The following is a 144,179-nucleotide window of genomic DNA, read 5'->3' as shown; positions in this document are numbered from 1 at the left end:
TAGAATTGATTCTTTGTTTGCATTACCAAAATTTTGGAACATGTACACCTCATGAGCAATATTTGGAGAAACATGCACCCTAGAAATACTATTGGAAACAAACATAAGCATAGTATGAGAATGTAATCATAAATATGACAATGAGGACCACAGTTGAAGGAAGAAGACTTACGCATTGGTGGTATCCAATGTGAGTAGTAGCTCTACTTCCTTCTCCTTTGGCACGTCAATGAATTGACACCATACATAAATATGGAATTGAACATTGTCAGAGTACTCCATAATTAAAAACTAAATAATATAAGAACATGATACACATATTCAATGCCTATATGTATAATGGACAAAGTATAAATGATTACTTTCTTTGATGTGTCTCCACCATGTTTTTAGCATGTGGTTCATCTCAAACCAATAACTTCTTGCCCCTAAGATCTTGCCATTCTCTCCCAAGAGCCCTCTCAAACTCCTCATTTCTTTGATGCCAAATTGGACCCCACTCATCTAGATTGTTGGCTATCACATGCATGGTCTCCCCTTTGGGACCCACAACTGACACAAGGAAGTGTCCCCCATAGTCTCAAGATAACCAATGGAATAAAAGGAAGGAATCAACCATTGAGAAGCATTTGTGGCAAATCAAACTGCCTCATGAGCCGCCAATCTACAAAGAGGCACAATAGGAGGCAATGTCCTCTTCTTGACATAAAATTGTCTCTATACATCCTTCATCAAGCCTAAAGAGACTTGCTTACCTAGGTTCCTTGAGTGATTTTGTTGTTTTCCATCCTCAGCCTCCCCTTGACCACTATCACCACTCACCTTTTCATTATCATCTAGACCCTCATGGTGCACATTGGTTTCTATAAACACAATCATTAATAAACAACAATAAAAAACAATAGTAGCAAAGCAATTATGTATGTAATGGAAACCATAAATGAGTAACAATAAGCAAAAATGATATATAAATGAAATGAACATATAAGTGACTACTTGTCTGCTCAACAATATCGTCAATGATATTGGAGTCCCCATCTACTTATGCTTCATCTCATCAATGAACACACATATTTTTGGACCGCATCCTTTCTTTAATGGAGGAGTGTCCAAAGGTATCACATGTGATGATGCTTCCTGGTCTATGATCTACTTGGAAACACATCCTGAACTCAGCTTCATGTGCTGACTCGACGGTTACTATGAGGTGAGACATATTCCTTTCTCTTGTGCCATGCAGTCTTTTTAGTGCCATAATATGCAACTTGAGCATAAAGCGCAAAAAACAATTAAAATCCACAATGCCCTTATTTGCTACTTAATATTATTGAAATCCTCTTTTAGCATAGTCATAAAGTGAGCACACCCACACAACTCTTTTCAATCTTATGCATGTGTCAGCATGTGGGCATATAGACATGCACATATATGCTAAGGTACACCTTCTCTCTCATGGATACACATGAAAAATCACACAAAAATGCCATATAAACATACACATGTATGCTAAGATACACCTTCTCTCTCGTGGGATACACATGAAAAATCACACAATAATTCCATCTCATATCCACATCCACACACACACACACTCACACACACACACACACACACTCTCTCTCTCTCTCTCTCTCTCTCTCTCTCTCTCTCTCTCTCTCTCTCTCTCTCTCTCTCTCTCTCTCTCTCTCTCTCTCTCTCTCTCTCTCTCTCTCTCTCCAACTACCTCTCATATCCACATCCATCCTATAGTTGCTCTCTCCCATCTTTGTCTCCATCTCCTCCTCTACCTAGTGGCATGTCATGTTCACCACTTTTTCTCAAGGCTAGGATCTACCTCCCCCCATTCTAAAAGGGGATGTAATCAAGCAACCTATCACATGCACATATCGGGACAAGGTCCACAAAAATTTTTCCTATTATCCTACAAACAAAGAACTACCTTATGAGCCCAAAGTAGTAGACCGGCTAGATCAAATATCCCCCACTACAAGGTTGCCTATTATCCTAAAAACAAAGAACTACCTTACAAGCCCAAAGTAGTAGACCGGCTAGATCAAATGCCCCCCATTCATAGATATTAATGGCTTGAGAAAAAAAGTCTAATAATAAAGTAGAGGCCATTATAATGGTTGTTAAGTACCAAGGAGATCTCCTAGAGTTGGCACTTGCAAAAGACATGTCCCTTTGAATGACGCATCCCAGAGTTGACACCTGCGAAACCCTTGGGGGATACCTGCATTTGTAACCCAAATATATGTGCTTCAAGGATGTACTCAGATAAAATGTCATTCAAAGGGAGTGATGGTGATCGATCACCCATCCCTCAAAGAAGACTTTTGAGGTCTAAACTTCTAGGGTGCGAATGACAATTGCCACCTCAGGCACATGCAAATACACAATATCATTGCTAAAGAGCAACAACTGGGAAGTAGATGGACTACAAAGAGATAGAAAGTACAAGCTATAAGTATCAATAATGTATGCTTATGAACGTATCATAGTAAAGAGGCCAAACAATCTCATCCAAGGTGTTGATATGCATTGCAAATTTTGTGTGCAATTTAAATGAGAGAAAATAATCCAATGGTTTATGACAATAGGCAATTGCAAATTTTAGGTGCGATTTCAGTGAGAAAAGAAGATCCAATGGTGTGTGACAATAGGAAATTGAAATTTTTGTATGCAACTAATCCAATGGTTTCACTTATTTGTTGCTAGCACTCGCTCGACACCAATGAATAGAGAAATAGAATGTTGAAATTCTACATTCACAACAATGATGCCACCAAAAAACAAAATTTCAGCTATCAACATTTGCAATAATGATGCCACCAAAAAATGAAATTTTAGCTATCAATGTTTGCAGTAATGATGCCACCGAAAAACAAAATTTACACTAAACCAATGGTATTACTAAGGACTGAGAAGTGTCTACATTTGACACTTTCAAAATTTTGGTTTAAAAAAGAGAACTTGCGAAATCTTGTTTGAAGCTTTCAAAATCTCGTTTGACCCTGGCGAGCATGCATGGATCAAAAAATAACTATGTGGAACAATGAGCATACAAGAGGAATTGAGATTATGTCTGATGCATGCAAGGAGCCAAGATTATCTCTGATTAGCGTGCACACAAATGACTTGGCAACTCATGTAGTCCACTTCGCAAAACTTGATGGTGCATTGGATTATTCTCTCTCAAGTAGGGTATGCTTGCCCAAGTCCTCTTCTATGGGTATCGAGACCAAAAACCGGCACAACATTGGCTATAAGCACCATTGGGGCCTCTATAACACTCACAAGACAACCCCACACGGCCTTGCGGGCCAGGAGCGTCCAAGGGCATGCTGCCCTAACTTCTAATGTAGATATCATGTTTGTAATAAAATGTAGTCCACAATGATTTCCCTTCCTTACTCCTTAGAGGGAGATCCAACACATCTTGGTATAATATACCAGGTAACACAAACATAAAGGAGGCAACCCCTCTGACTGAATGCCACGGCCCCACTGTAGCTCTCCTACATTGAGAGGTTGGCCCCTCCATGTGCTACTCTAACATAAGTCACATATGAACAATCTCCACTCTTATATATTTTGAATGATCCAAGAGATTTGATATTTCCTTACCAACCTTGCCCCAGGAAATCGTTCATCTACCCTACAACTTGGGTTTCCTTACATACTCCATGTAGGTCAACATTTGGAACACAATTGCAATGTGTCCAAGTTTGATACCATGTAATGCTTAATGAAAGTGCAGATGACCATTGTGCTCAAGCATTTTATCATTAGAAACCAGCTAGGTGAAGTGCAAAAACAACCCTTCAATGATTTTCCAATTAATCGTGCGTACTGCGGTGATAGAGACTAGCACCGAATTTCTTTGTGCTATTAGTCTCCTTAATTCAAATGATAATCCATCCCATATGTTGTGCATAGAGAAATAGATCATAATTTGAATCCTTTTCAGCAACTAACCACCTCCACAAACCATCTTCCCTCCTATCGTTTAGATTTTGCATTCTTTGGATAGGTGTAGGATTCATTTTTATGTAATTTTCTCAATAAACATCAATAAAAACATACTATAACATCGAAACAAGGATTGAATGAGGCTTAGTCCTCATGCTCTAGCCTTGTTATATGCTCACAAATATGAAATGTATTTTTTTTCTAATTTTTTAAGGCGCAAAAACTAAATTTTCTCATATTTTTCTTATTTTTTCCATTTATTTCTTCATAAAAATGAGATATTTTATAATTATGAGTTCTCACTGATCAAGAAAACTCAGCATTATTTTCATATCCATTTCTATCCCATATGACCCCAAAACACTCAACAAAAATGCCAAATTCCATTATTTTTATCAAAATCGCAACTTGCGGGTTTTGTGTGTTTTGTGAAAAATTGTTATATCATCATGTTTTCTGGTTTTATTTCATATTTTAGAGATAATGAAATATGGAAAATCAAGAACAAACAAAATCATATACTTTCTTCAATCATTTTCCATGAAACAAAAGAACCGCTCACTTACGCATAGAAACCGCGATTTCGAGGCTTGTATCTCATAGACGGGAGACCGCTGTGTAACATGCCCGCCCATTGACTATCCAGGCATGCTTTTAGCGGTCTATCGAGAAACAAATCTAAGCGTCGATGTGCCCAGCACTCCCATGGAATGTTTCCAGTTTTATCGCCTACTAGGGTTTCCCGAATCACCTCAAAACGAAACGTTCACAGCCGAACCCACTAAGATTGACCTGAAATTTGGGCTCCTAGTGGCCAAGATCTCCTAACAACATTCTAGCATTAGATCCTAGACATCCTACTTTACACAGAGATACCCAAGCCGAAGCAGACCCATGCCGCACTTGGTTCAAAGAGAATGGGAAACGAGAGGCATGCGCCGCCCAAACTCTCTGCCCATAGGGCATATTCCCATTCTGGTCCCCTAAAATGGCATGAATCGGCTTCTAACCTAACAATACCTAAAGATCGAACGATGGTAAAATCTTGTGAGAATCCTCCCATTTCCCCGGGACCACCCTACTGTAGGACGGACCCGTTGGGGGTTCCGCCCACCCGCTTTCCTCCATAGCTTTAGTTTTCTAATTAGATCCTGCCACATTTATGTGTAACACTTAAAGTCAGCTTCATTAATTCAGCCTTTTAGGGAATAGGGTTCATTCACATAACTTACAATACAGACACGAAAACAGAGCAAGCAAAACAAGTTTAAACAAATTCCTTAACTTATCTTCATGTTAATCTTTGTCTCCCGCCCATACAGGAGAAATTATGTACCACTTCTATCCAACAGAAGTAACTGGTCCAAATCACATGGCACCACACTTCTATCCTTTATCTAGAATAGGATATTCCAACATGGCCAAACGTTGGGGGCCATGGAGGTCTTCAATTCCATTCTAGACCTAGCAAGGGGTGTCCAGCTAACCCGCAAGCTGTCTAGGAACGAACCATCATTCCCGTGGTTGGCTTTTTCAACACTCGACCTTCGGCCCATGAATCGAGCAGTGCCCTCTTTGGATTAATCTGCGGTGCGATCATGGAGGTGATCCACCCATGCAAAATATCCTTTCCTAATTAAATCCTTTAGGAATCCAGCACAACAAGGAATTCAGCCCTAATATCATTTTTTAGGAAAACCTTCCTTTATCCCCATGGCAACTTGTCATCACAGACCCTTGCCATGCATTTACCATAAATCACAAGCACTTGGAATAATCATCAAAACAACAAACTAACAACCAGTTGAATGTAAAAGCATTTAGAATGTTGTTCGATCAACCAACAAAAAACCAATTGTATACTTCCCAAACAATGCAAGAATAGTCGTGATAACATTTTCATCGTATATCTGCTCTCCCCCTTGGGATCAAAGAGAGATTCTATGTAAAATTTACTTAACATTTGTATGCACAATTTTTAGTATCATGATTATGCCATTCATAACCCCTAACCAATTCTTCCTTGTAATTGCTCTATCAATGAATAGCCATATGCAACTAGGTGCAATTAACTTCCCTTGATACATGAACTTTGCAAGCTCGATCTTTTGAATATGTGAGATGAAATTTATTCATTCCAATAACCTATACTCGTGCATCATAGTATGGGGCCTAACGTATCTCATACAAGAATCAAAACAAGCATCTATCAATTTGGAAATACATTACTTACGACCGGTACTGCAGTTGGATTGACAGCGATGCCTTCGTCTGAAGCTTCGTTGTTGGTTATGGAATTGCCATCCACACGCGACATCCTTCGCTTGGAGGCCATCGTCCACAAGTAGATTCAAGAAATAAAGAATGTGGAATAGATTCGAGATGTAAGAGAAGATGGCTTAGTCGAAGACCAGGATAGGAAAAAATTGAGCTAACTCTCTCCTTTGCAGCCTCTCGAGATAACTCCTCTCTCTCTCTCTCTCTCTCTCTCTCTCTCTCTCTCTCTCTCTCTCTCTCTCTCTCTCTCTCTCTCTCTCTCTCTCTCTCTCTCTCTCTCTCTCTCTCTCTCTCTCTCTCTCTCTCTCTCTCTCTCTCTCTCTCTCTCTCTCTCTCTCAAGCTCCTTCTCGCAATCTCTTGGAGGGGTATCCTTCTCTTTACCTCTCTCTCGCAGCCTCTCGGGGTCTCCTTATGCTCTCTTGTGCCTTCCCATGCCTCATATTTATAGTGAATTAGAGAAGAAGCTTGTGGCTAAGAAGAGGAGCTCTTTGTGGAGGAGGGTGATCTTGGAAAAATCTGTGATTTGATGCTAAGATCATAAATTTGATGGTTCCATTGGCTTTGAAAGGGGGGTAAAACCCCAAGACACGACACTTGGTTGGATATCTTTCAGTTCACTCCTTCTTCTCCTTGTTTGAAATGCTATTTTCTATCTGTAGACTTTATTTTTTTCGTTTTATAAAATCTCCAAAACTAATTAAAACATCACTTATCTTTTCTTTTAAATGACATCCAGTTCTAGAAATCTCCATATCTTTTTAGGATAATATCTAAAATATGCTAGTTTTTTGTCCAAAAATATAGCATTTTTGGACCATCCAAACTATATATATTAATACTAGAGATTAATATGGCTCATAAGTCTCGTTCATGTTGTAACTTTCGTGAAGGGTGGCTAGGGTCCTTATCAATCTGAGAAAAATATCAGATTTACGACTCTCATTTAAACATATATATTTCTTTAATTAAATAAAAATTGTTACCTATTAATGTTAGTTAGTTTTTACCTTAGTTAGTCTTTAGTTAGTAATCTTACTAACTTATTAATTGACTAACTAACTTTCAAACTAACCAACTAACTTTTATTATGTGAAAATATTAAACGTTGATGCTTCTTCTTTGCCGCTGATGCACTTTCTCAGCCCGATCTATGTCTTCCATTGCTCCAACATCATCATTTGCTCTGGATTCTTCATCACAACCCTTCCCCTTCTCTCTTGAATTGATGCATATGAACAACAGCTAAGAGGAGAGAGGAGAGAGAAAGAATAAAAATTTTAGATTTCTTAATCCTCCATGAAAACGGGCAAGATTATATCCATCTCCTCTCTCTCTCTCTCTCTCTCTCTCTCTCTCTCTCTCTCTCTCTCTCTCTCTCTCTCTCTCTCTCTCTCTCTCTCTCTCTCTCTCTCTCTCTCTCTCTCTCTCTCTCTCTCTCTCTCTCTCTCTCTCTCTCTCTCTCTCTCTCTCTCTCTCTCTCTCTCTCTCTCTCTCTCTCTCTCTCTCTTTAAACAAATGTGAATAGAAGAGGCACCAATTAGATTTTGAAAGGGCACAAAAAAAAATTCACCCCTCTATTTGTCAGTTTTTTATTAGTTTAAGGCTTTGTTTATTAAGTCTAAGGTTTTAACTCTTTAAAATAATTGGTTTAACCTTTTGTATTCATATCCCACAAGTGGATATTTCGATTTTGGATGGGCAAACAGACTCAGATTCAATATCTGTCTAGATAGATGACATTGTGACGTCAAAATCCATAAACCTAGGACCCGCCATGCACTTTCTGGCTCCTACATCCAGTAGCTACTTTATAATGCCAAACCTCACGGGGATTAAATGGGGGGTCAAATGACCTCCGATCGACAAACCGAGACTTGCATTGGATTCTTGACGTCGAAATTCATCTAGGAAAACTCCAACTCATCATTCGCAACCATTTGATTTTTCATAAAAATTTGGTATATGGCACTTCTGAGGTACTTCTTGCTCCAAAAAATGGCCTCAAATGCTTCAAGCACGGCTCAGAAGTGGCTCCTAAAATCCAACTCTCATTGGCAACCATGGAATAGGGTGACTTAGCCCATCAAATCCAAGAAATAGATCTACACATGCATAACCACAAAGAGCATCAAGTTGATACAGAAAACCACAACAAAACACATCACAGCTCTCACCCTACCCCTCGAAAAAATCAAGGCATAAAAATCCACAAGGGATAAGCCCAGCATAATTTGACAGAAATCTAGAGCGAGTCTCTAACAGATTGCTCCAATACAGACTAGCTAAAAATCCTATCAAAGAGGTCATCCTAGTGGTGGTTTGAACTACTTACCTAACTTAGGACAACTAGACTAGAACCTCCTATTAGGCGAGGACTCCTATAGCCTAGGCATCATATTTTCCTTGTAACACATTTTCCATTCAGGGTTTCCATACTCAAGCGTGTAAAAAGGTGGGAGATGAGCATAAAGTGATCCAAGGAGAATAGGGCATCGGCCTCAGGTCCTGACTTAGTAACCAAGAACCTACCAAGCACTCACGAGGCGACACTTAATCTTTTTCTAACGCTCACTTTTATTTTTGCTCCAACCTTCCTTGTGTTTTCATTTCTTTTTTGCTAGATGTTACCCCTAGGAAGACAAGGCATCAGTTGACTCATCCCCAGAAACCTACCAAGCCTCCACAATGTGATAATCAACTACTTTTAGGAATTTATTCATTTTCCTTTTCCTTTTCTTATTGAGGGGTTAGAACCCCTTTTTACACACCTCAGTAATTTTTATTTCTTTAAATAGATTTAAAACTTGCTCTTCTTTTTAAGACTTTGGTAGGATTCTCTAACTGCCTCACACTAGTAGGGACTCCTAGGACAACTACCTAGCAAGCAACATAATAGGGTCACTAGGACTACCCTTTATCATAGGTCTTTATCACTTGACAATGTCCTAACAAGAGATAGACAATTGCTCAAATCTTTCCCAGATATACCTAAACAAACCCTAGGACTTTATGCCTTGATTGTCATCCCCAACAAATGAAAATAAATTTACCCCTATATAACATAGAACATTATCTACTTAAGGAAAAACAACTCAGAAAGGGTACGAAACCACTTGGAATGGCCACAAGAAGCTCCTTCACAACAAAGGCTCCCTCTAGGCACTTTGTCAACCTGTAAGATGCAATCACTAAAATAGAAACCCATTAAATGTACTCGCACCAAATAGACGTATGGCCCTCCTAGCCTAAAGAAATATCACATTTTACACCCAACAAAACTGGCCCTCTTGGCCTCATGTAATCAAACACTAAAACCAATGAAAGTGGCCTCTTGGTCTAAGAGATATAACACTTGACAACACCTAGAAAGAATGCCTACATTGCAATTTTTTTAAGCAAAATTGTACACAATTGGCACATTATTACCAACTTTTTACATTAATTCAATGTAGATGCGGTGTTCATTCTTGTTGTTTATAGTGATTTAAATTGGACTGGTGATCTAGACACTATGTAATCTACTAGTGGACACTATTTCTATTTGGGCCTCTCGTGCATTTCATGGCTAAGTAAGAAATAGAATAAAACCTAGTGTCGGTGCTTGTAGCGATTTCACGTGTCAACAACTTCACTGTTTTTGCGAATATTGGGGAGTTATAATCCTACAACAAATTGTATGTTTCAATGCATGCCATGCTCCTAAATTTTCCTTGCAAATTATCTTTCAAGGATTTAAAAATTTGAAGTAGGAGCTCATAGTACAAATGAAGTTGTCAAATGAACAAGCTTCCATAGCTCATATCAACAAATTGGGGGTTATTAATTTTCTTTGCCTTATGCGGCCATAGCGAGGTGTATAACACTCATGTTAAGGAGATACATTTGGGGGGGTGGCAGTTATGATTTGGAATGGGGTGTGAGAAAGCAATAAGGGGGCAAGAGGAGAATGTGAAGGGTGCGTCAATACACACAACAAGGCAAACATAGATTTTGTCGATAGAGAGAGAGGGTCGAATTATAACAGAGATAGGTAGGCAAAGAGAGAGAGAGAGGCGACAAGGCACCGAATATTGATCGGTAATATAAGAAGGCAGATATCCATGCACAAAGAGAAGAGAGAGAGTGAGATGCCTCTTGGGAAAGCCATAAGGGGGTGCCTTACTCTGCAACGACTTGATTTGAAGACATAAACTACTCCATAACCAATTGCAAAGTCACCGATTTGCCTTGAATAGCATTTTGGAAGAACAGAGGAAGGAAATTGAAGTATGTGGCTTGCTCTGGAAACCATCGCCATGATTTCTTTGAAATACCCAAATCTGGAGCCTCAACATACCGTGATGATATGAGGTTAAAGGTTTGAAGCAGAATTTTATTTCTTTCAATCGCTTGGCTTCGCGTAGGACTCCGCGATCAGATGGCCAAGATACACAATTACTTACTTCCCTTCAAAGTCCTTGACATGGAAGAACTCAAAAGCCATAGCCAAATTAACTCTTAATTAAGAGTTTAACTCTTTTAAACCCCTAAAAGGTAGTTTCCATTGTTAAAAAAGCAATAGCGCAAGAAGCTGAAGGAGAGCAAGGACAATAGTATGAGCTCACGGTCGCGACGATTGGCAAGAAGCTAGACTTTTCGTGACTAGACTGAAAGAGGACACGGTCTCCAAAGAAGTGACAACAACTCGCGGGCTTTACAAGTACGCACCTAAACCGTTTAACAAAAATAAAGAATATAGTATGAGCAAATTTTTAGTTAATTATTTTTAAAAAATGTATTGAAACCCTTTTTTCTACATTGAATGGTCACTTGCATTTATGTGAACCTTTTTTCTCTCTTTTTTAATAGAAAATAGTCAAAATTGCTTTAAAATGACATAAAAATGACACAAATAAATTTTTATAAACTTTTTTATTTAAAAATTATAAGAAATGATATTTTTACCATGAATAAAATAATTTTAAAAATTTAGCGAGTTTTTTCCATAATTTTTAGAGACTATTTAGTATATTTAAAAATTCAAAAATATATATTTTAAATAAAAAATAACAATTTTCACATTAAAATGGATTTTGTATCAATAAAAAATATATTATTCATGGAGAACTAAAAAGATAATTTTTTATGTGACAATGGATTTTTATAAAATTTAAATAAAAAGGAAAATAATTTATTTATATAGTTCCTAAAAGATGTTTACATTGAAAAACATGATGTTTTCATTTTGAGAAAATAAAAAGATACGTGATGGGTTGTTCAACAGCACAAGGATGAGTAAAAATGAGAAATATAAGGCAATTATCCAATTGCATGAGGAAAAGCCTCAACATCCACACTAAAGATCTACATTTTGTTCACATTTACAAGAATTTATCTGATAATTACGATGAAGAGTGGAAGGCCACTAGGATTAATTTACAATTTAAAGGGTGAAATGGAAATTTAAAATCAATGTTATATGTATATACGAAAGAGTATGAGGAAAACTTATGTCTATTCTAATTTATATTTGACATAGAAGCGGAGAGAAAAGTTGTTATTTTCATGGAAAATATAAAAACAAATTAATTACTTAACCATTAAATAATGACAAAGTACAATACGGAGAGGGAAAACGTTCAAAAAGGGTAATTAAAGTTTATGGGTTTATGGCACGTTAGTTGATATGGTTTGAATGTTTGTTGATTTAAAAAATAAAAGGAAGTAATTTTATAAAATGTGGAGAATGAAACATTTAAGAAGGAATTGAAACGGAGATATACTCATAGATTCTATTGAATCTATGTTGCGAAACAACATTTCTAAAGGCAAACATCAAAACTTCTTGGATAAATTGCCACTAGAATGGCAGGAGCAATTTATAAGGAGCTGCCCCTGAAAGATGGGGAGAAACCATAGTTTTCCTAGGCTTAGCATCCTTGTGCCCAAAATAAATACCTAGATGTGTAGATTTAAGAAATGAAGTGCTAAACAAGCTCACTGAGTTCCGGTTATTAAATTAGTTGGACTACTATGTATGAGTGTCATAGATAAAAAGGAAGACCAAAATAAATCGCAAGAATTAGTTATCAAGATCACTTATCTAGTGCAACAACTCTTAGGAGTTAGCTTGGCAACGTGATTAAAAGTGACATGGTCTTTGGCTTCTCATTTTTTGGTGCGTTTTCCGGGAGCCAAGTGCACTCAAATGTGTGATCAATTTCCTAGGATATTTAAATCCTAGGTATTTATGAGCGAATACACTGTCTCTTTTCTAAGTGACTATTTTTTGAAATTTCCCCAAAATTGCAAAAGAAGAGTATTGGATTGGGCGAGAGACACATAATTAGTAGAGGGAGGTAAATATTTTGGTCCGCAATTAACTTCGGATGTAGAACAATTATCTTCTTGGAGCTGGGGTTATAACGATTGCGTGCAAAACATAGTTTTATTAGCATCGCATTTTGGGCTAATAGATGTAGTAGAAATAAATACAATTAGTGTATCGTACCACTTTGATTGGTATTATCGCAACTCCTATCGAACCCTTAGAAGAGTAGTATGGGATGATGTGTTGCCTTGGATACGTATATCCAGATGTGTAAATGTTACTTTTGACACAAGACATTAGAGAAGTCGTTGAAATTTTGGGCCTAATCCCTGAGCAAGAAGAAAAGTTGCCTTATGGGGAAATAGATCCGGAGTTGCCAACCATTCTTAACCTTTTAAGCGCGCATGCAAGCAAAACCCTAACTATTTAGCTTCAAACAAAAACATGCAAAATTTTGAAGTATGACAATAATATCTATTTTTGTGGATGAATTCGGAGGAGAGACAGAGACAACAAAATGAATCTACCGAACTAGCAAACGAGCAATGCAACAAGAGGCTTGGTTATTCGAAAGGCTTGAGAGGGTCAATGCATTATTGAACTTGGGGGTAGACATAGTGTCTAACTCAAACATAGAACCTTTTAGGCCCTTCATATCATTCGATAGAACATCACCAAAGGAAAGCAAAATAGATTCGTACCAATGGGACCGAGTGGTTTCAAGCACTGATAGTCTTACTAAGGTAAAGAGTACGCAAAGTGAGAGCGTAGAGAGTGAAGTTAATGCCACGATAGGGAGTAACGAATCTACATTTAGTTGGGATTTAGAATCTACTTTTGGGTTAAATTACTTATTTAAAGCACCAAAAGAACCCTTGTGGATAGAGTTCTCTCCTAATCATACAGATTTGGGATTATGCTCTTTGTTTCGTATTTCCCGTCATCAAGGAGAGCAATCGAGAGCTGTATACGACTTGGGATTAAGATCCTTATTCAAAGAATCCAAGGAACCCGTGTGGTTTGACTCTACTTCTGATTTTGGGCTAGGGACACTATTTAAGGAAACAATGGCTCACAACACAGTCAGATTAACCGATTTCACGCAATTGGGGGATTATGGGACAAAGATCCCAATGCTCATTTGCAAAGATTTGAGGTGATCTATGTCGCCAATGAAAGTAGACGATGATCAAAAGCTTCATATTTTCCCTGCAACATTAAAAGATGAAGCAGCAAGATGGTACGGGAACCTAGATGCCCAACATAAAGGGACCTATGTTGCCTTATCCAAAGCTTTCTTAGAAAAATTTCAACAGCAAGGTTTCCAAGATAGACTAGCACTTCAATTGGATTATTTGTCCCAAGGAGCAACCAAAAGTGTTGAACATTACATTCAGTGTATGGAGACAATTATTGGGAAGATGAATCTAGCTCCTAATGATCCCATGCGAAAGCGTAAGTTTATTGATGGGCTTAATCATGAAGTTCATCAGCATGTTAGTTTACAATGGCTAGCTACATTGGTAGATGTTAAAACACATGCTAGATGGTGGGAAGAAGTGCAGCTTAGTCACAACGACGGAGAGATTTATTCAAAGAACCTCGGACAGTGTAATGAAAGATACCTAACTAACCTAACTAAGAAAGAGAAGAGAGAGAAGGACTGCAGGAGAAGAAGAAGAGGAGAGAGAAAGACAGGGAGAAGAGAGAGAAAGAGAGGAAAGGGAAGACGAATAAGAAGAAGAAGAAGAAGCCATGAAAGCTTGTGAAGGTGAAAAAGAGAGATTCTTGATAATTCTGTGATGCCTCAGAATACTCTCTTACACCTTATATACTATCAGTGTGACTGGTATGTTCCCATGCCATGTTCTCGTGATCCCCGCTCATTACAAATCATCCTGTCTTATAAAGTTTTTATCCTCAAAAACAAGGGATGTTGTCCCGTAGGGGCATGCTATAGGAAATCAACCATAACTTTGTGTAAGAAACTCCGAACGGAACAAGTGAGGTGTCGTGACAGAGCCCACGAGGTGTACTTTCAGCCCATGTGGGTGAAGAGGGGGGGCTGCAAATAGGTCAGGACCAAAACTGTTGCAAAATAGATAGCTATCCACCAGAAGTAATTAGTGTGCTATCCAAGATAGTATGGCTGGAGAAAAACAGCCATAACTTCCTCTAGGAAACCCCGATCAGGGCAAGTGAGGTGTCGGTGCGGAGCTCTTGAGGTGTACTTTCAGCCCATGTATGGGAAATGGGGCTGAAAATGGATCAAAACCAAAATTGGTGCAAAAGAGTTGGCTTTCCAGATGCAGACTACTGCAACCCAAAACAGGTGTCAAGTGTGGTTAAGTTCCAGCCAATACGGCCTCCTTGAGGTGTGGAAACTCATCCAAGATAGATGTTGGGCGCCAAGAAGCTTCCTCTGATGGTAAGCCTTGCCATTTGATTAAGTATTCATGGATAGAATGGGTGTAGAGTTGCTTTTCATGCTGCCCAAATGACCGCTTCAAGAATATACTGAATAAGGCCCTCCTCATCGATGGGGGGTAGCTCCTATACATGATCTTTGGGAGTGCCAATGAAAGGTTTCAATTGGCTCACATGGAAGACATTATGGATCTTAGTAGTGGGATGGAGTTGGAGACGATAGGCCAATTCTCCGACCTTCTTAATGATTGTGTAGGGCCCATAGTAATGGTGTGCCAACTTGTTGCAAGAACCGTCCTTTAGTGTAGCATAACGGGACTTGGGGACCTTGAGGAGTACCAATTCACCCTCTTGAAAGTCAAGGGGTCTTCTTTTTGCATCAACATGGAGCTTCATGTTCTCTTGAGCTCTTTTGATATTTTCCTTACATTGTTGAAGTAAAGCTTGCATACGGTCCAACTCTTCTTTTCCAAGGGGGTTGAGCTTTTCATTGAAAATCACGGTGGGGAGGGAAACCCGATAACCATACAATGCTTCGAAGGGGGAGACTCCAATGCTCGAATGAGTGGAGTTGTTGTAAGAAAATTCAGCCAAATGCAGCCATACATCCCAAGAATTCTACACATCATGGCAAAAATGTCACAAATAAGTCTCACGCCACTTGTTGACTCGCTCGGTCTGTCCATCCATTTGGGGATGATAGGCTGTAGACAGAGCCAATTGTTAGATATGATCAATGCCCCACCCTCATTAGGTGCTACCAATGATCCATGGTGCTCAAAGTTGTAAGGCCCCCATTATGAGGAGAAGCCAAATGTGAGCCCGGACATTGGTTGAGTCCTGACTTGTATATCAGATGAGGTCTATGTGACCGGATGGCAAAAAGGTGACTGTTGTGGGTCTAATCTTTGGGTTAGACGGAGTGGTTAAGCTGGTAGCAACTCGAGGCACATTGCATTGAGTTGCGTGGTAAGGGAGTTAAAAGGGGCCCCTATTGTGGGGTCCGGGGGCCGCGGAAGCGGCCCCTGGCTGGGGGGTCCCAGGGGGGCCAGCGGCCCCCCTGGCGGGGGTCCGGGGGCAGCGCCCCCGGCCCGATGGTAAAGGGAATATTCCCTGGAATATTCCCTGGCCGACTAGTGGAGGCTCATATGGTAGGTCGGTCAGCAGGCCGACCTAACGACCTTCGCGGGCTATAAAAGCTAAACCCCTTCGCAGCCATCTTACACACTTATCTTTCACCCAGTCAGAGTTGTTGTTCCAGCTAGCCTTAAGCTCTTCACCTATCTTCTGTCTAGATCGCCATCTAAGCTTCATTCATTGGAAGCGCACGGGTGGACAGAGCCATCTTTGTATCAGTTGTTTGGAGTTAAAGAATTTTACTGATTCTCCTCTTATCTGTTGTGTACTCTCTATCTCTTTCTCAGATTCTGTTCGCTGCGCCGTGTAATATTTTACATGGTATCAGAGCCCAGGGGGCTCTAGAGATCGGAGAGCGTGCAAGAGGCAAAGGCTTCAACAGCAAAGAGAAACGATGTCGACTCCGGGAAGCAGTTCTGGCGCATCAGGAAGCGGTGCAGGAGGTGGTGCTGCTGTACCGGCTATTCAAACACTGAGGATTCGTCCACCAACCTTCAGCGAAGGCAAGTTAGATGGTACAAACTACACCTTGTGGAAGTTCAAAATTACAACTATCCTTGATTCTTATGAGCTTCTGGAGACTGTGCTGGGGACTGACGCAGAACCACAGCCTACCCCCGACCCATCAAATCCTAGTGTGATGATTCCTCCGAATGCAGATCTTCTACGAGCTTGGAAACGAAGGAATGCAGATGCATTGTGTGCCTTAGTTACAAGCTGTTCTGACAGTGTTTTGACTCTGATTCAGCATACAACCAAAGCGTCAGAGGCTTGGAATGTACTAAGGAGTCAGTATGAAACACGAAACCAAACAAGGATTCAAAACTTGGAGAATCAACTAGCAGCGGAGAAGTTTGCTGAAGGAGAGACGGTTGAAGCATTCATCACTCGGATTAAGAATCTGCGCGACCAGATGGCTGGCGCTGGGATACAAAAGACTAGCGAAGAGCTAGCTCGGAGGTGTCTTCGGATTTGTCCACAAAAGTTTGATGGACTAGTAACTGCCCTTAATACTCAGGTGAGACCTCAAGCTTTGACTTTTGAGGAGTTTTGTGCATTATTAATGGAGGAGGAGTTGAGGCTGAAAGCCCGAGAAGGAAGCAACAATGGAGATGCTGCATTCTCTGCCAATGCAAAAGGCAAAGGTGTTTCCTCCACCAAAAATGATGGTGACAAAAAGAAAAAGGGCGGCAAGAAGAAGTTTCAAGGAGAGTGCTTCTACTGTAAGAAGAAAGGACATGCGATTGCAGATTGTCGTGTCAAGAAGGCAGATGAAAAGAATGGTACCCTTAAAACTAAAGGGAAAGAGACAGCCAATACGGCTGAAGCAGAGTTGGAATTATTCATGGCGACCATTGAGGAAGTGTGCTCCTCGGCGCAAGAAGAATCTACCACTGACTCTTGGGTGTTGGATAGTGGGGCCTCCCGTCACATGACCAACAAGAAAGGTCTATACAGTTCTATGCAGCCTCTACAAGAATCCATCACTGTGACGGTTGGAAATGATGCTAAATGCCCTGCTGCGGGCACAGGTACTATTTCTTTTGTTGCTGCAAATGGTGAAGTCAAAAAGCTTTCAAATGTGTTGTATGTTCCCGAAATCAGGAGAAATCTCTTATCAGTTGCTGCCATAACTGATCTTGGTCATGAAGTGAGGTTCAAGAAGACAGGTGCAGAAATTATTGATAGTGCTGGCACAATTGTTGGCAAAGGAGAAAGAAGGAACAACCTGTATGAGCTAAGTGCTCTTACAGCCACCGCTGGAGTGGGCACAAGTAAGCTTTGGCATGAAAGGTTTGGACACATCGGATTTGCAGTATTGAAGGAGATGCAAAAGCAAGGTATGGTTGCTCACCTACCTACAATAACTGAATTGAAGGAACCATGTGAAGCTTGTATGATGGGCAAGCAACAGAGAAAGGCATTTCCACAAGAAAGCAAGAATAGAGCACATGCTCCTCTAGAGTTGGTGCATGCTGACTTGTGTGGTAAGATGCCTACACAGGCCTTGGGGGGATCTTCTTATTTTATGCTGATTGTCGACGACTACAGTAGGAAGATGTGGGTGTACTTCCTTCGTGATAAGGCTCAAGCTTTTGGTAAGTTTAAAGAATGGCTAATACTTGTTGAGAATGAAACAGGGAAAAGTGTGAAGAAATTTAGAACAGATGGTGGTGGTGAGTTCAACTCAAAGGAGTTTGAAGGCTTTTGCAAGAGCAAAGGTATCAAGCGTCAATTGACAACGCCTCACACACCTCAGCAGAACGGTGTTGTGGAACGCAGGAATCGCACCATTGTGGAGATGGCAAGATGCATGCTAAAGGGCAAGGGATTACCTAACCATTTTTGGGCTGAAGCTGTTAATACTGCAGTCTACATTCTAAATCGGAGCTATACAAAGGCTCTCAAGGGAAAAACACCTCATGAGGCTTACACTGGTAAGAAACCATCTGTCTCACATTTCAGAATTTTTGGATGTGAATGTTATGCACATGTTCCAGATGAGAAGAGAAACAAGTTACAACCAAAAAGCAGAAAATGTATCTTCTTGGGTTATAGTGATGAGCAGAAGGCTTACAAGTTATATGACCAAGAGGCAAAGAAGATCATCGCGAGCCGTGATGTGGTGTTCAAGGAGGAGCCGCATACAGTGGAGGAGGAGAAGGCAAGGTCTTCCACTTTATCATCAAGCGAAGAAGTAGTCCACTATGAACCTGTCCCGAGAGCTATCCCTATCCTTAAGGAGGAGGAAGCATCATCTTCAGATGATGAGGAAAAAGTTCACCAACCTGACATCACCCCACCGGAAAAGCCATTGCCGCGCTGGGTGAAGCAGCTCTATGACCACAATAATCCTATGCCTGCATCTGTTGAGGAGAAGGCAGACGGACCAAGGAGGTCTCAGAGAATAGAGGAGCAAAGGAGGGCTTCTGCTCACATAGTCAACATGGCCTTGATGGTTGAGATTATGAGAGAAGTAAAGGAGCCAACTGACTTAGAAGAAGCACTTGCAGATCCATCATGGAAGGCTGCTATGCAGGCGGAGTATGACAGCATAATGAAGAATGACACTTGGGAGCTAGTGGATCGGCCAGCAAAGCGGAAGATTATTGGCACCAAGTGGATCTGGAAGGTAAAGTACAAGGCTGATGGTACCTTAGAAAAGTACAAAGCTAGACTGGTTGCCCAAGGATTTTCACAAGTTGAAGGGTTTGATTTTCAAGAGTCATTTGCCCCAACTGCCAGAATGACCACTATTCGCACGGTACTTGCAGTGGCTGCCCACAAGAAGTGGCCAGTGTACCAAATGGATGTTAAGTTAGCGTTCTTAAATGGTGACCTCAAGGAGGAGGTGTACGTGGCTCAGCCACCAGGGTTTGAGGCCCCCCATTCTGAGAACAAAGTGTGTAAACTGAAGAAGGCATTGTATGGGCTGAAACAAGCCCCCAGAGCATGGTACCAGCGGATAGATAGGTTCTTTTTAAACCTAAACTTCAAAAGATGTGCCTCAGATGCTAACTTGTATGTTTACAGGGATGGTAAAAAGTCTGTAGTGATTGTCCTATATGTGGACGACCTTCTTATTACAGGTGACTATGAAGATATGATCAACCAAACTCGAAAGGCTTTGAGTTTTGAGTTTGAAATGACAGACTTGGGCTTGCTGCACTATTGTTTGGGGATTGAAGTCTGGCAAGAGCCAGGAAAGATCTTCATCTCTCAGAAGAAGTATGCATGGGAGATCTTGAAGGCATTTGGCATGACCGAGTGCAAGGAGATAGCTACACCTATGGAGGTGAATGTAAAGTTATCCGTTGAGGATACATCAACACTAGCAGACATTGGGAGGTATAGGAGGTTGGTCGGCAGTCTAATCTACTTGTGTAACACCAGACCAGATATCAGTTTTGCTGTTGGTGTTTTGAGCAGGTTCTCAAACAAACCTCATGAGAGTCATTGGAAGGCTGGGATGCGGGTGCTTAGATACTTGAAGAAAACTCTTGACTATGGTATCACATACAGTTTCGGAACTTATCTTGTGGGGAACTGTGACTCAGATTGGGCAGGAGACATTGATTCCAGGAAGTCAGTTTCTGGTTATTGTTTCTCTTTGGGTTCAGGAATTTTCTCTTGGATTAGTAAGAAGCAACCAACAGTGGCATTGTCTTCTACCGAAGCAGAGTACAAGGCAGCTTGTTTTGCTGCATGTGAGGCCGTATGGTTGAGAAGGATTCTATGGCATATGGGAGTGCAGGATGAAGAACCAACTGTGCTGAGATGTGACAATCAGAGTTGCATCGCCATTGCCAAAAATCCAGTGTTTCATGCACGCACCAAACATATAGAGATCCAGTATCACTATGTGCGTGATTTGATGGAGGATGGGATAGTGGAATTGGTCTACTGTCCAACAGAGGAGAATGGAGCAGATATCTTCACCAAAGCACTTACGAAGGATCTGCTTCAAGTTCATCTTCAGAGACTCGGCATTGGGCCGAGGAGATAGTTCACCTATGGGTGGACATTGAGGGGGGGTGTTAGATATGATCAATGCCCCACCCTCATTAGGTGCTACCAATGATCCATGGTGCTCAAAGTTGTAAGGCCCCCATTATGAGGAGAAGCCAAATGTGAGCCCGGACATTGGTTGAGTCCTGACTTGTATATCAGATGAGGTCTATGTGACCGGATGGCAAAAAGGTGACTGTTGTGGGTCTAATCTTTGGGTTAGACGGAGTGGTTAAGCTGGTAGCAACTCGAGGCACATTGCATTGAGTTGCGTGGTAAGGGAGTTAAAAGGGGCCCCTATTGTGGGGTCCGGGGGCCGCGGAAGCGGCCCCTGGCTGGGGGGTCCCAGGGGGGCCAGCGGCCCCCCTGGCGGGGGTCCGGGGGCAGCGCCCCCGGCCCGATGGTAAAGGGAATATTCCCTGGAATATTCCCTGGCCGACTAGTGGAGGCTCATATGGTAGGTCGGTCAGCAGGCCGACCTAACGACCTTCGCGGGCTATAAAAGCTAAACCCCTTCGCAGCCATCTTACACACTTATCTTTCACCCAGTCAGAGTTGTTGTTCCAGCTAGCCTTAAGCTCTTCACCTATCTTCTGTCTAGATCGCCATCTAAGCTTCATTCATTGGAAGCGCACGGGTGGACAGAGCCATCTTTGTATCAGTTGTTTGGAGTTAAAGAATTTTACTGATTCTCCTCTTATCTGTTGTGTACTCTCTATCTCTTTCTCAGATTCTGTTCGCTGCGCCGTGTAATATTTTACACCAATTTGGTCCCCATGGAGCTGAAAATTGTCTACCAAAACTGACTCATAAATTTGGTTTCCCAATCATGTACTATGACGTGGGGTAAGCCATGCAACTTAAATACATGCTCCATAAACTGAGTGGCAACTTGAGATGCTCTAAACTGAGATTTTGTAGGAATGAAATGGGCTACTTTAGTGAGCCGGTCAACTACCACATAGATGCTATTCCAACCCTTCTTGGTTGTAGGTAAACCGATGATGAAATCCATGGTAATGTGGGTTCATTTTCCTTCAGGGGGATAGGCAAGGACTACAACAATCCACCTGGTTTAAGAGTGCTATCTTTATTTTGTTGACAAGGCACACATCTAGACACGAAGTCTTTAACATCTCGCCATAGGCCTTTCCAATGGAAGCTTTTTGAAATGCGGTCATATGTTTTGAAGACCCCTAAGTGGCCAGCAATCGGTGAAGAATGCATCTCTTCAAGGATCCTTTGGGTAAAAAGAGAGGCATGGGGAATTCCAATATGGCCATGGATCCAAATGAGGCCATTGTGGAGCTGATATTGAGAGTTGTCATCCATAACACCTTGCTGTAATTTTTGAAAAAGATGGCTGAATTCAGCATCAAGCAAGTAGGCCTCTTGAAGCTCGTCAATCCAATCATGGTGGAGTTCAGTGATAGATGAAACCTTGCATGCCCACATGTGAGAGAGTGCATCAGCCACTACATTGTCCTTGCCACGATGTGGGTAATCTCAAAGTCATTGTTTTGTAGGGTAGCTACCCATCTACGTTGTTTGGGAGTGAGGTTGGGCTGAGTCAAGAAGTATTTGAGCACATGGTGGTCACTTTTCACTTTAAATTTACTGCCATACAAGTAGTGGTGCCACTTTTTAATAGCATGAATGATTGCCAACATCTCCTAATCATAGACATGCAACTCTCTCTCTTTATCATCCAATTTCCGACTCTCAAATGCTATTACATCATGTTCTTGCAGCAAGACTGCACCAATACCCCGTTCACTAGCATCACACTAGATGGTAAAATCCTTTGAAAAGTCAGGGCATACAAGGATAGGGGCTGAAGTGAGTAAGTCTTTCAACTGCTGAAAACTACGATCAGCCAATTCATCCCAGAAGAAAGCCTCTTTTTTCAGCCTGTCAGTTAATGGTGCTGCAATTGTGGCATAATGGCGAATAAATCTCTGATAAAAAGAGGAGAGGCCAAGAAAACCATGCAAGGAGGTAGTGGTAGTGGGTGTAGGCCAATCTCGGACACACTGCACTTTCTTAGGGTCAGCTTGGATGCCTTTTTCACTAACAATGTGTCCCAAGTACTCAACCTCGATTTGCATGAAGACACACTTGCTTTCCTTGGCAAATAACCGGTGCTCTCTTAGTATATCAAAAATTTGTCTGACATGCTTCAAATGCTCATGCAGTGACTTGCTATAAATGAGTATGTCATCAAAGAATACCAACACAAACTGGAAAAGCCATGGCTACAATATTTTGTTCATTAGGCTTTGAAACGTGGCAGGGGCATTAGTGAGCCCAAATGGCATGACAAGGAAATGGTACAAGCCACGGTCAGTTCGGAAGGCTGTTTTGACTTCATCACCCACTCTCATTCTGATTTGGTGGTAGCCGGATCACAAATCAATCTTGGTGAAGTAGCGTGCTCCCTTGAGCTCATCAAGCAAGTCATCGATTCGAGGGATGGAGTATCTATTTTTTGATGGTGATCTTATTGAGATCATGGTAGTCAATGCAGAACCAGAAGGATCCATCATTTTTCTTAACCAATAGAACTAGGGAGGCATAAGGGGAAGAGCTAGGCTCTATGAATCCCATTTCAGTGAGCTCCTTGACTTGCTTAGCTACTTCCTCTCTCTCACATTTAGAAAGTCGATATGGGCGTTTATTGCAGGCTTGGCATGGGGCTCCAAGTCAATCGGGTGATCCACCGATCTTTGAGGTGGGAGAGTGGTGGGGGGATGAAATAGGTCCTCATATTCAGTCAAAAGTACTTTTAGTGCTTCACTTTGCTTTCCCAAGGTATGGTGGTCATCATTATCCTTATGCAAATGCAAGACAAAGATCTGTGAGCATTTCTTGAATTCCTTTTTGAGTTGTCTTGCTGTTATAAGCTGAAAATCTGCAATTTCTTTGATACCCTCTAAATGTACAAGCTGCCCATGCATTATAAACTCCATATACAACTGAGAGAAGTCCATAGAGATTTTTCCCAATTGCTGCAGCCAATCACAATCTAAATCAACATCCGCGGGGCCCATATCAAGGGTAATTAAGTCCACCTTTGCTGTATAATTTTTGGCCAGCATAAGAGACACTTGTGTGCATACATGAGAGCTTATTTCCTCACTTCTATTGGCCACTTGAACCCTAAGAGGTTGCTGTAATTCAGTAGGAACACATGTCAAACAGCCAAGTCTCGATTTTTTCACAAAACTGTGTGTGCTGCCACTATCTATAAGAATGTATACATTCTTGCCATCAATGTTACCATGTACCCGTAGGGTGTTCGGGCTCCTAGAGCCGGTCCATGCATCCATGGAGATCGAGCAAGCTGATATAGTGGTAAGTGTGGGGTGCAAAGGGTCATTCCCAAGCATGCCATCCATGGGGCAGCCCCATCGAGGTCAAAAGGAAACCCGTCCGGTGAGTCATAAAAGTGATCGATGTCAAGATCCTCTTCCTATTCAGCATTTTCAGCAAGTGTCATCATGGGAGAGTTGTCATGTGAGTCCTCTTCCAACTTGTCACTGTCTTCTAGCACATACATGCTATAAAACTTGACAATGGCATTCTTAAAGGGGCATTTGGATGTATGATCAGTCGTGTACTTATCCCCACATTTAAAGCACAAGCCTTTAACCTTGCAATCCTTAAAAACCTTGGGAGGAATAAATTTTTGACCGTTAGGACTGAAGCCATTACGTGTCTTATGTTCAGCATACTTTGGGTCACTTTTGGAAGGGGGTGCTGTCCCAAAACTGACATATTTCCTTTCAGCATTCGACCATATCGTTCCACCAATTCTATGGCTGCAAACAAGGTGGTTGGCTTTTGAGCCATTACATCAACTGAAAGATGCGCATCTAGTCCATAAATGTATTTATGCAATTTGGCCTCATCACCGACGGCCTCAACATACATGGATAGGTTCATAAACTGGTTGGTATACTCCCTCACGGTGAGATTTCGCTGATCAAACTAATACCATTGCCTAGCCAAACGTTCTTTCTCTACTAGGGAGACAAAAACTTGGATCATATGCATCTTGAAATCTTCCCAATCATGAATCTGCTGATTTTCTCTTTGAATAAATCTCCACCATGTGTGTGCAAAACCTTTCAAATGAAGGGAGGCAAAAATAATATTTGCCTCATCAGTACAAGGGTAAATGAGAAAATAGGCTTCCAATTTAGAGGTCCGTTCCTCTAATTTAGCCAGGGATGAGGACCGCCCATTAAACTTAGTAAGCACAATCTTGTCACGCAAATCGTTTGGGCCTTGTTGTCCATGTATGCCCATGTGCTACATGCTGCCCATGTATGTTGTGCTGCTCATACATGCCTTGCTATCCAAACCCTAGCTATCCAAAATTTCCATGGGGGCCATGCTACCCATGAATTATATAAGGACTAAACTGCACATTAGGACCTTGCTGTCCAAAATGACCATGCTGCCCAAAACTGCCATGTGCATGCTGCCCATTGCCATGTGCATGCTGCCCATGTACACCTTGCATTCCATGCTGCCCAAAATTTGCATTAGGCCCTTGATGGCCATTCCCATGAGAGTGCATATAGCTTCCATTACAGGGGAGTTGTGGTCCCAAGGATGGGCTTGAAGGGTTTGTAATGGGGGAGGGAATGATGGGTTCATCATGTCGAGTGGAGGGCTCACCCGTCTCATAAGTGCTATGGGGAACGCCATGGGGGCCACCAAAACCTTGTGGGCTATGCCCAGTCTCCAAGGGGGGAGGGCGGTTGGCCTCACAAGGAGGGACATGCTTCTTGGGCCGATCCGAGGGGGGTGCAATGGCGGGGATGAGGACACCCATGCGCTCGATGAGTAAGTCCATCTTGGCCATCATCTTGGAATGATGATGATCTTGGTAGGTTTCCATCTCCCTATGGCGTTGTTTTAACTCTCGATGTCGTTCGGCATGATGAATCTCATGTTGGCATAGTGTATGGTTGAGCATAGAGAAGCGGTCCATCTAGGGGGCATCCTCTTCAAACATGTATTCACGATCCTCTTGGGCTGAGCTAGGATCATTCATTGACGTATGGGAGTCCCTTATTTCATGCTGGAAGCCCTCTTGGGCCTTTGCTTTATCTTATGGCCTAACATCCCAAGTGTAGTCCACCAAATCCCTTGTTACAGAAATAGCAATATCTTGAGCTAGGAAGCTCCGATCACCAAAATTTTTGATTCAAATTAAAGCTGTCAATCCCCTCTACAAGGATATGTAAAAATATATTTGTCAATAAATGATCACGGCTTTTCTGTAATTGACTTTTTGTGGGCTGACTGTGTAGGACTCCTGCCTGTCCTACAATACCTCTGAGCACAAAATTGAGCATATCTCCCAAACCGTAGGACGGAATGGGGAGGATTTTGATTTAGATCTAAGAGGGGGATGCCCTCTTCAAATAGAGCTATGGGGCCCACACTCAAGAAGGCTTTTCTGTAATTGACTTTTGCGGGCTGATTGTGTGGGATTGGCTATCTGCAATACCCTGCAAGGACTCCTTCAATGAGCATACCTTATCCCAATGCTGAGGTGCTTACTTCAAGACATCCAGGGCCTCAATGGTGGTTATCAATGCCACATAGAGCTATACATCATTTGCATCCATAGTTCTCTTTGACCATTTTCATGACTGCATACCCTGCCCTTCCTGCATGCATCCACCATACATTCCCAAGTGATACATGACATTACCAATATATGTAGAGGGCTATAGACATAAATGATTAGGGCTAGGGCTATTCATTCAAGTATATCTGGACCTGCAAGAACCTTTGGGCTTCGAATCACTAGGAGGTGGGCAAAGTTCCCCCTAGGCCGGGTTGTGCACCCCTTCAGGGTCTTTGATGGCAAGGGGGGGTCACCCCTCTTTTGTCTTGCCACCTCGCCTGGCATCGATCTTTTCCTCACCCGAAATATACATGGCAGACATTTATTATTAAGCAATGAGCATGATATGCATTTACAAATTGAGGATTGGGCCTTTCATGATATGCATGATCAATAAGGAAAATGGGATGGGAGGAGGGGTTACCCTCTGCAAATCAGTGACTCACTGATTGCATGATTTACCCTTCTTACAATTTATTTCTTATAAATCAGAATCAAAATAAGAGTATGGTTAAGGATTAGAGTAAAATCTTGATCAACGAGGAAAGAAATTTAAAGAGAATTCAGCCATGCATGCATTTTAGGGGTGTGAAATGGGGATGGGAATCCAATTGACACTCTCAAACTCCAAGAAGGCATGCAATTCTTCCATCTCTCTCATCAAGTGGATGAGCTCAACAATTGGATGTAAAAGAGAGAGCAAGAACCAATTGACATACCTTATTCAAGCTTGGGGAAGTGTTAATGGCTGCCCTTCTCCAGGAAATTTGTGGTTGCCCTTCTTCTTATAGCCCAAGGTTGTATGGGAAGCCTTCAATGTTATATATCTTCACTTGTTGAAGCTTGTGGCTACTCCCAAGGCTCCTAGGGTAAGAAAATTGAAGGGGCTTTAGTGTGCCATGAGCTAGGCTTAAGCAATCATGGCTGCCATGGCTATTGCCCACAGTAAGGTTTGAGGTATTGTCAAGGACTAGTGGGGGACCTCAATACCCGTGCTAAAGCTTGCCCAGAAGTGTACCAAAGGCTGGAAAATGAAGCAGGGAAGGCTAGAGCTGAGCTAGAGTAGGAGGAGTGAGCATGCCACTTAGTGCAAAATGTGCCACGTTTCTCGAGTTCTCCACAGGAGGCTCCAGGCAGGTCAGGTAGGGCTCATGGCTACTCTAGATGCTGAGCAAGATGGGAGGAAGGCTCTGAGACAAGTCATTTAGGCTGAGGAAGAGGGGGAAGCAAAATTTCTGTAGTTCTTAGGGCTAAAGGTTCCATGGTAGCTTGAAGGAAGAAGGAGAGAGAATGTTCTCTTGAAAAAGTAACTGTGCTTTTGGACTTCTCTAACTCTACTACACTCCTTTCACCCAAAATCCTCAAGAAACTTACATGGAAATTAGTGAAGACCTGCCAAATTTATCTTTCCACCTCTAGATGTGTCCATGGTTCTTGGGAAAGCTCCAAGAAAGGCTGCCATAGTCTTCAAGAGGGCTGACTGCTTGCCTGAGTACTCTCTGTTGCAGTGGGAGCTCATGCTCAACCGCCAAGACCCACGGACCGCTTATTGCTTCAATCGTTTCAAGCCGAATGCTAATGGCCACCTCTCACATAGCCTACATACTCTCATGCCTACCACGTGTAGTGAGCTTACTTTCATGCCGATCGAGTTGCCTCCTCTCCCGCACACTCCGATAGCTCCACGATCCAAGTGCAAGCTTCAAGCAAGCTCGATCCTCTCGCTCCAAGCTCCAAGCTCCATCACCGCAATCAAGACAAGAGAAGAGAAAAGAAGAGAAAAAGAGAGGAGAAGATGGAGAGCTTCTCCACCCCACGGTCCCTCTCCCTCACACACTCACTCCCTCACACTCTCACACCCCCTCTCTCAAGTACAAGCTCAAGCAAGCAAGAACAAGAAGAAGAAGAAGAAGAGAAGAGCTACTTTTGGCCACACACAAGAATGAGCTTCTCATTCACTTTTCAACTTTATATACAAAACCCTAAATCCCTTTTGGGCGGTCATCCCCTTTTTACATGGTCGACCGTGGCCTAGGCCCTTTTTCCCATTGCCCTTCTATCTTCCTAGCTTCCTTCCTACCGCCCATATACCTTTACAAATTGCACAAGTGAGAGCCCGGCGCTCTTTAAATTAAACCATGATGCGCTTGCGCTCTTTTACAAAAGTAGTGATTCGCGCTTTTTCTTGTGCGCCCTTTTCCTTTATTTAGGACTTTTTTGCATTTCTTGTGCTTCCATATTTTTCTTGGTGCGCCTTCATCTTCCGTTTTACTTTTGCCTTGATCTTTGTCTTTTTCTTTAGCTTTTTCAGATTTTTCACCTTATTTGTCTAACGGTTAACATTACCCCCCTCCTAGATGAGTGCCAATCCCATGGCACTCACCGTCGTAGGTAGCAGGCTTTAGCATGCACCGAAGACGTGGGTGGTAGGGACATTGGTGGTTGCCATGGAGGAGTGTTGGTGGTGGTGTGGAGGAAGGTCGTTGGGGGCACGTTGGTGGCCTTGGTGGCTGGTGGTAGGGTTGTTGGAGTTGGTGGTAGGGTTGTTCTTTGTTGGGGATTTAGCACATGACGATTCTTGGCGGGCCTGCAGGATGATAACGGATAAGAATTCAAAGTTGGGTGTCGATGAAGAGTGAATGACACTGCTGTTGGAGTCTTCAATACCTGCAATTGAAAATCTCTCATAGGTGGTCTCTCCCTAGGGGTAGTGCTAGTCTTTTCTATTGTGCACAAGACATAGTGCAATTAGTTTGGGAGACAGGTTGAACTCTAAGCAAGCTAAGAGTATTGTCATGCACTTGAGGACCCAAACTGTGTATATACTTCGGTGCAGATATTATGTGAGTGCTCGTGCATACTTAGATATTACGTAGTTAGAAGACCGTGGACTAGTTTCTCGTAACAATGTGTGGATAAAGCAAAGTTGTCCATTTTGAGAAGAAGTACACGTGAAGGTATATGAGACATCCTTTGCATTGTGACTGCACAACGTAGCATAATTGAATACAGGATCACCGCACTTTCAGTAGTAGCTAGAAGCTATTGGACTTACTTGATGAGGATGGTGTATTTTTCATGGCCAATCGTGCGGTGCTTACCACAATTGATTGCAATGGTGTTAAGGCAAAGTGCAAGAGGGAATTGTGCAAGTGGGTCAGGGTGACATGTCTAACCATAGGCGAGACAAGCTCCCTAGGTATGTCCTGCCCTTGATGTGTCCTGAACAATTATAGGTGATGCTAAAGGGCTAGGGGACTAGGGACGGAGCCAGTCGAGTAAGGTCACTGGACATACCTAATTGGACGACCCCTAGGTGTTGCGCTGTGATCGTGGGTGCTTCTTATCTTTTCGTTCGTTTCTTTTCTTCTTCTTTTTTTCTTTTCTGTTTTCTTTTTTGTTTCTTTTTCTTGCACTTTTTTCTCTTTCTTTCTTTCTCTTCTCTTTTCTCCTCTTTTTTTTTTTAGACTTGCCTGAGTACAACCATTGAAATATGTTGAGGCTATCAGCCTTTCAATGGGTTGGAAAATGTCTGGAAATGTCAAGCTTCGAAGGCTCAGGACATGGATATGACAGTGATGATTGCACCCTAGCCTCGTTGTTAGAGAAGCTATTGTTGCGATGTTGGTACGATTGAGGTAACAACCGTCATGAGCTCACTTTAGAGTTTGACCCAAGAAGAGAGCCTAGCCCATGACCATGCTTTGGTTCATGCGATGTGGGCACTCGTAAGGGTGATTTTTTGCGTTTGGCAGCGTGGCTTTGTTGCGGTTGGTGGTCTTGCGGTGACTTGGGTGTTGAACATGTTTGCACGAAGACCTGTTTCATCCTGCATCCACTTGTCACTTCATGAGAGTATATGCTTGCTTGCATCAAGTACAACGAACAATTGCAATCATGTTAAGATATAACTTTTCAAAATGCTAAGATGCTGATTGCAATGCCTATTCCATTGCTTGTTAAAGACGTGGCATACATTAACTATATGTAAAGGAAGTGTGTACAAGTGGGGAGCTTGCCCTTTTAATCATCAAAAAACAAAAAGTTATCGCAGGACGGCTTGTTAAGCTACTTGTACATCATAGGGGCTACTCGATTTGCACAAGGCAGGGTGAGTCCGGGTGGTCAGGCGACTGAGGCTCTGCTGATACGGGGCTCCTGTGAGGTTGGGCAGGGAATATGTCGGCAGGGACATGAATGGTGTAATCTCTGGCCGCCATCGTTTCCAAAATGCTTTTGAACAATTCATTGAATTTTTCCCTGTCTCGAGCTGCCCTTTCTACCTTTGAGCACCTGGTGCCCAAGCGTCCGTTGGGGGTTTGCGCAACTGGTGTTGCCACATCTTGTGTGCTTCTTTGAGTTTCTACTCCCCTGGCCCAGGGATTCTTCGGCCTACGTCTAGGGTGGTGTCACTTGGGACCTCGTTTCTTTACATACCTTTTGAGGGTGGGCACGTAGTGCACCGGCGGAGAGGCATGTGATGCATGTTCCCGTCAACAGGGAGAGCATCTTTGCAAGCCAACTGCCCTAGATTCTCGATTTTTTCCTCGTAGGGGGACCTACAAGATGCAAACCAAGGGTTAGGCCTTTATACAGGATAGAATCGTTCGCATGGAAAGGATTTTAGTGTGGGTTATCAAGCGCATATGATGAGAAGGGGAGGGGTGAGGCATACAGTGTTTGTTGTAGAGGGAAGGGCCCCATGATGATGTTCATTTAGCCTCCAGCCATTAGCAGATCCTGGCTTATGCTAAGTTGCGTGGGCCGCTTGTTAGGGAGCGGGCCAGGGCTCACATCCCCGAAAGGATAGACCATAAAGGAAAAAGGTGTATAGGAAGGGATGGTACCTTGTCCCCACCTTCAGAGATACTGGCCAGAGCTTCCTATGGTGGTGATGAGGGTTGCATGTTGTCCACCTGGAGGTGGAAATGGTCACACAACTTCTAAGTGTGTGATGAGAGGAGGACCTGAGGAGCTTAGCCTGTTGATCCCAACTCTTATGCCTGCGCTTGACTATTATTGCTTGTATGTGTTGATAGTGTCCATACAGGGTCACAAAAGTCATTGTTTATTTATATACATATCCATGAACCCATGTCACTTCACGAGGATAAAAACCAATTATAGAACTTTGGATTGTACTGAAGCGTGGCACACGCATCTAGTACTTGGGGCAGCTTACTCAATACCGATAGATATTTCGCAACATCGAGTAGCATGGAACCTTGTCCGAGTCTACTGGCAACATGTAACTCCTCCTTAGTGAGAACCTTATCAAACAAAGAGTTCTCTTAGCTAGGTTCAACTAAGTCCGTACCCCGAATGGCAGTCAACACTCGAAGGGAAGTTGGTGCCACATAGGTTGGGTCTCTTTGAGATCGCCATTTGGCCAATCACTCCTCTGAGACTGTCATGATCTGGGCTCCTAGTTCAGCCACCATTGCAATGCGGTTTTCAAACCAACGCTGTTCAAATTGACTTAGGCCCTCTAATAGTAGCTTTAGTTGCTCTATCTCTAAGAGATTTGGTTGGTAGAGCGCATCATTGAATGTGATAGTTAAGCATAGTTCGTCGGCTTCCTTGCCAGAGATGAGTCGCATGCGTTCATACAAGAGCCTGTTATAGTGCTCATCAAGATGTTCTTGCTCTTCCCAAGATAAGGAAAATAGCAAGTATTCTTCGAGCTGCTCTTTAGGGAATGCGCGCATGTCTGCCAAGACATAGACACGTGTGAACACTTTGAGCTTAGCATCCAACTCAGTTAAGCACTCTGTGACACTTCTATGTTCAACGAGGGCTTGCTCGGTTGCTATCTCATGCAAGGTTCTAGGAGTTTGCCTGGGCTTTAGCGTAGCTGGGGGCTCAAGTCTAGATGCGCAAAATTGGTCAACGCTAGGATTGCTTATGCTCTCGGGGATTGTGTGTTTTTCTTGAGGTTGTGCTACTATTTTGTCATGGTTCTCCTCGCATGTGACTGGTATAGATTTGTCACCCTATTGTGACAGCATTGTATCCACTCTTGATTGGTCAATGCGAGTTCTATTGTTAGTGGATTGAGTGTTGAAAGCAAATGTTGATGACAACGGCTGCTTTGATTTTTCAGAGCACACGGATATGTCTAAGGTTTCACCGCTATTAAGAGAGATATCAATGGGTTCATTGGTGGATGGACTTGATGATTTATTCCCTAGTTCTCCAACGCTCTTGGTCTCAATGCTCTTGGGGTCCACAACCACCTGTAGTAGCTGTTGTTCTTTTTTCTATTTCCTCCTCTTTTTCTTGGTCAGTGAAGGTGCATAACTTAATGACTCAAGACCCTGAACTAGGTCAGCCGTTGATGTGCTTGGTTGGGCCTCAACTTTCCCCTGCTCTGGTGTGTCCTCATAGGACATAGTCATGGCCTGCTGCATAGCCTTGCTACGTTGTGAGGGTACAACTACCTCCCTTTTTGGAGAGTCTAGCTCTTCCCTTCTGTTTAACTCCTCCAGTCTAGGCTTTAGGTGCTTTAGAAGTGCTGGAGTTATTAATAAAGTTGGTTGCGACACCTCCTCCACAGGTAAACTACTAAGAACACGTTTCGCAAGGGGCATTGTCATGGCCAAGGGCTGTGACTGCTGTGATCCCTAATTTGAAGTAGTAGCAACCAGTTCAGTGGACTTGCTACTATTGGTGGATTGCGGTGTCAAGTCCTTAGGGCAATTGGAAGTGGCCGTGTCTTTTGTTGCCCCTAGAGCATTCACTTGTGTAGATCGAGTATCAGTTGAGCTAGCCACGATGGATTGCACTGGCATATCCTTAGGTTGAGAGCTAATGGTGGTGTCATGTCCTGCCTCTTGGACATTTGGAATCCTTGATGTAGGTAGAGATTGGGATTGAGTAGCCACACTTGACAAGTGTTGTGCTTCCTGTGTCCGTTTAGGGGAAGAGGGTGTAGGAGACTTGGGACTCGTAAGTGGCTTTGACACTGGCTGGGAGATTTGCTCGTGGCTATTAGATGATTTTGCTATTTGCTTTGTTGAGCATTTAACCTTTCCATGAGCAATGTTGTGCCTATGATGCCTGCTATCCTCTTGGGGACTCAAAGGCTCCTTCGGCACTAGTGGACCTTGTGCACGCTAGGCTGAGGATCTAATTTTTGATAGATCATGTTTGGTTTCTTGATTTCAATCGTGAGGGACTCAATCACTCCAATATTTTTGGTTCAAGACTTGGATTTTCGTTTAGGTTTCCTCGTATGCCTCTTTGCTTTTGACATAATTTGGGCTTCTAACAGAGGTGGTTTAGCAGGGGGTTTTTGTACCCAAATCCATTGGTTGCCTACATAATACCCTTGAGCATGAAGCAACGCCTTAGATATCCATCGTGGCATTGTGCTAACTCTCCATCGATGCCTTCGTCTATAAGGCTTGGGCTTCTTTTGTGATCTTCTACGATATTTGTAAGTCCAAACCCTATCCTTGGCCTTGTCTCCTAACCTTTTTGTTTCAAGTATGGCCTCACTCTTCACTAGTTCTCCCCGTTCAATCTGCGCTTGTATCAACTCTTTCAACAACTCCTTGCTCTCATTATTAGGCTTGCTTGGTATGTCAGAATGCTCCTTGCCCTTCCGTCGAGGTTTGGTGAGGTCACCCTTGCTAAAAGTCGTGATTATCCTCACACCTGGTAGTGTTAGGTGTATCCTCTATGCTATATAGTCGGCTTCACACTTCGTTGCCTTTTTGAAGGGCCTTCCTAGGAGGATTTCCTTTCCACAATTCCTGCTATTTGGAGGAACATAGAACAGACTGGCAAGCTTTCTGTTTCAATAATTACAAAGATTTTGCACTTCCCTAGAAGTGCTTGTGGGTGTTCCCCATAAGGATTAAGATTTGCATCAGTCGGTTTGAGCTTTGGTTGACCTAGTAGAGTCCATGCTTCGTAAGTCAAGATATTGAAATGTGCTCCTTCATCAATGAGAACATCAACACTTTGCTCTCTCTTTGCAGTGAGTTTGACCCTAAGATAAGCAAGTGGCACTATGTCTTCATCTTCCAGGTCTTGGTTTACAGCTTCAAGCCTTCTGATACATGCCTTTGAGTCCCTAACCGCACAGTCAAACGTGGATTCTATACTGAGGTCTTGGGTCGTCTGTGCAACACTGCTCAAGGTACATCTATCGTCATGACTATCATATCTAGTCATCCTCGCATTGATAGCTTGATGATGTTGCATTCTGCTCCGACTAGACACAGTTTGAAAACAATGTACATGTGTTCTTGTGGTGTGGCCATTTTGCCCTTGATGGCTAGATTGGCCCATTGAGGTTCTAGGGTCTTTGTTTGTCTTTGTTTGGGTATGGGCTTCTGTTTGCTGCTTTGCAAGTGAAGATATATGCTTGTGTAAAGCCGTTACTACACTAGGGCCTAATCCAGAGGACCTGTTGCGGCGCGCATTTTCTCTCCAGCTTACCAAGGAAGGTGCGGAGGGGGCATAGCCCCCTTTCTAGGGGTCCGAGGGGGACAGTCCCCCCGGCCCGAAGGGCCATTACGGTAAATACCATGCATGATTGGGAGGACCTCTAGTAGCTAAATTTTGAACTATTTGCTATGGATTTTAGCCTAGTGATAGATCTATGATGTGTCTTTGGCTCTATACGATTTCTAGAGTCTATTTTGGTGGTGGCAACTCAGTTTCTGACCAAAATGGAATTTTGGAAAAATTGCAGTTTTTGGGTTGAGTCCCAAATTCAGCCGGCCAAGGGCCGAGGACTGAATGGGTGTGGGCCGAGGGCCGAGTGGGCCGAATGGGCCGGGGCTGAGGGCCAAATGGGAGTGGGCCAAGGGCCGATTCTAGGGTTCGGCCCAGAATGGCCGTCACTCGGACAGGCCAAATGCGGGGCAGTTTTAGCAAATTTGACGAATAATGCTTCGTTTTTTATGATTTTGGTCTTGAAGGGTCACACAAACTTCCAGAATCCAAGAATAGACATGAATGAAGGATTCTATACCCTTGGAATAGCAAATAACCTCCAAAGTACAAATCGGCAAAAGCAAATCAAACCCTCTTTCCCTGTTTTGATAGCAAAAACCCTAATGCTTATTTTCTTTGTTTTTCTTTGTTTTCTCCTACTCTGATGCATCCAAATCACAAAGTAAATACCTACACTACTCCGTCTCACAACATAAACCTCAAAAAAGCAAAAAACCTACTTGCCAAGGAGATCGAATACCATCTTCAACCCCCTCACTTCCTACCTATCTCGAGCACCGTGGTCCCGGCAACAACGGAACCAAAATGTAGTGGGAGCTCACGCTCAACCGCCAAGACCCACGGACAGCTTATTGCTTCAAGTGTTTCAAGCCGAATGCTAATGGCTACCTCTCACATAGCCTACACGGTTTCATGCCTACCGGGTGTAGTGAGCTTACCTTCATGCCGATCGAGTTGCCTCCTCTCCTACACACTCCGATAGCTCCACGATCCAAGTGCAAGCTTCAAGTAAGCTTGATCCTCCCACTCCAAGCTCCAAGCTCCAAGCTCCATCGCCACGAGCAAGACAAGAGAAGAGAAGAGAAGAGAAGAAGAGAGGAGAAGATGGAGAGCTTCTCCACCCCACGGTCCCTCACCCTCACACACTCACTCCCTCACACTCTTACACTCCCTCTCTCAAGCACAAGCTCAAGCAAGCAAGAACAAGAAGAAGAAGAAGAAGAGGAGAGCTACTTTTGGCCACACACAAGAATGAGCTCCTCATTCACTTTTCAACTTTATATACAAAACCCTAAATCCCTTTTGGGTGGTCATCCCCTTATCCCCTTTTTTACATGGCCGACCGTGGCCTGGGCCCTTTTTCCCATTGCCCTTCTATCTTCCTAGCTTCCCTCCTACCGCCCATCTACCTTTACAAATTGCACGGATGAGAGCCCAGTGCTCCTTAAATTAAACCATGATGCGCTTGCGCTCTTTTACAAAAGTATTGATTTGCACTTTTTCTTGTGCACCCTTTTCCTTTATTTAGGGCTTTTTTGCATTTCTTGTGCTTCCATATTTTTATTGGCGCGCCTTTGTCTTCCGTTTTACTTTTGCCTTGGCCTTTGTCTTCTACTTTAGCTTTTTCAGATTTTTCACCTTGTTCGTCTAACGGTTAACACTTGTGCACCTATGAGAGAAATGTAATTGAGGTTTTCTAACTGTGAGAAACTGAGAGAACCCTAAATCTATGGAAAAAGAAAAGGATCAAGGACAAAGCTCTAATACCACTTGTAATGAAAGAGACCTAACTAACCTAACTAAGGAAGAGAAGAGAGAGAGAAAGACAGGGAGAAGAGAGAGAAAGAGAGGAAAGGGAAGAATAAGAAGAAGAAGAAGCCATGAAAGCTTGTGAAGGTGAAAAAGAGAGATTCTTGATAATTCTGTGATGCCTCAGAATACCCTCTTACACCTTATATACCGTCAATGTGACTGGTATGTTCCCATGCCATGTTTCCGTAATCCCCGCTCATTACAAACAGAATATCCAAGCACTTCATGCGGGTTACCTAAGAACCTGTCTTATGTGACCATTCCTTTAAATCCATCAGCAACTGCAAGTTCCAGTGTATCAAGTGCACCTTTAAATCCGTACACTTCAATTCCAACCTATATGATGCAAACAGGAATGCCCTCTATGCCGCAACCTCAGTCTCCTCTTGATGAAGCAAAAGTAGCAGATATTATTGCAAAATCCCTAGGAAAGTTGAAGGAAGAAATGATGAGTGCAGTACAAGCGCCTTTGAAGGAAATTTATTCGGTAACAACACAAGGTCCAAGTGCACAACAATCGTGGGAAAATTCAACTGCAAGCCCACCTAAATCTAATATCTGGTGTGGTAAGTGTCATGGTTATGGCCATGTGGCTACAGAGTGTCTAATGCCTTCAAGATTAATGCATGAAACGAATTATAATTACATGGATTGTAATAATACGACTTATGAGATTGGACCACCCAATCAATCTTTTAGGCCACTTGGATTTCCAACCCAGGGTAGACCTCCAGTACCCCGAAACAATTATAACAGTGATGGCAATTGAGGGAGAAATTCTCCTTTCAGGAGAAATAACGGTAATTTTCGTAATCCAATGGGGCAAGGTGGACAACAGAGGCCTAGGGAACCAATAAATTGCTATTGATGCCAACAGGAAGATCACATAGCTACTTATTGTCCAAATGCGAGTAAAAATCAAGACTATACTCCTCTTTGTAGGAGATGTAGCGACAAGGGGCATTATGAAGAAAATTGTCCTAAGGAAGAAGACAACAATGGTATTGACATAGGTAAACAAGCCTCTAAGGAACCTTCAACATCTGTTGCAAATTTAGTTGAAGTAGAAACAACAATGCAAGAGATTGGGGTTAGGTCTAAATTCATACCTCGTAGGGTGACCTTTAAGGCCGACCCCATGATTGGTGTTGTTACTAGAGCGCAAAAGCAACAACAAAAGGGGCATGGTCTAGAGGAAGAAAGTCCCCAATCAAAAGAGGCCGTGAAGGATAAATCTAAGGACATAGACCTTAACATAGAGCTACCTCAATTAGATTCTCCTCAGTAGTCTTCAAACCATTCGTTATTGCCCGCGCCTCTAACAAATCCTAAGATTCAGTTGGGGGTAGCTCCTTTTTCTGAAAGACTCGTACCTCCAAAAAAAGGGAGTAAAGAGCAAGTGAAAATAATAAATAAGACTTATGATCTTTGGGTAGCATTGGAGGAAATAAACTTAACAATTAACCTGAGGCAGCTACTTGAAATAGCACCTATATGTTGAAGGCCGCTTTATCATAAGCTAGTTCGACGTAGGAGGAAAAGGATTGAGACTAACACTTCTAAAATAATTGCAAATGCATCCAAAAGGAGAACAACTAAGGAAGTAAAAATTATAGATTTATTTGTGGATCCAGGAGCACCAATTATAGACACTACCATCAATGGACATTTGCTAAGTGAAGTACAATTGGATGGTGGTTCAACAGTCAATTTAATGATAAACCAAACGATGCAAGATTTAGGGTGGAAAAATCTAAAACCTACTCATATAGTTTTATGTATGGCTAATCAAAGGAAAGTGACTCCTTTGGGGTTACTTCGCAATGTGAAAACCGTAATTACTAGATTAGAATTTCATGTGAATTATCTAATAGTTCACTCATTGTCAAATATCTCTTCATATTCTGTGTTGTTGGGTCGACCTTGGTTGTACCAAGCAAGGTGCACTCAGGATTGATATAAAGGTTCAATTGTGATTGGTCCTTGAAATGATAGAGTCAAGATTCAAGTTACCACAAAAGGGTTTTTTACAGAGTCAGGAGATGAAGTAGTTAATGAGATGGATGAAAAATCCAATAGTGAATTCTATGATTCAGAAGTAGAGAGGACTGATAACGAAGGGCCTTATGCTTGGTTATTTAAAACACAATGACCAGCAAAAGTAGAAAAAGTAGAGATGAATATTGTGCATCAGTCTAACAAAGCAGAACAAGTGGGTATTAGTGAATATGCTGTAACATTTTCATCTGGCAATGATTCAAATAGTGATATTACTCACTGGTTGTCTACATCGGAAGATACAACCCTAGACTATTTAATGGTTTCAGCAAAGGAAGATAAATATCTTGTGGATGTAATCCATGAATTCAATTATTTGAATGATTCATTTTTTATGCATGTCCTGGATTTGGTAAAAATAAGGAAGAAGGTGACCTTGGAGACGCATTTTTTGCATATAACAAATCGAAAATCTTTTCCCCTAATGAGTTAGAAGAGGAGGGGGAGAATGCGGCAAGAACATCAGACTTAGATGAAATTTCAGTAAGCTCCTCAATAACTATGGAGGAAGTCAATACTATTGAGAATGATCATGATAAACCTAAGGAGAGTTTAGTTCCAACATTTCCTTATGAGGTAGATATTCTGCCTTTTGGGTTCAAACAAATTACAGTTGTTGCTAAAAGATCTTACTATCATCGGCTAGAAAACAAAGAAAAAGAGAGAAGAAAAAGTAATAGTTGCAAACCTTTACAACAACCGATATTACATTATGATATAGATGACCCATCTTCAGCTTTAAATAGATTTACGCAGAATTTTAATAAATGTCATGGTAATTATGATAGGATAATCAAATATTTAAATGAGACTTTGGAAATAGAACGTGAGGCAACAATGATAGTTGTGAATGAAGCAATGAAGAAAATTGCAGAGTTACAAAAAGAAAAGTTAGAATTCCAATTTAGGGAGAGGCGATATCTAGAAGAAATTTCAATTCTAGAGATGTATTTAGAAAAGCAAGAATCTAAATTTAAAAATGATGTGTAACAAATGGAACAAATATCGCCTATTCCTAGGAAATGCTCAGTGGAATGTGGGCAAACCAATGAATTTTATACAAGAAGTAAATCTATATGTTCTCAAAATTTTCCCAAGCTACATGTGAAGTTTCTACATTTTGTATATTATATCTTAGCATAGTATTATCTATCATTGCAGATAGCCAATATATCACCTTTTTATACTTTGTATTCCATTCTTTCCATAACTTTAATTCATCTACAATCATAGGGTTACTTAGCTTTTGCTCCTTTTCTTCACATAAAACGAACTTGTAAAGGCCTTTTCCAACAAAGAACTTCATCATATGAAACTTCTATGATGGATATTTTTTTTTGTCTAGCTTCTCAACAATAATGGGGTTTCCACTTTTCTCTGCCATTATCACAAAAATAATACAAAACAACAAGCAAGTCTTATGTAACCTTTCACAATGAGTACATAACAATACACCAAATAGCCTTTTTCCTTGACTACTCAATAGAATATGTAATTTGAAATGTGTTTACAGATATAACTTATGTTTACTTCTTGGCAAACACCTACAAACTTACAGATCTGAAATTTGTAACTTGTGCATCCACTTTCGGCCAACATAGTTGAAATTGCAGTATGCCCTAAAACTATTGTTTGCAACCTTGCAGGTCTTAAACGAGGCCGAAAGGGATCTCAGATGACCAAACAAGTCATGAGAAAGACCTAAAGATCCTATCTGCAATATATGCAATACTCTTCTCACACATCAAATCTCACAGCAATCTGAGATTTTTGCAGGAAGATTGGAAGAATGGGAGTAATTAGAGCTATTGACAAACATTGCAACCCGCTACTCACAAGCTACCTCGACCTAATCCCACTTGTGCCCTTAAGGCCTCAAAAGCATCTAGTAGCACGACACCTGCAGCTCCAACCAAGCCCATAAACAAGAAGCCAAACCACAACCTCAGGAGCAACCCAAGCTACAGCAATCACCTTTTGAACTATCTAGTTTAGTCAAATCCCAACCACCAATCGGCCTTAGATGCTCTTATGAGCAAAGATCAATTCTAACCTTGACCATAGACTTAGCGGAGAATATGGAGGATGACTTGGTTGCTTGCCTTAGACGCTTGGATGCTACCTTTATGACACTTGCTAAAAGCTACGACAGACTGGATTTAGGTCTTTTGGACAAACTTATAGCGACCGAAGTGCGTACACTCCCTTGTTCTTGGGATGAATTAGAATTTGTATTCATTAAGGCTTCCAAAGCAGCTGAGGAGCTAATTGCCACTGAGATCTCTAGAGAACATGCACGAAACCGATGCCTCATTATGTCCTATCACAAGAGCACTATTCTTGCTAGACCAAGAAATCAAGGAGTTAAAACACCTCGTTGACACCAATTCCTCTTTCTCGAGGAAATGGTATGCTCTTCGACTTCAAGGGGAGCTAAAGGGCTACCAAATCATGACTAACATTGAGCAACAACGTGCCATCAAAACCTTGCAGTATGACCCCACTTATGTAGCTCCAACCTCCTATAGGGTGTTGTGACCACCATTCGTAACCGACCCCTAGAAGAGCACTTCCTGACCCACCCATATTTATATTGAATTCTAACTGAGGAGGAGTTACACATTGCCAGCCGAGTAAAATCCATTGACTTCCTCATGGATTTTCTCACCTACATCACTCAAGTACGCATCCATCCTTTCAACATGGACCACTATGCTAATCTAGAATACAATCTAAATTTTTATGCTTCGCTCATGCAGAAGTAAAGCACCAAGAACATGCACTGAATTCCCTTGACCTCTCAACCTCTAATCATAGGAAGGATTCTTCTCATTCCCAAGAGGGGAGGGGGTAAGGTGAACTAAGGTGAAATCAACAAGTGAAATCAAACATGTAAGGGAAATCAAACACGCAAGAAAAAAGTTAAAGTCTCAATCAACGTATAGATGAAAATTAACCTGTACACAAAGTATAAATAAGATACAATATAAAGAAAAATTGCCTACTAAGTCAAACAATGCATAGCTCACTATACTAATTGACTGGCGCTATAACTATGCCAGTTGTAGGTAGGTGCAACAAACTAGATATAATAAGTGATAAACCAATGGCCATGTGAGGATCATAATGATCACAAATGTGCTAAGTATAGATGTGCAAACCCATCTAGCTAAGCGGTCCATCATCAATGTCTGCATGTGTAGAGCTTGCCATCTCAACTTTCACTTCAAAGCTCATAATGGGGTCATCTTTGTACTCAAATAGATTGAAATAGGCCTTTTGAGCTCATCTATGGCCTTAAAATGGTCAAAATCTCCACCCAAAATATTTACATTTAAAGAATTGTCTAATTTTTACTAGTATATGCCTTCCATCTCAAATTTCGGCTCATGATATTATCTTTTTCTCCAAATAGTCAATGTTATCATATTTTTTATATATTGTAATACTAGCTTAAGCAATTATTCTTTTCTCCAACAATTGATGTCATTTGTGTATAAAGAGAAAATAAGAGTTTGTGCAAAAGCCTTATATAACCCTAGCATAAAGGATAATTGTATTGGATTAAAATCTACCAATAGATAGCAATTCCTAGATGACAAGTTTTTTTTTTCTTTATTAAGTTGGACAAACCAACAATGTTAACAAAATCTTCAATTTACCATACAATATATAGTATATGATCCTTGTCAAACTAGTAGTGACTCCAAAAAACCTTGAAAGATAGCCTAAGAATTTATAATATTGAGCTACAAATTTACCATTGAAGTACTCATTGCGCTCTTGCTCAAGAACCTCATAACAAAGCCAAAACAACTTGGACCCTATGGCATGTGTAGGGCCATTTTGACAACTCCCTACTCCATCCTTGCACACCATATGGTTCAAATGTGTGTGTGTGTGTGTGTGTGTGTGTGTGTGTGTGTGTGTGTGTGTGTGTGTGTGTGTGTGTGTGTGTGTGTGTGTGTGTGTGTGTGTGTGTGTGTGTGTGTGTGTGTGTGTGTGTGTGTGTGTGTGTGTGTGTGTGTGTGTGTGTGTGTGTGTGTGTGTGTGTGTGTGTGTGTGTGTGTGTGTGTGTGTGTGTGTGTGTGTGTGTGTGTGTGTGTGTGTGTGTGTGTGTGTGTGAACTTTATCAGATACATTAATATACAAAGAAAATTCTTTACATGCCAAATATAAAGAAATCGTGTGATTTTGCAACCGGACCATACAATGCACTAGGAGGCAATCCAAAATGCTAGATTGCCTCCTAGCACATTATAGGGTCTGAATCAGTTTCAAGTGGAAATTTTTCTAATCTACCCTATGTATAGATTTTTTTCTCATTTATATACAAATGTAGAAGTTAAAGTTAAATTAATTAAATTCTTTGGGTAGCCTAATCTTAGTTGTCCATGGATCTCCTCCCAAAGTATTCCAATACTTCATCTCTAATTTAGGTTAATGTGATTAATAATTTTTCCAAGAAGATCCCAATGAAATGTTTAACAAGTTTTAAGAGTATAAGCTACACAAAGCAATCGTTTAGAAAGAGATAATAATGTTGTACTCTCTTCAACTTTCTCACTAGTTGGACAATAGTATTTATCGATGGAGAGTAATAAAAAATTTCTTTGAGGTCTTTGAAAGTAAAGTTATAAGGAAGAGGAGGACTATAAGTGATCTATCTAGTCATTGGAATTTTATTTTCATTATTTTTACCATGTCTGCTCTATCATCCATGAATCTCATGGCATTTACAAATTATCTTTAATTGAATCTTCATGCCTTGAATGCTTTCATTGTGCCCATCATCAGGCATATTCCAATTTGTAAGTAATTTAAGATTGAGTATATGAAGTTCTTTCAATCTTCCACACATTGTACCTTAGTTGGAAGAATATATATTATAGATTAAAGAGTCAATTCTTTCCCAAAAATAAGGATGAATACTAGCCAAGGTAAATACGATAGCCAAATTCTCCATATATGATGCTTAATATATTTATTAGTGATTTCAATGTTTACCGCTCTACACTTGTTGACCAGACTATATCTGTACAAAGTTTCCATAGTTAGAACTAATTTTTACTTAGAATAATAATAATGCAAATAAGTGATACCTTTATTACCTTACAATAACTCAACACAATTATTATCTTACAATAAGGTGCAAAATACTATGAATGAAAGATACCAGATAAATGTAATAAGCGATATGCATGGGAACTAGAGATTATATACCCAATCACACTAACCAAGGTATAAAAGGTATAACAAACCCAATTTAGGGCATCTGCGTATAATCAAGAACTGACTCTTCACCTTCTCCTTTAGCTTCCATGGCTTCCTCCCTCTTTCTCTCTCTCTCCCCTTTCCTACCTTTCTCTCTCCTCTCCTGGTCTTTCTCTCACTTATTTATCCTTTCTTCTTATCTCTTCTTCTCATTCAGTCTCTCTCCTCTTAGCCTCTCTTCTTCACAATCGGTATCAGAGCATCAAGCTTTGGTCCTTTCTCCCTTTTCCTTTTCATAATCTGGCTTCCTTTTCAAATTTGGAAACCCTAGTTATTCAATCAATAGATACATATATAGCAAGGAGTACTACATTTAGTGGTAGCTTTCTTGAAGAGAAGCAAGAGCTACGACTAGAGTTCCATACATATCTGGAGGTAAAATTGTTAATTTAGTAGGTCATCCCCTTTGAAAATTTTAGGGGGTAAAGGATAAATTTGGAGCCTCAGGAGTTAGAGAAGGAGCAAGACCCTAGTGACTTTTTGGTTTAGGTCTTATCTCTCTTCTTTTGAAGACTGCCATGGTTAGCATGCCCAAGAATGTTTCAAGTTCTTTCTTCTCCCTTCTCCAAGACTTCAGAGGTAACAACCAATTTCTCCCCTAACTCAGAAGAAGTACTATTGAGCTGTAGACAAGCTGGTTTTCTCCCTGTGGCATCCTTTAGGCAACCCCCACAATTTGCAGTGTAATTCACATGACCTGGGCTAATCTCCTCCTACCTCTCCTTAGCTTCTACCCTCTTGGTCATTGTTTTCCATGGCCTTCAAGCTCTTATTTGGGGACTCCTCCCACTAAGATTGCACCTCTCTTTTCTATTTTCTTGACCTCCTCTCTTGAAATATGCAAACCCTACCATGCATTGTTTTGAACAGCCATGAAAGCATGATCATCCCAAGCTCTTCAATTCTTAAAATTTCTTCAATCTTTACCCCCAGGAGCTTCTTCAACCATTCTTAGATACATTGACCTAAATTGAAGACATGGAGGCCAGCATGCAAAGGTTTCTCATGGATAGCCATAAAAGCTTCACATTAAGCTTTCACCTCTTAAAGAGAAAGCACAGAAGCTCCATCCATAGAGCAAGTATCAGCCCCTTGAAGATTACAACTCATTCAAGGTTTCTTGATTCCACGGGCTAATAAACTAATGGAAGATTTGGGCTTCATTGATTGGTCAAGACTTCCTCATCTACTCCAATCATTAGCAAGGTATGATGATTAGCTCTCAATCTCTCATTTAAACCAATTGTTGACCTCAATCCTTTTGTTGGAGAGATTTGAGGTTGCATGGATGTTGTCTCATACTTCAAATCCTCTACTAAATGCATGCTATCCAATTAAATCAGTAGCTTGCTTACCCTTTTCCTATTGCATTAGAAGTTCAATTAGCAATGGCAACTCTACCCAATTGGTTGGTGCTAACCCTAACACTTCCCTTGTCGTGTGTATATTGATTTGATCCCAAGAGAGTAATAAGATATTATAAAAAGAGTAAGTGGTAGCCAATGAGTCACAGGGTTGCCAAGGTAAGCTCTCCACCCAAGCTCTTTTCAATTTCTTACATCTCATAAAAATGCCCAATGCTCAATTTCCTTATGCATCTCATGCTATCTGAGTAATCAGAAATGTATTACATGTATGCTACAGCTAAGAAAAAAGGCCAATGCTAGGTAAGGTCGTAAGCCAAAAGAGAGGTGACCCTCCCTTACCACTTAAGACCCTAAAGAGGTGCACCACCTAGCCTAGGAGGAACTTTGCCTACCTCTCAAAGATCCAAGCTTGAGATTTGTATGCAAGTATAGGTATACTCCATGATTACCTCATTCCCAACATACCCCTTGACATGAGGCACATTCATTGAACAAGACATCAATGTATGACACTTGACATGTATGTAGTCAATGTAGGATGTATGGCACTAAGACCCCATATGCAATGTTGGCAGAGTAAACTGATGCTTGAATATGCTTGGGACCATACTTAGTATTCTATGAATGCTAGTTGCCATGATACTTAGGCTCCTTAGCCCTTGAGCCACTCATGTAGTATGAAGTTGGGGCAGTTAATAGGAATTCATGGACAACCATAAAACACTTACTACAATAAATTGTATATTTGATTTGGGAGGAAATTCTACAACTCATCTCAAAGAGAGTATCATCCCCTTTTATTTGAATCAAAAATCTCCCCGACCAGAGTTACGGTCTTAAAGATATGGCAAGTTTTGTGCACTTAGGTCACTATGGATAGGATGCAAACCACTCCTAGACAACCATAGATATTCGATTACAAAATGCTTTGATCATTTTCTATCACAAATCTTAATAGATTATCTTAAAGAGGGCTTTGTTCCCTTTGATTTGAATCAAAATTTTCATCGATCAAAGTTCCCTACTAGAAGTTATGCTTATTTTACTAATGATGGTTCTTCTGGACTACACTCAGATGGCAATGACAGCAACCCTCCCACGAACATGATCAACCACAAAACCAAGGACAAAGCACACCAAATCTATGTGTATGGCTCTGCCATTAATCTCAAAAACTGAAAAGAAACCATAAATCTCTTTTTTAATAATGAACATATTTGTCATCTTCATCCATAACTTCAATCATTGTGTAAGAACAAAAGGGAAAAGAGAAATTTCTACACAAAAGATAGAGAAGAGAGGAGAGAGAACAAATTTTTGCACCACCAAAAGGAGAATATGCGATTGGACGAGAGAGGGAAGAGAAAGAGGCACATAACCACTCGTGCACTCCACCCCACCTCTTCCCCAAAAAGCACACCTCTTCGTATTTTTATTATTTCTTTGAAACTTTGATACATTTTATATTATAAGGCCTTTGGCCTTTAATTTTGAGTATTCCTACCCTTTACAAATGCATGCACGTAATGTGTACCATTTATTTATGATGGTGGATGTGGATATTGTCCCCTCATGTAAGTGTGTATTTTAGTGATTTTGCAACAATGTAGTATTATTCTCTTGACAAAAAATAAAAATATGATGCATGCTTGGATTCTTTTGTGCCTTTTTTTAATGCTTCTTTTGGATGTCATCATATTCCTCCCACACTGAAATGTGAAGCGTCCTCACAAACCTTGTCAAAGAAGAACCAATGTCTAACACAAACATTTCCAAAATTGTTAGTAAAACAACTTTGACCACAAGGATGAGGCCTAGCCATGGTAGGGTATGGGACTCCAAAACCATGACCACCAGAGTAAGGGAACTCCTACCTCAATCATACTCCCACACTGAAAACTTGTATAGTCTTCAAAAGATAGGGTTCTATCTTTAATAAGGATCCATGAGAATAACTTCTCCATCCCACAATGAAGGAAGATGAATGATTCCATCCATCACATAGCTCCGAAGGCACTTGAAAGAGAAGGGGTTGGTTGTAGACACATCTTCATGTGTTTCATTAGGTGGAGTTTAGTAGTGCTATGAAAAAGAAGAATAAAGCTATAATAACTCTTGTGAGAATAAATCTTAAAAGAGGTATGCCTTAGCAAAAGGTTTTTCTTTTGGTTGTTTTTTATATGATGTTAGGATTATTATAATGTTTAGTTTACATTCTTCTTTTTCCTTCATTCTTTGTTTTTCTTTTTGTGAGGGTGTCTAAGGAAAGGTAGAAGAGGAGATGGGTTGTAGGTGTGGTATGTGGAAACAAGAGGGTCATGGAGAAGGGACATACGAGGCATTGAGGAGTTTTCAAAAAGGAGAAGAAAGGGTAGGTAGAAAATCAAGGAAGAAAAGAATAAATAATTATAAGAAAGGATTGTGTGAGGATTGCCTTTAGAATATAATGTTTTAGTTTAACACTTATCTTAAATTGTCAAGGCAGTCTCAAGGTGGAGAACAAAGGAAGGGGTGTGGGCATATTGGCTTTCTTTCATAACTTCTCTACCTACCTTTTCACTCCTCGTGCTCGTGCTTCCTCTCACGGGTTCTCTTTAGGATGGTACCGTTCTCTACCTCCACCTTTACATCATTGCAATTCTCTTTGTTTCCTTCGCACGGATAAGAGGGATAGCAGTGGGCGGTCAGGAGTATAAGTGGCCAAAGAGGGGGCTCTGAGAGAAGAAGGTGGAGGAGTAGGGGGTTGTCAAAGGTAGAAGAGTAGGATTAGGGGGAATATTGGTGGCTCTCAAGGCAGGGACATGGTAGTCGAAGCAGGCAGGGGGGAGAGGCCTCAAGAAGCGATGGTAGTCTAGGAAGCACAAGGCCTATGAGTATTGTTGGCCCAGGTCACAAGAAGGAGGAAAGGCACTAGCACAAAGCTGCTCTCCATAGCCTGTCTTCTTCTTCTTTTGGGTCCCTTTTCTTGCCCTTCTTCTTATTCGTATTTGATTTGATTTCTTCATCTCCATATTCTTTTTATGCTGCTAATTTTGAATTGCATATGGAGAACAGAAAATGCAATAGATTACTGCATAAAGGTAGATTTGGAGGTGGATGGTGAGGTTGGGAAGGTGAAAGAGTAAGGCAGGGATGTGGGGAAGGCGACAGGGAGTGCCCATTATAGAAGAAGAAGAGGAGAGGTGATAAGGGCTTCAAAAGGAATGTAGGCCATCTCAACGGTGGAGATGCTATGGCATCTAGAAGGGAGCCTCCGAGCAACTGTTGCTTCCATCTTCTCAAGCTGACATTATCCATGTCTTTCTCCAACTACTGCTGTTGTTTCAAAGGAACGAGGGGACCCAAATTGAAACCCTTCGCCTATTTCGTGAGATCCATGTCCATCTCTTCCATCTCCTACTACGATCTTATCATCCCCTTCATCTTCGATCATCTCATCATCACTTTCTTCAACTACTTCAATTAACCATGCATATGCCTATTTAGTGCTTGTTGGTGCATCCTCCATAACCCTCCATTGTCCTAATACTTTGGATTCTGCAAGTCCACTAGCAATAACAGATGCTACGTCTTCTCATGCTCGAGAAGTCTCTTCCTTGAACTTCAGTATATCGTGTGAATAGTCAGCCTTCACTTGTTTCTCCTTCATCTACTTCTTTATGAAGGCTCGAACAGATTTCTCAAGCTCTCGCTCCTTGTCCTGCGATTTCCATTCCTTGAACTTCTTGTCAGGGTTCACATGGCAGAGCCTATGTCCGCTCATGTTCCGGCGACCATTAAAGTTTCTGGTCTTCTTTTGACCAGCTTTTGTGGGGCCTCGTCTCTGAGAAGGGAGACAAACCCTTGCTTCCTTCGTCGAAGACAAAGGAGGAGGGAGTAGGAGGGGTAGATCCCATCACAATCGGGAGAGAGAGATCCGTTGTGGGATATCTCTCTAGTTCTGGTGACGATACGTATGTAGTCCGAGGGGATGTCGAGGAGATCCATGACACGATGGTAGAGGAGAGAGCCAGCGATGGTAGGGTAGGAGAACTGCGTCTTTTTGTTCTTCATCTTCTTGTTGTTCTTGTCATGATCTACCTCACTTGGCCTCTTTAAGGTAACCATATTCTCTCCCACCTGCTGCCTCTGCTTACGAAACCTGTACGCTACTCTGTCGATTCTCTTTCTCTATGTCTATTTGTTACATGCCTATCTCTGTAATCTCTCTCTCTGTGCCCCACGGCAGAGAGAAAGGAAAAAAGAAGACGAGTAGAGCCCATGTGAAGGGACATAGTACATCGGGTGTGAGAGAAGTGATCTCTTCTCTCTTTCTTCCTCCCTAATCTTCCTCTCATAATGCAGTCCTGTTATTTGAAATCTTAGTCCTCCTCCATTTTCTTCTATTTTTTCCTCCTTGAGAAGCACAGATAGAGACATGTGAGAAAACAAAAGCCAATAACATTAATGAAGCAAAATTTTATCATAATCCTTATTCTTCTCAGCATAATTCATCTGCCATGGCTTCTCATTCTAGTGTTGCATTAGCATTGCTTGTTAATTTATTATCTTGATTAAGTAGTTGTTGAGATCAGCTTCTTCCCCAGCTGCGCACCAAAATGACAGCAACCCTCCCACGAACATAATCAACCACAAAACTAGGGACAAAGCACACAAAATCTATGTGTATGGCTCTGCCATTAATCTCAAAAACTGAAAAGAAACCATAAATCTCTTTTTTAATAATGAACATATTTTTCATCTTCATCCATAACTTCAATCATTGTGTAAGAACGAAAGGGAAAAGAGAAATTTCTGCACAAAAGACAGAGAAGAGAGGAGAGAGAACAAATTTCTGCACCACCAAAAGGAGAATATGCGATCGGACTAGAGAGGGGGAAGGGAAAGAGGCACATAACCACTCGTGCACTCCACCCCACCTCTTCCCCAAAAAGCACGCCCCTTCTTATTTTTATTATTTTTTTGAAACTTTGATACATTTGATATTATAAGGCCTTTGGCCTTTAATTTTGAGTATTCCTACCCTTTACAAATGCATGCACGTAACACTTTAGTGTGTACCATTTATTTATGATGGTAGATGTGGATGTGGCTCCCTCATGTAAGTGTGTATTTTAGTGATTTTGCAACAATGTAGTATTATTCTCTTGACAAAAAAGAAAAATATGATGCATGCTTGGATTCTTTTGTGCCTTGTTTTTATGCTTCTTTTGGATGTCATCAAGCAAGGCAAAAAGGAAAAAGCAAGGCTCATGATGAGATCCAAAGGGAGATTAGGGACTCCAAGGCCTCAATTAATGAGGAACCTAGCTCAACACAATATTATATTGGTGCCATACACGAGGAGGTTCCCAATATGGACCCCTACATTATGCTCAATCACACCCTTTATCAGCATGAGCTCCATCATATGGAAAGGCACAATGACATGGTTGCTAATCATTATCAAATGTTATCAAAAATTGATTTTGCAATTGAGAAAATGGCCCTCTCTAACTCTCAAACTCGAGCCTTAAAGCACCTCACTAGTCTAGTAGCCCAATTAACCACTACCTTGGCACAAGATAAGGCAAATGAGTTCAAGTGTGAATCACGATGGTTTCCACCATTGGAACAACTTCATGGCCCATAGGGTATTCTTGCAGCTAAGAGTATTCCCCCTACTACCACATATGAGGCTGGCAAGCCCTCTCATGTTAATAAAATTAGTTATCTTGAGCTCTCCCATCATCCATGCAACCACCCACTCTCCCTAGGAGCCCCAATGGCACTTATCTAGCTTAGCCCAATAATGAAAAGTATGGTATTAATAGCTTGCATGACGATAATGGGCAGCATGGCACCCATACTTCTTAATGGTTATCACGGGTAGTATGAGATCAATGCATAACATGGCTTGTACGGACATCATGGTATGTATGGGCAGCATGGTATATATGGATAGCAATGCTTTCATGGGCAAAAAGGACCCAATGATCTCTATTCCAAGATCATTCTTACCAAGTATAATGAGCAATCAACATCCCCACTAGACTTGGAAGAATGAACCTCTAAATTGGAGTCATACTTTAATATTTACTCCCACACTAATGATCAAAAAATTCTATTCACTTCTCTCCATTTACAGGGATTGCCCACACTTGACGATGCTACATAAGCCATGAGAATCATCAATTTATTGATTTGGAAGACTTTAAGATGCACATGGTTTAAGTCTTTGTATCCCTGGTGGAAGAAGAGTAGTTGGAAAGTAGATGGTACCAACTTGACCAATGCAATTTCATAGTAAGGGAGTACATAAATCAATTTATGAGCTTGACCATGTATATTGAGAGTGTTAGTGATGGTGTAAAATTTCACAAGTACATCTATGGGTTAGAGTCTAGCTTGTTGGCTGATATAATGGCTCAAAAGCCTTCTATCTTATTTGATACCATTGAATTGTCGGAAAGATATGCAAGAAATTATCGTAAAAATGAGGGCTTTTAGCAAGGTTTTGGGTAGCCCGATACCCCAATGAGGCCAGGTCAATATGGTGGTGTTTTTAGGCTCAACCCCATGCTTAATAGTAGCCCCAAAATCCCCACTTACCTTCCCTTCCATGTTAAAAGAAAATGGGGCACTTTTGGGATAGTGATTAGCTCTAATGGTGAGGGTAAATATGCTAAAATAGGCCTCGAAATGCAAGAGCCCCGAGCGGTCAAAGTGGCCTAAAATTCATTTTCCAAATGTTGTGTGAAAGATAAAAGAGAAAAAGGCTTATGTTTTGAATGTGGAGATAAATGCATAGTAGACCATGCCTCAAAATACCCCTACAAGATAGTAAATATCAAAGTTCATATCATGTATGTTATAGAGGATTTGCAAAATGATGAAGAGGAATTACATACCTTGAATGTTGTAACTAGATTTGTACATGTTGAAAATGAGGATTGTATAGAGGACTTGGACCATGAATAATTCTATGATCTGAAGGATGAGGACTTCCCTTTGATCCAAGTGGATGCCCACCTCATGATCTTGATTTGATCACTTCTACTCCACCTCCTTAAGCCCCCATTTTCCTTTGCTCCATCTCCATGGACACATGGATTGAGGCCCATTATCCTATATTCAAGGAAGCATTAATAGAAAGCATGTATTTATCCCAGTGAATAGTGGTAGTAACAGCCATTTTGTCAATAAATCCATCATTGATCGATTGAAATGCATCCTTAATGGTGAAGAATAAATCAACACACATGTATGCCCCAAAGTTTCCCTATGCTTGGCTGAAAACTATGTGGCATCATTTGATCTAATTGCAATAAACATGGGTCCCATTGATGTTGTCTTGGGTTGTGATTGGTTGAAACACTTGGGCAAAATTACTATGGACTTCTCTTGGCTCTACATGGAGTTTACTATGCATTCATAGCTCATCGGCATAGTGTTGATTTTTAGCTCATTATAGCAAAGTAACTCAAAAGGGAGTTAAAGAAATGCTCACACATCTTTATCTTGCACTTGAATAAGGAAAATTCAGATCAGTCCTCACAAGTTTCTAAGAATTTAGCATTGCAAGCCCTATTAGAGAAGTATGTCAATTTATTCTAGATGCCTATAGCCCTTTTCCCCAAGAGGCAAGTGGACCACCCGATTGTTCTAGAGTCAAGCTAGTGAAGAAGCCACCTTATTGACTCTCGAAGTGTGAGTACAAAGAAGTTGCAAAGAAAGTCAAAGTGTTACTTGAGGTGGGGTTTATTGAGCCAAGCTTCTCACCTTATGCATGTTCAATCTTGCTAGTCAAGAAGAAAGATGGCTCTTTTTTCATGTGCATTGACTATAGAGACTTTGATAAGATTATAGTTAAGAATCAATATCCTATTCCAAGGACTGATGACTTGTTAGATGAGTTAAAAGGGGTGCGGTATTTCACTAAGATTGATCTACACTCTAGCTATCATCAGATACATATATGGGAGGGTGATGAGGTCAAAATGACTTTCAAGACTAATCCTAATGATGCCTTTTGGATTGACTAATATCCCTGCCACCTTTTAGAGCCTCATGAATAAAGTCTTGCCCCCTTTCCTTTTCAAGTTTATGCTTGTGTTCTTTAATGGAATTCTTGTTTATATCACATTCTAGTACATTCGATAGATCAATTAAAGAGAAGGAATCATTTTTTAGGATGCTATTGTTGATCTAATATTTAACTAGTTGAAGGAAGTGCTTACTTCAATCCCCCCCATCCTCGTATGCTCTAACTTCTTGAAAGAGTTTGCCATTCAATATGATGCTTGTAGCACAGGTATTGATGTTGTCTTGCCACAAAAGCATGGTGTGATTACTTTTGAGAGTCATAAGCTTGATGAAAAGGAGATGCAATTGAATGTTTATGATTGGGAAAGATTGGCCATCCTTTATGTTGTTAACAAATGGGAACATTACCTCTGTTGGGCAGTCGATTTTGAGTGAAGAGCAACGATCAAGTCCTCCAATACTTCCTAACTCATTTCACTCCTAAGTAGAGGAAATGGGTGTGTGGCAACCTTAACAAATTATGATTTTGACATCTCTCACACTAGGGACAAAGATGATATAGTGGCTAATTCATTATCACAAGTGTGGGCATGCAGAGAGTTTCTATTTTTTCAAAGTTGCGTAGTGATTGGATTAAGGAGCTTCAAGATGCTTATTTATTAAATGAGGAACTTAGCTACAAATTTTAGAAATTATAGCATGGGATAATGGATAAAAACTCTCAATATCAACTCAAAAATGGGTTTATATGGTCCCATGGCAAGATTGTCATCCCCCACACTTCCCCCTTCACACGAAAGATCATGGAAGAGATGCATTCTTGCCCTACTCCTGGTCATTTGAGTGTTTTTAGAACATATGATAGGATTTCCAAGAGCTTTCATTGGAAGGGCCTATAGAGGGATGTCAAGGATTTTGTGGCAAGTTGTATCCTATTCCAATAGAATAAGGACAGCATGTTTAGACTAGCTAGTCTCTTTTTGCAGCCCCCTGCCTATTCCTGAAGGGAAATGGAGACACATCACTATGGATTTCATTATTGGAATGCTCGTTATACCAAGAAAGGATAGAACAATGTCTATGTGGTAGTTGATAGTCTCACTAAGTCTATCCACTTTATTCCCACTAAAACTTAGTATACAAAATCTCATGTGGCCACTCAGTTTATAGACATGTGTTTAAATTGCATGGGTTACCACAAGTCATCATGTATGACAAGGATGCCAACTTTATGAGAAACTTTTGGCAAGTTGTTTTCACATCTATGGGTACCAAGCTTGCTCCATCCATTGCATACCACCCATGATGGTCAAATGGAGAGGATCAATAAATGGCTTGAGACCTACCTAAGATACTTTTTCCATGATGTACAACACAATTCAGATATATGGCTCTACTTGGTTGATTTTGCATACAATAACTTCACCTGCTCTAGCATTAGGGTTTCTCCTTTTGAGGCACCATACAGGTATAAGGTTCCCCTCCCTATAGTCGTGTTCAATGACAATATCAACCCCCAAAGTAAAGAGGAGTTAGAGCACATGCAATCCCTACTTTAGTAATGCTAATTGAATCTTTGGAAAGTGCAAGATCATAAGAAACTTTATACCAATGAAAGAAGGTGTCTAAAATTCCATAAGGGAGAGCTAGTTTGTATTGAAAGTGCCTAAGTCCCAGTACTCTACTCTCAAGGAGGATAGTAATAGCAAGCTAGCCCCATCATTTCTATGGCCCCCTATTAGATCCTAAAGAGAGTTAGTGACTTGGCTTATCAATAAGAACTTCCCTCTGCCACCAAGATTCACAATGTATTTTATCTTAGCTAGTTGAAGCCCTTTATTGGCACCTTAGTGGACTATGTGGAAGAGCTAACTCCCGTAGACAAAGAAGGGATCATTTAGTATATACTTAAGGCTATCATTGGGCATGAGATGAACACTTATGATCTCAATCTATCAAGGAATGCCTCATCAAATGGCAAAGCACACCCTCAAAGAAGCCTCTTGGTGCCCATCTACTATAATGGAAGATTTTTCTCACTTACGAGAGGCCCAACAAGCTAAAAACTAGATGGATATGCCTTGTTTTGAACCCATACTGAATACAGATTGCACACTTTTTAGAATAGTTTTGTAGCTGAATTGATTATAGCCATGAGCTTTATACATGGACTAAAAATTTTTCATTAGCTTCATTTTGACATGTGGCACACCCCATTTGGAGCAACCCATCAAAAGTTATGGCAAATTTAACTCAGTAGGCCTCTAGTGGACAACCTCTTTTCCATAGTCTTCATGTCCTTAGTTAAAATGAATTGGTGGCATTGTTCCCTTGCACCCATGCCCATGGCATGCATATCAACTATACATAGCCTTCCACCCCAATTCTTCTTGGCTACAAGCCCCCACCCATCAAATTTTTCTCCTTCTAACGCTTATCAGAGTAGTACTTTACATCCCCACTCACTAGCCACTCTAACAAGTCCCTCCCTCTATCTTTTGTTTTTTTAGGAAAAAAACCTTCAAGGTAGGGATAGAGTTCAATGAGCAAGACACAAAAACTAGGGATTAGATACCTAGTCATATTGGTCAGGGCATAAAAGTATAAGAGACCTAGTTTAGGGTATCCACATATAATCAAGAACTGATTCTTCACCTTCTCCTTCAACTTCCATGGCTTTTCCTCTCTCTCTTTCCCAAATGGTATATCCAACTTGTTATCACATATTGTTTTCTCTCAACACAACTTTCCCAACTCCTTTGACAAGATAAGAGGAGTTATTGGCACATGTCCCAATACTACCCTTAGAGGCAGGCTCAAGAGAATTGAATAGACTATGTAGAGAAGTAATATGCTTTTGTGGCACCACTATCAGAGTACCATACAACTACATCCGCAATACACATACAAGATTTGTGTAAGGAAGGATCATAACTGCATTGCACATTAAATGCCCATTATGTATCCTGCACAACATTTATAGATTTTGACTTAGGAGAGGCATCTACAACAACCATACTAGCCTCTTGTGCTACCAATTTAGGTAAATCCTTTATGACATGATTTTTTCTTTACAATACTACCAAAACATATGACTCACTTTTTTCTTTTCATCCTTATTATTAGCCTTCTTTATCTAAGCAGCATTTGTAGACTTTTGCTTACTAGCAAAAAATAAATCGTTTTCTTTACCTTTCTAACTAGCCACAAAAGCTTGGTCTACGACACTTAATGGACTTTTTTTAGTAGATTGTTCTTCTTGCAACAAAACAAAAACTAATTCATAAAATGATAAAGTATTCAAATTGTATTTCATCTCATCAAATGAAGAGTAGATGTAAAACTCTAATAAGAATTAAGAAGACTATTGAGAACAATTTACACAATGAAATGTCTAGCAAAATCTCATCTACAACAATTAATTTTTGCTTAAGATATTTGATCTTTGTCAAAAAAACTATCCATGGAGTCACCTTCATCTACATGTTCACTTTCTAACTGGTTACGTAGGTAACCAACATGAGCCTCACTTCTTCCTTAATACAAAGGTGCAAGAGTATCCCAAGCATCCTCGGCTATTTCACATGATCGAAAATGTGGGATCATGGTATGTTTAACAAATAATGCAACGTCATCCCGATGAATCTTCTTAGGAGTAAGTGGTGGTGGCACTCTAGCATTTGCTGGAGAAATACCTAAACTTGTAGCATCCTCAATTTCACCGATTTATGTTTCTTTTAATACATCGTAGCTTTGAAATACCATCAACATGTCTTTCAATTCCATGTACAATGCCTCAAAACCCCTTTGAAACCAATACATGATGTATCATATAATCCCACAGTGAATAGTTGGTTCCATCTAACTTATCCTGAATAATCAGTATACAGGATACATCATTGTTTTCAACCATGGCCATTGATTGTACTTGATACAAAAGTTGCATGCATAGAGGAAACTATGCACAAAACCAACCCATGCAATGTAGCACAATATAAAGGAGACTATAAGCGGTCTAACCTACAAAAATGATTGATGTCAACAATTCTACACAAAAGGACAAAATAGCATGTGCAGTACTAATAGTAGTGCAAATAAAGGCCAAAATGAATCAAAATAAAAAAGCTAATAATATCGAGCTCTTGTGGATGCAATCACAATATTTGTCAACCTGTGAAAAGCTCAAAAAATCTCTTCCCAAACTAAGGAAATTGAGTGGAGGGTGTTGATGACTCTACCCAAGAGATAGAAACCCATTCTAATACCAATTATTGGATTTAGGGTTACATGAATGTAAGTACACAACTTGAAGAAGCAGAAGCTTGAGAGAGCACAACTCAAAGTGTATTGAGAGATACCAATAGGGAAGATTTACAAGACTAAGTACACTCTAAAAGTAAATAAGCTTATATAAAAGGCTAAGGGAGAAAAAAACTCCTAATGATGAAAAAAGGTGACCCGACAATCCCAAGTGTGTTCACACACATCACTACCAAAATATAATGGCATACATACATACATACATACATACATACATACATACATACATACATATATATATATATATATATATATATATATATATATATATATATATATATAAAGCATTCAATATAGCACCTCTGTCTGTGGCTATGATATGGTCTTTATCAAGTGTACATGGGATTGGTACATCACACAAAAAATAGATATGCAATGTGCCTACTTAAAAATAGATATTATAGAGAAAACAAGAGATTAGAGAGGGATAAAAGAAGAAAGGTATTCCTATGTTTGTATGCCATTGCCAAATTTTGCCTCTTTCTAGTTGTGAATACTCCTATTTACTAGCTCCACTAAGAGAGTGAAAGGTTGTATATATAATGAATGTGAGTAAGTGAATGGAAAAATATATAATCTAGAGGGAGAATAATGTTTACCCCCAAATGTCACTTCTTATGCCACAATTAGAAATTGGAAAGGAACACCCTTTGATTTCCCCAAGTGTCTCTTCTCATGCCACTGTAAGGAATTGAAAAATGTGTATATAAAAGGGCACACCCTTACATTTTTCCGAGTGTATTCTTTTCATGCCATTACAAGACAAAGGAAAATGCACAATTCAAAAGGACATGCCCTTTTATTTTCCCAAGTATCCCTTTTTCTCTCATTATAAGGTATATGAAAAAGGTACAATACAAAGGGGCAAACCACTTTGTTACGTGCACACTTAAGAAGAGGAAAAGATATATATTAAAGGGACTAGCCTTTAGTTTTTCTCATGGATTTTTAGCTAAGATTTTTTATTGTTATTTCCATCTATATCATCCTTCAATAAAACTTTTATTCTTTGAAGAAGGTTAACAAGATTAACTAGAAAATATACCCTTTAACCGCACATTAAAGATGTGCAAAGTGCACATTTATCTCACTTTCATCATAATCTAAATAAGGGAAGACTAAATATCTCCAAATTATGAGGTAAGGTTATTGAGAAACAACATTGACCTATGGCTTGGGGCTAACCCTTTTTAAAATCTTTAAGATGTGATAGGCAGATGTCGATCATGATGAGCCAAATAAAATCAATAGCACAAGAAGTAAAGCTAAATTATTGGTAAAGCAAGGCCTACATTTAGGTGACAGCAATGATTCTTGGTCAAGCTAAATTCTTTAGGCATGTAAGACAATCTAAATTCCTCCCTCTCAAGGAGTAAATCAGCTAGTTCATGCTTGGTAGGAGGTTCTAGAAAGTGTGAGATCGATTGGGGCTTAAGATAGGAGAGGCAATCCTAGTCTCATGCAAATTATCTAGACCTTTAAGCATGCATTTGATCCTCCTTATCACCTAGGATGGGAGGACCCTATAATGGCAAGAAGGATTATGGACAAGGGAATAAGTTGGTGGGCTAGCACTTGGAATGCAAGCGATATGGAGTTCAAGTTAGTCGATGCTATATTGATTATATCAACCCAAATCAATCTCACCCAACAAGAAAATAACTTTATGCAAGGAGATTGGGGGAGGATGAAGGAAGAGTGACTGACTTCAAAAGTGATTTCTAAAGGGAACTTGTACCTATCATTGCCTATGAGCAAGCCATTGTGGTGACATAAAAGAGCCAAGGATTATGCTTGGAAGGATGATGGGTGCATAGGTAAGGTACTTAAATATCCAAAAAAAAAAAGACATCCACAATCTAAAAAGAGACCTTGGCAGAGAAGAGTGTCTAAGGCTTGAAGGGCCAACCCCTCAAAGAAGCTAAACTCTATTCTTTGGAGATTAGCCATAAACAAATTTCCCACAAAAGAGCAAATGTGCAAATGGTTCAATGTCTCCCCAATGTGTCTTTTTTACAAGAAGTTGGTATGCCATCTCTTTTGGAAATGCCAAGAGGTGAAGCAATTCTAGAAAAAAGTGAAGGAATGGGTGAGGAGGGCAAGCTACTCAAAGAATGTAGATGTTAAAGCAATCCTTTTGGTGACCATGGTGGTAGGGAAGAACAAACCATGAAACTGTGGTATGTAATTTGCTCTGTTATCTCCTGGGAATTATGGAAACTTGAGAATGAGCTGCTTTTTTGTAAGGTTAAAAATCCTATTGTCCAAGTGGATAAGTGGTCCAAGGTTAGAGGTGAAATCTTGCTAGCTTTAAGAAGTTCAAGCTCTTTGAAAAGATATATAGGGTCTTTCTATAAAAGCCTCAACAAGGCTTGACGCAGAAGCCCTTGAAATTGCATTTTCTATATGTTTTTGTAATATTATATTCTTACAACGGGTGAATGGACAAAAGTGAACATATGGTGCAACACAAAAGAAAGATGAACAAGCCTCAATGTGTTGTAACTAGGAGAATTTTCCTTATTGTTTTATCTTTTGACTTTTGAAATTTTTATCATTTTTACAACTAGTACACATTTAGCAATTGCTTCCAAATCTTGTTCCAAGCATAGTGGGTGGACAACTATTTCATTCCTTAGAAAAGCATGATGGTGAAACTTTTCCATACCTCGAGTGCTCCACATTCTAAAGACCCATTCTCTACAAAACATAAGCCATGAGCATAAAGTATAAAAATAAAATTTGAATATTGATCTTACAATCCTCCACTTGAAAATATCAACTTAGCTTTTATTCTCAAGTGCACGACAGCTGCCACACTAAAGCCCTACTGAGCGAAAAATTGAGTTGTTCAATTTACTAAGCATTACAAGGTAGACCATTATTGGATTATTATCAAGAGACAAAAATTCCCATAGAACTACATAATTTAGCAGCACGTTGAAACCGCTCTCTCTTTTCAAACATCTACAAGGAAAAGATCAGGAGATGAGTTACAAACTTTTGCTACTTCCAGTTTTCAATCCTTTCTGGCAAGTCTGTCTACAATTCTTTGCTACCATAGATATACACTTCTTGTACTTGACTGATTGCGTTGGAGGAAATGCCTGTAGTCACAGCAAGAAACCAGAGGATTATCCATTCTCCACAGCATCAATAGAATTAATACAAACTTCTGAAAGATAGTGATTTACCCTATCACAAGCCCTTCCAGCTGCAACTTGACAAATCTGTTGACAAAGGTGATACTTCTCGGGGTCTGGTGAGCCTCTCCTGTTACTCAGGAGAAATGGCTTTTACTTATTACATTGACCAAAAATCTCTGGAACAACCATCACAAGCATACAGCCTAATCGACCCAGTTTCCCAGATAATCCTCAACTGAATTCCATACAATAATTTATGAAGAATTGGATTCAAGCTACCTAGACTACAGTAAAATGTCATCTGGCATTAACCTTAGTTCTAGCATGTGTCTGTACACAGCAAGCAATGGGTGTTATGCAAATTTAATGAATTCAAAAACAAGAGATGGTACAGAAATATACTTTAGGCATCCAGTCTGACAGAACTCTCCACCCTCAGAGCTTGTGCAAAGAACATCCAAGCAAGTTCTGACAGAGCCCTGAAATCCTTAGTTGTCAAAAGTTAACAAACATGGAATAAACCTTGACTACAACACCCTCGCATGCCGCTCCATTCCTCTCCCTCACCTCTCCAGGTACACTTTCAAGACTCAGATTGCTGCCTGCTGTATCATACAATGAGGATTCTGTACAAAGTAAGAATCACATTTTTTAAATATCATGCACTTGTACTTTTTTCCTACAAATTAGTCACTTTTTCCAAAATACCTATCAACAAGTTTGAAGATGCTGCCTATGAAAAGATCGTACACATTAAAATCAGCTCAAAAACTGAATCTAATCTTTGGTTGATGAAATGGTTCCTTGAATGGTGTGTAAGATTAACTAAAACCATTGCAAGGCAATTAGTGTATTCAACACACTAGAGATTGTCCTACTTGCTGGCTATTTCCCTCCAATTGAGCAGAGTCAAGAGGGAGGGAAGAGCGGAAGGTGAAGTGGTAAGTGAAGGGATGAGAGAGAGAAAGATTATAGTGAAAGATAAGGATATTATGCAGGCTACCAAATTGCAGGGAATGTGATGAGGGCTTTGGCCAACAGCACCAAATAACAAATGATGGGGCTCTTGCAGGCTGCACATCTGAAGGGCCAAGAGGAGAAGAGAAGGTAGTCAGGCACATACGGCAGGGAAACCATGGAAGTGGTCCAAAGATATTTCTATTTGGGGATTACATTTTCAAGACCGAGATTCACTTTGAGAAAGGCAGCAGAAGATAGATTGGCACGAGGCTATGCAGCCCTCGGATCCATGGAATACCAATGAGCCCACATACAATTCCAAGAGCCCCGTACAAAGCTCTGGCTATTTGACACTCTAGTCACACCAGCACTCTTGTACGGGGCTCCCATATGGGGATCCAGTCTCTACCACACGAGGAGGGCCACACAAGACCAGCCACTGCCTCAAGAGGAGGCCACCTATGAGGGATGGGAGCAGATGGAGAGACCCCTGGTACTTATGATCTCACGAATGATCCGGAGCAATCCCTCTGTGCCACACAAGATCATCAGAGCAGAGATGGAGGCACCACCCATCATAGCTGAGGCCCTCTTCCAAACAATGGCCTTCTTGTACTGACTATGGGACTTGCACTGGCATCGGTACCCCAAACAAGCGCTGGAGTCGTCCAAACAACTAGCACTGCAAGGGGACACTGAATGCTAGCATGCCCGAATAGAGACCTTGCTACAGCCACATGGCCTACACATGGACCACCTCCCCCACTACACAGCCTAGATTGCCCCCACCTGGAGCTCAACCCGAAGGAGGTGAAGCGTATCATCAAAATGAACATCATTCAGCTACACATGACCAAGACATGGGTGACTCCTACAAAAGACCTAGGGACAAAGAAGGCCTTCTACCGAGAGCGCTTCCTGCACGCATCTCCGAACGGCTTCATTACCTACCCAAGCTACATGGACACACTTGTCCCATGGAGTTAGAAGAGCCATCGGACAGATCCGTACATCTTCACACCAGCTTCAAGTCAAGACAGGTAGATACGGGGCCCACCCCCTCCCCCTAGAAGATTGGATCTGCCAACTCGAGCCGGAGACAGAAGAACACTACATATGCAAATGCCCAACATACTACGAGATCTAGGGACACTTCCACTACTTGTTCAAAGAAGGATTTGGGCCACTCTCCAGAGTGATGGATTTCAAGGACCAGAGATGCCTTGGGCTCTTCCTGCTGGAAATACAACACCACAAAGACCACCTCCTCCGGACCTCGGAGCAGCGACAAGGAGCCGCCCAACACCTGCTCATAGAATTCTACTGAGAGACAACTATGATCCCCACCCCTAAGCCCCCACCAGGCCCACTGACCTCCCGGCCGTGGGGGACCACCCTAGCCATAGCCATGGCAAGAAGCAAAGCCTGGCCCCCACGCCCAACCGGCCCCCGCCCCTGCAGGAGGCACATGTCGAGGATACAAGGGATACTACGCCGCCACTGGAGGGCCCTGCCCCGTCGATTCAACCTCTCAATGTTAGAGAGACACATGCGGGACATTTTAGGATGACCAAGCTCCATGAGCAGTTCCACACCATACTTGGAACACATATGAATTGTACCCAGCCTATACCATTTTGTACCCTCAATTAGTTTATCATAGCATTAGATGGTAGCTTTACTAGGACCTGGAAAGTTTCCCAGACATTTTGTATGTAACGTTTTGGTCTCATAGGCCAACTTGGCCTTTCGTAGACATTAATATAACTCTCTCTCTCTCTCTCTCTCTCTCTCTCTCTCTCTCTCGGCAATTTCACCTAGTCAACTAGATATATCTTGGAACAAAAGCAAAAAGAAAGAAGGAACTAGCTTAACGCAATCATAAAAGTCAAAAGCACTGAAACTGATAACCTGTGCTTGAACCTCAAGAGCTAGCAGTTCTTCTGCTGTGGGAATTTTCTTCCTCTTTGCATAGAGAGCCCTTGACTTATACTCGTAAGCCCCAGTCGCTGGTGAGAGATTGTTTGCAAGCTGCAAGAAAAATGGTCATTGCAATTTGACTTTAGCCACAGTCACAATACTTAGGCCAAGGAGCATAAAATGACAGATATCTTAGATCTAGATTCCCTCATGCCCAAATATAAGAGCTCATTAAAGCACCCAGGACCAATACTTGGAACCCTCCTCTTACAGGACAATACAAAATCTCAATTCAGTAAACTAGAGTGAGAGTTTGAATCTAGACAGTCTGTATGACGGTACAGATTTTTAAATAGTAGATAAATAAGAAGAAACGTGTAGAAAACATAAAGAAAGCATTTTTAGGCTCATTTGAGCATGTCAAGACCATGAACCCCAATGTGACTGGCCAATTGTATACCTTGTTGCCATAGCCTACAGTGCTGGATTTAGCTGATCTGAAGTCTGTCTGAGCTGCAAATCAGTTAGTGCACACTAATACACATGATTAAACACAAACCACACACACCTCTAGCCAATTAAACTGTCACTCTCTAAGTAGCATTCATTCCTCAATGGTTACCCACATTTGGCCATATCAAAGAGTTTATACAATGAGAAAGTCTATGTCAGCATGAGCCTCAGTGCAACTAGCCAGGTATGTGTGTGTTGCTATAGCCTATACTGCTGCATTTTGCTTGTCTGAAGTAAGTTTGAGTTGCAAATGATTCATAAACACTGACACACATAAATCAAATACTGCTTGGCAAACCTTCAGCCAATAAAACCATCACCATAGTATTCTTGACTCTCCTCAACAGTTGCCCACAATGGAATTGAGGCAAACATAAAGAAAGATTACTCAACGAACTTTCAAAAAATGGGATCAATTCTTACAAGAGAGTCAAGAATCATGAGTGAAGCATGGTGATAAACATGCCATGACCTGACCCGCCATTGCAACCAAGGTGTACCAAAGTATAGGCGGTTATGGTCGTCTTCTGGTTGTGAATCATTGAGTAAATGAGAAACATTAGGAGCTCTTGTTAGCCTGCCTATTTTAGGGTTTGTCAATCTGTCACCTCCTGGTTGTGAGCTCCTGTCAAAGTCTGACAGAGATAGTGCAGCTCTGACAGTTTAGTGTGCATTTCTCATATGTTTCCTCGGTTTTCCAATCATTTTGCTGCCCCATACCACACTGTGACAGCCACATCAGCATCCGTACTGCCACATCAGCATCCATACTGCCATAGCATCATTTCTGCAGTATTGTTGTGCAGTCGGACTGCATTTACTGCAGTCATCAGATTTTTTGGTGGCAAGTCGGCCCATTTTTGGGCTCAGATGCAGGTCGGCCAGATTTGGGGCTTTTCAGCTATTTATAGCTGCCCATCCAACACTTGGCAGATTCATTCTTTCTTCTACAAGTTTCGGGAGCATACTTCATCTCCAACATTCCCCTCTGTCTCCCGTGCTGCTGCTGTCATTCTCAGGCTGATTTGGTGCCCTCGCTGACGCCTTGGGCTGCGTGCAAGGGCTGATCAGTCCACACTGTTGTATTCAGCATTCATCTTTGGTTAGTGCAAATTTCTTTCTTCCTTTTCCTGCTGTCTCTCTCTTCCTTTCTCTCTATGTTCATGTTCCTCTTCCGTTGCACTCACATGGTTTCATTGCCAAACAAGAGGACACAGAGCTGTTTGGAGCTGAGGCAGACCCCCTTGACTGGAATCACAGCCATCCACATGTTGAGCTAAAAACGCATTAGCCTGGCTTAAACAGCCCCAAAACACGCTTAATTAATGAAAAAACTTCTTATTTTAAAAAGAAACGCAATCCTAGAGAGTTCCTATGTCCCACATGCAAAACCCTAATTTGGGTACCCCAAACTTTCTATAAATAGGCATGCAGCCCACCACTCTCCTTAATGTCATTTTTGCGGGTTTCAAGGGTCGTATCTCTGCTGCCCCCACCCCGTTCATGGAGGACATCACGATCAAAGCTTCCCCCAACCATCTACTACCATCTGGCACCCCTGATTCAAGCCTTTGCCTTCACTCTACAACTATTGCCTGGTACCCTGGTGTTGTCGCCTACAATCAAATTGCTGCGTTTGATGTTGATATCCTCATCTGTTGTTGTCACCATCAATCTAGAGCTACCACCCTGGCATTCTCTCTCCTCCACAAGCTGTGTTTACAGTTTTGGTCTGCCACCCTGACTTTCACTCTCCTCTGTCTATTGTGTTTGCATCTAGCAGATGTCGCCTAGTTTTTCTCTCCCCTCAAGTACTTGCGTTTTTAGTCTTTCTCTCTCCTGCATTGCCATCTACATCAAATCCAACCTTCCTTGGCTACGTTTACTGGTGTTCGACACACAAAGGCTGCCCTGCTGCATTTGGGGATCCATTTGTAGTATGACACACTCTACAAGTCATAAACCTCTACCTTGATCCTAGAGATACAAGAGTTCGAGGTTCAATACTCACTACATAGTGTGTTTGCTACATGAGCACTATATATTCAATATTCATTTACTTCATTATTCATTGTGTTTATTGTCTCTAGCTTACCCTAACCCTAAACCTAACTGTGTTCTGATTTTATTAGTCTCTGCTTTATCCTGCAATTGGTTTTGTGTTTTCTGCGTTAAGAACATTTCTTCACATGCTATTAGAGCTAGGTACCCTCTGAGAAACCTTGGCTTTTGATCGGAAAGCTCATTCGCAAAAGCAGGATCAACAGAAGGGTTAGATAACTCCGAACACATTCACAACACCGCTCGATCTCCACAACTAAACATGGACATAAAAGATCAAGAGTGGGCCTCTAAACTTGCTACTGCCCTGATCCGACATGGGTGGAGAACTATCAAACTACCATGGAGTCCAAAGTGTTGAGAAACCCTTCACCCATAGTTTGCATTTTTGTGTTTCTGCGTTTTGCGTTTAGGATTTGCAGCCCCAAAAAGGGGCTCCATCCTAGACTAGCTCTGCCTATTTATAGGCCACTCTCTTATTCATTCCTTACGACTGATTCATTAAGTCCGTCACCCCTTCTCTCCAGCCTCTCCATTGCCCTCACACCCCTTCAAGAGGACACTGCGGTTCGTGGTTCGTGTTCGTGGTTGTCTTCATGATCTTCCTTGTGCTACGGCACCCTTATTGCCTTGTATCACATTCACTCCATGATTCAGAACTTCATCATTCCATTCATGTTTCTTCTCTCTTCTCTTCTCTTCTCCATGTTTGCCGAGTTCACTCAATGTTCCTCCCTGCAAACCCTACTATCTTGCTGGTACCTCATCTTTTGACATGGTATCAGAGCTAGATCTACTCAAACAATGGCAAAGATCCTCCACTCCAATGACAGCAAAGACTGGTGGCGGATTCGCATCCACTTCTCTTCTTCCGCTCCATCAAAATCTCGTTTTTGCAAGTTTCAGGTGTTTTCAGATTGCTGCCCATACCCCCTTCGCGGAGGACATCGCAGTCTCAGTTGTCCCAATCTACAGTCTGGCACCTAATTCCAACCTTCCACTCGTAGTTTGCAGCTGTTTACAACAAAGCGGTTGTTGCTGATCACTCTCCATTCAGAAAATAATCTCGTTTTTGCAGATTTCAGGTACTTCAGCTTGCTGCCCACACCCCAGACGCAGAGAACATCAAGGTCCAAGCTGGCCATTTCTGTCTATAATAGTCTGGTGCCTGTTTCCAGCCTACCACACACTGTCCAAAGCTGATTTCAGTATACTGATTGCTACTGCCAGTTTTTCCTGCGTTTTTAGTCTTTCTCTCTCCTCACCTGCGTTTTTAGTCTTTCTCTCTCCTCACTTGCTTTTTTCTATTGGTTGCAACCTCTTACTGCTGGTCACATCCTCCTCCCACTAGCAGCTCACTTCCAGCCCTTCCATTGCTCTCCTAGCCCTTGAAGCGATCATTGCAGGTCATGGTTCGTGGTTGACCTTTTCCTTCTTCAGCAAGGCACACTAGTACCCATGGCTTCTTTACCAACAGATGACCAAATTATTGGATGCTCCTATTGTGGCATCACTGAACACACCACCAATGCTTGCCGACTTCAACCTTTGCTCCCCACCCCCCCGGAGTATATGCGTCTTCCACCAGGCACTCCTTAAGTCACATCTCCTTTCTGGCCACAAAGATCGTTCTGCATCAGCTATTAAAGTAATATGCTCAACGCAATAAGACGCATCCGATGCGCACTAAGTCCTTTCGAGCACATGGATCGATTGGCGCTACGACCTCTTGGAGGTCGTCGCAATGCCAGCAACAGTCTTCTCCCACCTATTTTCGGGTATAATGGCTAACACGGCTCACGGTTCTGCAGTCCGTTCCATCAAGAGATAGTGATTGTTTGATACCATCTCCTTGTCAGTCTGTTGCTTTAAGAGACAGTGGCTACTCAACTCCTTCCTCTTCTTCAGCTTCTCGGTCCGCTCCATTGAGAAGCAACGACTATCGCCCACTCATTGCTTGGTCTAAGCCCCACCCTTCACCCTTGCCTACTCAAGTTTGAGAGGCCGCCACTGGGAGTTCTTCACCACCCCAGATACTTTCTTCAGCACGACCGGGAGCATTTCATTCTCAGACATTTCGGAGTCCGTGATCCATGAGTTCTTGGATTCCCTATCTACCTCATAGGGGGGTTCAGAGGGGGATGATCTTTCTTTGCCCTCTAAGGGGGCATCTACATCTACTGCGACTTGAGAGGGGCTCCTATTCCTCCGGTTTCAAAGGGAGTCCCAACCCCCCGCTCAATCCTTCGCACACCCTTGCAAAGGCCTTTTACCTTCTTCTTCTACCCTTGGAAGGGGTGGCTTCCTTCCAACAGTCATCTTACTTATTGATTCCCAGGATCTCAATGATCTACCTAGATCATGGCCCTAAAGGTTGGTGACGAGGCCTTGGTATTCCTTATTGCATGGATGCGCAGAGCTAGTGGCTTCTCTCCCGAGGTTGAGTTTTGGGTTCTCCAATTCACTCTGTCTACTATTCTTTACTACAGGTTGCCTTCCAGGTGGAAATCTTGGATCTTAGGGATCCTCTACATCTTCTTTCTCCTCTTTTTCTTGCCTTGGTCACTTGGTCAACATGGAGCCAACTCCCGAGATCGAGTATGGGCATATTCTTTTAGTTCTCAGCACCACACAAAGTTTGGCATTCCTACTCTACATTGCATGTTTTCATCATCTTTGTACTAGGGTGCTTGGACAAGTAAACAATTTCCCCGCAAGGGACACTGTCCAAGTGGCACCTGCTACATGAGCATTCTTCAACATGTAGCATTCCATCTCCATCTCGCTCCTCTTGTTCCCCTTTTTGGGCATGAGAGGGGGTGTTGAGAAACCCTTCACCCGCAGTTTGCATTTTTGTGTTTCCGCGTTTTGCGTTAAGGGTTTGCAGGCCCAAAAAGGGGCACCATCCTAGACTGACTTTGCCTATATATAGGTCACTCTCTCATTCATTCCTTACGGCTGATTCATTCAGTTCGTCACCTCTTCTCTCCAGCCTCTCCATTGCCCTCACACCCCTTCAAGAGGACATTGCGGTTAGTGGTTCGTGGTTGTCTTCATTATCTTCCTTGTGCTACGACACTCTTGTTCCCTTATATCACATTCACTCCATGATTCAAAACTTCATCATTCCATTCATTAGAGTTTCTTTCCTCTTCTCTTCTCTTCTCCATGTTTGTGGAGTTCACTTAGTGTTCCTCCCCGCAAACCCTACTGTCTCACTCGTATGTCATCTTTTGACACACAGACCATATCAAATTTTTGCCCGCTAAGTATGATCTCATCCTTATGCATAGGGCTCAATCGGAGGTTGAAGGTAAGTCTAAGTTTTCTCCTTTATATTTGTACACAGAACTAATGATCTTGCAAGACCTTCGAAATCTCCACTAAGGACCTACCATCCACAAGTGGAACCTAGCTCAAATTACACATCACTTCCATGGTACTCTTCTCCAATGCCAAATACGAACTCTATTATTTCAAATGCCATGCCAACTAATTCTATATTTTCTGTTGGATCGAGGAATGCTCGTCAAGAAGGGACTCTTCAAAATAAACTTTGGTTTGTGAATAATGAGGAAGATAAGTATTTCTTTATGAACTTAACATCTGGGGCTACGACCCTCTTTATAAGTTGTTGCGTCAAGGAATGGTTGAGGGTCTTTCACATCTAAAACTATCTCGAGAAGTCTGTAAAGCATGTCAACTAGGTAAGCAACATCCTACATCCTTTCCCTAGTAGTCTATCACTCGTGTTGCAAAATCGCTTAGGCTCATTCATGTAGATCTTTATGGTCCCATATCCACTGCTACCTTAAAATGCACACTATATTTCTTTTTTATAGTGGATGATTTCTCTAGATACATGTGGATGTACTTATTAAAGAACAAGTCAGATGCCCTTACTTATTTTAATACTTGGGTGCTACTGGTTCGTAACCAAAAACTGTTCGTTGTGTGGGTACTATAAGGAGTGATTCTGGTGGCAAGTTTACCTCCCACGAGTTCTCTGAGTTTCTACAAGAGCAGGGTATTACATGCTAGCTCACCTCTACCAACTCCCCCACATAGAATGGAGTCATAGACTGTAGGAACCAGACAGTCCAAAATCTGGCACGCTCTATACTATTTGCAATAGAGCTCCTTGACGGTCTTTGGATCGAGGATGTTAACAATATAGAGTACATCCTCAACCGATATCCAACTGCAACAGTCTCTAAAAATACTCCATACGAGTCATTTTTGGCTCTCGATAGTCATGCTTATATGCACACTTCTGATGACAAGATAGAAAAAGCTCGCCCCTCCAACAAATCTCTTGATCTTTGTGGACTATTCTAAAAAAGTGAAAGCCTATCATTTGTTCGATCCTCCAACGAACAAGGTAATTGTTAAGAGAAATGTCGTCTTTGATAAGAGGGACATCGTGTAGTCTTCTACACCACACTCTTCATCCTTACCTCCACTCACAACCTTTGAGATCGTGCCTACTGAACCAGATCTATTGCTCATTCCTGACATTCCAATGGATACTTCAACTTCCAAGCCTTCTCCGCAAGACGTCACCTCACTAGTACCAACAAGCCACGCAGGATTCGAGGATCCTTCCACTGAATTTCACTCCAAAGGGTCCTAGAAGGTCTACGCAGCTAGCCCCTCCTCATGCTTCATATGCATCGTTGTTTACAACTGATTACATTGCACATTCTAAGTCAGACGATTGGCAGAAGGCTCTCCATGACCTTCTAAGGTGTGTCACCATGGAGAAGAAACTGGATAGTATTGATTGAAATGGGACTTCAACATTGATGGATCATCCTCGTCGGTCATCGAAACAAAGTAAAATTTTAGGGCCAAGCTAAAGGCTAATGGTACTTTAGAAAAAAGACTCACCTTACAAAGCAATGTTTTAGGCAAAAGTGCGGCATTGACTATGAAGAAACCTTCACACCTACCACTCGATTGACATCATTTCATCTGTTGGTTGCACTTGCTGCTCACCACAATTGACCAATCTATCATATACACATCAAAAGTGTCTTTATGAATGGCTGGAGGAGGAAGTCTACGTGGAGCAACCTCTTGGCTTTTCTTCTGCTAATCGAATTAACAAGGTATTTCGCTTGAAGAAAGCTCTTTATGGGCTGAAGCAAGCACCAAGGTCTTGGTACCATAGGATGGACGAGTTCTTATGGACTCATGGATACCATTCTACCCCCTATGATCCAAATTTGTATGTGTGCACCACTAGCATGGGGTCAGCTATATCTTGTTGTATATTGATGATATATTATTCTCTAACTCAGATTCTGCTGCTCTAGCAAAAATTAAGATACAACTTTGTGCTACATTCAAAATGATTTTTGTCTTATTTCTTGGAAATGGAGATTGTTAGACCCGAGAGAAGTATCTATATGTCACAACAAAAGTACGCCCTACAACTGGTGGATCAATATTGCACTGATCAAACACGGCCAATGGCCACACTTCTAGATCTCATTGTCCATCTGAACAAGGATATGTTGGGTCAGCCTTTTGATGCTCACCTCTATCGTTCTGTTGTAGAGAGATTACTCTAGATGATTCATACTAGGTTAGATCTTGCTTTCTCAATTAGTTTGCTTAGTCAGTATTTAAATGCACCTAGGGTGTCTCATTGGATTGCTCGTCTTCATATATTAAGATATTTAAGGTATACTTATAATTATGGACTAACTTATAGTCGTGGTTTATGCTTCCAAGGATAAACTAATTCTGACTAGGCGAAAGATCCTAGCACCCAACATTCTCGTGGAGGCTATCTCTACACCTTGGACATGGCACCCATCTCTTGGGCTAGCCGTAAGCAAGAGACGGTGGTGGCTTTCATAGCCGAGGCAAAGTATCGTGCTTTCTTTGAAGGAATACAGAATTCATCTATCTAAGAAAGTTACTAGCCACACTACAATTTCCTTGTGAGTCGCCTACAGTTGTCTAACTGTAACCACCAAAGTGTCAAGTCCTTGTGGACAATCCTATCATCACGACACGTGGCAATTCATTTCCATTTCACCAGAGAGCAAGTTAAGCTAAGTACCATACACCTAGAGTTTGTGCCATCTAGTGACAATTTTGTAGATATTTTGACCGAGGTAGTCAACCGACCGACTCTCCAACACCTTCTACCACGGATTGGCTTGGATACACCCTCCTTTACTTCTTCAAACTAACGGGGTGAGAGTGCTTCCCTTTTACTTCTCCTTCCCATTTAAGAAGGGGCGGTTTCTTTCGCTTGATAGTGACAATGATAATACTTACAATTTTTCATTTTCAGACATTTAAGAGAGAATGCTTGGCCAAGTGAACAATCCCCTACAAGGGCACTATCCATGTAACACCATTGCATCGCATTCTGCATGAGCATAAAAACTTACACCTTCCTTGGCATTACCCTCTACATTAGCATTATATTCATGTAAACATACATCTGTGCGTATTCATCTCTTTTCAGTCACCCTTGGAGTAGTGAACTCCGGATCCACCATACTCCTGGCATTGCACATGGCAATCTCTAAAGGTGATTTTTCCCTATACTTGCATATTGGCTTTGCTTATCTTGCTTGCTCCCGTCATTTTGCCTCTCTCCACATATTCTCCATATAATTGGCACACACACGCACACACACACATAGGAATCCCTAGGCACTTACCCTAGTATTGTGTAGGATTATTTTGCTTGGAACACTAATTAAAAACTCTCATTTAATGCTAAACCTTATACACAAACTCAAACTACACCCTCAAAAAAAGAAAAAAGAAAAAAAAAACATTGCTAATTTCATCTACCTTTGTAGGACTTGGTAGGCCCCTGGGCAACCAACGAGCACCCTTGGTCCAATATCCTGGCCTCTCTAGGGTGATCACTTGGGCTCCCTTGGTAAGATAACCATCATCTCTGTAGTCTTCGTAGGTCACTTGGCATCCCACGTACACCCTTTGCCTAATGCCCTAGCTACTTTGGGTTGAAACACCTAGGGGTAAAAGAAAAATCCATATCTCACTTTTGGGTCTGAGAGAGAATGTTGAGCTAAAAATGCATTAGCCTAATCTAAATAGCCCAAACATGCTTAATTAATGAAGAAATCTTCTTATTTTGAAAGAAACGCAATCCTAAAGAGTTATTGTGTCTCACATACAAAACCCTAATTTAGGTGCCCCAAACTTTCTATAAATAGACATGCAGCCCACCACTCTCCCTTAATCTCGTTTTTGCAAGTTTCAAGAGTCGTATCTCTATTGCCCACACCCTACTCGCAAAGGATATCGCAATTGCTTCCTACAACCATCTGATATCATCTAGTGTCTAATTCCAACCTTTGCCTTTACTCTCCAATTATGGCCTGGTACCTTGGAGTTGTCACCTACAATCAGATTGCTACGTTTGATGATGATGTCATCATCTAGTGGTTTTGCCATCAGTCTAGAGCTGCCACGCTGATTTTCCCTCCTCCACAAGCTGCATTTATAGTTTTTGGCTGCCGCCCTAAATTTCTCCCTCCTCTATCTACTATGTTTTCATCTAACAATTGTTGCCCAATTTTTCTCTCCTCAAGTATCTACATTTTTAGTATTTCTCTCATATGGACTGTTGTCTACATCAGATCCAACCTTCCTTGGATGTGTTTGCTGGTGTTTGGCACACGGAGGCGGCCTTACTACGTTTCAAGATCCGTTCAGAGTACAACACGCTCTACAAATTATAACCTCTACCTTAATCCCAAAGATACAAGAGTTCGAAGTTCAGTATTCACTGCATAGTGTGTTTGCTGCATGAGCATTGTATATTCAATATTCATTTAACTTCATTATTCATTGTGTTCCCTATCTCTGAGTTACCCTAACCCTAACTATATTCTAAGTTTATTAATCTATGCTTTGTTGTAAGATTGGTTTTGTGTTTTCTGCATTTAGAGCATTTCTTCATACCACATCAGTGTTTTACTGAAACACACTTGTTCTCCTATAGGCAACAGTCTCCATCAGCAAATGCAACTATTTTTTGGTTCAAGCAATGGTCCAAATCATCATGCCAAGAGTCTACATTGCCATCTTGTGTAAACACAACATTTTTTTGTGTAGGCAACAATTGATCTCCTCTAGGCATACCATCTACATCAATTTCCTTGTGAACCTGTAGCTGGTTTCCACTGTTCAAGGGATTTTCTACTGCAAACACAAATTTTCTAGGTATTTTGCAAGTCACAAACAATGTCTTACCACTAGTTTGCAAGCTTTGATGATTCAAAGAATGAGTGTTCTCATCATTCATCTAGAAGGCAACGAGATTATCGCAATGATCTCTGCAAAGATTGAGAAGAGCAAAGGTCACCAAGTTCGTTTGTACAACAGCTCTCTCCTCCCCTCTCCCTCCATGTCTCCCAGAAGACCCGTCACCCTAGTCTTAAGATGCCTCCCATGGCACCCTCCGTGCAAGTGCTCATACTTGCTTCTTTGCCCAAAGAGGACTGCTTGGATGGTTCTAACTATTCATTGTGGTCATGTAAGGTGGAGTACATTCTCAACACCTTTGACCTTTGGGATTTTGTTTCCCATCCTGTACCCCATCCCATAGAGGATCCCAAAGTGGGATCAACAATGGACCATTCCACCCTATGGGATCGGCTCAACTTTTGAGCTAGATTCTTTATTTTTATGAGCTTATGGGATTCTATCCTTGTACATGTTTGTAGATTGAAGATTGCCGTAGAGGTGTGGAAGAAGCTAGCGTCTTTGTACCATCGAAAGACGATGGCCCACTTTATATCCCTTGAGAAGAAGCTTCAAATGCTCAATGTTGATGATTCTCCTTACATAAAGGACCACATCAACAAATTGGAGGACATGAGAGATGAGCTTACATCTCTCAGACGGACTATATCCTCCAAGGACATGGCTATAATTATTTTGACTCCACTGCCATCTCCAAACTGTAGGCCATCTCATGGGCTAAATTTGAGTGTATGTAAACTACAAAAAGGTCAATGCCGTGACTAAGAGAGATAATTATCCGTTGCCTTACACAGAGAATATGCTTGAGAGAGTAACAAGAAAAGAGGCCTATAGTTTCCTAGATGGCTTCTCACGTTACAACCAAGTTCAATTACATCCCGACGATAGGCATAAAATAGCGTTTGCCACGGAGTGGGGTGTATTTGCATACATAGTCATGCCATTTGGGCTTATAAATGCTCGTGCTACCTTTCAGTGTCTAATGTGCACCATCTTCAAGGACATGCTTAGGCAAGAGCTATAAGTATTTGTTGACGATCTGTGCATGCACTCTAGATGGAAAGAACATCTAGATAAACTCGATGCCCTTTGATCCATGATCCGGGCTCCCTAGGCATTTAAACTGTCATTAAATGTAATTGTTGCCCCTAGTGCCCTAGCACTAAGTGAAACTAGGATTAGGGTTTATTCTAGGGTTTCCTATGATAGTTAATCCATTAGGGTTTCATATTTTATTATTTAAAGACACTGTGTCTCATTTTGCATAAGTGTGTGGCATTATTCAATGTGATCTCCTAAAGCATTGTACTCTCTCACACATTAATTCATTACTTCTCATTTGTGATCGAGTATTGTTGTACATCGATTAATTCTTTCATTCTCATTCATTTTCCATTAAATTAATCACACATTTACTCCATGCCTAGGCCAACAGTGGTATCATAGCAAAGTACCTTCTTCTCCCACGCCATTGCTCACAATCATTCACCACCAGCCATAGCCATGGAGCCCCTACTTAGCCAACTACTACCTAGAGCCATTGCCCTCACGCCGGCTCTAGTCTTCCTGGAGATTGCACTCCGTCCTACCATCGCCACATGTTTGTTGCCAACTTGCCTACTGTCCAGTGTGTGCTCAAGCTGTCTGCACGTCACAACCTCCTCATCGCACTTGCCACCACGTTAGAAAGTCACACTGGTCCTGCCTTGGCCCTCTCACACTAATCCATCACTTCCCTGTCGTCCTACTCCACACATTGGTTGCAGTTGCACGTCATCCTATCTGCCTTTGGAAATGCCACCCTTAAAGTGATGTTGGTCACGCTTCTGCTTGCCTGGCCGACACAAACCTGTCAGTCGTTCCTAGTCGCCGTGTCACCTGCCACCAACTCTGCTTAAACATCGACAACTTGTCGACTCCAACCAGACATACCGACTTTTTTTTTCCAAAAATGTATTATTTTATTCATTCTTTTATTTTCTCTTAGGCATCTATTCTCACACCAGCCCCTCTTAAGCACTATTTAGGGCCAAATTTGGGGGGTTTCACAAACTCGCTCAATTTGGCCCAACTTTCAACAAAATTCAAGGATTCTCCATCAATTTCACTAAATTCTTCATCGAATCAAAGAAATTCGACATTGTCATCAACAAAATTTGGGGCTTTTTAATAATTCGACCAAATTTCAGTCCAATTTTATAGCCAAATTTGGAGCATTTCCAAAATTCGACATTCTTCATCGAAATTGAGACAGAATTCATCATTGAACCCGACATTTGACATCTTTCAGATAAAAATCTTACAAAATTTGTCAAATTTCTCTACAATTTTCTAATAGAATTTGGGGCTTTTCGTCATTCAAGCCCAATTTCGCCCCAATTTCTTTAGACAGTTTGGGGCTTTTCTGAAATTCATCAAAATTCGTCAATATTGAGACTCAATCAAGCTTAAGGCGCGGCATTTGGCATTAATTGGGTAAAAATTTTGCCCAATTTTTTCAATTTCTCTTCATTTCGGGTAAAATTTGGGGCTTTTGCCCAATTCCACCACCGACACAACGAAAATTTGGGGCTTTTGCCTCAATTCATTTTCTTGGCCCTTGACTTGCTCCAAAATTATATTATTTGGCTGTTGGCCCTGTTCTTTCCCGACATTGAAGACAAATTTGATCAATTTGGCATATTATTGGGCAAATTTTCAGTATATTCAACTGTTGTCCACATTATTGGAGCATTTTCAACCATTAATCTCTAATTTCAGCATATTGCTGATCATCGTCTTGATTGTGTAATATTTATTTCTGAAAATAATTATTTTTTGCATATTTCTCTCTCCTCAATACTCTACTCAATAGAAAAACAGCAAGAGAAATTATTATTCAACTTCATTGAGGTAAACAGCAAGTCTTTTATCAGCGACTTATTATTAATCAAGCATCCATTTTCTCTCTCTTCACTTAGAAAATTTTATTTTATTGCTGATCATCACTCATGGCCAGCAATAATAACGATTTGTTGGGCATGCTTGGCACCAACGATAAGCTTGACAGCACCAATTACCCAATGTGGGCTTACATGATCGACATGTTCTTGTCGCGAAGAATCTATGGCATATAGCCAACGGCACCGAACGTAGGTTGGCTTCTCCAACACTAGCGCCACCTCCCGCTTCCACATCGTGAGGTGGCTCTCATGATGCTGAATCTTCTTCTTCTTCTTCGACAACGCCTCCCACTCAAGACCAAATTCGATGGGATGGCCGTGATGCCCAAGTGCATATCCTAATCGCTCTATCCGTGAAGAGAGCCATTATTCCACACATCCAATCATGCAAGACATCCAAGGAAGCATGGGATAAGTTTGCATCATTATATCAAGTGCACAATGAAGGGTGCGTTGCTTACCTATGTAAGCAACTAGAAGACATTTGCATGGAGGGAGGAGGTAATATGGATGCCTATCTCACCGGCATCAAAGATCTTATTAAGCAATTATTAAATATTGATGAAGAAGTTCCTAATGACGAGCTTGTTTCCATTGCTCTTAATGGTCTACCATAGTCATATCAATTTTTTGCTACCACCTTACATCTTTTCCACCCATCATCGTGGAAAACCCAAACCCAAGCTAAAAAACAAGGTTGCTGGTCCAAAAACAGCAGACTTTCATGCTGGTCATCCTTCGTCCTCCACTTCATCTACATTGAAGACACCTTTCCATGCAGGTCCATCCTCTTCCAATACTTCTAAGGGTCCAATCAGCAAAGCTAAGGGGTGTAATTATTGCCGGAAGACAAGGCACAACATCATTGAATGTCATAAGCGCATTGCATCAAGGAAGAAGAAGAAGAAGAAGAAGGAGTCCGGTCTTGCTTTTACACATGAGACCGCGAACTATTCTCAATTTAAGGATTATACTTTTTTCATTCAGTGTCAGTATAGTCCCTCTATTCATGATGCTTGTTTTTCTATTACTGATGCGGCTTCTACTTGGTATTTTGACAATCATGCATCTAAGCACATCACCTCTTGCCAAACATTATTCTCATCTCTCTTTGATATATGTAAGGGGGGTATAGTTATGTGTGCTAACAATGCCTCTTATGCAATTCAAGGCATTGGACATGTGTAGGTCGTCTCTGTCTTGAGCACTCCTTTAACATTGCATGATGTTCTCTATGTGCCCAGCATCAAGAAGAATCTTATCTCCCTTTCAACCATTTCTACTTCCGGGTTTCGCATTATTTTTTACGGCCCATGATGTGCAATGTATGATGATCAAATTTCTTCTTCCATTATCTTGATAGGCACCCTCACTAAAGGTCTCTGCCGTCTTGATACTTATGATCAGCAACTTGCTGAAAATCCTATTGACAATGCCTTATTAGCAAACGAATCTTTTCATGATACACATTTATGGCATCAGAGGCTTGGTCACATAAACTATTGAGCATTGATGAAGCTCCAGTTAGAGTATATGATCAAAGATCTTCCAAAATTTCACTTGCCATCAAATCACATTTGTGAAGGTTGTTTACTTGGTAAGATGCATCGATTCTCCTTTCCTAAGAATTCCCATGTTCATTCATTTTACATCTCCTTCACAGTGATGTTTGTGGTCCTATACAGACCAAATCCATTGGTGGATTTTTACATTTTGCCACATTCATAGATGACAAATCCCGATTTACTTGGGTATATGGGCTGAAATCTTCTCTTGCTTCAAGACTTTTATTGCTATGGTGAAAAACCAAAGCGGCTTTCATATTCAAATCCTTCGCACTGACAGGGGGAGTGAATATATTTCCAAACACTTTTCAGAGTATCTTGCATCTCAAGGAATTCATCATCAATGCACCATTGCTTACTCCCCACAACAAAATGGAGTAATAGAGCGAAAGAATAGCTCACTCATGGAGATGGCAAGATGCATGCTGAAGAGTAAGAATTTCCCTAATTCCTTTTGGTTCGATGCTATTCTATGTGCCGCTTATGTTTTGAGCAGTTGTCCCACAAGAGCTTTACACACCATCACTCCTTATGAGGCATGGACTCACTCCAAGCCTTCTCTCTCATATGAGGACTTTCAAACCATTGGTGTATGCTCACATACCTTCTCAGAAAAGGCATAAGCTGGATGAGAAGGCTGTTCGCTGCATATTTATCGGATATAGTCCTAAAATTAAAGGGTACCGTCTTTATCGACCCTCTACAAGCAAGGTTATTGTCAGCAAAGATGTTATCTTTGCTGAAAATGCTTCTCACCCCTTGTTGGACTATCAAAAACAACAAAATATTGACGCTTTGGACATCTTTGACAACCTACTACTGCTTTTCCATAATGGTTCCATGGCTGATCCTTCTTCTCAGCCTTCATTTCCACCATATAACCTTCAGCAGTCTATTCAACCCTAATTTATAGACACAACAACATCATGATACCTTGTCTAAAGAGCAACCCCCTATTCTGGATCAATTGGAGCATACAAGGGCTGAAATTCAGCTGCCTAAACAAGTCCCTTGCTGGTTGTTAGACACTCTTCGAAACAACAAACAACCTCTTCCTTTGGCTGCCCGCACACAAGCCTCTGCTCGCAATGATCAAGGTAATCTTCTTGCATGTGCATTAGTGGCTATAGCATGCGGTGAAGAACCTCTATGTTATAAAGATACTTTTTCATATGATCGTTGGGTGAAAGCAATGAAGGAAAAGATTGATTCCATCCATCAAAATGACACTTGGGAGCTATGTGACTTGCCTCATGGCAAGCATGCCATTGGTACCAAATGAGTTTATAAAATTAAAAGAAAGTCCGATGGTTCTATTGATAGGTACAAGGCCCGCCTTGTTGCCAAGGGCTATGCCCAACAACAAGGAATCTGACTTTGAGGGGACTTTTGCCCCTACCTCTCACATTACTACCATCAAGATGTCAGAGTGCAGCGATGCGGAAGCGTGGGACCAAGGCTGAGAGAGAGAGAGAACACAGAGAGAAGAGAGAGAGAGAGACAGTGAAAGATGAAGATCTGTTGTATAAAGTGTGCTGTATACAAAGATATGCAGATATGTACACGGGCGCAGTGTGCAGGACTGCGTGTCTCCACCTCGACGATGCAACCTGTTGTTCATCTCGAAGTCCGTTGCAGCTTGCACGATCTCCAGCCTGAAATCTGCAAACAGATATGTAACCTACACGAATCTCCAGCCTGACACCTACGATCAAAAGTGAGAGAGACTATGCTGGACATCAGCTATAAATAGCTAGGAAATATGCGCCAGAAAAGACAGGTTGGCTGCATTAAATGCAACCGACTGGTGCAGTACAGTCGGACTGCCACATGGCAGTCTGACTGGTCAGTCCGACCAGTCCTGACTGTTACGGCCACGATCTGACAGACATCACTAACACCCCCTCTCAGAGCCTGGACGGGGCAGAAGCGTAAGGGATCTGGCATGTCTCCGAAGTAGAGCCTGGGGAAGCGCCTTTGTAAACAAATCTACAAGATTGTCCTCCATCTTGCAATACTCCACAGCGATGGTCTCATCTAGAAGCTTCTCTCTGATGAAGTGGTACTCGATCTCTATGTGCTTCGTCCGGGCATGGAAAACAGGATTCCGTGCCAAGGCAATGCAACTCTCATTGTTGCATTGCAACAAGGTAGGACGAGTCTAGGGGCATCCAAGCTCCTCCAACAATCTCCGAAGCCACACAGCCTCACATGTGGTGGAAGACCAGGCCTGATACTCCGCCTCAGTAGACGAAAGGGCTACCGTGGGCTGCTTCTTGCTACTCCATGAGATAACACTTGCACCCAAGGTAAAACAGTAACCTGTAGCAGACCGCCTGTGGTCCACATCACCAGCCCAATCCGAGTTGCTCCAACTTGCAAGTACAAGATCTGAACCACTTGTGCCTGCTGGATAATGAATCCCTAAATCAAATGTCCCCCTCAAATACCGAAGTATCCTCTGGGCAGCCTGCCAATGCACCGTCTAAGGTTCACTCATGAACCCCGCCGAGAGACCAACAGCAAAACAAAGATCAACACGAGTGTTGAGGAGCCAAATCAACGATCCAATCAACTGACGGTGGCGGGAAGCATCTGCCAAGGGAGAAACTGAATGTGAAGTGGCCTTCCAGTTTGGATCCATACGAGTAGAAATGGTCCGACAATCCTCCATCGCAAAAGAAACCAAGAGCTCCTGTACATATCTCTGCTGAGAGATGAAAATCCCCCTCTGAGACTGATAAATCTCATGGCCCAAGAAGAAGTGGAGTAGACCCAAGTCCGTCATCTCGAGCGTCTGATGTAAAGCTGCCTTCGCCTCTTTGACCTTCTGTGCATGATCACCTGTGACAATCAAATCGTCAACATACAACACAAAAAGCACACAACCAGCCTCGGAAGTGTGTACATAAAGCTGCGGATCGGCCTTGGAACGCCGATATCCCAACTGTGACTGAAGGAACGAATCAATCTTCTCGTTCCATGCACGCAGAGCCTGCTTGAGGCCATACAAGGCCTTCTTTAACCTATAGACTTTCCCATCTGAAGATCCAAAGCCAGGAGGCTGCTCTACATAGATCTCCTCATTCAAATCACCATTGAGGAAGGCCGACTTCACATCCAACTGGTAGACAAGCCATCTCCTATGACCAGCCAAGGCAAGAACAGCTCGAATAGTCGCCATACGAGCAGTGGGGGCAAAAGTGTCATGACAATCAATCCTTGGGCATTGTACAAAACCTTTAGCAATAAATCGAGACTTGTGCTTGTCCAAAGAACCATCGCTAAGGTACTTGGTCTTGAAGACCCATTCGACGCCAATCACCTTCTTATGCGAGGGGCGAGGCACGAGATACCAAGTGCCATTCCTCTCAATAGCCTCCAACTCGGCATCCATAGCTTTCTTCCATGGTGCGGACTGCAAAGCCTCCTTCACGGAGGTGGGCTCTCGATCCTGCATAGCACGGGTCATCAAACAATCGTTAAAGCAAACAAGCTCCGTAGAATGTGCCTGGTGCCTCCATGACCGCCGCGTACCATCCTGCGGTCCCCACTCCTCAGTGACTCCCTTGATCCCTGAATTACGAAGTGTGTCACAAGCCTAGCGAGGAGGAGCCGGACCTCTCCTCGTCTCTCTCCATCAGCTGAAGACTCTAGGATATCCACCGGTGGTAACTCCTCGGGGGCAACCGGTGGAACAATAGACTCTATATCGGAAACAGAATCGGAATCAAAAGGCGCTGGCTCCAAAGGAACTGTCTCGAGAGCCCAACTCTCCCCTGGATCTCCAAGAACGGGATGCTCCTCACCCACTGCTATGGCCGGAACCTCCACGAACCGCACATCTTGACTGGTGTACACATCTCGCTTAACGGGATCATACATACGATAGCCTTGGGACTAAAGCCTGTAGCCAACGAATACCTGTCTTCAGAAAGCTGCTTTAAATTTATCACGATGAGTCTTGGGAATGTGAACATAGGCATCACACCCAAAAACCCTGAAATAAGAAACATCGGGCTTAGTCTCAAAGTAAGCCTCAAAAGGTGTCATCCCATCAACGGCCGAAGTGAGGGATCGGTTAAGGATGTGGACTGTAGTAGCCACAGCCTCGGCCCACAGAAACTGAGGTGTTTGTCGGTGCTCCATCATGGTGCGCGCCATCTCGATCACACTTCGGTTCTTCCGTTCAAGAATGCCATTTTCTTGAGGAGTGTTAGTATTAGCAAACTCCTCGTGAATGCCTTTATCTGCACAAAAACGAGTAAACTCATTAGAAACAAATTCACCACCCTTGTCGGATCGCAAGGTCTTCAATCGCCGGCCTGATCAGTTCTCCTCAAAGAGAAGCCAATCCTTGAAGTGGAAGAAAGCTTCCGACTTCAACGCCAAGAAATAGGCCCAAGTCATCCTACTGTAGTCATCTACGATCAACATGAAGTACGAGCTTCCTCTCAAGGACTCGTTCCTCATAGGGCCACAAAGATCCGTAGATACAAGCTCCATCGGGGAAGACGACCGCCGCGAAGCTTTGTTGGGAATTGCATCCCTATGCTGCTTCCCACAAATGCAAGAGACGCATGGCTGCTGGCTCACCACTATGTCCGGAAACCCTCGAACAAGTCCACGTGATGCCCTCCGAAGATAATCATAGTTGAGGTGACCAAACCGAGCATGCCATAGCTCTGACTGTGTCTGAGAGGTAAGAAGAAGAGTAGGGAGGGCGGTAGAAGACGTCAATTTGTAGATGCCGTTCTCCTCATATCCTGATGAGAGAACCTTCCTTGACCCACGATCAAGGACTCGCACCGAATCACTGTCAACCTCCACCAAAAGTCCAAGTGAACAAATCTTATGAACCGAAAGTAGATGATACCCTAAACCTGACACATGCAAGACCTCTGAGGTATGGGTACCACCACATCCATCTGGAATAAGCTGCATCTCACCCCGTCCTGCAATAGACACCGAAGAGCTATCTCCAATGAGAATCTGCCCACGCGAAGGGCGCAACTGGGCAACACCAACTGATGAAAAAGTCATGTGCCAGGAGACACCACTGTCAACGATCCTCTCTCGAGCCTGGGGAGCTGTCATCGCAGCATTAGAAGCCTTCGATGTAGAGTCTTCAATGACGGCTAGATGAAGAAACGCAGCTGCATCTCACCCCGTCCTGCAATAGACACCAAAGAGCTATCTCCAATGAGAATCTGCCCACGCGAAGGGTGCAACTAGGCAACACCAACTGATGAAGGAGTCATGTGCCAGGAGGCACCACTATCAACGATCCACTCTCGAGCCTGGGGAGCTGTCATCGCAGCATCAGAAGCCTTCGGTGTAGAGTCTTCAATGACTGCTAGATGAAGAAACGCAGCTGATGAGGGTGCAGCCACCGCTCCAGAATCCTTTGAGTCCTTCTTGTTGGTGTCCTTCTTGTCTTTGTCGGGGCAATCCTTCTTCCAATGGCCGGTCTTGCCACAAATATGGCATGTGGATTCTTTGTCCTTGTCCTTCTTTGACTTCTTGTCCTCCTCCTTCTTCTTTTGGTCCTTTCCCTTCTTCTCAGAGGCTTGACCTGTCAAGGCTTCCGACTTGGAAGCATGATGTCCCTTCAGTTGTTCCTCTTGGTCCAAGACCAGAGCAACCAGCTCTTCCCACCGAAGAGTAGACTCTCGCCCCGAAGCAATAAGGGCGGAGTAGAAAGTACCAAATCGTGACGGCAACTAGGACAAGAGTGTGATCGCCTTGTCTTCGGAGGAAATCGGCTTCCCCGCGTTCTGAACCTGCATCTGAAGTTGTCTAAGCTTGTTGATGTGCTCCCGCAGAGAAGAAGACTTGTTCACGGACAGGATCCGCATCTGCACCTCCAAAGAAACCCGCTTCATAAGGGTCATCCGGTTATACATTTGGTCAAGCTCCAGCCATATCTCCCGAGCCACCGTCAAGTGCTTGATGTGGACTATCACGGCTGTAGTACAAGACAGAAAAAGAAAAGAACGAATCCCGGCATTCAGTTTGTCCCAATGAGATTGTGCCTTGGCCAACTCCGCACGAGCATCGGAAGAGAGTTTGGACTCATCTCTCACCGAGGGCCAGTCGATCTTCTCCTGTAAAAGCTCCGTCAAATCGTAAGACTCAAGGATGGCCAACATCATCACGCGCTAGATGCAGTAATTATCGCCATCGAGCTTTTGATCTGCGGGAAGAGCCGGTAAGACAAGCACCTTCCGATCCATGATCGTCTAGAACTCCAAGTCAATCTCTCTAGACATCTTCACCTATAATGCCTTCACAAACGCAAAAGCAACCCCCTCTGACTGTGAAAACGCAGCCTGCTAGGGCTCTTTCTTCCGCGTACCGTACCTTCTTCACCCACCGGAGGCGATGAAAAAGCAAAACCTACACTTGAAAACTGAAAACTCAGCCTTCCTCCTCTTTAAACGCAGTAAATAGCAGCAAATCCACCAATTGGACTCCTTTCCCACGCGCCCACGCTCGATTCAGCCTTGTTCCGATGCGCAACCCTCCCGCTCGCCCTTGAACGCCGGAAACACAGCCTTGTGTCGCGATGGAATCTCCTCTTCAGGTAGGTTCTTCACTCAGTCAGCCCTTCTTCAATGCTCTGATACCATGTCAAAGTGCAGCGATGCGGAAGCGTGGGACCAAGACTGAGAGAGAGAGAGAGAACGCAAAGAGAAGAGAGAGAGAGAGAGTGGAAGATGAAGATCTGCTGTATAAAGTGTGCTGTATACAAAGATATGCATATATGTACACGGGCGCAATGCGCGGAACTGCGTGTCTCCACCTCGACAATGCAACCTGCTGTTCACCTCGAAGTCCACTGCAGTCTGCACGATCTCCAGCCTGAAATCTGCAAACAGAGATGTAATCTGCACGAATCTCCAGCTTGACACCTGCGATCAGAAGTGAGAGAGACTATGCTGGACATCGGCTATAAATAGCCAGGAAATATGCGCCAGAAAAGACAGGTCGGCTGCATTAAATGCAGCCGACTGGTGCAGTACAGTGGGACTGCCACGTGGCAGTCCGACTGGTCAGTCCGCCGTACCAGTCCTGACTGGTATGGCCAGGATCTAACAGACATCGCTAACACAAGAGTATTATTGCCCTTGCTGCCCATTTTCATTGTGAGGTGCATCAAGTGGACATCAAGACGGCATTTCTCTATGGATATCTCATTGAAGAGATATATGTTTCTTAGCCTCCAGGATTTATAGTTAAAGGCATTGAGCACAAAGTCTGCCATCTCAAGAAGGCTTTGTATGGTTTAAAGCAAACTCCACGGGCTTGGTATGCCCACATACATTCTCATCTATTGCATCTTGGATTTCACAATAGCCCTACCGAGGCTACTCTTTACTTTCGACATCAAGGATTTGATTTTATTATTCTTGTGCTTTATGTTGATGACATGTTCGTCACTGGGACCAATGCTAGTCAAATTGCAGCATTTAAGGCTGATTTACAACAAACATTTGCCACGACAGATCTTGGTCTACTAAACTACTATTTGGGTATCCAATTTACCACCATTGAGGGGGGCATCATTATGACACAATCCAAGTATATTTACCAACTTCTTCAGTGTTCAGTTTGAGGATTGTAAGCTCATGCCTACTCCCTTGGAGCCTAGTTTTAGATTCACTTCTGATGATGGTAGCAGATCCTTTGATACTACTTTATATCAACAGGCTATTGGATGCTTGATTTATCTATATCACACGAGGCCTAATCTTCTTTAGTTTGTTGTGTCCCACTTGAGTAGATATATACACAGTCCTTCAGTACTTCATTGGCAAGCAATGAAGTATGTCTTTCAGTATCTTAAAGGCACCTAGGATCATGGCCTTTTCTACAAGGCTGCTTCTTCACTCTCTTTGCACGGATGTTCTAATAGTAATTGGGCTAAATGTTCAAATTCTTGTCTCTCATATTGGTTGGCGCTTCTTCTTGGGTACATCTCTTGTTTCCTGGTTTAGCAAGAAACAAACTATGATTGCTACTTCTAGTTGTGAAGCTGAGTACAAAGTAGTGTTCACAACCAAAGTGGAGTGTATTTTGCTCCGCAAGTTACTTGTAAATCTTCATGTGCATCAAACGGCTCCAACACTTATCTACACTGACACAGCCAGAGTGCTTTGGCCATTGCATGGAACCCAATGTTTCATGCTCACACAAAGCATATAGAAGCTTATTATCATTATGTTTGTGAGTGGATGTCAACTGGAGAAATAGAGTTGTCTTATATACCCACTGAAGACAACTTGGTAGATCTTTTCACAAAGGCCCTTCCTCAACCAAAGTTCCAAGCTTTTCGATAAGCATTGAACTTGATTCCATTTGTTCCATGATATATTATACTCTGTATTGTCATAGGTTGCTATATCCACTTGGATGAACTTGTGCAACCATAACCTTATATTTTCTTTCATTTTTAGGGTTTTGTTATTTTTCCTAGATCAGTCCGCCCATTTCATGAAGGGGAGTTTGTAGCCATCTTGTGAGCTACGTGTTGATGCCCTTTGATCCATGATCCGAGCTCCCTAGGCAATTAAACTATCATTAAATGAAAATATTGCCTCTAGTGTCCTAGTTTATTTTCTATGACGATTAAGTTGTTATGAGGACATATATTTTCGAAACCTTACTTAACATGTGGATTAATTTTTAATCACATGATTAAGTAAATGTTGCACATGTGAGGTGTAATTGGGGTTAAAGTAAATTTACAAGCTCAGGACCCAAGGAAATCACAGGATGTCAAAGGCAAAAGTTTCTATAAGTTATGCCGCATAGGTACTTGGTGGTATCTGGTGCCAATTGTTGGCCTAGGTCATTCATTTGGCCATAAGTGTTACTTGGTGACACTAGAGAAGCGGCGTTTAATGGTACCTAACGCCAATTTGATGGTCAAAGATGACACAGAGACACTCGAAAATGAAAGTTTCCTAGCCAATTTAATTCTTGGCCAGTCAGATTATTTTCCAGGGCACAAAAAAAATTATTAGATTAATTTTCAGTATTTAAAAACTAAAAAGTAATATTTAATTATGAATAATACTGAAAAAACCATTTGGGAAGGCTATTACTACTTCTTTAGAGACTGGAGAGAGGCATTTTTTGTGTATTCAACCTACAAGAGAGAGGAAGCAGATGTTGTTGGTCTGATTTGCATCCATTGGAGGACATTCTGAGGTAGTCAGGGACAGGAGAAGACCAATCAACAGCAAGTAACAGCATCTACAAGCTGTTGAGACGGGGCAGCAGCAGTAAACGACTGATTTTCTATTATTCTTCGCGCGACAAAACTCTTAATTTTCTCTCTCTACAGCTTTCTCTCTCATCTCCCAACCATTTCACAGCCTTGCTCCAAAGATCTCAACATGTGAACCCTTGGAGACTGAGAAATTGCAAATGCTTTAAACCCTAATTTACAACAGAAATTAGGGTTTAGTAGCAGCCTCGATAGGTGTGCCAAAAATTGGAAGCTCCAAGACTTGGATTCAATAGGGTTGAAGGTGAATTTCAGCTAAATTCAAGTGGAGGACTAGTCAACCATTGAATTTGGGACATTTCCATCGTCTATGAAGTGGGTGAAGGCCAATTAAGTGCCCAAATCAAGGAGCAAAATAGATTGAAGACTTGCTGGTCACTTTGGACAGCAAGGGGAGTTTTGATTGCGAAGGGGATCGGGGGAATCCCATTGTAAATCAACTTCTTCTTCAATAAAGCTAAAGAAATACCGAAAGGAGCGCCAATTTTGGGGCCAATCGGGTGTGCATTGTCCAAGATTAGTAGATAAATTTGTATTTTCAAATTTACATTAACTGTTTGTTGTTGTAATTAAGTTGTAATCAAGGATTTACCACCCATCCACGGAAGGAGGCTGGTTTCATAAGCCATTAGGGTTTCATATTTTATTATTTAAAGACACTTTGTATCTCATTTTGCACAAGTGTTTGGCATTATTCAATGTGATCCCCTAGAGCGTTATACTCTCTCTCACACATTAATTCATTACTTCTCATTCTTGAAACCGTGGCTTTGATCCCAGCCTCTGACCTGAGAGCACCATCTTATGATTATGGCAGCCCAAGGCTAAGAAATAGAAGGATAAGAAGGATGATTCAAAGGATTTCGAGAAAGAGCCTAAGTGCCCCCATTGCGGCAAGGGCACTAATCCGAAAGAGAACTGCTGGCAAAAGTACCCCCATTTGAAGCCCAAGGAGGGATCCAAGGATTTGAAGGCTATACCTACTACCATTGAGTCTATCTTCATACACTTGTTCCAGTTGGAGGATACAACTCTTGCTTCTTCTTCCAAGGAGAAGCTTTGGCTCATGGATAGTGGGGCCTCTTCCCACATGACTTACCACTAAGATTGGCTTTAGGACATGAGATCCAAAGGGGGATCCATCACCATTGGCGACAACTCTTCCATCCCCGTACAAGGAGTGGGGACCATTTTCCTATTGTTGGATCAGCATACTCCTTTTCGGTCGAAGTCCTTTATGTACCAAATTTGGGCTTCAGCCTCTTGTGTATTTACAATCTTACACAGCTAGGTACCCAATTCCTTTTCACCTAGGATGCACTCATCATGGAGGATGCATCTACCAGAGTTGCTCTTTGGACATGTGCACAAGAGGGTGGACTTTACACACTCACAGCCCTTGCTGCACGGTCTTCACACGAGCTTGGACTGCTTTGGCATGCTCGTTATGCCCATTAGAAGGGCTTCTCAAAAGAAGATGGTGGAGGGACTTCCAGATTTCCCTCTTCACACTCTTAGCCCCAACTGCTTGAAGGGCAAGCAACATAGATAGCCTCATCCACAAGTTGCTACTCAGAGGGCTTTGACACCACTCGAGTTGGTTCATACTGACCTTTGCAAACCTATGGACATGGCCTCCCTTGGGAAAGCCAAGTATCTAATACTGATTGTTAATGACTTACCATTATGTGTGGCCCTACTTCTCACAAGAGTGAGACATACTCCCACTTCTGCAAGTGGAAGGTATTTGCAAAAATGCAAATCTCTTTCAAGTTCATGGTGTACGAGTAGACCAGGGCAGAAAGTTTTGTTCTAACATATTTTCTCAGTTTTGCAAGAATCACAGTACTTGGGTGGAATATTCCCATCCAAGCACACCATTCGAGAATAGTGTCGTGGAGCGCCCCAATCCAACTGTGCTCGAAATGGCCCCCGATCAATGTTGAAGCATAGGAGTCTCCCCAATTCCCTTTGAGGTGAGGCTATGGCTACTGCGGTACATATCCACAACATGTCGCCTACTTCAACATTGAAGGATACAACTCCCTATGAGGCTTTCTTTGGGAAGAAGCCTTCCATATCCCACTTTCGCATCATTGGATACGAGGTATATGTCAATGTGGACAAGAAGAGAAGAGAGAGCAAACTCGACCCTAAGTTGAAGAAGCTTATCTTCGTGGGCTTAACCTAACTTCATACAAACACACATACACACACACACATACCACCCACATATCCCCATACACATACAAGAACGTATTCCTATGCACTTGTGTCTCTTGCTCTCTCTCTCAACCGGTACTCACCCTATTTGCAAGGGGGGTCAATGGGTAGGGGGAAGAAGGTATGAGGCACCCCAAAGTATTCCGTGTACCATCTTACCATCAATAGTGACCACACACCTAGAACCCTACACTTAGTGCTCATCGCAGGAGGACCCCATCCTAGTGCATTAGTGCACCCTAGTACATAGACACATCACTCCACCCTAGTGTAATTCACCTAATGCATTGCACATAGTTCATTACAAGTAAAACACTACATTTCCTCGCACATAATCTAATGTACAAGGACCACTTATTGCATTACACCTACTTATTCACCTCAATGCACTATACTATGCACCAGTGCACATATTAGCACAGTCCACAATGCCCATGTATACCAAAGCATCTACAAATAGGCACTTGGGTGTATACCTTTGCTTCACCTTCTGGAGATTTATCAAATGGCACAAGGCATCTTCATTTCCTAGCACATGTACATCTCCAAGTTACTTTTAGAGTTTGGCATGGCCACGTCCTAGCCTATTTCTTGGGACCCTAAGTCCAAGTTATTGGCAGCTGGTGATCCCCTTCTAGATGCTACTCGGTACTAGTGCCTTGTTGGCTTATTGTTAGAGATATGGTCATCTGGTCATCCCCTAGACAAGCAACAGTCTGATGCAACCTGCAACAATTGCCACGTCAGTAGTCACCACATCAGCAGTCAAATTATTTTACTGCACAGTCGGCTGCATTTAATGCAGCCAACCTGTACCAGATTTTTCACCTATTTATTGCAGATTTCCAACCCACTTTTAGGCATTCTCTGATCACAAATTCTGGCCCACTTCGGGGCAGAGATTGTGCTGGCTGCTGCAGACTTCGAGGTGCTACAGCAGGGTGGCATCAATGAGGTGGAGATACGCAGACATACAAACTACGCCCGTGTACATATCTGTATTCTTTATTCAGCATTCTTCATATTACAGATCTGCATTCTTCTGTCTCTTTCTCTCTCTCCTCTCCATGTTCACTCTATCTCTCAATCTCAGTCATACGTTTCCGCACTGCTGCACTCTTACATGGTATCAAAGCAGCACAAAGACTGATTGATCATGGGCAAACCTGAAGAGGAGTTTTCAGTGCAACACAAGGCTACTTTTTCAACATTCAAGGGCGAGCAGATTGGTTGGGGGCTTGTTTTGGGGGGGGGGGGGGGGGGGGGGGTTTCTGCTACCACATTGCACGTCAAAACAAGGCTGATGCAAGCATGGTGTTAAAATGCATTACCTTCGCTTAAACAGCCCCAAAACATACTTAATTAAGGAAGAAACCATGTTTATTTAAAAAGAAATGTGTTCCTAGAGAGTGTCAGTATGCACAAACCCACTTGGGAGGGCCCAAACTTTCTATAAATAGGTATGCTGCCGTCCATTTCAGCCCTAATCTCGTTTTTGCAGGTTTCAGGTGTTTTCAGCTTGCTGTCCACACCCCCACGGAGCACATCACAGTCCAAGCTTTCCATTGCAGTCTTCACTCATCTAACACTTGTTTCCAGCCCTCCGTCATCAGTTTGCTGCTGTTTCCAAGCAGACGACTGCTGATGTCTGTCATCCAGCTGTCGTACATCCTGCCACATCAGCCAGCTGTTGCGTTTGCAGGCCCCAATTGCCACCTTGCAGATTTTCTCTCCTCTAGCTGTTGTCATCATCTCCTCAACCTGTTGTTGCTATTTTCTCTGTCTAGCAGCCTGCGTTTTATGTTTTCTCTCTCCTCACCTGCGTTTTTAGTATTTCTCTTTCCTCAGCTGCGTTTTGTCTTTCTCTCTCCTACACTGCCGTTTGCATCAGATCCAGTCTTCCTTGGCTACGTTTGCTCGTGTTTGACATCCGGAGGTTGCCTTGCTACAATTCGGGATCCGTTCAGACACTCTCCAGCTCATTACCCCTACCATGATCCTTGAGATACAAGAGTTCGAGGTTCAATATTCATTCACTGCATAGTGTGTTTGTTGCATGAGCATTGTATATTCAGTAGTTATATCACTTCATTCATTCTCTGTGTTCATTGTCTTTGAGTTACCCTAACCCTAACTATGTTCTTCTATCAGTCTGTGCTTTGTCGTATGGTGTTATTTGTGTTTCTGTGTTAGGGTCTTTCTTCATATGGTATCAGAGTCGAGTTCCCTAAGAGAAATCTAGGCCTTGATCTGACAGCTCTACACAAGAAGTGAGAACAACAGAAGGGCATCAAGGAACGTGTCAGAATGGGCCTCACAGCTTGCTTCACAAGCTCCTAACATGACACGCAAACATTGGACTACCATGGAGTTCCACGATCTTACAAGATTACTGCAACTGAGTACAATCTCATTTTGATACATAGAGCCCAGCAGCAAATAGGAGGTAAGTCTAAATTTCATCCTTTAGATTCAGTACACCGATCTACTGAACGTGCAGGAAGGGTGGAATCTCCACTTAGGACTAGCCATCCACAAGTGGAAACTGGCATAGAGTACACTCCATTGCCTTCAAACTTATTCTCTCCGGTGCCAAGTATGTCTACCATTTCAGATTCTGTTAATGATGATTCCCCTTCTCCTATTGGTATGGTTGATTGTCATGATAAAGGACATATGCAAAATAATATATGGTTTATGAGTAATGAGAAAGACATATATTTCTTTGTGAACTCAAGACTAGGTAAGCAATTGAAACAAGAAACTGTGAGTACTCCTTTCTTTTCTTTTCCTTCAAAATATTTTATTTTCAAAGGTCAAAATGAAGTAGGTGCATCTTCATCATCATCATCTCAATTTAATGCATTTAATGGACAAAAAAAACCCACATTATTTCCCACATCTACACCTATCACAAATCCATGTAATCTCCCTCCCATCCCACCCTCTTATTCCGTTGCCACATCCTTTCAACCTCCATTAAGTGCACCACATGTAGCATCCCATATAGGATCACATGTGTTTTCATTCACCACACCAAGGGTTCTTCAAACTTAGGCACAGCCGTTAGGACCTCATCTCTTCCTCACTCGGGTGGTGTTTCCCCTTACACACTTTGGGAATCATTGCAACCTGAGTATTCTCCCCAGTCTCTCCCAAGTGTGGATTAGTTGGTGCCACAATTTGCCTCCATGGCATTACCTAGTGGACCCTCTGGTCACTATGTTGTGTCCCAGCCACCATTTGGACAGGAACTACGTGTCCGAGTGCCTCCACCTCCATGGTACCTTATGAAAACATTCATGTCCCAGTGTCTCCGTATCAATCGGCACTCATTGGATACTCACAGCCTATTTTCCCCTGCCCACCTCTTTCCCCTCCTCCTCCTTATCAGACACCTCCACCAACACCACCACCATCTTATCTTCCACATCCATCTTAACCCATGTTCCAGACACCTCATGGTTCTACCTCATCTTCTACCAAGCATGCATTCAATGACAAGACTCGTTTTAACAAGACAGACTTTACAACTTGGTCGAACTTGATGAGGCATGTCCTTGACTCATAGAATCTATGGGATCTTATGAAAGGGTTGGAATCCCAACCCGATCCCGTACTTGTTCCATACAAGGTCATCCGCTCATGGAAGGCTAGAAAATACCTCCGCTATTGTCGAGCTGATGCACGACTTATCATCTCAGTTTCATTCTCAGCTTTAACATTTTGACTTAGAATCAGAGCGATGAGCGCACTTGACTGATCGCTATGCAGCTCGAGATAGAACCCATTGAATAAATCTTAACCATGAGCTTTAGAACTTCTAAATCTCTGACCGAGATGACTTGAAAGTCAAGTTGGCTAAGTATCGACGTCTACTTGCCGAATTCTCCACTACAGGGACTTCTAAGTCCTTTGACCATAAGGTCACATTGTTTCTTAACAAGCTGCCACATAAATACTTCAATTTTGTGCAACAAATGGTTTCTCTGCTCAATTTACCCACATTCTATGAATTTGAGTATCAGCTATTGCATTATGTACAGTTGTTTGATCAGTTTCATATGAATAATCCCTCAAAGGGGGCTCTTGTTGCTCATTCTCAGAAGGGGCAACAAGGGAAGGGTAAACAAAATCAAATTGCAAATCAAAATCAAAATCAAAATCAAAAACAAGCAGGGGAATCACAAGGAAACTCCCAATCTGAACTCAAACCTGACTGGCAAAATGTACTTTAAAAAAATAGGTATTGTCAACATTGTCAAAAGATTGGCCGTTTTGATGACAAGTGTCGATCAAAAGCAAGAGGCACAGCACCAAAACCCAAGTCAGACCCCTGCCCCTCAGTCGAGCAACCCCTCTCTCAAGGAAGGCAGGGTAATCGCAAGGAGCAGTGGAAAGGTTAGATTCACACCGACACCAATCAACAACATTCTCAACTCCAGATGGGCTTATCTGACATATCTACAAAGGTCCACTTCGTCTCTGTAGAGACATTCGATACGAGTCTCATCCACATCTGTGAGTTGCCTCCCGAGGAGATTACCGCTGAGACCCACTCATCCACAACCAAGCACATCAACACATGTTTAGATTGTGAACAGTGGAGCTACACATCACATGACTCCTATAGAGGACATCTTCCATACCCAAGCCCCTACAACCGACGGGCGCGTCCGAGTAGAAAACAACTTCTCGGTGAAGATTCAGACTCAAAGTTGTGTCAATTTTTCCACAAACAAGGGTCCGGATCTGGCTTCATTGGACAATGTATACCATGTTCCTTAACTTGGAGTGAACTTGTTTTCCGTTCAGCAGCTTTGCAAGTTGAGGTGAGCATTTTTCTTTACAACGACCACAATTAAGATCCTTGACTCTCAAACTAGTGTAGTGATTGCTTATGGTGAGACATAGCCTAATGGCCTATACCACATGACTCATTTTCTTACCAAGCCAACAATCGAGGGCTCTGTGTTCCATCGCTTTCAGGCTTCAACTTATAGATGCCATCCTCCTCATACTTTGTAGAGAGAATCTTCCTCGATCCACGATCAAGGACGCAAACAGTATCACTGTCAAACTCCACCAATAGACTAAGAGCACAAATCTTATGAACCGAAAGCAAATGATACCCCAAGCTTGGCACATGCAACACCTCGAAAGTGTGAGTACCACCACATCCATCTGGAATAAGCTGCATCTCACCCCACGCAACAATAGACACAGAAGAGCTGTCTCCAATGAGAATTTGCCCACGCGAAGGTCGCAAATGGGCAACGCCATCGGAATAAGGAGTCATGTGCCGTGAGGCACCACTGTCCACAATCCACTCTCGAGCCTGGGGAGCTGTCATCGCAGCATCAGAAGTCTTCGATGTAGAGTCCTCAATGATTGCTAAGTGTAGAAAAGCAACCGATGAGGGTACAGCCACCGCTCCAGAATCCTTAGTGTCCTTGTCTTTGTGGGAACAATCCTTCTTCTAGTGATCGGTCTTACCACAAATATGGCAAGTCGATTCCTTCTCCTCTTCCTTCTTGGATTTGTTGTCCTCGTTCTTCTTCTTTTGGTCCTTCCTCTTCTTCTGAGAGGCTTGACCAACCAATGCCTCTGATTTGGAAGCATTTTGTCCCTTCAATTGTTCCTCCTGGTCCAGGACCATAGGAAACAACTCTTCCCACACCGAAGAGTCAACTCCCGCCCTGATGCAATATGACCGGAATCAAAAGTACCGAATCGTGGCGGCAACTGGGATAGTAAAGTGATCGTCATGTCTTCGGAGAAAATAGGCTTCTCCGCATTTTGAACCTACATCCGAAGCTGCCGAAGCTTGTTGATATGTTCCCAAAGCAAAAAAGGCTTATTCACGAACAAGGTCCGCATCTACACCTCCAAAGAAACCCTCTTCATTAGGGTCATCCGGTTGTACATCTGGTCGAGCTCCAACCATATCTCTCGAGCCACCGTCAAGTGCTCGATGTGAGCTATCACGACTGTAGTGCAAGATAGAAACCAAAAAGATCGAATCCTGGCATTCAGTTTGTCCCAATGAGACTGGGCCTTGGTCAACTCCGTACGAGCATTGGAAGAGAGTTTGAACTCATCCCTCACCGAGGGCCTGTTAATCTCTTCCATCACCAATACCGCCAAATCATAAGACTCCAAAATGGCCAACATCATCACTCACCACATGCGGTGACTGTCACCATGAAGCTTTTGATCCGATGGAAGAGCTGGTAGGACAAGCACCTTCCTGTCCATTATCGCCTGGAACTCCAAATCAATCTCTGTAGACATGTTAACCTGCAATACCTACACAAACATAAAATCAGCCCCCTCTGACTGTGTAAACGCAACCTTCTAGGGTTGGTTCCTTCGCTGCCCAAACCTTCTTCACCCGCCGGAGGCAATGAAAAAGTAAAATCCACAATGGAAGGTCTCAAACGCAGCCTTCCTCCCCTTCAAACAGCAATAACCTGCAACAAATTCACGGATTAGACTCCTTTCACGCACGCCCATGCTCGCTTCAGCCTTGATCCGATGTGCAGCCCTCCTACTCGCCCTCGAATCCTGGGAATGCAGCCTTGTGTCACGCTGAAATGTCCTCTTCAAATAGATTCAGCCCTCAGTCAATCCATCTTCACCGCTCTGATTCCATGTCAAAGTGCAACGATGCAGAAGCGTAGGACAAAGACTGAGAGAGAGTGAACACAAAGAGGAGAGAGGGAGAAAAAAGGAGACATCGTAAACGCAGAAAATTTGCAATATAGTATGCTCTATAAGAGTGCAAAAATATACAAGGGGGCAAAGGAAATATCTGTGTATGTCTTTGACTTGATGACCTCGATCTCTGACAGCCCGAGCATAGTCTGTCTCAGCCAACAGATCTCAAGATCACAATCTGAAAATGAACGAATGCTGGAGTGTGCCACAAACCGGCTATAAATAGCCAAAAAATAGGAAATAACTACACCAGGTCGGCTGCATTAAATGCAGTCGACTGCAGTAAACTGGCCAACTGTGCAATAAAACTATCTGACTGCAGGCTGCCACGTGGCACCTGCGCAGTCTGCTAATGTGGCTGCTGACGTGGCATTGTCGTACTCCACTGTCCACCAACTGTTCAGGAAATGACTGTCTAACAATCACATGGCACCACAAATTTCACTCTTTATCTAGAATAGGATTTTCCAACGCCACAAACGTTGGGGCCATGGTGATCCTCAACTCCGTTACGGACTTGGCAAGGGGTGTCCAGAGGTCCACTTGACCCACAAGCTACCTAGGAGTAAAACACCAATTCCATAGTTGGCCTTGCCACCACTCGACCTTTGGCCCATGAATCGAGCAGTGCCCTTCTCAAGTTAATCTACGGTGCGATTTTGGAGATGATCCACTGGTGCAAAATATCATTTCCTTAATTAATTCATTTAAGAATCAAGCACAGTCAAGGCAATCAGCCCTAATATCATCTTCCAAGGAAACATTTCTTTATCCTCATGGCAATTTGTCATCACAGACCCCCGCCATGAATTTACCATCAATCACAAGCATTTGGAATAATCATCCAAACCACAATCCAACAATCAGATGAATGTAAAAGCATTCAGGATATTCTTAGATCAACCAGTAAACCAATTGCATTTTTCCAATGTAAGAATAGACGCGATAACATTTTCGTCTGCCACTTTGGTGTAGATACGTTTATCACACATGGATGAGTGCAATTTTCTTTTTTATAGTTTTAACTCTTGCACTTGAATATGTATCCTACAATTATAAAGATGAAATTTATCCCTTTCAATGACCTATTCTCATGCTGCATAGTATGGGATCTAATGTATTTTATGCGGGAATCAAAGCAAGCATCTAACAATTTGAAAATGTATTACTTATATTCGGTACCGTAGTTGTATTGATACTGATACCCTCGCCCGAAGCTTCGTTGTTGGTTGTGGGATTGCCATCCGCAAGTGACATTCAATGCTTAGGGGCCATCGTCTGTAAGTAGATTCGATGGATAAAGGAGAAATGAATTTGAGATGGGAGACCATAAGAGAATATGGCTTAGTCAAAGACCGAGATAGGGGGAATTGAGCTAACTCTCTCCCTCACAACCTCTCTTAGCAATGTTAAACAAAGTCGTATATTTGAGATGACCAGCCATAATGAGTCAAACATAGGCAAACTATGCAGAAAATAGTCTGCCATAGTTAGTAGTAAACAAGCCAAAACCACTCCTAAAACAAGTTGAAAATAAAAGAAACTGCTAAAATGACCAACTGCCCAGCAAATAGCAACAAAAGTACATCAAAATGACATGATTAAGCTCAGTAAATATATCATAGTCCACATAAAAAAGCTTGTCGTAATAAATCATAGTAGTGAGGAAAAGAGAGTAAACAATGAGCTAATAGTGATCCAAAGTCAAGCACGAATACCAGGTTAGATCTTGCATGAAGCAAGCATGTAATAAACACTATAGTAGCCAAGAACCATGAGTCAAACACCCAAATGTGTCAAAGCAATCGACGTCAATAGAAGGATACAAGCCTTGACATAAAGAACTCAAAGAGTAAACCAAGCTAGGTGTATGCCTAACTGATAGGGCCTAACAAAGGTCGGTGTATGCTCAAAGAGAAGACTAATCAAATCAGCCCAAAAGTATCCAATGTAGACAAGTATCTATCAAGAGCATAGACATATAGGAGATCCAAACTATCTAAAAGAGAAAGTGAAAGAATGGGAGAGCTTCTTACCCATTGCTTGCTTGCTTGAATCCTTGGTTCTTCTCCTTCACTTCAGACTTCAAGACCAACCTCTCTCAATGGAGCCGTTTTGATACCACGTCAAAAATCACGTGGTGGAAGGGCTTGCTTGAGTTTCTGTGTCAAACACACACCATACACATAAGAGGAAGCTCACTCAAGCACACAAGAAGAGAGATAGAGGCCAAAACGTTTTTTTGCTCATTTTTTCTTCTTCCACACACAATACAATGTACACAAAGTATAGGTAAGATATGAAATAGAACAATGTGGCCTACTAAGTCAAACAGTGTATATAAATCTTCCCTCTATCCAAATTGGCAATAAAAATGGAAAAGGAGAATAGGAGACAAGATTTCTCAAGAGTAAGATGAAGGTGATAAATTACTCAAACTAATGCAAAAGAAAGTTGATACAAGAACAACCTCTATACAATCTACCATATGTAGCTCCAACGAGGTCACTAGAGAATGAAGGCAAGAGAGAAAAGAACTCTAATAACCAAATGTGTAATGACCAAGTAAGAGGGCAGCCTATAAATAGAAAGCAAAACCTAGAAAACATCTAGAAAGTAGGGACACTGACAGAAAATGGACCAAACAAGACCAAACTAACCAAAATGAATCATGATTAACATTGAACGGTGCTTGTAATGCCCTTTTGTGACTCAATGTAGGGCTCACAACTAGGAGATGATCATGACCAACATCCTCCCATTGGTATTATGTCTTGTATACAAGTTTAGAGTACTACCTCACACATGTGAGACTTTATGAAAGGAGTTGGTGCCCATGGTGTTAAAATAGCAAACTAGCCGTGGGTTTTGGTGAATCTAACATGATTTCTAGGGCCTTTAGCAAGTTCTGAAGGGAAAGAGCAAGAAGGAAGGAAACAAGTGTCCTTATTGAAAAAGGGCAACCATCCCTGTTAACCCCAACACGAAGAAAACAAAAGGAAGTGGAAAAGACACAGGGCAAAGGCGGAAAAAAAGTAACCTGACTGAAGAAAGAAAAGGAAAAAAGGCCAAAAGCGCAAGGGCAACCTTAAAAGTCCAAGGCAAAGGCAAAAGGAAAAATGCGCATTTTAAAATAAAAAGGCGCACCCTGAAATCTTGTAAAAGAGCGCCGGGCTCTCACCCGTGCAATTTGTAAATGTAGACGGGCGGTGGACAGGAAGCTAGGAAGATAGAATGACAATGGGAAAAAGGGCCTAGGCTATGGCCGGCCATGTAAAAAGGGGAAAAGGGGATGACCGCCCAAAAGGGATTTAGGGTTTTGTATATAAAGTTGAAAAGTGAATGAGAAGCTCATTCTTGTGTATAGCCAAAAGTAGCTCTCCTCTTCTTCTTCTTCTTGTCTTGCTTGCTTGAGCTTGTGCTTGAGAGAGGGAGTGTGAGAGTGTGAGGGAGTTGAGTGTGTGAGAGTGAGGGACCGAGGAGGAGAAGCTCTCCATTGTCTCCTCTCTTCTTCTCTTCTCTTCTCTTCTCTTCTCTTGCTCGCGGCAATGGAGCTTAGAGCGTGGAGCTTGAGGATGGAGCTTGCTTGAAGCTTGCACTTGGATCGTGGAGCTACCGGAGTGCGCGGGAGAGGAGGTAACTCGAACGGCATCAAGGTAAGCTCGCTACACCCATAGATATGGATGGCGCGTCGGCTATGTGAGAGGTAGCCATTAGTGCTGGGCTTGAAACGCTTGAAACAATAAGCGGTCCGAGGGTCTTGGTGGTTGAGTGAAAACTCCCACATTTTGGTTCCGTTGCCGGGACAAACGGATTCAAGCCTTGAGCGCTTGCGCGCTTCGAATCGAGCATCAAAGTAAGGGGTTTCCCCCGAACCAGTGCTTGAGGTAGATAGGTAGGAAGCGAGGGGGTTGAAGATGGTATTCGATCTCCTTGGCAAGTAGGTTTGTTGCTTTCTTGAGATTTATGTTGTGGAATGAAGTAGTGTAGGTATTTACTTTATGAATTAGGTGCATTAGGGTAGGAAAAAACAAAGAAAAAGAAAAAAAAAACAAGCAAACAGTAGGGTTTTCTGTTGCTGTATAACAGGCTAAAACAGGGAAACAGGGGACCAGATTCAAGTTTCTGGGTGAGACATAGACAGGGAACTAGCTGTAAGGCTGTGCAGCGCTGGGAAAGGACCTTAAGAGGCCTGGGAGGCTAGGACAGACCTCATTTCCTTGGTTGGCCTTGTGTGTATGTGTGTGTATGTGTGTGTGAGAGAGAGAGAGAGAGAGAGCTTCTGGTTCACAAGACGAGAAAGTGCTACCCCGATTTCTAGACGACAGCGATTCGTGCTGCTCCAGGTGAGTCTGGTGCTTCCCAATAAGTGCTCTAATCAGATCTAGGAAGTCCGTGGTGATTGTGTACAGCAGACAATAAGGAGGGGTCAAACGCGTGGGAATCGCGCCCGCCGCCGGCGCAGTCGGACCAACTCGCAGTGGTCCGATTCCCAGAATCAGACCACCCGAGTTCTGAAGTCGGACCAGTCTGGTCCGATTCCCAGAATAAGACTGGCCCGATCGGACATGCCACGTGGCACTCGGACCACTCTGATTCAGACCAACCCGTCCGACTCGAACACTCGGACCACTCGGACTCAGACCAACCTGTCCGATCGGACACCTCGTCCGTTCGAAGCAATCAAACCACCAGAATCGGATCACCCTGTCCGATCCAATTCCCAGAATCGGACCACTTTGAAAATCCGACCACTTTTTTAATCCGATTTCCAGAATCGGACGTGACCAAAATCGGACCACTGGGCCGATCGGACCAACCCAAAATCGGACGTCCGATTCTGATAATCGAACTCTTGAAAATCGGACATCTGAGAATCGGACAGAAAACTGTCAAAATCGGACAAATACCTAGAACACAAATTTTAACACATCTAAACCCCGAGATTGACCTTAAAGGCTATGTAGAGCTAAAGGCACATCACAGATCCATCACCGAGCTAAAATTTAAAGCACCTAGTTCAAAATTTGGCTATAAACGGTCCTCCAAATTGTGCATGGCATTTACCATAACGGCCCTACGGGCCGGGGGGGACTGCCCCCCCCCCCCCCCCGGACCCCCGCAGAGGCCCCCTCCGCACCTCCCCCGAGTAGGTTGGAGAGAAAACGCGCGCTGTGATAGGTCCTCCAAATTGGACCCTAGCGTAGTAATGGCTCTACACGAGCATGTATTCTTACTTGCAAAAGAGCAACCAAAAGCCCATACCCGAATAGAGACAAACAGAGACCTTAGAACCTCAATGGGCCAATCTAGCCATCAAGGGCAAGAAGGCTACACCACGAGAACACAAAGACATTGTGTTCATACCATGTCTAGTCAGAGCGAAATGCAACATCAACAAGCTGCAAATGCCAAGATAACTAGACCTGACACTCTTGACGAGAGATGTACCTTGAGCAACACTGCACAGACAACCCAAGACATTGATGGAAAATCCACGTCTGGTCGTGCAGTTGAGAACTCAAGGGCATCTGTCAGAAGGCTTAAATTTACAAGCCAAGACCCGGAAGATGAAGACATAGTACCACCTGCTTATCTTAGGGTCAAACTCACCGCGAAAAGAGAGCATACTATTGATGCTCTAATTGATGAAGGAGCAGATTTTAATATCTTGACCTATGAATCATGGACCCTACTAGGCCAAACCAAAGCTCACACCAACTAGTGCAACTCTTAGCCCTTATGGGGGACACCCACAAGCACTCATAGGGAAGTGCAAAATCCTTGCGACAATTGAAACGGAAATCTTGCCTATCCTATTTCATGTTCCTCCAAAAAGTGCTAGCTGCAGGAAAGAAACCCTCCTAGGAAGACCCTTCAAAAGGGCGACCAAATGTGAGGCTGACTATGTAGCACAGAGGATACACCTGACACTACCGGGTGTGAGGATAGTCACCACCTTTAGCAAGGGTGACCTCATTGAACCTCAAGGGAAAGGCAAGGAAGGTGATGACATAACAGTCAAGCTTACAAACGAGGGCAAGGACTTGTTGGAAGAGTTGGTACAAGCACAGGTCGAACAACGAGAACCAGTGAGTGAGGCCATGCTGGAAACAAGAAGGTCAAGAGACAAGGCCAAGGACAGGGTTTGGACTCACAAATATCGTAGAAAACCACGAAAGAAGCCCAAGCCTTATAGGCGAAGGCATCAATGGAGAGCTAGCACAATGCCGCGATGGATATCCAAACCGTTGCTTCGTGCTCAAGGGTATTATGCAAGCAACCAATGGATTTGGGTACCAAAACCCCCTGCTAAACCGCCTCTATCAACTGAAGGCCAGAGTGCATCAAAAGCATTGCACAGGAGGAAATCTAAGAGAAACTCTAGGTCTCAAGGCAAGGAACCAGACATGATTGTTCGAAGGAAAGAGCCCTAGCCTAGCATTCTAAATAGACAGATGTCATACGTAACCATTGAGCAGGCACAAAAATCGTTAGTGCCCAAGGTGCCTTTGATTTCCCAAGGGGAGAACAAGCATCATAGGCACAACATTGCTCAAGGCAAGGCTAATCGCTCAACAAAGCAAATGGCACAATCATCTAATAGCCTTGAGCAAATCATTCAGCGAGTGCCAAGTCCACCTAAGAGTCCTAGATCTCCTACATCCTCTTTTTCCAAACGGACGCAGGAAGCACAACAGCGGTTGCCAAGGGAAACTGCTCAATTCCAATCTCTATCTCCATCTAAGCTTCCAAATGTCCAAGAGGCGGGACATGACGCCATCTGTAGCTCTCGACCCAAGGATATGCATGAGCAACCTAATGTGACTAGATCAACTCATGCTCGATCTACACAGATGAGTGCTCAAAGGGCAACAAAAAACACGGCCACTTCCGATCGCCCTAGGGACTTGACACCGCAATCCACCAAGGGTGGCCAGCCCACTAAACTAGCTGCTGCTACTTCCAATCAGAAATCACAGCAGTCACAGCCCTTGGCCGTGACAACTCCCCTTGTGGAACGTGTCCTTAGTAGTTTACCTGTGGAGGAGGTGTCGCAACCAAATCCCTCGACAACTCCAGCATATTCAAAGTGCCTAAAGCCTAGGACGGAGGAGTTAAACGCAAGGGAGTTGGTTGAAAAGCTAGACTCTCCGAAAAGAGCGGCAGTTGTGCCCTCACAACCGGGCAAGGCTATTCAGCAAACCACGGCTATATCCCATAAAGACACACTAGAGAAGGGAAATGCTGAGGCCCAACCAAGCACATCAACGGTCGATATAGCCCAAGGTCCTGAGCCATTAGATGCACCTGCACTAACCAAGAAAAAGAGGAGAAAGCAACGAAGACAACAACAATCACAGGTGGTTGTGGACCCCAAGAACAATGAGACGAAGAGCGCCGGAGAGCCGATGAATAACGCATCGAGTCCATCCACCTATAAACCCATTAATGCCTCTCCTAATAGCGGTGAAACCTCAGACACATCCGCGTGTTCTAAAAAATCAAAGCAGCTGTTACCATCAATAGTTGCTTGCAGCACTCTATCCACTGAGAATAGAACTCGCATTGACCAATCAAGGGTGGATACAACGTCGTCACAACAAGGTGACAAATCTATATCAATCACATCTGAGAAGAACCATGACAAAATAGCAGCAAAACCTCAAGAGAAACATGAGAACCCCAAGAGCATAAGAAATCCTAGCATTGACCAATCTTGCTCATCTAGGCCTGAGCCCCCAGCCATGCTAAAGCCTAAGGAAACTCTTAGAACTTTGCATGAGATAACAACCAAGCAAGCCCTCGTTGAACATAGAAGTGTCGCAGAATGCTTAATTGAGTTGGAGGCTAAGCTCAAAGTGGTCGCGTGTGTCTACGTCCTTGCGGACATGGGCACGATCCCCAAGGAGCAGCTTGGAGATTACTTGACCTTTCCTCTATCATGGGAAAAACAAGAACATCTTAACGGGCACTACGACAGGCTCCTGCATGAACAGATGCGACTCATCCCTGACGAGGAGGCTGACGAACTATGCTTAACCGTCACGTTCAATGAAGTGCTCTGTCGACCGAATCTCGTAGACATAGAGCTACTAAAGCGACTGTCAGCAGGCCAGAGTCAATTTGAGCAGCGTTGGTGCGAAAGCCGCGTTGTAATGGCCGAACTAGGGGCTCAGATCATGACGATCTCAGAAGAGCGATTGGCCAAATGGCGGTCTCAAAGAGACCCAACCTACGTGGCACCAACTTCCCTTCGAGTGCTCACTGACATTCGGGGTACGGACTTAGCTAGGACTAGGTTACAGGGTCCTTTGATTGATAAGGTTCTCACTGAGGAGGAGTTACATATTGCCAGTAGACTCGGTCAAGGTTCCATGCTACTCGACGTGGCAAAATATCTATCAGTATTAAGTCAGCTGCCACGAATACTAGATGCGTGTGCCACGCTCCGGTACAACCCCGAGTTCTACACTTGGTTCTTATCCTCGTAAAGTGACATGGATTCATAAATATGTATATAAATAAACACTGCTTTTTGTGTCACCGTGTATAAAAAATGACAACACACACAAGTAATGATAGTCAAGCGCAAGGAGAAGAGTTGGTTCTAACAGGCTAACCTCCTCAAGTCCTCTTCTCATCACATATTTAAAAGCCGTGTGACCATTCCCACCTCCAAGTGAAGGGCATGCAACCCACGTTACCGCCATAGAAAGCCTTGACCAACAACACGGATGGTGTAGACAGGGTGCAGCCCCTTTCTATACACCTTCCCTTTTTGGTCTATCCTTCCGAGGATGTGCCCTATCCCACTCCATGACAACCGGTCCACACAACTTAGCATAAGCCAATATTGGCTAATGGCTGGAGGCAACACGAACATCATCGTGGGGGCCATCCCTTTACGACGAAACACTGCATGCCTCACCCCTCCCCTTCTTGTCATATGCACTTCATAAACCACACTAAAATCCCTTCCATGCAAACAGTTGTATCCTGTATCAAGGTCTAAACCCTTGGATTGCGTCTTGCATGTTTCCTTTTGCGGCGGAACGCATGGAGAATCATGGAGATCTAGCATGCAAAGACGCTCTTCGCAGAAGGCGGGAGCATGTGGCACGTGCCCCTCCACCGGAGCGCTATGTGCCCACCATCAAGAGGTATGCCAAGAAGCGAGGCCCTAAGCGACACTGCCCAGAGCGACGGCCGAAGAATCCCCGAGTCAAGAAAGTCGAGACTCCAAACGCGCAACAGGTGGCAGCACTAGTGGCATGAACTCCCAGCTCCTGCTCGGGCCCCAGATGCTCAAAGGCAGAAAGGGCAGCTTGGGAAAGAGAAGAATTTAATGAATTATTTAAAGATATTCTGGAGACGATAGCGGGCCGGGATTACACCATTCATGTCCCGGCCGACATGTTCCCTGCTCACCCCCACGGGAGCCCCACACCAGCAGAGCCTCAATCACCCGACCACCCAGACTCGCCTCACCTCGTACAAATCGAGTAGCCCATGATACATAAAGGGCTTATCAAATGATAACTGGTCATAACTTTTTGTTTTTGAATGGTTAAGTGTTCCCGACTTGTTAAGTGTTGGCATGTTCCCGAATTGTACGAACTTTTCATATCTGCGTTTAATATATTTCACGTCTTTAGCAAAAGAAAAAACTAATCAAGCGCAGGTGATAAATATCTAAGTCAACACCATAGAATTCCGATAAGTGAGGTCTCCTTGCATTACACTGGTTTATTATAGTTGCGGCATATACAATGCATGTACTCTCATGAAGCGACAAGTGGATACAGGATGGGACAGATCTTTGGGCGAAAGCGTTCAATGCTCGATCACCGCAAGACCATCAACTCCCCAAGGAGCCGTGGCAAAGCCACCCTGCCGAAATCACGAATCACCCTTGCCAACCGCCCACATTGCATGGCCCAAAACACATTCTTGGGCCACGCCTCCTTTCTGGGTCAAGCTCTATAGTTGGCTCACGGCAGTCGTTACCTCAATTGTACCCACATCGCATGTGCCGCAAGGAGGGTTGCAATATCTCAAGTGTATCTCCCCCTTTCGCCAACTGCTTCTCTAACAACGAGGCTAGGGCACAATCATCATTGTACTATCCATTTTCTGAGCCTTCGAAGCTTGACATTTTCCAACCCATTGAAAGGCTGATAGCCTCAACATATTGTAATGGTTGTACTCAGGCAAATCAAAAAAAAAAAAAAAGGACAAAGAAATAAATGAAAAGATAAAAAGCACCCACGATCACAGCACAGCACCTAGGGATCCTCAAATTAGGTACGTCTGGTGACCTTGGTCGACCGGCTTCGTCCCTAGTCCCCTAGCCCCTTACAATCACCCACAATTGTTCAGGGCACATCAAGGGCAGGACATACCTGGGGAGCTTGTCTCGCATAGAATTAGACCTATCACCCTGACCCACTTGCACAATTTTCTTTTGCACTCTGCCTTAGTACCATTGCAATCAGTGGTGATAAGCACCGCACGATTGGCCATGAAAAGTACACCATACTCATCAAGCAAGTCCAACAGTTTCCAGCTACTGAAAGTGCGGTGTCCTTGTATTCAATTACGCTACATCGTGCAGTCACAATGCAAAGGATGTCTCATATACCTTCACGTGTACTCCTTCTCCACATGGACAACTTTGCTTCATCCACGCATTGTTATGAGAAACTAGCCCACGGTCTTCTAACTATGTAATATCTAAGTATGCACGAGCACTCACATAATATCTGTACCGAAGTATACCACAGTTGGGTCATCAAGTGCAGGATAATACTCTAGGCTTGCTTAGAGTTCGACCTATCTCCCAAACTAATCAAAATATGTCTTGTGCACGATGAGAAGCCTAGCACTACCCCTTAAGGAGAGACCACATGTGAGGTTTTCCAATTGCAGGTATAAGGTGTTGTTCGCTCTTCATCAACACTCAACTTTGAATGCTTGTCCCTTACCATCCAACAAGCCCGCAAAGAATCGTCATGTACAGAATCCCCAACAAACCAACACTTAAGCTGGCCATCAATGCAATCCCCAACACAGCATAGCCCTACCACCAACTCCAACAACCTTCCACCAGCAAAAGGAAGTGGAAAAGACGCAGGACAAAGGCGGAAAAAAGATAGCCCGACTGAAGAAAGAAAAGAAGAAAATGCCAAAAGCGCAAGGGTAACCTTAAAAGTCCAAGGCAAAGGCAAAAGGGGAAATGCGCATTTTAAAATAAAAAGGCGCACCCTGAAATCTTGTAAAAGAGCGCCGGGCTCTCACCCGTGCAATTTGTAAATGTAGACGGGCAGTGGACAGGAAGCTAGGAAGATAGGACAATGGAAAAAAGGGCCTAGGCTATGGCCGGCCATGTAAAAAGGGGAAAAGGGGATGACCGCCCAAAAGGGATTTAGGGTTTTGTATATAAAGTTGAAAAGTGAATGAGAAGCTCATTCTTGTGTGTGGCCAAAAGTAGCTCTCCTCTTCTTCTTCTTCTTCTTCTTCTTGTCTTGCTTGCTTGAGGGAGAGAGTGTGAGAGTGTGAGTGTGTGAGGGTGAGGGACCGAGGAGGAGAAGCTCTCCATCGTCTCCTCTCTTCTTCTCTTCTCTTCTCTTCTCTTCTCTTGCTCGCGGCAATGGAGCTTGGAGCGTGGAGCTTGAGGATGGAGCTTGCTTGAAGCTTGCACTTGGATCGTGGAGCTACCGGAGTGCGTGGGAGAGGAGGTAACTCGAACGGCATCAAGGTAAGCTCACTACACCCGTAGATATGGATGGCGCATCAGCTATGTGAGAGGTAGCCATTAGTGCTCGGCTTGGAACGCTTGAAACAATAAGCGGTCCGAGGGTCTTGGCGGTTGAGTGAAAGCTCCCACAATCCCAACTTTGTCCATTGAAGGGGTTTAAGACCACAGGGAAGGATACTTCGTCCACAGCCATCCATATTGACCACAAAAGAGTCTATGTTTGTTACTCTTCATGATGTAGAGGCTTTTGCTTCGGCTACTTCAAAGCCAAAGTCATGATTGGTGGATAATGGCAAGTCATGATTGGTGGATAATGGCACCACTACTCACATGTCTCCACAAAGGGATTGGTTTCAAGATCTACATGATAGAGGAGGATTGATCACCATTGGTGATGAGCTTTTTGGAGGTCTATTCAAGGCCTCTCCGCTTCCATTGGCCTTTGATGGCCTCCCATTGGATCAAGCTTTCATATGGAGAAGGGGTCTTACTCATTGGCCGGCATTCTTCATAAACGGACTTCATCGGCAATGGCATTCCTCTTACAAACTGCCACCCTTCTTGGATCTAAGAGGGGTTGTTAGTAATCATGTGTCATGTACAACCATCTCCTATATGTGAGCCTCAGTTTGAGTCATATGAGGACATTAGGAGCTCTAACAATGTGATTCTCATTTATGTGATTTAGACACTATACATGGAGGCATTATCAGTGCATTTCGTTTTTGGTACAGTGACTATTTTAGTCAATTGGGTGGCTAACCTCGGTACCCACATTTTGGGCCTAGCTAGCTTATATGCCACTTGTGGCCTCAATTTGCCTATTTATAGGCAGCTTGCCCCTTCACTCCATTCATCCATCAAATCATCTTTTCAGCTAGCCTCCGTCGTCATTATCTTCATCCCCTACCTTTGTATGGCGCCCACGTTAACACCTAGAGCTACAAGTTGGCATAACAAAGATCAACCATTGTATCATTCTATCTCATTCAGATTGTACCTTCATTCTCTACGTTCCTTCTCTCTTTCTCACTCCATGTTTACTTTCCTTTAAATTGTGCACTCTCACATGGTATCATTCACTGTGGTGGAAGCCGGAGTCTATGAAGAAGGGCAACTGTCCACGATTACTAGCTGAACATTATGAAAAAGTGTTGTACACCCTAGGTTTTCATCAAATCTAAGCTAGGTGGCCTATTTTCTCCCTCTCCTAGTTGCGTCTACTGCTCAACAGACATTAACAACCTATGTGTTTTTAGGGAAAATGTATTCAAACATGTCAGTCTGACTTTTGAACCACTGAAGCATTAAATTCAGCCTCCAACCTCAAGGCAAATGCATGCCAAAGATTAGGGTTTCTGGACACTGGACAATAGGTTTAAAGGTCTGAATTACTTCAATTTAACAATGAATTGAAGGTGCATTTGTTAGGGCAAAGCTCTAAGATTGTTGGACAATCATAGCTGAGGTCTCATTCGATGAATCAAATCAGTCTGGGACCGAGATTCATGAAAATTCCTCATTGATTGTAGCATGGGAGCAATGAGAGATGGTGGATGTCTTTCTCAATGTCATGTTGATCAACAATCTGCAACTATGTTTTCAATTTTTTCCAACCACCCACATAATTCTAGCAGTTTTAATTCTATTGCCTTCTATTCGGGCTGTCCCAGACTTGTTCAGCACTAATCCAAACTCTCCAAATTTGTGTTTGTTGCGGGATCCATATAGAGGACAACACACTCTCCAACTCACTCTTTGCCGCCCTGACCCTAGAGACAGGAGTTCAAGGTTTTGTATTCGCCCTACATAGTGTGTTTACTACATGAGCATTGTATTGATTCATTATTCTTCATTCATCTTTTGAGTTCATCATCTCTAAGTTACCCTAACCCTATTGAGTTCTTTTATTAGGCTTTATCATACAATTGTATTTGTTATTTGTAGACAAGTATTTCTCTATATGATATAAGAGCTAGCTAGGTACTCACTGAAGAAACCTAGGCTTTTCATTGGAAAGCTCGCCATCAAAAATAGGATCTCAGAGGGGAAGTTGCCTTCCAATAATATGTTGTTTCAATCTCCAAAGCAACCTACACTGAGAATTGAGCAAGAGTGGGCTTCATAGCCTGCTCTCGAGGCTCCGACACTGGAGAGACATCAAACTACCATGGAGTCTATAGACCATACGAGATTTCATGAGGTTCTTCTCAATCCTCATACATAGAGCCCAACAACAACTAGAAGGTAATGTTGATTATTCCCCTTTAGATTTGAAGAACAGATCTATTGACTTTGCAAAAAGAACAAAACCTCCACTCAAGATTGACCATCCTATCGAAGAAACCAACACAAAGTACAAGCTTACTTTTTCTTCTCCTCCATCTACTCTTATGTCAAGTATACTCGTTTTTGCTTCTATATTAGTACTTGTCGTTTCTACTTCATTGAACAACTCACCACCATTTTAGTCTACTGTAGCTGCTCACATTATTACATAAAGAGCTACCAATTCATGCTTCTTGACTATTTTATGTACTTTGATCTTAGATTATCATCTATTTTAGATCTTATGTTCCATTTCAATGTAATCAATCTATCATCTATGGAAAAGACTATCATATTTTGCAACTTGTACATGCATTTTTTTGAAGAGCTTTTATATAATATATGAATGAATAATTTAAAATGTTGAATCGTGGATACTATAGAAGTCATTTCCCTTATGTTCTTGTTTTCTCTGGGGCACCATTTCCATTCTCATTCCCATTTCATTAATACTATGTATAGCTCATCACTCTAGCCTTGTACTTAGATCCTATTTATGGAGGATATTGAATTCCCCCCCTTACTCTCATTACATGCAATGATTAAAAAAACAAAACAAAAAAGAAAAGACCCTAAATAGGGCTCTCTTAAAGAAGATATACATCGCCTCAATGGTCTTGGTAGGTTGGGCATTTAGTGTGCACCCATAGACCGATCCTCAAGCTACTTTGGGGTGAGATCTTTCAATTATGAAAAAAGGGTGGAGATGTGACTTGCACACCATCTTGGGCACAACCCTTTTTGGGCCTAAGATGGGGTGTTGAGTCACTCATGTCAAGGTTTGCACTCAAACATAATGGTGCATTAATCACTAATTCAGACTCCTTAAATCAGCCCCAAAGGGTATTAATAGAGGGTGGAGATGTGGCTAGCACCCCATCTTGGGCGCAATCCTTTTTGGGCCTATGAGGGGGTGTCAAGCCACTCATGTTAGTGTTTGCACTCAAACATAATGGTGCATTAATCACTAATTCACGCTCCTTAAAACAGCCCCAAAAGGCCATTAATGCTAAATTACCAAAAATAAATGGCTTTATTTTTTATAGTAGGAAAACAAATGCACCCCTGATCCTCCATAAATAGAAGTCTTGTGTTTATACATCCTTCATCCCTCAGCCATTCCACCAAGCTATCATCAGCCCTTGTCAAGCTCACTGCTGTCTACACCGCTCTTCCAATGGATACCTCAAACTCATGGAGCTCTTCTAAGTGCTGCCTCGGCTTCCAGCCCAGTCACATTAGCCAGGCAACTTGCTCTTTCCTTCCATACCAGCTTTGTTTTCTGCCACACTGCTGCCACCAGCTGATTTGAGTACTACAGCAGATTGTGGAGATCATCCCTACTTACATTTGCTATTGTATTGGGCCACCCTGCTGTGGGAGAGACTCCAACTGCTGTAGCCCTCAGTTCTACCCTGCGTTTAAAGCAATAGAGGTCACATACAGCTGCTGACATCAGCATTTTCTTGTGTGGCAAGCCACCCTGCTGCTACCCAGAGTTTATTCCAGACAATTCAATTGGCATCATCATTGAACACACTGATCTACATTTCCAGCCATCTGGGCACCTACACTGCTGCCACCTACACTAATACATCTTTAGAACTGCTGCTGGCTTTTCACAATCCGTTCAAGTACAACATACTCCAAGACCCACTACTTCAGCCGCCTCTGCCCTGCTCCTAGATACACAGAGGTTCAAGGCACACTGATTGTATTATCATTCATTCATACATTCACTAGCATTCAGCTTCTTCAGATTGTGTTCTCTATGTTCTCATACATTTTCCCATTTCTGCATTTGCCATACCGTTTCTTTACAAAACCCTGCCCCACTTTTTGAAGGGAGATGCTCACCTTCTTCCCATGCTCCAGTCTTCAAAGCACCTTCATGTCAAAGTTCCACGATTTAACATTGAATAGCAGCTAATTCTTTTGGCCCTGATTCACTTTTGAACATTGGCACACACCCTCCACTTTCATTTGGGGTTCTCAATCTTCACTATTGGGGTTCTCAATCTTCACTATTTTACCAAAATGTCGTTTAGCTCCATTTTAGGCACATCTCTTGTTAGGGCAACTTTGTGAGTTGAAATGAGTGATGGAGCATTTCTTGTTTGGGAATCTTTTGTCATGGGACCCCAAAGTTTTACCAACTTTTAACAGATTGACACACCTAGAGTTGTGTCACATCATCAAATATATGGAGACTATAACTCATTTTACACAGTTATGTCCACTCACATTATAGATCGTTTTCCCTCCATCTAAGCTCTACACTATCTTCTTTCCATCATCCTAAATCGAGAGTGAGTGAATGAAGGTTACTTGTTTTAAGTTTTCTTTCACATCCATCATTTATTTATTTACACCTTCAGTCCGGTCAATGCTCTCTGGCCATTTCCAAGTTATAACAATAGATGAGAGACGCTCCAAATGAATAAACCTATCATAGCATTAACATTCATCCCACCGCACATGGCAACTCCAGTCAAACTTCTGCCACCTTACCCACAGCAACTGCCACTGCTTTCATAATTTATGTTCCAAGTTTTCCTTCACATTTTGCAACAACTCAGCAAGGAATTCCTTATAATTAGCCTTTAGGGGCTCGATCTAGAACCATAAATGGTCTTCTGTCCTTAGGTATCCAAGATAACCTTAAAGGGAATGTCTGCTGCCATCTCTAGATTATCACAACTTTCAGGACCGAGAAGGGCCCCACAAAAGAAAGGTTAGATCAATTACAGAGCTATTGTCCGTGACTTAGTTCACAATCTCCATGCACCTAGCAGTCATTGCATTGTTCGTGTTCAAACTGGCCATTCACTCCCTGTTATTATAAAGACCTGCCAAGTCACAGCAGTGAAAACCTAACCGTTGATAATCGGGCAAAAGAACGACCAAAACACACACACACACACACACTCTCTCTCTCTCTCTCTCTCTCTCTCTCTCTCTCTCTCTCTCTCTCTCTCTCTCTCTCTCTCTCTCTCTCTCTCTCTCTCTCTCTCTCTCACCTGCCATTTTGAGAGTGCCGTTTCTGTGGCGAGGCCGAAATATCCGGAAGGTTCATCTGAGGAGAAGCCCTGCACAAAACTTTCAAAATAAATAACATTCTGTGGAGAGAAGCAAGACGACTGCGTTATACTTGAACGATGAGATCATGTTGCATTGCAGACTCTCAGCTCCAATTCTAATCTACTCGTGAATGCAAGCCATTCTCAATTTAAGCTTTCGTGTTGCAAACCGTGGAATTTGAGCTTCATGTGAGAGGGCTATGAACAAGAAAACGTATAGAAGCTGGCAAAAGCAGTTACCTCGACTTTAAGGTATTGCTGGAGGCAGGCGACATCACTGCCATAGCTGCCGCGGCTTAGATCTCTGTGGAAATAGCAGAACTCCCCATTCTCATTCATACTTGCGCAATGTAGTTTACGACGACGCTTCCACCATCTCTAAAGTGCTTGGCCTCAGTTGTGTCACTTCGGTGGAAAACAAATCGTTGCCCATCCCATACTCAGCATTTTGACGAAAATTTCCGAATATGTGCTACTTGCTCTTTAAAAATGCGAGCTGTGTCTAAGGCCGGTGTCACAAAGCCTTAGATGGCCAGTTCAGTGTCCAAAATGAAGGAGCATTCAGTAGTTGTGGTGACGTGTGATTGGCTTCCCAATATTCAGGTGACAAATAGATGTGGTCTCTCCCGCCCATGGGTCAAGCGCACGCCCAAGTGTAACTAGCCTAAGTTCTACCCTCCTCAAAGCTAGACTAGACTTTAAAATACCACACGAAATTGAAGCTTCTAAGCTACAATTGTACATGTGATCTGGGAAAGCAAACAAACCCACTAAAGAGATGTTTAATCTCTTATAAAAAAGGAAGTATATTCTGGCTTATGACAATGGTTTCAAGCCAACAAGAGCCTAACTCCTCTTAGGGATTTCTTTGTTTTGATTTTTAGTTTCCCTCCTTATGATGGATAGGATTGAAATGATCTCCTTACCATAGTTGCATTCTTATATCAAGACTTTCACTTTGTACAAGGTAAGTGACACCAATGACTCTCTCAAGAAGGGCAAAAGTCATGGACTTGATGATCTTCCTAATGAACTCTAGCAAGCCTTCAACAATGTCTTAATCCCTCCTCCAAAGTAGAGAGAATTCACAAGCCCAATCACATCAGGGGGGGAGTCATGGGAGTGGAACCCCAATCCCCCACTAACACGTGGTAGGTTTGTAGGTTTTAGCATGGGTAGTGGGGGCTCCCTAAATTTTCAGACCCCCACTAAAACCCTTAACAGGGCTAGTGGTAAGCTAGGGTTTGTAGCATTTGGAGCAGCATAACCTTTTATCATTTGTTGTCGTACATGTTAATGCACCAAATGTCTATTTTTATCTACTAATGTGCATGGTCAATCATGGGGTGTTCTTTGTGTAGACCAATAGCAAGTACTCTCTTTCTACCACCCATCGTCAAACTTCAAGTGCACCACCATGTTCCGTTCCTTTTGCATTGTTTTTTTGTACTTTCCTTTTCTTCATTATGACATTTTGCAATATCCTCTTTTATTTTACAAGCTATTTTTGTTACGAGTCATTGTTTATGTAAATTCCAAACAACCAATCAACATGTCTTTCAATAATTCATAGCTCAATCCATTCATATGGACTGAATTATTTTTAAAATATTGTTTACTTAATTTGAATTTTTTGTCCCATGCTTAATTAATGTCAATCCAATGTGTTTTCATTACTTATGAGTTATGTATGATTCTCTAAATTTTAATTCGTCACTTCCAAGTTATCTCTATTTCTTTCCTAAGTGCACTACAAGGGATGAGGGGAATACCAACAAAAAGTTCCAATATGTGCCCAAAAACATTCTTATTGATGGAACATGCATTGATATACACATTGTATTTACTCTTTAATACACCGATGCATATTCCACCATGTATTCCAATACAAATTAAACAATTATCAAATGCATGTTTCCACAAATATACTTAACATATTCTAAAATCACTTTAGTCGAGATTTCCTTGTTCTACTCATTATTACCACAGTCGATTGACAAGGTGAGTACTCTCACACCCTGCTATTCTCTTTTTTTCCACTTCCATGGTAGTTTTTTGAGAGCTTTATGTATGAACGTGCAATGCATGTTTACACAAATGAAAGTTTGTGTTTTCTTTGGATTGAGAGAGAGAGGGACAAGGGTTGGGGGGAGGGGGGTGTTGTGTGTGGAGAGATGGAGGAAGGAAAGGGAGAAGAGATGGAGGGATGAGTGAAAAGGGAGGGAGAGAGGGGAGAGGAGAGAGGAGAGAGGAGAGAGAGTAGAGAGATAGTTTCAAGCAAGAGACTTGTCATCACATGGACACCTATATCTTCAAGCCTACTCAAGTATGTACACAAAGAACTTTTAAATTATGAGTTTAATATGATATGAATATTAGTTATTATTTTAATAAATTAAATAAATAAATATCTTTAATATAAAAGTAAAATATTTTATATTATTTATTCAATATGAAATGAATGTTTATTAATTTAACATACTAAATAATTACTGATTTATTTAATAAAAAAGAAAAAAGAGGAGAGCACGAAGAGAGTACAGAGGAGAGAAAAGAAGAGAGAGAGAGAGAGAGAGATAGAAAGAGAAAAGAGAAAGTAGTTTATTTTTTGCTATTACAAATAACTTTTGGGTCAATATTTTCTCAGCAAACAACTTTTTTTATCACTCCCATTGCAAATGGAGTCAATCCAATTACTCAAGGGCAAGTTAGAGGTAGTTGGGTGAGCTTAAATTTATCCAAGGGTGAGCCTTATCTTTAGGTATTTGTATACCATGCGAATGAAGTGATTTAGAAGCAAAGATAGAGTTCTATAATCTCCACACAAGGCTTTGCAGCTCGGCTAAGCTTGCAAAATCTTTGCAAGTAGTTTATCAAGGTGTGGAAGTTATTTTCAAAGTTCTCAAATGATTTCTATATTCAACGTTAAAAAAGTATTTTGACAAGGATATTGCTCTAGAGAAAGCACCTTCCCATCTTTCTTGTGTTTAGATATTTGCAATCACACATATTGTAGCCTCTTTGTATGAGGTAGTTTTGGGCTTAGGACATGCAAGTAGACTGAATCCCATATGCACAGAGAGGAAAACTGTAGCCATCCAACAGCTATAAAGCATTGTACTTGGCTACCACTTTTCATATGGAATGAATACAATATCATGATGCTTTGTACTTTCACTTAGTGTCTTTGTCCTTGTCAATCCATTACACAAGATTGTCTTTATGAGTCCAAGCTTCCATCTTGGAACCTAACTCACTTGTGTAATAGTTGGCCTCTCCTTGTCTATGTCAACATGATTCTTGTCTTCATTTTCCATCCTCCATAGCTCCTTCCATGCTTTAGATCCGTGCTTTTTACATCTTGCATAGCAACTCGCAAGCTTGGGACAAAGAATTCAACTAGCATAATTGCAACAATGACATAGACTAGTTTAAAGGGGCTTTGACCAATCACAGTCCTATAGGTTGTGTGATAAGCCCACATCGCTACCATGAGTCTCTTATCCTAATCACTTCAAGAAGTGGAGACTATTTTGGTTAGCATGTTTAGTAGGATTTGTTTGTAGCTTTAGCTTGATATGGTTTGGACTAATGTGTATGAGAGTGTGTAAATGCAAAGAATAAAACAAAAATCAAAATATTGAGTGGGCCAAGTGTCTCCTAGTCATAGGTCTATTGATAGACCTTGGAGTGGTACATTACATATAGTCACAAGTCATTCCACCAAGTATATCACATGTGCTAGGAAAAGGCAAGGCAAAAGTTGGGAACCCACCTCTTATTGACTGATATACAGTTATGTTTAAAGGGAGAAGGAAGAGTAAAGAGAGAGAAAGAGAGTAGAGGGAGAGCGAAGAGGATGAAGAGTGAGAGAAAAGAGAGTAGAGATAGGAGAGTAGAAAGAGAGTAGGGAGAAGAGAAAGCATAATAGAGAGAGGAGAGAGGATAGAGGAAAGAGGGAGTAGAGAGAGGAGAGAGAAAAGAGGGTAGAGGGAGTGGAGAGGAGAGGAGAGAAAAGGTATAGTGGAAGGAGAGGGGAGAGAGAATAGTAGCAAGAGGAGAGAAAAACAAAGAAAGAAGATTAGAGAGAGAAAATAGTAAAGAGAGTAGAGAGAGAGAGAGGAGAAAAAGGAACATAGGAGAGAGGATATTAGAAAGACAGTAGAGAGAGTAGAGTAGAAAGAGAGGATAGAGAGAGAAATGAGTGGTGACAAGGAAGAAGAGAGAGAGAGTAAGAGGATCAGAGAAAAAATAAAGTAGGGGGAAGAGAGAGACAAGCATAGTAGAAAGCTACTAGAGAGAGGAGAGTAGAAAGAGAGGAGAGAGAGATATAGAAAATAGAGCATGGAAAGGATAGAGAAAATAAGAATAAAGAGAGAATAGTAGGGACAAGAGAGAGAAAGTAGAGTAGAAAGAATAGTGCAAGGGAGGAGAGAGAAACTAGAGTAGAGAGTAGAGTAGAATAAGAGGATAAAGAGAGAGTGAGAAGAGGAGAGAAAGGAGTAGAGAGAGGAGGGAGAAATAAAGGGTAGAGAGAGTAGAGGGAGAGGAGAGAGAGTTTGCATCAATGTTTTCCATTCATGACATGTTCATATAGGGTTTATCAAAGCTGTGCATGTTGACTACCAATTTGGATGTTTGCTAGGTTCTTGCACTAAAGATGGGACTGCTTACAATGGCCACAATCCTTAATAGGTAGTAGAGAGAGAGAATATCATTAAACATGTGTGTTGTTGCACAAGAAAATCCAAGAAGATTATGTGCATACACCAAGATAAGATTCTGTTGTTTGAAAATATAACTTGCAATACCAAGTGCTAAGCTTACCTCAATATCTTTAAGCATAAACTCGATATAATGAAGACTGTTTGATGATGATAAGGTAGAACAAGTGGAGATTTGCTTTATGCTTGAGACTATCATGGTATGATTGATGCTAAGTGTCATAGGTTTCTTCTCTTGTGGGAAGATTGTCACTTGGTTGAGCTACAACTGATATTAAGCCTAATGAAGAGAGGGAGAAGGAGCAATATAGAGATAGAGAAGAGGAAGTGCACTAGACATACTCATGACTTTATTCTTGCAAGTTAATGAGAGTTTTGACACTTTGAGCTAGGGTACAATTGTCTCTAGCACATAGATTTTCAGGCGATTACATGTAGATGCACATAGATTTTCAGACGATTACATGTAGACATTCATTGTAAAACACCTCTCCCACCTTCACTTAGAAGCACAATATGCCTACAATAATGGCCTATCTCATCCTAGCTAGCTTGACAAAGACCAATGGAAAACAATAAAGAAAGCAATCAATGAAAATCTAGACAATTGGAAACAGTAGAGGAACAAGTGCAGCATATTGTTATTCGATTTTTTTTCCTTATTTATTCTTCAAGCAACATTTATTATGTGTGTTATGTTTTTAGTTCTCATTCATGGGTCACTCGTCAACCACGATGAAGAGGGAGTATGGAGAGTGGTAGGGCACAAACCATCTTATGAATAAGCTATTCCAATGGGGAGGAGAGATAATGTTTAATCGAACAAACCTTAGCTCTACATGCACTTACACATATTGTTTAATCTAACTAACCTTTTTTTAATGTCTTTTTTTTGTGTAGGATTGCTATGATGAGCCCTTGTAGGAGGATGATATCTCATCATGTTGAACTTTATTTCTTTATATATTTTTCTCTACGTATGCATGTAAAGGCATTATAACATTTTTTATTTCAAATACATTTAGCTAGGGCTTACTATTCATCTATTATTGTGTACAAAGTTTAACTAAATTTAATCAATTATGATCACGTTTGTTTGTATGCTTCCATTGGGTTTTACATGGGTCTATGCACACTATTCTACATCAACAGACATGGACAACAAACATGGCCATTACCAATTCATTAATTACCTAATGTATATTTCATTAAAGGTTATTATAATGCATGAATTACTTTAATCTATAGTGATGCTTGTTTCAAGCATCTTCCCTTTTTATAATATTATGTATGAGAACTTTAATTACCATGATTGAGGCATGATGCCATGCCAATGTAAATATATTGGGGATGGGCCTTAAGCTAGAATGCTTTAAAGCACACACAAGTGTTATTTGGCAACCTCTCTTGCAATGTTTACATGGGTTTATGATGCATACGATCACACATTTTGCAATAACCATTCACAAGTTAAAAGTACTTATTTCCCTAATGCCACCATCAAATGCTCATGGGCCAAGTTGTTTCTAGATGCCACAACTCCATTTGTCCATAATCCCTATGGATACATTTTGTATTTCTTTGCCTTTAGATATTTGGGATGGACCTTAAGTTAGAATGCTTGAAAGCACATGTAAGTATTATTTGGCAACCTCTCTTGTGGAGTTTGCATTGGTTTATGATGCATATGCTCATGCATTTTGCAAGAACCATTCTCAACTTGTTTGCCCAATGCCAACATCAAATTGTTATGGGCCAAGTTGTTTCCAAGTGCCACAACTCCATCTGTCCATAATCCCTATGGATATGTTTTTTGTTTCTTTGCCTTTAGGGTTTGGATTTTCATTATCTATTTTTGTTCCTTTTGGTTTTGAAATACATTCTCTCTTTTCACATGATTTCTTTAGCATGTTACCATTATTTGACACCACATCCAAAATACTTTATATATATGATCAAAGCTTCAATTTGTGGCACTCCTTCTATGAATAAGCCTAGTGCAAGTGAAGGCTTAACATGTTCACAATCTTGTTCTTGCATTTTCCCCTTATTTATGTTTTCTTGTTCACATTTGTACAATCCCTCTTGAAGATATGTACCTTATATTTTATAGAGATATGCATGTGTGAATTTTGTATACCATTAGATGATAATGGTGTGAATGCATCCTCCTTTGCATGATCATCTTTAGTCTCATCATGACTTTTATAGAGCTATGCATGTGTCAGTTTTGTATACCACTACACAATAATGGTGTGAATACGTACTCCCTTGCATGTGAATTTTTACTTCTTTTGTGCAGGAACTATTCTCTTGATGGTCAAGTTTCTCATCCTTGCTTGCAATATTCCCTTAATCTTTTTTTTGGTGACATGTTTTTGTTGTGTGATTAGTTTCTTATTAAACTCTAGGTCTCCTTGGTCATTTATATTTGTATTCCTCTCCATATATATCTTTAAAATCAACCAATCCTTGTTTCATGCCAATCCTTTTGCTTAGACCTTACTCAATGTCATGTTTATAGAATTGTCAACACATACACAACATTTGTTTCTTAATATGCAACGTGTATGAGCCAAGTCAATATTTGTTTACATTAGTTGCATATTTGGCTCCCCATAAGATAAGCTTGAAATTTTTTTTTGTATGCTAGGAAGTTTAATGTTATAAGAGGATTGTGTGTTGGATGATATAAGAGGTTGAAACCATAAACTCTACCTTATGCAAATATTGTAAAAACAAATCCATATAATGTAATAGAGAAGCAAATTTACCATGATTTGGTAATCGATACCCTTTCCTACTTATCATTCATAGTCCAACATGTCATGTTAGAGTAAGGGTATAAAAGGGTAATCAACCCTTGTAATGCATCACTTGATGATCCAAACTATGTAACCTAATGAAGTATCTTTGGGACCTTTAGGCTGCTCTCAAAATATTTCGTTGATTGCCATTTGCACAGTTAGGACCTCCACCATTATGGTCACCTTGACGAAGCGTTTCAACCTAGACTTTCAGGATGATATGGTTGTGCTAGATAGCCAACCTCAAAGACCTTGATGAAGTGGTGTGACTCCATATGCACACAGCTTTTAGCATAGCATCACACGACTACTGATGATAGGTGCATATCCTCTTTCCAAATGTAGAGGCCTTTCTCACATGCTCTACATGCCACCATCCCACCCATTTCACCTAGTAGCCCCACATCTTAACGCCCATTTGAATACACATCCCCACCCACCTTTTCATTGGGTTAAACACCTTATAGTATCCAAAGCCATCCACTAAGGTAATCAGCTAGTAGTCAACACATCCATCCATCCATCCATCCCCCCTTAGGTCAATTAGCTAGTACTCACCATGTCAACCACCCCCTACTTTAAATGCCCCAACAAATGTAAGTGAGGCTTGATCAACATCTTTACCCCATAATGCTGGTGAAACAAGGACTCACAATCTCACAATGATCTGTCATCACAATGTAAGGAATAGTACCAACATGAAGCATGCAAAAAAGCATCCATTAGGGCATTATCACCTGAACATGCATAGCACATTCACTTTGCTACGGTGCAAAAAGGGATATGATGAATAACACATGTTAAGAGACTTGTGCCAAAAGGTTGAAACCATAGAGGAGTAGTGGGTAGATGTGGTTGGCCTTTGTCTCAAAAGTGACATGAAAATTAACTAGAAACTAGCCTACAACAAGTTCTAATGAATGTCATTATGCTACAAGGAGATTGTTGTGACTACGAGTGCAACATACCATTCAGCAAAGTCAATTACTAGACGATGAGGTATTCAAGTGGACAATGGAAGCTATATTTAGCCACACAAGAACTTCAATTGAGACATTTTATGATATGATGGAAGAGTTGTTTGGATAGGGTTGAATAGTGAATCCAATTGCAACAGTTTTGGATAGTAGTAATCATATGTCTCCCAACAAGCTTGAAGTGTCTTTTTCAAGAGCTTGTAAATGAATCTAATGATTTCTTTTAAAGAAGTTATTTCACAAGATTACCCATATCAAGAACTACCTCTAATTTGATGCCACAAGATGGAGTGCTAAGCAATAGCGGGCCTTTGACAAAACATCGACAAATAATGGGCTTGTGATGGACACACATTTTTGAAATCGGCTTAAACAAGGTCATGAAGGATTTTGACATGTGCCAGGGAGCTTGCAAAGGCTTCCAAGGAGGAGAGAGCATGATGTTGCTACCATGAATCCTCAATTCCATCAATATAAGGATCTTGTAGACATCAAGTCGAAGACACTTGATGTTTCCATAGTATTTTCAAATGGTGTCCAAGGCATGGCAATAACATTGAGAATGATGGCAAAAAATTTGTAAATGTAAATGTATATTGCAATTATCAATGCCTCTGCTTGTAATGACATGATAATTATCTTCCATTTCTCTTAATGTGGAACAAGTTCATTAATTCATTTGTGTCCCTTTTCTAGTAAGGAGAGGGTTTTGAGAGTATATTTAGAGTTCCTTTTCATGATATTCCTTTTCATGCTATCTTAGGGAAGGACATTTGAGCTTCTTCTCCATGTTCCCCTCATCAGCAAAATAGAGATGCATTTATATAGTATATAAGTCAAGGTTTGCTTGTTGCTAAGAATTCCCATTTTTTGTTTGATTCTTAAAAAGAAAAAAGGAGAGTCGTCTAGATCACCCATTAATACATCTATAGAAATTCAAATTTACACAAAACCAAAATTTTCTATGCCTAACGACCTTGAAAAAGAAAGATAAAATAATGAATATATATTATCGCATACTCAAATTTAAGGCATCATGAGCCACATAAAGCTATAATTAATCGTGGTTTTTAGTATCAAGAAAAGCCTATAGAATATGCCAATCCTAAGATGACCCCAATGATGAAAGACATATGGGAAAGTGTGGCTATGATAGACATATAGAGAATTAATTCATAAATATAAGCCACATATGGAAAATTGTGTGACTAATAATTTTCAAGTATGCTTAACATATAAAATACATAAATCCTAAGAATGATGATAGACACATGGAGTGTGTGTGCTTACAATAGACATTTGGAGAATTAATTCAAACTTACAATAGGCTTATGGATAACTATGTGAGTAATAAATTTCAAGTATGCTTAATAATGCAAGCACAAAATCTGTTGCTTACAAACCTCTCCTATGAATTGTTAACCCCGATGCAAGGTAAGAAAAATAAAATTAAAAAACATGAAATAATGCGAAAAAAGGTAGCAAGGCAAAGGAATAAGAGAAGAAAGGCCAAAAGTGCAAGGGTGACCTCAAAGGCCAAGTCGAAGACAAAGGTGAATCTTAAAATGCAAGGGCGCTACTAAAATTTTGTAAAAGAGTGCCAAGCTCCCTCCTATGCAAATTGTAAAGTCTAAACAGGCATAGGTGAAGGGATAAGGCAACTAGAAGGGAATAGGAAAAGAGGACCTTGGCAAGATGCTCGGTCATGTAAAAAAGGCGATGAGTGCCCAAGGGATTTAGGGCTTGTATATAAACTCAAAAAGTGAATGAGAAGCTCATTCTTTGGGGTGTGGCAAAAGTAGTCTCTTTTTCTTCTCTTCTTCTTTCCTTCTTGCTTGCTTGTGTGTGCTTGAGAGAGGGATTGTGAGTGTGAGGGCGAGGGATCTTGGAAAAGAAGCTCTCCATCATCTCCTCTCTTCTTCTTTTCTTTTCTTCTCTTCTCTTGTCTCGTGCATAGTTATGGAGGATGGAACTTGGAGGTGGAGGCTTTTGGTTTCTTGAGCTCCCATCTCAAATCGTGGAGTTACCGGTTTGCGTGAGGGAGGAGGCTACTCATTCGAACATCAAGGTAAGCTCACTACACCACTGTAGGATCGAAAGCGCGTCGGTCGGGTGAGAGATAGCCATTTGTGCTAGCTTGAAATGCTTCAAGCAATAAGCGATATGTGGATCTTGGCGGATGAGCGTGAGCCCTCACTTCATATTGGTTTCATTGTCGAGACCAACGGATTCAAGCTTGAGCACTTGCACGCCTCAAATCAAGCGTCAAAGTAGGGTTTCATCCCCGAACCGATGCTTGATGTAGGTAGGATATTTAAGGTTTTTAATCTTCAAAATAAGTAAGTATTTCGGGTTTTTGATGAGTAGGCAAGTAGGATAAATCATTTTAGTATTTGGGTTTTGATTTTTGTTGCACTTAGAGTAGGATAGGATCAAGAGATCAAAGTGAAATGCTTTAGGGTTGTTGCTGTAAAATAGGCCCAAACATGGCACAAACAAGGGAAAAATGGGAAAAATGAGCACTTAAATGTGTTAATGCCACAAGGGGAGCGATTGAAGAGGTCATGGTTGAGCGGAACAAGGGTTTAAGACCCCAGAGAGATTTAAGAGGGAAGCTCATTTTCACCTTCAGCACAGAGAGAGAGAGAGAGAGAGAGAGAGAGAGAGAGAGAGAGAGAGAGAGAGAGAGAGAGAGAGAGAGAGAGAGAGAGAGAGAGAGAGAGAGAGAGAGAGAGTTCAGGTGACTAGATTGTCTTCCACATGCATTTTTTATGCACACCCACTATAAGATACGGGCCTTATATCGATGTTCAAAGCGATGAAAATGTTCATAAAGAAATTTGTCCCCATTGTCACAAAAAACGTTAGTATTAGCGATGCCATAGAACAGTCGTTATCAGCGTCGCTATCAGCGTCACATGATAGCGACGCAAATGCTAATTGCATATGAGACGCAAATAGCAACGTGTGTAGAAATTTGTGACGCTAATAGCGACAGTAACATGGGAAAAAAAAATTTGTGGCAGGGCAGCCACAAATAGCACTATGTGCTTTATTTGGGCCATACAAAAGAGTTTTAGTAATGTGTATAATGCACAGCTAAATGAAGGCAAAGTGTACTTGAATCCATAAGACTGATACATAAAATAAATACAAGATCGCGTAATGAAAGCGACAGTATAATCATGGCAAGATACAAAGGATAATAATAACATAGTGCATAGAAAATGGCTACATAAATCACATGACCAAAAAAGAAGAGCATGTGTGCTGCACGGATCCAAGGGCGAGCTATAGATCCTCGCCATCCAAAAGCTCGTCCCGCCGCAAAGGAGCATCGAATGGACTCTACAAAAAAAGAAACAACTACACATCAGTCCATTATACAATAATGCATTTTAATTAAAATTGGTAACTACGAACAAGAAAGATAAGTGACTTACATGGCCACTGCATCCTTACAATCGGTCGATCAATGCAGTGAGACCGTGTCTCTCTGCATATCGAGTCTCTAGGCTGATGGGATCGTAGTTTATACTGGAGTGTTGCAAAGAAAACAAAATACAATTGTTAGAAACATGATTGCAAAAAAAAGAAGTAAGTAGAATAAAAGAAAAACTTACAAAGTCCTCCGGATAAGTCCTGTGGCCACCACTCCCAAGATGATGGACCACTCCTACCTCTAGTTGTGCCCTCGCCGCCTCGTGCTGCTGTCTCCAATGTCCTAGAGAATTTGTAGCCTCCTCCCTGAGTCGGCACCAGTCATCCGCGTCTAGCCACTCAGGCTTTGAGGCCTCAATCTTAAGTGCCTTGTGTGCGTTCGATCGTCTTTGTGACATGTACGCATGCATGCACTCCATCATCCAGCCTATGGAAAACCTATTTGTTGCGGTAGGGTACCGGAAACTCCTCATGCAAGGATGCTACTATGTAGTCCTTGCTCCCCTCTGGTATGTTCTTCCAATGATCCAAGACATGCCAAAAAACTTGTTGACACAACTCTCTCATACGAGCCATCACCCTCCTCCCCTCATCATTCATTATAATGGCTCCTGTCCTATCATCTACAAGGTACCCATATCCCTCTGGGGTATGCCTAAGATGTGTCCTTTTCCACCTGTGACCACGCTCCTAGGCATATCCAGGAGACCCCTATACATCTGGTGTACCTACGGGGGTACTATCTCTCGAAGTAGCATCCACAGGGGTGCCACCTGCTGCGGACGGCTAAGCAAAAGCTGGAGTGAGTGGAATAGACGTCCCCACAGGTGTGACAAATCCCATAGGTGACACAACCCCAGTAGAACGACAAGACAGAGACATTGTGTTGTTACCTCCACAACAACCACATGAGCCACGCTTTCTCGAACCTGTATGAGAGCAAGGAGTAGCATATGTATCTCAAGCCGACCGCGGGCTCACTATATTCATGTCTCCGTAGCATCCCCCAGAACCACTCCTTCCATACGGCCCAAGTCCGGAGCGTCGACCTCGTCTACTGAAAGCTGAAGCATGAGAGCGCACCAAAGTAGATCTAATAGAATGCTTGATGGTGTCCGAGATAGCTCATGGTCTGCTGTATCTCTAAATCGAGCCATCTGATTTGGAGACATACGTGTGAAGATCTCCTGTAGCTCCACGTCGCTCATCCCTCGACTCATCGTGCTGATCTAAATATCCACAAAGGTCACCTACACAAACAAAATTTGATGTTAGCATAATCAATATAAATAAAGCAAAGCACGGTAATATAAATCTTAAAAAAATGATCTTACTTAAAAGCGCATATCTTATGTACCCTTATAAGTGATTCGTCAACGAATTGAGTAGATGGATGCTCCAAGTATGAAGTACCCTATGGTCCCATGTCAATCTCTTGACACCACTCCGCATACATTGGAAGGTCGATAGACAGGTCACCACAAAAGGACGAGTCCACCTCGTTCTCAAAGAATTCTTGGACTCATGTATTTCCATCATTGTTACTTGATTCTGGCTCCTCTACATGCTCCAAGCTTTCGGCAGCCTCCACCCCTTGCAATATCGACCCCTCTATTTGCATACTGTCCTATCTACACTGGAAACATTGCTTTAATCATATACTCTCGCACTTCGGGGAGTTGAAGGTATAATATATCACCATTGAGGTTGTCAGGGGTTTGGATAGAAAATTACATGTTCAAAATCATGTACAAGAGAGATTTAACTTTTGTGGCATGTACCATGTCGTAATAAAATTTAAAAAAAAAAGTTCATACACCTGTTCACAATGGGCCGACAATACAAACATATCATGCAAATCCGTCCATCTTTTTTCGAAATCTATTTCGAGAAATCCAGATGGACCTCGTCGAGCCGTTGCTTTAGCTCCTTCAAGTACCACTTTGAACCATTGCACATCGAATAGGACCATGGAGAAGCTACTGTAATCCATCGTGATAATACTTTGCAAGTTCACAAAATACTCCATCTCATCTATAATGGTGTTTGGATCAGTTGCTCATCGTCGGCTCTCTTGTTGCTCGAACTTTGCCATGATACCACAATCTGTTGTGAAGCGTATTTTGTCGATACGCTCCACGCGAAAATGCCATCTGTGCAACCACGCCACACTATATATTTTGTACTGTATATTAAAACAGTCAATTAGTTGTCGTATATAAAATGTAGATACGACAAACCCTAAACACGTCGTCACCTTTGGACTACATCCCCTTGAGATTTTCCACTCCTTAGTTGAGACCTCCACCCCTTTGTGAGACGCTACGGTTAAACCTCCATGCAACCATTGTGTTGACATAAATCGCGGCATCTTTTTCATGCCCTTGGGATATCGAATCGGTTGATATGCGTACTACGTCGAAATTCAGATCACACTTCTTCCCGATCTTTCCTAGCTTGCTTGTACCTAGCGAGCCACATCTCTATCGAGGCATGGTGCAACATATAAAAGCAATTCACTTTCTCCTCCATTGCAACATCCATATCGCAGTGCGGATAGACTTGATAATTTGCTTCACAATGTGCTCTTCTTTAGTGGAAAAAATCCAAGGAGCACGAGGTAGCTACAAGTGACCATTAGCACACTCGACTGCGGCCAAAGTGCCTCCATCTTGCCTACCTTCTTTAAATCCATTCGTGCCTCTGTAGTGTCTCTCTTTCCTATGATGTGGTCCCATAGTAAGCTACCCACATTCTTGAAAATATGCATGGGATCCAACAAGTGGTTGATTTGTAAGTGGGTCAAATACGACAACTCATAGAAAACTAAGAATCGTCGCATTGCGTTTGGATGTGACTCCATGTGGACCATTTTCGGCTCATACCGTCTTTGGGCGTTCATACGTGCTGGAGGTCATCCAAGAAAACCTTCCCTCAGTTCATGACCCTCCGACAAGAAAGCGGCATGTCCTTGATATACCATCTTCTTCATGGCCCGTGACCTTCGGGAGTCTAACTATGGCCCACACAATGGACATGCATGATAACCTGAGGTAATCAGACTTGTCCCAACATCTCTATCTAGTGAATACAAACTTGAACAAGCTATGATAGATATTACCAACAAGAACGGAAGCCTACTTACCTGAGCACTCCTCGAATCTTGGAAAGTCATGCATGGCCCACATGAGAATGGCTCGAATATTGGCAGACCGTCGACCATTGCGCTTGCTCATATCTTCCACGGTGACCCCTCCTTCCAAAAAATCTTAAGCTCATCGACTAATGGATGAAGATACACGTCCATATTTTTAACTTCGTAGCAGTCGGGAATGAGCAAGCTAAGAATGAGGTGTCCTTTCTTCGTAGAAAGCCATGGAGGGATGTTGTAGTTGACAAGGACTATAGGCCACACATTGTAAGAAGTTGAGTGCAGACCGAATGGGTTCATGCCATCCATAGCAAGACCAAGCCGAAGATTCCTTGGCTCTCGGGCAAACCTGGAAAGGTAGAGTCAATGTGACTCCATGCATGTGAATTTGCTGATATTCGTTGAACTCCATCTATGGATCTGTTCTGCGCATGCCACGTTGTCAAGGTTGGACATATGAAACATGTGATTTATGTGGGGGATAAACAGAAAGTGTTTAAGAACTTTTTGAGGGATGGTTTGCCCTTGTAAGTCCTGTCGATACCTGTGAGCACAACACTTTGGACATATCTCCATAGTCTCGTATTCTCCTCGAAACAGTATGCAATCGTTGATACATGCATGGATGCTGTTGTAGTCCATGCCAAGCTTTTGTAAAACATGTCGTGCATCATCACAAGACTTAGGCATGGTATTTGCAAGAGGTAATATATGATACTTCAGTAACCTAAAAGAAAATCATAAAACACCTTGAAAAAGCACAATTGTTTTTTATGATAGTGCCGAAAAGAAATCAACGAAGCATACATACAAGGTACCTAAACAACTCTGTCACACTCGCATCGCTCCACCTGTATTTTGCTTGCACTCCTAAGAGTGCAAACAATGTCTTTACGCGAGATACTCGGCACCCATCATATAATGATATGGATGCTTCCTCTCTAAGTGGATCAGATGTCTTGACATCCATGGGCATCAATGCATTGATCATTGCCTCCATCTTAGGCTTCAAGATTGTAGGAAAGTCTGGAAGGCTGCCTGTCTCCTCTGGTATTGACAGTATAGATTGGGTAGTACCTTCCAAGTGGTGGATTGGTTCAGGCATTCCATCCATTGCATGCCTACAAACTCTTCTAGCTGGCCGCAAAGGGTGTACTCCTCCTTGGGATGAGATGTCACCTCCCTATAATAAATTTTCCAACCACATCCGATGTTTTTGTATATGATATTCTTTCCTAGTTTGCGAATACAATGCATGATTGATATACACTTTTCTTATTGTTTGCTCAAACGTTTGCTCAAAATCTGAGATCGCCTGATCAATGATCTCTAATTGAAACTCGTAGAAGCTTCGTACTGTTCTATAGGCAATCGACATTTTCGTCTAATTGCCAGCTTACATTGAGAGCAAGGATATGGGACACGCTGATTAAGATACCACTGCAATCTCGAACATCACGGCCTTCATCGTTTTCCATTTGGTCTACGTTATGACAAACAATTTGTTTTTGTTATCATTCTTTTTTTATTTCTTAAATTGTTTGAGAAGGGATTTCTTCTCTTGTAACTCAACAAAATTAAGGTATATAAAGTCTCCATCCCGGGCCTATAGTATATAAAGTCTAATATGCTATGCATGGGGATGAGAGAGTAGCTGCCCTATATCGGAGTGTTTCCTATCCCATGGTATTGCACTAGACCTCGCCACCTTTTTTCCTTTGTGTGCACCTTTAACAAAACCTCTCTCTCTCTATACTACTACTACTACTACTACCACCACCACTACCACTACCACTACCACTACTATTACTAGTACTCGCCTTCCCGATGCATTGAGCACACCCAAGATGCACCCTAAACAAAACCTCTCTCTCTCTCTCTACTGCTACCACTACTACTACTAGTACTTGCCTTCTCAAACACACCAAAGGTGCACCTTTAACAAAACCTCACTCTCTCTCTCTGTACCACCACCACCACCACCACCACTACTATTACCACCACTGCTGCTACCACCACCACCACTACCACTACTATTACTACTACTACAAACAAGAAAAGAAGAAGTTAAAGAACAAGATCTTATCCTCTCTTTGTTTTTTATCTATTCATTCTCCTCTCTCCCTCCCTCCCTCCCTCTCTCTCTCCCTCTCTCTCTCTTTCTCTCTTTCTTTATTATGTTTCATGTTTATTCCCTCTCTCTCTCATTCCTTCTTTCTTTTTTTATCTTCCTCTCCCTCTCTCATTTCCTTTAACAAAACATCTCTCTCTCTCTCACTACTACTACTGTTGTTGCTGCTTGTTGCTTGCTGCTGCTACTGCTACTGCTACTACTCTTACTACTACTACTACTACTATAATAACAAACACTTTTGCTTCTAGAGTTTGACTTCTCTATGGTTGTATGCAAAGGGAAGCAACACTACATGGCTAACCATATGTCTCGCATACCCACAGGAGAAGTCACTGGATAGGGCATCATAGACGACTTGCCTGACGCGCATCTGTTCAACCTGTCTAGTGAAAGGGACTTGTTTAGAGCTGACTTGACACCATAGTGGGCAGATGACATAGTCCAAGTTCTTGAGCATGAAATAATTTAAAGACCTATAGAGAAGATCCAACTTAGGCAACTCATCCTTAAAATACAACCATATCAGTTGATAGTAGAATGACAACTCTATAGGTTAGGGCAAGACGACTTGCTACGTAGATGCGTGTGCAAACATGAGATGCATGACGTGCTTGTAGAAGCACATGGTGGAATTGCAGGAGGGCACTTCAATGGACACACGACGGCTTGCAAGGTGCTACAATCTTAATTGTGGTAGGCTACTCTTTTTTGAGATATAGCAAAATTTGTAAAGTAGTGTGACGAGCGACTCCTTCACAAGGACAAAATGGAGCTAAGTCCAATCATGCAAGATAACCATTCGAGAAATGGAGAATTGACTTCATTGGACCGATTAGCCCTGCGGCAAAATATTCATAGGCCAAGTACATCATCGTTGTTGTAGACTATCTCATAAAGTGGGCAGAAGCATGAGCTACGAGGAAAAACAATGCTAGAATCATTGTTAAGTTCCTTGGGAGTAGGTGATCTCACGATTCGGTTGCCCCATTGAACTAGTTAGTGATCAAGGCAGACACTTCATTAATGAAGTGATCACTCACCTCCTATCAACATTTCAGATCATCCATAAAAAATCCTCAGCCTACTACCCTCAAGCGAATGGCTAGGCCGAGTCCACTAATAAGATCTTGCTGAACATCTTGACCAAAGTAGTTTCTGCCTCGTGCAATGACTGGGACAACAAACTGATGGCAACCTTATGGGCCTATCAAACAGCCTATAAAACAGCGGTAATATAGACTTCCTTCAGGTTAACCTATTGGACTGAAGCCATTCTACATGTAGAGTTCTTTGTTCTGAGCATGAGAGTATCCATCCAAGAGAGATGGGCCAGAAAGGAGGCATGGATGGAGTGCCTAATCGAGCTAGAGCACTTAACAAAGACTCGTTTGACTTCTGGCTACCCATGGATTGATTTATGAAAAGCATGACACAAGAGTTGGTTTGACAAAAGCACGTCAAGCAGTGAGAATTTGAGCAAGGTGACTTAGTGTTGTTGTACTCAATAAAAGGCCATAAACAAAAGATGAAGTTTAGGGGATTAGGGCCTTTCTGAGTCCACACTATGAGCAAAACTGATAATGTAGAGCAGCGAGAATTTGAGCAAGGTGACTTAGTGTTGTTGTACTCAATAAAAGGCCATAAACAAAAGATGAAGTTTAGGGGATTAGGGCCTTTCTGAGTCCGCCCTATGAGCAAAACTGATAATGTAGAGCTCGAGACCCTAGATGAAGAGGGCATAGGATTTTTCAATGGTAGCCACATAAAGAAGTACTATCCTCCCATACACATCCACTATACGAACCTCCCATGCTAGAGTCCCCTTTGAAGGTCCGAGTTGCCACAATAATGGAAATTAATGAGGAGGAGGAAGAGTCATTAGCACTTGCTTACTTGCGCATAACGGTCACTACCCAACAAACACATGCTTTACATGCATTGATCGATGAGGGAGCCAATTTTAATATCTTAACTCATGATCATTGGACTCAAAATGGCCACCCACAAATACAACTCACCAACACCAAACTTAGCCTATTTGGGGATTGATCGTATGTCCTTTTAGGAAAGTGTAAAGTCGCAGCTTCTATCGAGTCTGAAAGCATATCCATAATCTTTTATGTGCTACTAAACACAAAAGATGTTAGTAAGGAATTGCTGTTAGGACACTCAATTAAAAAGCAAGCACATCGTAATGTTGACTATGAGTCACAACGTATTCACCTTGCTATCAATCTCGTGACTCTAAACCGACCTAACCTAGCACTACTACGGCCACTAAAGCCTCACAAACATTTGGTAGCACAACGTCAAAACCTCAAACCACGTGCACACAAGAGACTAAATTGCACACTCAGGAGCGAGGCTGCAATCGCAGACATCAGCCCGTTGAGCTATCGAGTCCTCCAGCCAAACCCAGCCTCTGGCAGGTCTTAAACCCTCTTATGAATGGCGATTGATTCTTACATTGGCTGTAGACTTAGTTGAAAATACATGGGATGACTTGGTTGTTCGCCTCTGGCATTTGGAGGCCATGTTTATCACACTTGCTAAAAGCTATGACCGATTAGACCTAGGTCTTTTAAACGAGCCTTTAGCAATAGAGGTAGGCATGTTGCCTTGCTCATGGAAAGAATCGGAATTTGTATTGATTAAGGCTCCCTAGGTAGCTGAGGAACTCATTGCCACCAAGATTTCCTGTGAGACAAGCATGCAAGCAACGCCTCATTACGTCTTACAACAAGGGCCTAGTCCTTACCATCGACAAGGAAATTGAGGAGTTGAAATAGCTAGCTAACCATGCCTCCTCTTTCTTGCAACAATGGTATGCTCTTTGACTTCAATGGGAGCAAGAGGGCTACCAAATCATGACCAACACTAAGCAGAGATGTGCAATTAAGACCTCAGAATACGACCCAACTTATGTAGCCCCAACCTCCTATAGGGTGTTGAAGACCACCATTTGCAACTAGTCTCTCAAAGAGCACATCACGGCTCACCCCTATTTAGATCACATATTGACAAAGGAGAAGTTATGCATTACCAATAGAATAGACTCTGGTGATTTCCTAATGGATGTCCTCACCTACATCACTTATGTAAGCATCCGACCTGTTGACATGGACTACTATGCTAACATGGAGTACAATCCGAACTTCTACGCTTCGCTCATGAGAAAGTGAAACATTGTGAGCATGCATTGAATGGTTGTAACCCTTCAACCTCTAATCCTAGGAAGGTTTTTTCTCATTTCCAAAGGGGGAGGGGGTGAGTTGAAAAAACATACTTTAAGAAAAATTTCATGGACCTTCATCGGATTGTGCGAATTGTGAAGAAAAATTCCATTTTTGTACTTAAGCTTTTCATTTTTCTATAAGCACAAAATCACTCTCTACTCATTATCTTAAGAAAACTAATGGTAAGATGTTGTGTTATGATAGAGACCCATAATGGCAGGTTAGGAGAAGAGTAGCAAACTTCCATTCTCAAAAGAGGAACAAGCTAAATGTGACCTCTTAGTGGAGACGAGGGCCTTCAACTAGTTCAGGTTTAGGCATGTCTTGAACTTGGAGGATGTGTCTATGGAAAAACAGGCCGTAAAAGAGATTGTGAAGCAATGCAATCTGGAGAAGTACCTGGAGAAAGTTAGGCAAGCCATGGATTATGAGAAGTGCGTGGAATTCCTTCGAACCTTCAACAGGAACCGTGGCACCATAGGGTGCATCAAGAAAAGGAAACCCGCCAAGTGGAGGTCAAGATGAGCCCTGAGTTGGTGCGTAGAGAGTGTTGGACCTACCCAACAAGGTTGAGAGATGGCCCAAAAGATATGTATATGATATGCTGGGAATGGACAAGATCCTGGTCCACACCAATGATGCATTGGTCTCACCAACATCCCAGATCCAGGCCAACTGCAAGAGAAGATGATCCATGCCTTGTTCTTCAATCATAATGCATTAATGAGCTAGATCAACGTGCCTATGCTGGAAAGCATTGCAACCAAATCCCTAGATGAAGTAAACCTAAACGGCTTTGTACAAAAGACGATAGAAACTTCAGCAAAAGCACTTGCCACCACGGGTGAAAGATCCACAGGTGGAGAATCCTTGGCCTCTAAGGCAAGGAATAAGTTATTGTCGAAGGCCTCAACCATTGGGTTTGGAGGGGTATTGACAGCCATCATCAGAGAGGCAGCGGGGGAAGCACAAGAAGATGAGGGAGTTGGTGAAACACCGGATAGGTCCCCTCCCCACAAAGAGTAGGAACAATCTAGCGAGAGGACGAAGAGTGATGAATAAGAGAGCAGGAAGAAAGAGAGAGCAGACTTGCAAAGAGCCCAATAGAGAGTCCAAAAAAGCTGAAGACAAAAGAAAGAGAAAAGAAAAGGAGGAGGCAAGAAGGATAAAAGAGGAATCCAAGAGGGTTGAAGAGAAGAGAAGGGGGAAAGCAAAGGAAGAATCTGAGGAGCTAAGGAGGAGAGAAGAAGAAGACATAGCCCTGGCCATTCGCATATCGGTGGAGCATCCCTCAAGGGACGAAGAGCTAGCTGCCAATTAGCCCACCCAGATATGAAGGTCCAAGTTCTAGCACCCAAGTCCTAGAAGCTGCGGCAATGCTAGTTACAGAGAGCAAGGGTAAAGGTTGGTTGCACCCACTTCCAGCCAACCTAGTGTCGACCACCCCAACAACCACAACCACTCAAGGCTCACACCTAAAGTCAATGCCAGCAACATCATGGCATGGGTGCAGCTTTTGGTCAACAAAGAAATGGCCCAGGAGGGAGGTGAAGGAGTTCTAGTGATAGGGATGAAGAGACCGACAGTAGATGCCGAGTCGAGGGAGGATCCTAAAAGACAAAGAATTGAAACATCCACAACTTGATAGAGCAAAAGAAGAAAATAAAATAGATGTTGCCGAGTTAGATTCTGAAAAGGGGAATATGGCAACCTTTCAACTAGAAAAAACCGCCAAGTGGCCATGTCTCAAAGAGAAATAAATGAGCTAAAGGAGGAGCTCAAGGCCAAGGAAGGAGGAGAAGAAAGTTGGTAAGAAAAGTTCGCTGAAGAAACATAGGCTCTCATGAGCATGCAACAACTGGATGAAGAGCTAGTAGTGCTATATGAAGAGCTGCAAGGGGAGACGAAAAATGTCTAGGATGCCATGGAGTTGTTGGAAGCAGCAAGAGAAGAGAGGGCCCAAAGGTATCAAGAAGACATAGAAAATTTGAAGAAGAAGGTCACCTTAGAGCTAGAAGAGTAGAAGAGATTAGAAAGGGAAATTGAGGAACAAGAACAAAGGCTGATGATCCTAGCTCAAAGGTAGGGAGAAAGCTTCAAAGAAATGAAAAAGAAGGCAGAATAATGAAACAACAAAAATTGAAAGAAGAGTAAAAGGCTTAGCGCATCATCTAGTTCACACAGAAGGGGACAAGGTGCTCATAGAGAGTAGGGCAGAGGTTGCACAAGTGTGCTTAGAGACCCAAGAATGCACCTTCCTCAACACTATCATGGACATCGCCCAAATGGAAGAAGGGGAGGTCATTGATTCATTGAAAAGAAAGCTAGGGATTTCTCATAGGGCCTTGAGACAGGGGATGCATATGCCACCACAAGCAGTAGGAGTCAGCCTAAGCGTACAAGATTAGAGGAACTATTTGCTAAGGGCAGGCTTGACGATGTAAGAAATGGATGCCTTGGGATTCATTAAAAGAGCACTATAGGAACACAGGGAGGAGGAAGAGGTAGAACACTTTAAAATGGGACAATAAGAGGAGGAGCTAGTTCCACAACCTCCTTCCCCATGACCTGAAATGCAAGAATAGGCAGACACCCCTACTAACAGAGGAAAGCGGAGCTCAAAAAGAAGAGAAAGAAGATGCTGGAGCAAGCACAAAGAATGCTGAATGCTCAATCGTCAATGGTGCCAGCAGTGCCCATCCCATTGAGGGAAGGCTGCTTCTCGATAAATTATAATGCTGAACTCATATTCTGGGAGCAAAGAGAGAATAATTGTGAATTGTTCGACTCTGATTTTTGATTCACCACCACATTGAGTAGGGTATTATCAACCAAGGTGGTGGAAGAGGTGATCAATGTCTAAAGGAGGTTGGGAGATAGGTGGACCTTTGAGAGAGAGAAGAATCCTACCCAATGGGGAACGGAGGGTCCAGACTACTGGGATAACAAAGTCTATGAAGTGCCCAAAATAGTGAAGGGCAATGAGTGCCAACTGAAGTGGAGGAGGCACATTTGGAAAGGCAACACAGACACCTGGATATTGTTTTATACCACCCTACCCTTCGAAAGAAATAACCCTATTTTCATGCCATATCCAAGAAGGGTAGGAGTGGATTACAATTCAGACATCCACGATCAATATGACTTCCCAAGAATATACAATGTCAATGCCATTAAGCTTGAGGAAGCCCTCACTTTCACATTGTAAGAACTATACGACTCGATATCCCACTTTCTTAATGAATTCACTTCATGCCCAGGCCCAGCCTTCCTAACTACGTGTAATTATCTTAGATTACTTAGAGTCCTATTAAAGCAATAGCCTACATCAAAAGAGTACCACCTACTACCACGCTTTTTTGATCCAAATGGCATAGATAGCTATGCTATGACTAGGTTAATGATGCGAGCTACCCTCCTTTCCTCTTTTTGCTTAGTTCTCTTAAAATATATGAATGATAGTTACTTCACTCGCTGTAATCATCCATTTCTTTCCACTACTCCTCTCTAGGCATGAATGAACCTCAAAGGATACATGCAAAGCTGAAAATTCCTTGACAAATCTCTTAAGCTGCCAACTCCTTCCTCTCATGACTTTGATGATGAAGATTAGATTTTTGTCTATTCAAAAAAAAAGGAGGAAAAGAGAAAGAAAGAAAGAAAGAAAAGAAAAGAAAAGAAGAGAAAAGACAAAGGAAAGAGAAAAGAAAATAAAAGAATAAGAGACCACGAGTAAAAAATCACAGGACAAAGCAAACGAATCATCTCACTACATGTAGGCCACAATCACTGCACCAAGGGATCCTCAAGTTAGGTGCATTCGGTGGCCTTGGTCGACCAGCTCCATCCTTAATCCCCTAGCCTATTTTGATTCCCCACATGAAGGGAAGGACATACCTAGGGAGGTCACCCTCAAAATGGTCTCCCCAAGCCACACTCACTGCACCACCCTTAGGCAATAATTGGATCTTCAAGTGTGGGACAACACCCAGGTTTATTGCTTGTGGTTCAACCCAATTCCCAATTCCACTAGCACAAGCACATTGCACCACACGGTAAGGTAGACACACCCCCTAGGTAGTGTACCTTCTTTTCTTTACATAGGTAAATACAAATGCTGCAAACCACCAACTTCGGAGGCCTCGTCATCCACTCAATACACTCTCGGCCTCCACCATCTTAATCATGTGGTCAGCTTCTCCCCAGGACCAACCCCACGAGGCCCCATCATTATTGACTTACACGACCACCCTTTAAATCATGGAACCCTCATTACTAGAGACTCGAAAGTGCCATGGGAATGGCACTCAACTAGGAGGGCGTAATGTTAACCCAAATACTAGACATGAAAAATAAAATAAAAAAATACAAAATAATGCAGAAAAAAGCAGCCAAAGGCAAAGGAATAAGAGAAGAAAGGCCAAAAGTGCAAGGGCGACCTCAAAGGCCAAGTCAAAGACAAAGGTGCATCTTAAAATGCAAGGGCACAACTAAATTTTGTAAAAGAGCGCAAGGCTCCCTCATGTGAAAATTATAAAGTCTAAACAGGCATAGGTGAAGGGATAAGACAACTAGAAGGGAATAGGGAAAGAGGACCTTGGAAAGGTGCCCGGTCATGTAAAAAAGGGGATGGGTGCCCAAGGGATTTAGGGCTCGTATATAAACTCAGAAAGTGAATGAGAAGCTCATTCTTTGGTGTGTGGCAAGAGTGGTCTCTTCTTCTTCTCTTCTTTCCTTCTTGCTTGCTTGTGTGTGCTTGAGAGAGGGAATGTGAGAGTGTGAGGGAGAGAGTGTGTGAGGGCGAGGGATCTTGGAGAAGAAGCTCTCCATTATCTCCTCTATTTTTCTTCTCTTCTCTTCTCTTCTCTTGTCTCATGCACGGCTATGGAGGATGGAGCTTGGAGGTGGAGGCTTGAGGTTGCTCGAGTTCGCATCTTGAATCGTGGAGCTACCAATTTTCTTGAAGGAGGAGGATACTCATTCAGGCATCAAGGTAAGCTCCCTACATCCTCGTAGGATCGAAGGTGCATTGGCTAGGTGAGAGATAGCTATTTGTGCTTGCTTGAAATGCTTGAAGCAATAAGCAGTCCGTGGATCTTGGCGGATGAGTGTGAGCCCTCATTTCATGAATATTTTCAACAATACCATCACAAACACTTACACCTATCAGGGAATCTAAAGTCTAGTAAAGGGGTCATTAATATTGATGCCTATTTCATCAAGCTTTGTCGGCTTAGCAACCATATCAACGAGGAAGTTTTTTGCAATATCTAGCAAGTAGTGATTGTCTAGGGAAGAAAATCAAGCTTGGTTGAATAAACCTTCCCATCTTGGACCTTCCAAATGTCCTTAAGTCATCAAAGTCACACTTACGATTCTTTGAGTAGATGAGTATAAGAAGTTATAGCGAGCAATACTAGTAAAGGGTTGTTAATATTGATGCCTACATCATCAAGCTTTGCAAGCTTAGCAACCATATCAAAATGAGGAGGTTGTGCAATATGTAGAAAATAGTGATAGTGCAAGGAAGAAAATCAAGCTTGGTTGAATAAAATTTCCCATCCAAGACCTTTCAAATGCCCTTAAGTCATCAAAGGAATGCTTAACAATTCTTTGAGTGGATGAGTGTAGGAAGTTACAAAGAGAAATATGCTCATTAGACAACATGGAATGAGGAAATGGTGTCATAATTTGAGAAGAAGAATCCACCATCTTGACATCCAAGATACTCAAAAGGGTTATATATCAATCTTTATTGGCTTCGAAAAAGGTGATAAAACCCTTACTTCTTTAAAGCTCTTTTGTTATTTGTGAAACTAGGCAATCCAACATTCACATCAAAGGAATTTCATCTTGATATCCATGATACCTTGAATTATCATGTTGTAGTTAGAGCATCAATCAAACTATGCTATAGAAGTTTGTTTAGGGGCACAATCATGTTAGTATGGGTGCAATATATAACATCACAACACTTGGGAAGACCTTGATGAGACTTAAAATCCATCCTTCACCTCATTAGGCTTTGATTGATTAGAAAGCCACTAGACGAAATGAGTCCCATGCTTCATGATTGTATCCACTACCTCATGGAGGAAATGAGTCACAATTGAGTGGCCACAACTAAGAGTACTAGCTACATGGGAATGATTATTCCTAGAGGCAAGCAACATCACAACAATAGCAACAAGTTTCTTCTCAACCTAGAATATGCAACAAAACATACCCTAAAAGTGGACTAATATCTTTGACTGTTGCAAGTTTAAGTGCAGGAGGTCACAAAAGATGTGGATAAAGATAAGTCAATCTAAACAACTCCTTGAACAATCCCATTTCCCAATGGCAAAATTGATGAAGAAGGCACCACATTTTTGAATAATGAACACAACAAGAATAGACAAAGATACAAGAACTAAACATTCCACAAAACACTATAGTCAATAGACATTGAGAAACATATAAAGAATGCCAAAAATAAGGTCTAATATCATGTCCTCCTTCCTTTTCCACATAAAGGTCATCACCTAGTTAGAGCATGTTTTCAAGGAAACATAAAAAACCAACTGTCCCATGATTTCTAAAGGCTACTCTATACTTAGACATATTGACTAAGGGTGTTTTTTGCTTTAATACCTAACACAATCTAGTGGATGAGTGCATGGTAGCCATGATCTAAACCCACGTATCCCTTGATACAGAGTGAAATACGGTGGAACCATTATAAAGCAACATGCCAGGGTTGGGAACCCATCATGTACAATGACATCCATAGTACATCATAGAGAATAAAAACATAGAACCATGACTAAATAAGCAGATCATTACTCGAATGGTAAAGAGTAGGAACATCGAGGCAAGAAAATATATAGACGATGCTCCAAAGTTTGCATCATGTATGGAAATGTACCAAACAAACAAGAAATTACCTCGCCAAAAAAGTATAAAATGTAATCTAAGAAAACATGTAAAAACAAATAATAAAGAAGTACATCTACATTTGCATCATAATCTTCCACAACTTCAATTTGCGCCATATCATTTGCAAAATGCAAAATCTTTCATAACATTAATCCAAACTAATAAAACCTACATTTGCTAATTTTTAGGTTTGTTTTTTATAGATTCATGCAATTGCTGATCTTCATGTTGCTCCCATACATTTTGTTTTTCAGGTTGTTGTTTTCAAAGTTGTTTGTTGGTCTTCATGTTGTTGAAAAAGTTCAAGCTTTTGTAATTTGGATCTAGTTTTTGAAATGTTACTTGGTCATCTTTTAGCAAATTGCATTACTTAATTCTTATAATATCCTATAAATATAAAAATTCCAACAACTTTGAAAAATCATATTGTAGACAAAGGACACGAACAAATTTTGATATAAAAAATTGCAACATACTTCTACCACCGTCATCCAACTCATACACAATCATCATTGTTATGCTAAAAACCCAATCAACATGAACAACATCAACCATTCATGCTGTAACATGAATTGCATAAATCCACTACAAGTACTTGCATTATGTCATTTGCTTCAATTTCATTGTTATCAAAGTCCTTAAAATTTTCAAAAATATCAGTCTAAATTGAAACATAAAAAATTTGATCATTCAAAGCATATAATCCTCAAGAATAATATTCTAACTTGGAACATGTGAAAATGCTAATTGAGTATACAAATCAACAATCACATTGTCCATCTACAAAACAATTCCCTCAAGAGCATTAATAATCTCAAAATAGTAGGAAACTTAGAAATCCATTGCATTTTTTAGTTGTGAATCTTCTTGTTGCAAGGATGCTTTCTCTTCTTGAAGCTAATTGATGATAAATAGAGCTTTGATTGCTATAATTTCAACTACATTATGCTCCTTTTCAAGCTCAAAAGAAAACCACTAAATGATACTTAGTTGGAGATTTATTGATAGAACATACTGCATTCTAGTATTCAAGGAAATAAGACAAAGTAATTGATTCTTGTACTTCTGGAATTTCAACACTTCTACAAATCTAAACATTATTGAAAATTAATCATTCGCTATTGAGAATCAGGCTATTCTAAAAATTGCTCATATAGGTAATCAACTTGAATGTTTTCAGCATTGGAAACTTGTTGAATTTCTTCAATTTGAATAATGCAATCATCTAAAATAGTATTATGCATGCTAGAAACATGGGTATCCTGAATAAGTACATCCAGAGGTGATACATTTTGCACTATAGATAGTGGCACTTCAAGTGCTTGTAAAAATTTCTAATTGAAATCCGTATTGGTAATTGCACTATCTTCCTTAGAATCATCAATAGAATTTAAAAAATCATCCACAACAACGTCCTTATTAGCATAAACATCATCCACCAATGTACCATCCATACATTCATCATCATCTTAAACACATAAGTGATCTTCTTCATCCCGTATCTGATCATCTTCCTTACTTATTTTTTCTTGCTTATTTTCTTTTGGATTAAATTTGACTAGAGATTGATTATAACAGTTTTCTAGGCACCAAAATATAGAAAACCTATTTAAGTTATGGATGCAAGTATTCTGTTGCTCCATTGTCCCATTGGTAAGTGCTATTGTTGAGTTTGGGGCGCTTGAGAATTCTTGGCTTATTTGGCTCTTTTCCTGTTTTTCTCCCTTTCATCTCAATCTTTGGCAAGTCCACAAGTGGAGGGCACTAATCATCATCATCACTTGAACTTGAATCCAAAAAACTATAATACTTATCCTTGACCATTTCAACTGCGGATAAGAAATCTCCCAATGCACTTTGCACTTGAGCAAGACTTGACTTTCTTTCCTTCATAGTCATCGTGCCACTTAGAAGCTTCATGAAGAGTATCCTCAAAAGGATCCAACTTCTCCCGTGCTTTCTCCATCTTTGAGCTTGAACCTTTCTTTTTTATTGAAGAAAACTCATTGCAAATACCATTGAACTTCTTTCATAGATCCACATTACAAAAATACTTGCAAGATTTTCCTTCTTCTCAAGACTCATAAATATAAGGACAATGTTTTGAACTGTGTCTATGCTCAAAACAATTGCACCTCTCCTCCTCCTCCTCCTCCTCCTCCTCCTTCTTCTTAGCCATTTATAAATATTAAAGCATAAACATTCAACATTTAAACTTGAATGCATGAGTTACTTGAAATCTCCAAGAATTTGAAAATTCCTTCAAAGTTGTCTAAATCATTATTTTTGTGTGAATGTTTTGAAATACAAGATGCTACCTAGATTGTTTATATGACAGGGTGCAGTCTACACTATCTATATAACAGGATGGTTGACTTGAATGATCTATCTTACAAGATTGTTACCC

The 144,179-nt window shown here is 41.9% G+C and overlaps 1 protein-coding gene across 1 annotated transcript; it reads right to left on the bottom strand.

Annotated features, from left to right (window-relative positions):
- Window positions 1–60,328: 60,328 nt before the first annotated feature.
- Window positions 60,329–114,864, bottom strand: LOC148038902 (uncharacterized). The gene is made up of 6 exons (XM_087674793.1): window positions 114,625–114,864; window positions 114,325–114,393; window positions 63,623–63,742; window positions 61,154–61,230; window positions 60,800–60,878; window positions 60,329–60,712 (listed from the first exon to the last, which is right to left on the bottom strand). Exons 1-6 carry the CDS (start codon window positions 114,721–114,723, stop codon window positions 60,599–60,601), a joined length of 558 nt encoding a protein of 185 aa, XP_087530919.1. The 5' UTR covers window positions 114,724–114,864; the 3' UTR covers window positions 60,329–60,598.
- Between the last annotated feature and the right edge of the window lie 29,315 nt (window positions 114,865–144,179).

Source organism: Lygodium microphyllum, chromosome 3, assembly GCF_053477565.2.
Source record: "Lygodium microphyllum isolate KBCC chromosome 3, Lygodium_microphyllum_v1.1.10, whole genome shotgun sequence".
Classification (NCBI taxonomy): domain Eukaryota; kingdom Viridiplantae; phylum Streptophyta; class Polypodiopsida; order Schizaeales; family Lygodiaceae; genus Lygodium; species Lygodium microphyllum.
Note: the sequence above shows the minus strand (reverse complement) of the source record. Positions and strands in the feature narration are given on the sequence as shown.

What these genes read in the sequence shown, in the direction of transcription:
- LOC148038902 (XM_087674793.1), bottom strand. Translation starts at nt 114,723, where the DNA reads ATGAATGAGAATGGGGAGTTCTGCTATTTCCACAGAGATCTAAGCCGC. An exon ending in CGGCACTCTCAAAATGGCAG is followed by an intron (nt 63,743 to 114,324) that starts GTGAGAGAGAGA and finishes TTTTTCTTGCAG; the next exon opens with CTTGCAAACAATCTCTCACC. An exon ending in CTCTTGAGGTTCAAGCACAG is followed by an intron (nt 61,231 to 63,622) that starts GTTATCAGTTTC and finishes TAAGGATTTCAG; the next exon opens with GGCTCTGTCAGAACTTGCTT.